Source organism: Strix uralensis, chromosome 1 (genome assembly GCF_047716275.1).
Source record: "Strix uralensis isolate ZFMK-TIS-50842 chromosome 1, bStrUra1, whole genome shotgun sequence".
Taxonomy (NCBI): Eukaryota; Metazoa; Chordata; class Aves; order Strigiformes; family Strigidae; genus Strix; species Strix uralensis.
Genome location: NC_133972.1, coordinates 26,654,357 through 26,763,700, shown reverse-complemented (window position 1 = coordinate 26,763,700; position 109,344 = coordinate 26,654,357). Strand labels below are relative to the sequence as shown.

The 109,344-nt window shown below is 38.4% G+C and overlaps 1 long non-coding RNA gene across 1 annotated transcript; it reads right to left on the bottom strand.

Moving 5' to 3' along the window:
• Window positions 1-44,668: 44,668 nt before the first annotated feature.
• Window positions 44,669-90,504, bottom strand: LOC141953285 (uncharacterized). Its single transcript, XR_012631898.1, has 3 exons — window positions 90,490-90,504; window positions 84,998-85,096; window positions 44,669-44,840 (listed from the first exon to the last, which is right to left on the bottom strand). It is a non-coding gene; the product is annotated as an uncharacterized LOC141953285 (long non-coding RNA).
• Between the last annotated feature and the right edge of the window lie 18,840 nt (window positions 90,505-109,344).

Below are 109,344 nucleotides of genomic sequence, written 5' to 3'. Positions count from 1 at the left end.
ATCTCTTAGAATACTTCTGCAAACCCACAATTCAGGCACATTCCACTCATGACTATCCAGATTCAGATTCTGGACAACATGTTATATATATGTATAGATATATTTATACACATACATACGGACAGAGGGGAGCATGAGGAGCGGGAAAGATTCAAAGGACCCACATTTTCTGGGTACTCCCTCCAAAAGAGACAAAATAATCGAGCACTTCACTCATACACTACTATGTCTCCCAGTGACATAGTAAGAATCTTAGCTACAAGATCTCATTCTTCAAAAATGTAAATCATTAGAGAATATGATGGCAGTCCTTAAAGTTGCAGATGAAGATTGAATCTTAAGTATAATCCATAACTGATGTATATTGCTTTTAGAAGTGTGTTCTTGATCACACCTATAATAAAATGACAAACTAGCTTTTCCAGGAAAATGTTTTTGCCAGGCTTATGTGCTACACTGATAATGGCTATGTAAATACCAACAGTGAGGTTAACAGAGAAGAGATGGAGGGGTTGAAAATTATAAATATTAAGTATATTGTTGACTTCATTAAGCTTGGTCCTATTTATTTAGTAACTAACAGATTAAACCAAGTGGCCAGAAAACTGCTGGAGATTGTTTTACTGTGTTAGATTAGTGCTCTCTGTTATAATATATATCATGTAGTACCTGAGAGCTTTGGTTATGGAATAAAATCTCATATTTCCAGATGCTAAAAGCTGGTTTCTGCACCAATTTGTTTAGTGTTGTATCTTAGATAACCACCACCAAATGCAAATGAAGGCAAGGATGGCAGGCATGGACAGTGAGGTAAAAGTCAGAATTTCCACTGTGAGCGATAGGTAAACTGAAGTTAGGTTGTGATGTGTGCAAAAAGTGAAGAGAAACAACTTGGATTGGATTCAGTGGAGTAAGAAAACCAGGGGAGGAGTTAAAGGAGATATGGAACGTGAGATGAACAGAAAGATGAGCTAAGAAAATGATTTTTGAATTGATAAGAGTAGGGCAAGGTTGTATTTATCTAGGTTGGAGGAAGACCTATTGCAAAAAGCGAAGTGGGAGATAAGAGAAACTTGGCTAGCATTTTAAGTAGGTGATCAGAATAGGGACTGCCACATCTTAGGTTCTGCAGAGAGAAACTAATTATTGGTCGTCCTTTTCAAAATGAGGTTCAAACGGATGTACTTTGAATATTAATAGGCATGTGCCCAATTTTAAATGTCTGCACTTTCAGTTCAGTCTTTGGTACTTGTCCATTTAAAAGGAGGAAATCAAAACAAAATCCAGGCTGTTGGCTAATAGTGTTAAAGGTTTCTACCTCAGTTGTGTTTGCAGTGGAGAGCATTCCAGGTAAATCCGTATCATTGTGTGGGAAATAGCAGCCAATTCGCTTGTCTAGATTACAAGTGTAGCTTTGTATTTCCACACGATTGCAGGCTACCCTGGACAATCGGGCAGTGTTTCAGACTGGCTGGCAGTAGGCCGTCAGAATTCAGATTTTTAAGCCTGCTTTCTTTCTTTATCCAGACTGGTTACTTTTTTCAAGCCCTTTTGGGGGCTCTTTCCCAACAGGGCAATGTTATACAAGATTGAGCAGAAATAAACTTCAACACTGGCAATGCTGTCATCACCTGGATTCAGCAGAATCTCAGGGGAATGGCCTGGTAATGGAAGTCTGTGCACCAAAATCGGTTTCAATTTAAAAAACAGAGGCATACTTCTCATTTATTTAGAGACATGGCATGGCATCCAAGATTATTAAGAGAGCCTTACACAGGCCAGATAGATTAAATTATCCTTGCAAGCATTTCCTATTCTGCATGCATCGTCAGGGTGAACTAGGGTAGAGGGCTGTATATTTTGTACTACTACAGTAACTGGGGCAGTGCCAGTGAAGAGCTGGCCAGACGTTATGTTCCTGACAGGTGGGTGTAAAATTTTAGCTGTGGTGAATTTGTTTCAGATTTTGCCTCTATCTTCACTGGGAGTATTGTTTACCTTTAAGGAGAGATTAATTTCTTAGATGAAATATCTTCTCACAACCAACAGCTGCCACAGGTCTTGCCATGCAGCAGTTGACAGTAGTTTATAGTTCTATTCTCAAGACCCTTCATTCTGAAGGCTTTTTTTTTTTTTCCCAACTTTAAGCCCTGTAAAGTATTTTACCTCAATATTGAAGCTGACATTAGTGATGGAATTGTTTAATTTAAGGAGAGGGTGTAAATTAATTAAAAACCCTATGTCAGAAGATTTTATGTCCCACCTTTCCTTTCTGGTGCCTTTCCCTTCCATAATTAGCTGAACTTAGAGGGCCATGGGAAGAGGATATTTCTCATTCCTTCAATTGACTAGTCAAAAGACTGCCATTCTGACTGGGTGACAGACATTAATTCAGTGCAGATCATGCAGATCTGGTTTAGCCCTAGGTGAAAAGGGGATCTGGAACTGAGCTTTACAAAAGATAGATATTGGAGGTTACTTCCTAGGAGATCATGTTTGTGGTACGTAGTTCATACCTATGCACCAAAGAATAACTTAGGGTCCATGAAGTTCAAGACAAACTGAAAGTGCATCGCAAATACCATTTTCACTTCTCCCTTTGGCTACCTTTTCATTTCAGTATTCAATAGGATATTTCCTAGAATTAGAGCAACTAATGAGTTGACCAGTCATATGTCAGTGGTCCAGACTGGTTTATGCATGTGCCTTAAGACACATGGATATGTCACTAGCAGGTTTTTTAGGAGTAACTCTAATGTAGAGGCATTAGGCAATCTGTCTTAAAAAAGTAGCAGAAATCATTAAAAAATGAGGCATTACTTCTCGAAAAAATGTATTTTATTAAACCAGGTTTTGACCTTTGCTGGTGTTTGCTCTGCAGTGTCAAAGCACTTGCTAGCACTTGACTCCCACCACCTGCCAAAAGTGTAATGCTGCACCTTATATGCTGTTACCAAGATGCTGTTAGCAAAACAGAAATGCAAACCACAAAAACAATTTTTATAAACACTATAGTTACATCAAGATTCATGCTTTCTGGTAAACATATAATTTGAAGCATAGAAGAGTTTGTGTGCCTAAACTCCTGTGGAGTCCTAGCACAAACATATAAAAGGCACAGAAGAGAGTCAGTGTAGGGCTGTTTTGAGCATATTTATATAAGAGCACTGTACCAAAACCTTCTTTGTCAATGTACAAATAATTTTCAGTGTACATTTAGGAGTATAGGGCTAGGAGGCACTTTAGAGACTGTGTATGAGAAATTCCTCTGCCCTGATGCAGGATGAGTATGCTTAGCAGCCCTTCTTGGAGCTATCTTTAAAAAAAAAAAAAAAAAAAAAAAAAAAAATTGTATCGGAAGAGATTTCTTAATCATTCTTTTTCCTAAATAATATGTTGCAATTCTTGATTACACTGTGAAGCTCAGAATTTTTTCTTTGGCTACCCACAGTAGTGTTTGATTTTTCTCCCTTTTATATACTGGATGTCTGTTGTAATGTGTATTTTCAACTATACATCCTCTTATTCTCTTCTTTCCTGAGAAGGCTTCTTCACCAGATCCATCTGCTTTTCTTCATTGGTTAGCTTTGTAGCACTCATACCATTATTGTTGATATTTTCTGCCCTTCTCCTATTTGTTATGCCCAAAACTGAATAGAGCGTGCCAGACAAATTTCACCAGCACTACGTACAGTGCACCAGAAGTGATGCCATGTTCTAGCTTCAAAGTATATTTATTACCTAACTATAATGCCCCAGCTTCTCTTTTGCTGTAGAACAGCTTATGTATTTTATCCCACTTCTTACACTTGATCTATCCTTCCAGCATGTAATACTTTGTTTGTTTTTTATTTACTTGTGTTATTTCAACTGTATTCCATTTTCAGCACTATGATGAATCTTACCCTTTGCAGTCTCAGTTGTTATCATTCCTGAATACATAAGCATATTCTCTCATACTTCATCCAGGTCATCAAGAAAGCATTGAGTGGAATCAGGCCTAGAATATTTCCCTTTAATAACCAATGTGGAAACCAAAGCAATCACTTTTTCACCCACCTATGATAATTTAATCTATACTTTATTTCATAGATTGCTGATGGAAATGCTATGTTAAAATCAAGATATATTGAATCTACTATTTTTTAACCATCACTCCCCACCCCAGCTCCAAAACAGTTACTGTAGCGTAGGAGAAAATTTGAGTGGTAGGACATATTTTAACTGGACAAGCCGAGGTCCTCTAAATAGTTATGCATCACTTAAGAGTATTTTTTCTATAATATAGTTCTACAGTCTCAAGAAAAAGTCATTGCTACTTTTTCAAGGTGACTTGTGATTCAAAAGATTGTCTTCAGTGAGTTTTATAAATTACATTTCTTTCATAAGCATGTTTCACTGGACTTCTAGCTTCAGGAGTATGTAACTAGTGGTTGAAATAACCCATGAGGTTTCTGCCCTAGTTCATGATATTTTGTTTTCTGGGACCCAGATTTAGCAGAGTGTTACAATGCAAATGCCTTATTTTAATGTCTTGAGAGTGATAAGTTAGAAAGGTGCAGGCTGCCAATAGTCAGACTAACTGTGTTAGTCTGTAAATCCTCTAATGGTAGGTACTTGGCTGCGCCATTGGGTCCGTTGCAGATTCGTGTTCCAGGAACACTTCAAAGTGTTTTTCCAGAATGAATCTATATTAAGTCATGTTGTCTTAAGCAGTTGGTACTGAAAACCCAAAATAACACCAGTGTTAGAATACAAAAGATTTATATTGTTATTTATGAACTAGTATAATCCACAAGCTGTTGTTTACAGTGCGATTCCATAGAGTAGGAAAAGCGACATGTTGCTTTGGGTAAAGCAGCATACCACTGGTGATGAAAGTTTCAGCCATTACCAGTACCCTCTGCCCCCCCCCAAATACTAGACATGTCTACCCTACCTTTTTGCCAGAGCAATTTCTACCACTAGTTTTAGTATTTCATTAGTGCTTAAGAATACACTCCATCAAATGCAGCACAAGATGGAGCTGAAATGTCTTAGAATGCGTCAATGTAGCTAGTTCTGCCCTCATCTGGGAATCAAAGGGGGCTAGCTGAGTTTATTGTAATCTTATTTCTGCTACCCATGCATTTGTTCTGCAGTTGTGTTCCTAATATTATTTTGACTACCCATGCATTCCTCCTATAGTTGTGTTCCTCTGAAATGAAAGTCCATAAACGCAGAGGAGAATGCCATTGACCTTCCTTGAGAGGTCAGGCAAGTTGTTGTAAGTTTGTGCTGCATTTTGATTTCTACCCTGCTATCCTGCTTTTGCATTTGCTTTACCTTTGTTACCTTTATTAGCAGTTTCTTTTTGCTGCAAATAATAAATTCACAAGCCAGTAATGGAATTTTTCAAACTCATTGCACAATCTTTGATAATAATTAGGAGGAAGCAAAGGTGACTTCTCTCATTTTCAGTTGTTGTGCTGTTCAGACTCATCATGTGTGTGAAACAAATACAATGGGATCTCTTGTCACAATACAATGGTGGATATATTTCCTTTTTCTAACAAAGTTCACATGCATGTTTTGATTGGGTTTTTTTAACTCTCAGGTTATTTTCCTCACCATCAAATGTTGTGTTTTAATTTTTTGGGGAGGGAGCAGGGAGAAAGAAATATTCATAGTCTCTCACTAGCACTAAGAACACTCCTAGGATGGGAAATGAAATCAACTTTAGCAAGCTTTTCAATGAAAGGCTATTTTATTTACATGGCAAAGAAATACGTACTGAGTAGACAGTATGCGTAAGTTCTGTCCGTCTTCACTCCACCATCTTCACTACACCAAAGTATGTAAATACTTTATAAGTATCTCTTTTTGAAACCAGTTCGGTTTGGGAACATCAAGGTGCATGTACACTGCTCAACAAAAGGGGACCAGATGATGCTCAAGCACTGGATCCTGGATTGTCATTATTAGCACCCTCCCTGCACCCCTCCCCACCCCGGATCTGTTCTGCACCACAAAACTTGGCTCTCTAAGCCACTGCATGGGTACAATTCTGTGAAAGAGCACACTCAAGGGACTGCCCCCAGAAAGCTCAATGGATAAGTGGTGTTCCTCAGGGCTCAGTGTTGCAACCATTTCTGCTTAACATCTTTATTGATGATCTTGATAAGGACATAGAGTGTATCATCAGTAAGTTCGCAGATGATACCAAGTTAAGCGGGCGTGTCAATCTGCATGAAGATAGGGAGGCTCTACAGAGAGACTTGGATAGATTGGATCAGTGGGCCAACGTTAATGGGATGAGCTTCAACAAGGCCAAGTGCCAGGTCCTGCACTTGGGCCACAACAACCCCCTGAATTGCTACAGGCTTGGGGAGGTGTGACTGGAGAGCTGTCTGGAAGAAAAGGATCTGGGGGTTCTAATTGACAAACAACTGAACATGAGCTGGCAGCATGCCCAGGTGGCCAAGAAAGCCAACGGCATCCTGGCTTGTATTAGAAATAGCGTGACCAGCAGAAGTAGGGAGGTGATAGTCCCCCTGTACTCTGCACTGGTGAGGCCACACCTGGAGTATTGTGTCCAGTTTTGGGCACCTCAATACGAGAGAGATATCGAGGTGCTGGAGCGAGTGCAGAGGAGGGCAACGAAGCTGGTGAAGGGCCTGGACAACAAATCCTATGAGCAGCAATTGAAGGAGCTGGAACGGTTTAGTTTGAGGAAGAGAAGGCTGAGGGGAGACCTCATCACTCTCTACAACTACCTGAAAGGAGATTGTAGAGAGGTTGGTGCTGGTCTCTTCTCACAGGTAATTAGCAATAGAACAAGAGGGAATGGCTTTAGACTGCAACACAGGAGGTTTAGACTGGACATTAGGAAAAAATTTTTCACAGAAAGAGTGGTCAGACAGTGGAATAGGCTACCCGGGGAGGTGGTGGAGTCACCATCCCTGGATGTGTTTAAGGGTCGTTTAGATGAGATGTTGGGGGATATGGTGTAGGGGAGAACTTTGTAGAGTAGGGCTGATGGTTGGACTTGATGATCCCAAGGGTCTTTTCCAACCTGAATGATTCAGTGATAAGGCTGCCATAGGTCTGGCTGTGTTTTCCTACATGATCTGTCAACATGATCCCAGCAGACTTTACCCCTTCAAGCATCCTCATAATGTGCTCGTGTAACACACAACTTCAGCTTCATGTTACAAACTCTGATAGCTTACAGCACAGTCAGTAATCACATTGGTCAGTCTGAAGAGTCTGAAATAAAACCAACAGAACATTATGTCTTAGGGCCATGGAGGCACCAGAGGGGACTTGGGAAGAAATGCTATGTAGTTTGCACATAAGCAGTTTGCCACAGTGGGACTACCTATAAGCAGGATGGCTGTGCTCCACTTTTCAGGTGTAAGGAATAGTCCCTGGTTCTTCTTATTTTATTTCTAATTTTAATTTTTTTTGTTGTATACTTTTTTTTTTTTTATTTAACAACCTAGGCACAGTCATAGATGTCTTCTGTTAATTATGATTTTATCATGCACTAACAAATCTTGGTTGAGAAGCAACCTTTTATCTGCTGACATGCTACTGAAAATATATCCCTTCCTGGTAAGGGGAAAGAGTCTTGTGCACTATTTCCTGTAGGCACAGGATTGAGATGCAGGAGGTGTAAATACAGCCCTTGGCTCTACCACATTTTCTGTGTGATTCTGAACTTATGCTCAATCAACACTCAGTTATCTGTGGGTGCTTCACCCAGTTTGAGGTTTAATCATACCATGTAAGCAGAGATACTTGAGCTTTCCCCTTACCAAGCCAGCATTGGGCCGCCCAGACTTATTAGTTTAGGACCAATGCCAGAAAGAGACAGCTGTACTGCCTTCCCAGCCAACTCGGGTCTGCGAGCAGTTTAGCCACATTGTGTCTGCAGAACACAAACTAATAGCCCTAAAGACCCAGGCTCATTTTGTGGAGTCATCAGGAAGGCTTCAGTACTGCATTCCAATTTCCCACAAGGACTGGGACTGCACAGAGGCAGTTCAAAGCCGGCCAGGCTTATTAAGTGCCACCTGAACATCTCTATACCATGCAGGAGGTTCCAAGAAGGTTTATTAGCTCAGGTTCAGTGCCAGTCTAATAAATTCACTCATCGTCTTGTCAGCATGTCTGCTTGTATTGTGGCTAGAGCAAGCACCTTATTCAGCAAGAACTTTTTGAACTCAGCGTGAAGTTTCTGGTGAAAAAGGTATCGCAATTTAGCCTATGGTGTCTCTGTGCTTCAGATCCCAGCTTTCAGTTTTCTGTTTTCTTTTCTTATACTATGTGTGTGCACTGCAATGGGACACAGTAGGCTTTTAAATGGGATTTATCCTGCAAAGTTACTTGTAGATTGAGAAATCACCCAAGTGGTATGGTGAAATAGAGCAAGTTACCAAGAGGCTGCATTACCTCTTGCTTGTTTGGTGCAAGCTCAGGGAATTTACACAGCATTACCTAATCTGTGACAACAGCTTTAGAGAATACTTCTACCCTCTGAGATAGCTTGCTGCTGTTGTGTTAAAGGATAAGCCACCACAGATTGCCTCCTATTTACTGTAGATCATACAGAGGGGCACTTCTCATGGAGTAGCTCATAATCTGTAAACTCATACGCTACGTTCTTAGGTTATGGCTAAAAACCCAAGCATAAACTTCTTTTCTATGAAATGAGGGGCAAGTGGCAATTTTTCATATGATTGTTGACAGAACATCTTAGGAATTTTATAAGGAAATGATCATTACAGCTATCTGAATTTTTTTGAATGCTTAGTGAGAAGAGAAAGAACATAGTGACTTCTCTCAAATGTTTGTCTGTTTATTTTCCTAATGCTTCCTAATTATACTTAGATCAGTGATATTCTGCAAAGAACATCTCAGAAAAAAGTTAAGGGAAAAGTCTACAATGGAGTTTAATGAAATTATATTAGACTCACAGACATGACACAAGACCATCAAAGTAGTATTCCATTTGAGTTTTCAGGAATTGGTTGAAATAAGCAGACCTGCTGCCCTACCCCAAAACCTTTATGTGTTTATACTTATAGGAAGAAAGAGAACATGTTATTCAGCTAAGAATAAATGTCAGTTACAAGCTATGCAGCTGATCCAAAACCTAGTAGAAAGCTGTGAAAATCAGGAATTTTGGCTCAGGTTCTTGAAGCCTGAAAGCTTCACTCATTGACTCTGGAACAAAAGCAAGTAGAACTCTATACATTATTACACTGTATAGATTGTCATGCCTCATTCCAACAGACACAAATACATAATAATAATCAAACATACTTAACATAGCATGAACAAATGATGAAGAGAAAGTAACTGATTTAGATCTATGGGCAGGTCAGATTTATTTGTAGAAGATATTTGATCTACTTCCAGGTGGGTCCATAGGAAGAATTATAGCTCTGTGATGAAACACATGTATCCTGAAAGTGTTATAAACACACTGGTACAGCTCTGAATCCGCAATAATTATCTCTGTCTTTCAGCAAGCTGCACTGGTGTCATGACACTGCTTCCAATTCCTGAGTTAGCTGATTAGCTCTATGGCAGTGCATTTAACAACGTAGACATGTCCTAAGACGACCATCTGCTGTGTTTCTTCATGGTGCTTGTTTGGGTTCTGCAGTAGGCACTACAGCAAAAATAGTCACAACCTGAAGCCTACACTTACATTTTAAAATAATTTTCTTTGTTTTATTTAAGTTTCTAAAGACAGTTTGAGTGCTTGGAATGGGATCTGTGCTCTTAACTGAGGGAGGTCCTTTTGAAAATCCACTCCTAGAAAACTAATTGTATGCCTTGAAATGTTTGATGCTCAGTAAAGCGAGGCCTGTTAAGCAAGATTGTGTTTGTTTTCCCAGGGGAAAAAAAAAAAGATAAATTTGTCTATCCCTTTGACTTGATGGATTTAATCTAGGAAGAAATATTTTGTTGAGTTCAACACTGAGAAACTTAAAGTGCTCAGTCTTGTTATCATTTGCTCATCCAATAAATGAATGCAAATCAGAACGATTTAGATTGTTACAGGAATTAATATTTTTCTGGTTTACCCAGGCTGAACAACTTTGATTTCATTTGTCTGTGCTTAATAAACTGCAAAAAATGGGTCCAAATATCAGCTGCAAAGTGAAAAGGGTGGGGGGTAGAGCAGGGATTGAGGCCCGAGAGGGAGGAGAGAAAGGAAATACAGTGATGTCTGACATACTCCATAAGTGAAAGTGAGGATGGAATGGAGGGTTGTGGGGTGTTGAGCCAGTGCCTCCTGTCATCTATGGAAGTCCTTCCATTGACTTAAATAGATACTGAACAAGGCCCTACCAGAATGAGTTTGTGCCTCTGTACAAATGTCTGAAGCCAAAACAAAAATAATTACAGTACTGAATGGATTGCATTGGCTGACTTCTTTAGTGTCTAATGTTCTTTGGCAATGCTTCATCCCGATTATTCCATCTGGAGATAATTGTGTGATATCATCCATAAAATTAAAACATAAATCAATCCAACTAGTGATCAGCTCCATGAGCTGCTGTTTAAAAACACACATGGAAATCTAGCGCTCCCTGCCTTTTTAGTAGGATGTGCAAAAATACCCATGAAGTGTCAGGACAAAATAAAATCATGAGCTAGTAGTAGAAACCTACAAATCTTTCATGAGCTGTAACAGTGCTGTCAACACAATACATGGAAAATAATAAAGGAACTCTTTATTTTTGCTTATAATTTAAATAAACTTTTAACAATGGGTATTTGAACTTTAAAAACTTCCCATATTTCTTGGAATGATGGCTTCAACTTTGTATCGCTGCAGTGCAACAGTAAACTGCTGACTTAAAGCAAGTAATCAATTAGCATCTGAGAAAAGACATTCCTAATGGAAGAATAATTTTCTTCCATAGGGCTGGTAAAGTAATACCCTTATACCAATAAAGTCCTTATGCCCCGTTTCTGCCAGGAAGGCCATTATATTATTTTATGTGATATGAACTTTTACCAGGTAGTCTTTGAACCATGAAGAACTAATTCAACTTTTATCTTGCATTGTCTTGAGAAATGATTATTAGCAACAAAGATTAACATCTATTCATTTCGGCTGTTAGCAATTGACCTTTCTTAGGATAGATTCAAGGGGTTAACCTAGGTCATATTGGAAAAGGCCATTTAGGAGATTAATTTATGCTTTATTTCTCCTGTCTCATTTTGAAAGTTGTAGGAAATGTTACAAATGGAATCACTCCAACAGTCTTCCCATCTCTAAAATAACTGTAGTATTTTAAACACAATATGACATGAAAATTTGCATGATATGAAAATTTTAGTATCTTTTCTTTATATTATGCACACAAATGCTTATGAAAAGCACACTTAGTTCTCTTTTGGGGAATATTTTTACTTGCTTTCCTATGGTAACAACTCTCAATCACATGAAACTTTGCAGAAAGCAAACAGAAGAACATTATGAATGAAATAGTTATCCTCAAATGTTCAACTGAACCTTCATAGCAAGTTGAAGATGCAGTGCTTGATCAGGTATGTTTACTGCAAGCCAGATGCTAATACCTTGAATCCCTCTGAATAGAAATCTATTGAGAGAGCAAAAAAATTTACTCAAAGTTCTTTGAAGGTAGATAAGGGGTTACTAACCTTGAATAAGAATTGTACAGTTTTACATCCTATCCATTACAACAATGTATTATAAATAAAATAGAAAATATACAACATAAATATTAAACTCCACTACATATTTTTCTGAGGTCAATTTTTAATGCTCTAAAACTTGTTTTATCTAGATATTAGTCTAACTCACACTAATGCTTTGTCAGTAGATACCAGTGAACAGAGTTTCTAGGAAGGCTAGAATGAAATAGGCTGTAGTGTTTCCTCAGAAAATACGTTTGTCGTAACTGGAATATGCTGTTCTTGGGTTTTTCCTTAAAAAGAGATTGAATTAGAAATCACATTTAATACATTTCATATTATGCATATTTGATATATGTATCTATTTTTGTTGATACAGACTTTACATACATGTGTACTCAGTGTATTTATATACTGCCTTTATACTTTATATATATACACTTTATTTGATTAATAATTTGATAGGATACTTATCTAAAGAGCAATTGCAGATGATAGGATCATTTCATCTAGAAAAGAGAATAAAGAATAGAACTTGATTCTTAAGTGATCCTGAAAGTCCTACAAGATACCCAGTTTAATGTGGTAGAGGAAAAACTAGAACAAATGTGTCTTACTGCTTCTAGTGAAAGCTTTAGATACTTCTTTACCAGTCTTCTCTGACTGCCTTATGATTGGAATTGAAAGACTGATCTTTCCTTTGAAGGAAAGTGAAAAGGTGGGAGGGAAACTGAGTCTGTCAATCCCAGAATAGATTTTCATAAAAACAGATAAGAGACTCGGAGAATTGGTAGCTGGAGAAACAGCACCATCAGCTCAAAAGTGCTTGAAATTAATTTGATGTTTGCAGTTTTGATTTTAAATCAGTATCTAATTGTCAATATTTCAACCATGTCCATCACTCTGGCAGTGTATTGTCTGCATTGGGAGTTTGTTAATACAGAATTGAGAATATGCACAGCATTCAGTTCAATGGGTAACTGCAGAAGAAAAGCTTGTGTTCTCTTAATACTCATATAGTGACTCAGGATTAGAAGACATCGCAGTTTCTTTGAAATTAGAACTGACAGAATTCATTATTACAGCAAGAGAGAAAGAAACGTATTTGACATGAGATGACATCTCCTTTTAGAGTTTTTAGACCATACCCTGAGGAAAGAAAACAAAATAGGAGGTACAGTATCTCAGCATTTTGCCATGTGTCTTCACCACATCACTCATTTTTCATTTCAAACTTGGCTCAGGTAGATTCTGAAATATTGAGACAAATCCAGTTGCTACATGCAATAATGCAGTTAAAATCTCTATAGGCTATAATGTCGCCTGTGTAACTAACTAACTGTAGTGCAGCTTTATCAACCTACACCTTTGAGACTTGGGAGAAGGCAGCTGATGTATATGACTTCATTTCATTAGATGTCTGGGATGATGAGTCATTTAGAAACATAGGAAAATTAAGAAGGACAAGAAGCTCTGTGTCATCCACTTCATCCTCCTATGAGTGCCCGCTTCCCCCTATAGAACATTACTTCTTGGAATTTTGACCAGTTTCAATGACCTGGCTAGTAAACCCACCATAATTTCCTACAGGGAACTTCTCCACAGTTGTTCTCTTTAAAACCATTGCCTCACACTAAACCAGAACATCACTTTGTCTAGTTTCATACCCAGTTGTTTACTAGCTATAACTCCCTGTTGTTACTTAATAGTTCTTTTTCTGATGTTTCTAGTTATTGAATATTTATAGACTATCATCCAGTCCATCGTCTCTCAGTCTACCCTGGTAGGTAGGTAGCAAGGTAGGATACAGCTCAACACAAGTTTAATGTTCCTACCAGATTCATTCAGCCCTGTATTTTGATAATGGTTTCACTGTAGTGATAAACTGCTTGATCCTAACCTATTAGGATAACTTGATGTCTATGGGCATGGAGTGTGACTCATACCAAGGAACTTTTACCACCTTATTTTGTGCTTTCTGCAACTCATATTGTTATGGCCTTTGTTGATGTTGTTGCTCACTTGAATTAGAGTGAAGGGAAGTGGTCAGAAAATACAGCTTTGTGCTCTCCTTCTGTAACATGCAATTAAACTCTGTTAGCTGGCCACAGGTTTATGCTTTATATTTAGCTATCTGTGACTTGCATTAGAGTAGCTGAAAGCACCCCATTAAAAGTGGGAGGCATTCTATCTGGAGCTGTAGAAGCATCTCAGAAGGGATCACGCTTACCTCTGACATAAACAGAAAAGGAGTGGGGAAACAGAAGCCAGTGAGGAAACAACTTGCCTGATGTTCATGGGCTTTTTAGTTGTATTGAGCTAAAATATCGTAGATTATAGAATCACAGAATGGTTTGGGTTGGAAGGGACCTTAAAGATCATCTAGTTCCAATTCCCCCTGCCATGGGCAGGGACACCTTCCATTAGACCAGGTTGCTCAAAGCCCCATCCAACCTGGCCTTGAACACTGCCAGGGAGGGGGCAGCCACAGCTTCTATGGGAAACTTGTTCCAGGGTCTCAACACCTTCACATTACAGAATTTCTTCCTTATGTCTAGTCTAAATCTAGATATAAATCTTTCAGTTTAAAACCATTACCCCTTGTCCTGTCACTAAACTCCCTGATAAAGAGTCCTTTCTCTTCTTTCCTTATTTTGCCACCTTTTCCATACATTATGCCAAGTGTGTATATGCTTTTTACTGAAGTCATGCATGTAATTCTTATGGAAGTAGAAAATTAGTTTTGTAGTAAAAGAAAAAAAAAAAAAAAAAAAAACAGGAAGGATATTAAGTTTCTAGTGAATTTAACTGTGCTGTGTAATTGGATGAACCCTATCCATTCCTCTCATGGATAAACCCCATTGTGGGGTGAGTAGAGCCTATTTCTCCTCAATGTTGTCTCTGCCAAATTCTTGAAACTGAGCCTCCTTTTGGGGAATGGAGACAGCAGAAGTGCTGACACCACAGCTTCCTCCTTGCATTCTCTACGTTCAGATGGAAATAACATTCTGTACTCTTAATAGCCCATTTCTTACTATGCAGTATAACGAAGTAAGCTGGGCAATTTGTTTACTGAATTTCAGTGTGTACATTTGTAAAAGTTTGAATAATCAGCAGGATCCTAGCCTAAAAACATCTGATTTTCTCAGTAGTTCAACACTGCCTGTCCTTTCGTCGTTTTACAAATATACTTTAATTGAAACAGGCCACACCAGGGTGTGCATTAATGGGCTGCTGTTGTACTGCTTGGGTGGTATAAGGTAATTGGTCTCTGGTCCAGTGCTTCACAATGCTCCAAAGGCATGTGCCAATGGTCTGTTAATGCACACCCTGTTGTGACACTGCTTAATTAAAATCTTAGGATATCAAAAGCAGAAAGGTCTAATGAAGAAGTTTCTTTCAAGCTGGTAAATACAACTGTATGACATATTAACCAGTGTAATGTATGCTGGCTGGTTCTGGCCTGCAGAATGCTTAGTCAAATCAATGAATAAAAAAAGGAGTGCGTACTGGGGGATGTATCCACCACTACTGAAGTGTGCAATACAATAACCAGACTTGTGCAGTCAGGTCCAAATTATTTTGTACTTTTTCTATGAATCTGTTTCCTGCCTGATGAATTTGAGCTTTACGCTATCAAATGATAATCAACTGCATTATGAGGTATTTTCTAATGTTTTGTAGTAGATGGATTTTAAATCAAAAGACTAACTCAAATTTGGTTGTACTATGCAACCCAGAACATATATGCCACACTCAACCATATCAATAAAAGTATTAGTCTTGTTAATCCCTCTGTTTCCTCAGGAAGTCTGTATCTTTTAGAAACACTCTCTAGGTACAGATTCCTGTCCATCTTCTCCTTTGTACATTCAGTTACACAGTCTAGCTATCCAAAGTCCAAGGCAACATTAAACCCTGTAGGGACAGACTTCAGAAATGGAGCATGCAACATACGAAAGAACTCTGGAGCCCCAGACATAGGCTTTAAAATGTCTTGAATATTAATTTCATATAAATTTCCTAGTGAGGTATGTGCAATTCTTTATTCCCTTCACTCAGGCAGTTAAAGAGCTACAGTGTCTCCTCAAAATTGTTCTGGGAACACTGGTCTTGAACATTTGGCAATTATAGTAGGCCTGCATGGATGTTCCACCATACGGTAAACCAGCCTGTACTGAGCTTTATGCTGATATGGTTAAATTGTCTGGTGTTGAGTAAGTCAGTTTAAACCCAGGAGAAATCTTTTTAGCTTACAGTGTTCTTCAGCACAGGTTAAGTAGCTCTTTGAGGAAAAAATATCTTTTTCAAATGGTTGTTTATAATATTTGTAAACAGATAACCATATCATTTCTGGAAAGCTTTTTTTTTTTTTTTTTTTTTTTTTAATAAGGAACTAATCTGTTTGGCCTTAAAGAACCTATAATTGCTAAAACCTGAACAAGAACACCCGAACAGACCCAGAGGAGAATGAAATGGAGGATTCCTTTCGATCAGAGAAAAGGGACTCACGGAATTTGTTGTCTATTACTTGGGAGCATTATCTCTACCCTCTGCTGATATCTGCTTTCTTTCCTATGCAATTCAGTAACATGTAATGTGGCTTTAATCTCCTGTTCCCTCCTGTTTGTGTGCTGTGAGACAAGAGAGACTGATGAGCTCAGAAGTCAGGGGGCAGTGGAGCTGCAGCACACAGCTGCGTACCTGTCAAGTCTCCTCAGTCATCCATTTGATCATGCTGCTTTCAAGGCCTGTAGGGATCAAAAAAAAAACCTGTACACACCGCAGGTCCCCAGGGAGACAGCAATTGAACCTAGTCAGAGAGATGTGCGACAGAAGAGAGGAGGTCTTCCAAGGAAAACAATTTTAGGCCTTCTGCTGGTGCAATAAGGTCTTGTCTAATTTGAAGGGGGTAGAGTTATGGTGGTAAAACTGCAACAGCAAATCCCGCTATGGACATTATGGCTTATACTAGAAGGAATCTTAAAGCAGTTCTTAAATGCAGTGATCTGTCCTTTCGTGTTCATATAACTGTACTTATTCAAAGGGATTGGCTAAACCATATAGGTGTTCTGGCACATAAATTCAGATGTGGCATAAGCCTAAATAAGGAGGGAAGTGGATGTGCTATGGATGTACTATCTGTAAATGCAGAATTTTCCAGGCAGAGTGCTTCTTCCTGCTGCCTTTTGTAGGCCCAGGCAGCATGGAGACATTGGACAGATACACAGACTCAGGAAGGAAAGGGAAATCTCAGAGCTTTGTACCCTGGCCAGCTGAAGTGTAAGGATTGCCCTTTCCAGTCATGGTCCTACCCTACAGCTAGATTATTACCTAAACATACATTTTTCCCATCCTGTTTTTCTCTGCAGCAACAAAGTAAAGGCATACTTTATGCCTTTAGGAAAAGGTATACTCCCTCTCTGTCCACAGGAGCTCTGCAGGATGCTATGTAAAGTATGTGCCAGATCTCTTTGTGGTGCCATTTGAAATCTGCTGACATGGAGATGTACCACATTACAGCTTAGCCTGAGCCTTTTATTCCTCTCCTTTCCCCTCAGAGGAATTTTGTTCTTTAAAGTTGCATTATATGTGTGCTGTGGAGACATGGCATCCCTTTTTCCTGTTTTTAATGTTGTGAGGTGGTTTCTGTTAAATTGTACTGGTTTTGATTGTCTAACTTTTCTTTTGTTTCTTTTTATGCTGTCCTGACCTTCCCTAAGCCTTTATCTTCATTTTTAAACCATATCCCAGCAAAAGATCTCTGAGACAAAATCCAACTTTTATAAATCCAGGCCTTGTGCATGCATGTGTATGCATGTATACATACATACAGACTGAGACATTAAACTAAAATCACTACTCATTCTTTATAGCATTTTTTCCAAAACTGTCTCATAAAGCTGCAGCTCACACATATGGTCTTCTGAAGTTTCATGTTAGTCTTCACAAGCTAACAAGGAGCATGATCCTTCAACTGGAGAATCCTTACAAAAATGTAGAGTCCTTCTCTGGTGATTCTATAAGCTCCTCATCCAGTTAAGAGTCCCTAGTCCTTCTGAAAATCACTGGTTATGGCATGCCATACTAAACTATTATCACCAAGCTCCCAAAGGAGTAGTCTGAATTAGTACTTAGACAGAGGATGTTTAAAGATGATGTTGCAATCACCCAACTAAAGTAGCACTGAATCAACAAGTAATCATTTTAGAGCTCACACTATTTCTTAAACTGTTTCTGGTGAGGAAATTAATATACATAATATGCTACTAATGGCAACTAAAGACCCACAGGGTACTTCATGTCAAACACAGTCATCTGCCCAAACTCTTGACTATATTCTGGTTACTTACAGTCCTTCTGCAATTTCAGTTAGATTCAGCAGAATCAGTTGGATTTCTTCACAGAGGATTTTGTGTATTCCAGATGTGACTGTGTTTCAGGGGTAGCATATGGAATGTCATCTCTACCTCACTGAACTGATGCAAAGCAAAGGCATGTTTGTAGAGTATTTGAGCCTTCCCAGTAGGAAAGGCTGTTGAACAAAATGTGTGCATTGTCTGATTTGTCATGTTGCTTTTGTTACTTAGACATCTGCTTTGCTAAGTTCAGTGATTACTTCAATTGTATCCACATCATGTAGTTGCAGCAGGATACATTTTCTGATGGTCATCAAGCCATCAGAAGCATAGCCAGAACATACCTGGGATGTCATCAGCTTTACTGTATTAATGGAGAAAACTTTGGCAACAGTTGCAGTGTTCTGTTTTCCTTTAAGTGGTGGATTGTCCTTGTAGGTATATTTTGGGAAGATAAAGTTAGTAGATCAGTGTTGTTTAAGGCCCAGTGTTTTTGACACAGAGACTTAATTTGGAGGATGAGAGGCATCTCTGGGGGCCTGTAGCCAGAGAGACTTATTTAAAGCTGCCTTGTCTTGCATAAAGTCTTTATATCTGGGTGTCATGAAGGTAACGTATTGCTGTTGTTTCAGTGTGGCTACAGGGCCTGTTCCTTGCACACTCTTCTTTAAATAAGAAGGGCAAAGTTATTTTGTTCTGAGTAACAGTAACATTATTTCACTGTTGCTAGGGCTAGGTGTGTAGTACTTGGCAAAATAATTATTGTCTGTTTTGGTGTTGGTTTGTGTTGGTTTTGGGTTTTTTTAAATTCACTTCACTGGGGTAGATCTATCACTCCCCTGTGTTTCCTCTTCCCTTGGTGATTACCAATCCTTCCCACAAATATGAAACCAAGAAGGGACCTGTTATCATTGCTTCCTTACACTTCTCTTTTCACCTGTTTCATGTTTCTTGGTGTTGGTGAAATCTTACAATATCAGATCAGACTTCCTGGGTGCCTCAATGAATAGTTCCTTCAGGCCCAGATCCTATAGCAGAGAAATGGTTGCAGGAAGCCATAAGGTATGTCAGTGTCTCCAAGGCTTGAGAGTCTTGGAGCTGGGGAGAGAAGCTGTTCACTCAGGTGCTGGCAAGTTCAGGAGAAGACAGGCATGAAAGAAGAGTGGAGAAGGTTTGTAGTCCAAAGGTCTAGGTGTAACCACTGGCCCAGGTTCCTTCTCCCCTGGCCTCTTGCCCCATTCCAGTTGCTGCAGGATGCTGGGGCTAGGCAAACTGGTACAAAACTGATAGGTGGGGTCCAGTGTGTGTGCATGAGCTAAATAAATCATAGGCAAAAGGAAAGCTAAAGGCATTTCCAGGGTGTTCAAGACCCAAAGACAGCCTCCAGTGTTCTGGAGAAGCCTGAAAACACTACTGAGTAGGTTTAGACAGGATGTTTTCACCTGCCCACCTTCTCTAGAGCAGCTTTCAAGAGTGATCTAGCAAAACAATATGAGGTTAGAATTTTAACTGGGAATCTGAGGGGTAATACTCAAAACTTGACAGGAAGAATAAAAACACATAGGTTTTGGAGTAGACCAAGTGCACCACACCTTCCTGGTTTGTTTTGTGGTATTAAATAGCTTCTCTACTTTCATGTAAAAAATAATCTTTTAGTACTTTTGTTGTATTATCAGAAATTTTGACTAGTACATTTGCACTCTTCTCCCAGCCTTCCCTGTTCTGCTTCATGTTCCTTTCTCCCATCATCTGAATGTCACTGCCACTTGAACACTGGCTTTTCTTTTGGTAATAATTTTCTCTTGTTGCTGAAGCACACAATAGCCATCTAGACAGTGCAGGAACATAATGGGGTACACTTTCAGCATGGGCAATTAGATGTGCAATTCTCATTAACAATAACGGAACTTGCACTGAAAATTTTCCTCTATAAATCTACCAGCACAAAGCCTTTCCCCTTATGAGCAACAGATGGGTTTTCCATAATGGCTCATTACCTCCTTGCTTTGTCATGCTGCCAGAAATGAAATATAAAGTTATTTATGGTTAGAGAAAGATGCACAAGTCAGTGTAGATCATTCCTTGCCATCTTTTATAGTTTATCTAGTTAGTACTTTAAATCTCTCAGGACTAGGAAGTTTCAGAAGATGACAGAGCGCTGCCTGAGAATTAAGATGAGTGTCCTTCTGTTTGGTTATTTATCCTGATGGTCTTGCATCTCCAGGGTGATGCTATGGTATCCACTGGGACTGGTAATTTGGGTGTTTCAGTAGAAAAGAGGCCATTTCTCAAAAGAAATTTTGTCAGCTGTGACAACACATTTCTGTGAAATTTGACTACTAGGGGCAGAAGGCAGCACTGTTTTACCATGCATCATAAATTTGAAAAGGTAAACAAGTTACTTGATAATATTCCTTATTTGAAATTGGGAGGGGGAAGGGGGTCATTGCTTGGCACATCAATGAGAGATGTCATGTCTCTGACAACTGATGGTGGAGGCCAGGAAAGAAGGTCATTCTGATGTGGACAGTGCTTTTATTTATACATATTTCATGTTATTAAACTCTGTATGTTGAAGTTAATACCCTGGGTCTACCCACAGATTCACTGTTATCTCCACAAATCCTTGCCAAAGACTTGCTCCTGCTACAAATGTGTTCATCTGTCACCTTTTATAAGTAATATATTTACAGTGACTAATATGACATCAGTGTTATTACTTAAGACAGAAAAGCTGATGGCAAAATATAAGATATTGTTTTAACACTACTTACATTAAGAGTTTTTCCCAGAAGGATTATCAAGTGAGTTGATCCCAGCACATCTGCAAGTCCTCCCTGAAGTGTGTAGGTCTCCCAACAGGTTGGAGGATATGCTTACTTGGAATTCCCCTCACTTCCATTCAGGAGGGCATTTTAAATGTATTTAAATTTAATTGAGATCAGTCCAAATTCAGTACATGCTTAAGTGTTTTCCTGGATATGGGTAGTCCTCACCACATGTTCCTGAACCAGAGCCTTAGACTATAGGCCAAAGATTTTGGTTATCTTTGAGCTCAGGTTTTGCTCCTTGTTAAGGAACTATACAACCTGAGGAAGTTCAGTGAAGTAAACCCAGTGGCAGGAGAAGGAAAGGAGGACCTTTTGTACTAAAGAGGTTATAAAAGAACATTGGACTTATGTCACACTCCAATGTATGTGTGGCCTAGCAAGACTATGGTGGATCCCAAATGTTTACATTTTCCAAAATAGAGCTTGTCTATTTCATAGATCAGTGAATTCAGTGACCTATTTATAGATTCAGTAAGAGACCTTTCTCCAATTGTAATCAAACATGCTTTCTGCACATGTTACTTTGAAATGCTGGAGTACTGCTGGATCCCAATCTGTGGGAAATGCCTTGTGCAGCTCATATAATGTGCAATACATAGATGATTACAGGACAGTCTTTATGTCTTCTCTCAGGGCTGATTAGCAAGAAACATTAAAAATGGATGGACAGTTGGCAATGGAAATATGCTGTGGCTGAATACACTGAAATAGTCTCTTCCTGTTATTTATACAAATGATCTCGAGGTTCACACTATGCCAAAGGGTCTGGCCTATGGACAAAGAGAGGGCTATAAAACTAGATGCCATCTAAAGAGGGTGCTGTCTGTTCTCAAATGGCCCATCAAAAACTGATCCATGCCAACCTATTTACCAGCTAATATTAGTGACAATGCAAGGTAATACTAAAATAAGAACTCTGAAAGAAAAGAAGTGATTTTTGTAAAAAAGACAAGATCTTATTCCTTTATTGAAAGTACGTAATCAGATATATTTCTGGAATCAAAATTTGTATCAGTTTTCAATGTCTATTATTGTCTTACTGTCAGGATGTTCTTCTCTTTTCTTCATTACCTTTTTCTTTTATTTATTTTACTATTCCTTTAATCAATGTACTTTTTAGTTAAAGACCTTTTTTTTTCCCCTCAAGTTTATGGCTACTGAGAAACATGAACAAAAGGTTACTATAAGATTTCATGTTTTGTTGTTGTGGAAAAATTTAGAGTTCCATATAAAATTTTTTTGAGCATCAAAATTTAAACATTTGGGATCCACCATTATCTTGCCAAGCTATCAAGGCTAGCTCATCTAAGCTTTTTATATGCCCAAGATAGATGACCTGTCTGAAAAGGCCATTTTCTTCTTGTTGAAATATGTATTTTGTTCACTCCAGAGCACATTTTCTTATCTTTATGCCTATTCCACAGTTTTACAGTTTTTGGAACACGTTCTTGTGGCAGCTTCTGCTGTGTTTAGCAAAGAAAAAAAGAAGGCGTATCTTTGTTTCAACTTCTCCCGGTGCATTGGCTGCAACATTATTCAGCCTCACAGTTACCTTGTGTCACCACAGCTTGGGAAGCACATTGAAGCATGATCAAAGCCCTCTTTGGCCTTTGGGTTATACTTGCAATTCATTATATAAGACCATTTCACTACGAGATTTAAACGCTGTTCCACACAGAGGGAGACTATTTCTACATTAATATATTCCCCTTCCTTCACTGTGGAATTATACTGACTTAGGAAATGCCAAGTTTATGTCTGTTTAACATTCAAAGCACACGTCAAACTGTTAAAAAAAAAAAAAAAAAAAAAAAAAAAAAAAGAAGTGTGTGCCTGTTCTGGTGCATATTTAAAGTTTTTGAAACTATCCCAAGAAAAGACCACTGATTTTTTTTTTTCCTTAGTTTTATTTCACAAAGCCTGTTTATTAGCCACCTGGTGAGCATTACTGCATCTACAGCTTGTCTTAATAAATCATTGACCATTTGGTGCTGCTGAGGCTACTCAAACTCAGGTTTGTAAGGCCTGCTTGCCTGAGCGAAATAAATGAAGGAAATGGCCAGGGGAGGCAGTTAATAATTGTGCATGGTATTTTAAAATCCAGATGCTGAAGTGGAAGCTTGTAATGCTGCCCCCATCCTTGCTGTTGCAGTTACTATAGCAGCAGCAGATGCTGACTTTGGATTATTTTAAAGTATTGAGTATAAGGCAGAAGATAAATGCCTAGGGAAGATTTTCTTGTAGGGAGTAACATGATGCCTCAGTTTAGGTAGTACTGGTAGATCTGGTAAAATAAGAAGTTTTTCTAGGCTCTCAGAAGTATCATGATCACCTTGGGGAAACCACTTGTTCCTAATTCCCAGAACTGAACCTGAGATTTCATTACACAGGCAAGAGTGGGCTCAAATAAAAGGCCTGTCTATTAAGAACAAGGATATCAAGAATCAGTATGACAGTGTGAATGGACATGACTGCTGTTAAGAGTTGCCTATAGGACTGTACCCACCACATGCTCCTGATTCAACATGGGTGGTGGCAAGGGGTTCAGTGAAGCCTTCTCCTGCACCAAGATCTCTGCACAAGAGAGGCAAGCCATCACAGACCTCATCACATGTTTTACCCATCTGTCTCCTCCTTGATGATCTTGTCTGGAGAAATCAAGATAGTTTACTTACAGAACACTGCCAATAGTTTTATGGAGGCTGAAGTCACTGCCCTGCCTTCATCCCTCCCCCTACTCTTTTATTTGAGCAGTGAAGTCAGCTAGAACTCCATTACCTTACTGGGAGGGAGGTGGGGGAAGCAAGGAGGATTAGTCTGGGAACAATTCCCTTAGGGTAAAGCCTCAAGGGCATTAAGATTGAGAGTTAAATGGATGGCCAAAGATCATCTGCTTTCATGTAGGAAAACTCCTGTGAATAAGACTGACTAGTATGAAACTGTGTTTTCTAATATTTATAGCAGATGCCTTGGCCGGGGAGGGAGGGTCCATGAGTGAGAAAGGGTTGGTTTCAGAGGAAACCTCTGATACTGCAAGGGGCCTTTCTGTCCAGGAAGATCCAGTTGTAAGACTGAGGTTTAAATCTGTCAATATTTCATCTTTAGATTTGATGTGCCTGAAGTCAAGTATCTGTGTTATGCATCATCATGTTTCTTTTGCATAGACTGAGACAAGACATCTTGGTTACAAAAAACCCTCTTTCACTTTGTGGCAGCTAGTGCCAGCTATAGTATCTGTGCAGATACATACTCTTTGGGAGTTGTAACAAAGCAGGCCCTAAGCAGGGTTTATAGAAGAAAAAAGGGCCATTACAGCTGTCTGTGCAGATCCACCATGCTCTACATTTCCCTGCACATTGCTCTGTTCTCGCTGTTTCAGCCTCATTTGACCCTGTTCTTGTTGCTCAACCCTGCAAGTCCCGTACTCCTTACAAATGGAGCCAAGTCCCAAGAGATGACTTCAGCTGGCAGGTAGCCAGCACTTCTTAAAATTTGACAGTTGGGTAACTCATGCTATGCCTCGGGTCATAATATAGTTGCCTATTAGATGACTCTCTTCTCCCTTACTTCTACTAGGCACAACACTGCCAAACTGTAATACATTCATAATAATAATGACACTGTCATAGCTATTGATCATTCCTCTATGGATCTCAGAGGGCTTTATAAATTTGTAATGAGTCTCCTGACCCTGTGAAGCCATGCATTTAAAGATCCAGGATGCTGAAGATGCTTTGACTCACATAACTGGTACAAAACTATGTGGATTTGTCTTCTTTCCAGCCCAATGGGAAATGGTATTGGCGTGTAATGACTTGTTGGCCAAGATCAGAAAAACCACAGGCTGAACAGCCTCAGCATTCATAGCCATGTTTACTACTAACATTACTGTTCAGCTGTGAAGCCAATTCAGCAGCATTAATTTAAAGCACAGGGTGAATTGATTTGAGGGAGGGAGTGGGGAAAAGGCTTTTGAAGTATTCATTGGATAGTTTGTTTGGGATAAGATGGCCAAATAGCTGCAGCAAAACAGAAGGATGAAAGAGTTAAACTCATTTTCACTAGCTACTGGGAGAAGGAGATGGAGAGTTCAACTTTTACATTCAACTAATTGCCTCTGTCTGGTCTTACCTTCAATACGAGCATACGGTGTGTAGTATGGACATATTTCTGTCATAGATGTCTGTATCCAAAAAGAAGGAAGCCTGTGCTACTTTGTGAGAAGGGCTGGTTATAATGAAACTGGCAGAAAATAGTGCAGGAATGGGCTGGCTTTCTTCTTTTTTTTCCTTTTCCTTTTTCTATCTTTTTTTTTTTTAGCACTGTTATTTGTCATGGACTTCATGCCACACCCGGCAATGGTAACTAGGAAAATGGGAGCAGGGGCTGCAGTCCCCTTTATTTCTCTGGAAAATTGGCATGTGCCTGTGAAAGAACATATTCCAGGCCCTATTTAAAGCAATGTATTTTAGCTTTTGAAATATTTGAATTATATGTTTGTTTACAGTTCACAAAGCAATTCAAGGGTGGTTATTTATCTTGTTTACAAAGCACAAAATAACCCCTCAAACAGTCTGTGCTGTATATGTATAAAACTATAAAACACTCTGAGCTCTTCCAAATACACAAATGTGCCAGGAACTTATGTATAAATATATACTCTTATATAAATTCCTTGCACACATGGCTTAAATCCAAATGTAATTTTTCTACATTGTGTGAAAGGGATATCAAAATTATCCTTTCATGTGTCATAGTTTCTTTTTTAACCCATTAAGAGAGCAAAATTCTTAAACACTTTGACAAACAAATTCTCTGAAATTGTTTGCTTGGGGTTAGTTGGTTAGTTGCAGCGTAAGTGCCTTGCAATCCAAGAGTAAAACTACTGCATTAAGTCATGTAAACGTCGGGTTAGTTATCTGATATTTTATGTTAATAATGCATAGCATGTAGAGTTACTTTAATCTGTAGGCCTCAGTATTATAAAAGCGGTTAAATTATTTCAGTCACAGAGGTTAAGTGGAATACTACAGTAGCATGGTTAGGAAATTGTGCTATTTGGCATAGAATCTCTATCCCTGACCCTACCGTTCATCTGCAGGATTTTGATGGCTGCCTTAGTCATTCCTCAGTTTAGGATTGTTTGGGTCAGCAGAATTCTCTTTGCTGTTGGTTCCACTGCTTTTTTTACCAACTTGTCTTGTTTGCTTTAAAGTACCTGAATTAGTACCCAGTTACATTTTACACTTGAAGGAAATGAAAAACTGACTGTGTGTCTTGGGAAGTAGACCAAAGAGTTCAGAGGGGATGAACACTGAGCTGTCTTTCCATAACTGCAGATGGTCTACACAGGTGAGGGTTGATTTGCTCAAAATTGGGGAAGAGGAGGGAGGAGATAGGGAAGGAAGCAAACACTGCTTTTCCTTGCTTTCAAAATGTCCTCTAGCAAAAGGAGCTCAGTTTCTAGGACAGTCCCCTTGACTCTTTGCAGGTGTGCTAAATTTGTTTAAATTAAAGTTAAAGGAAAAAAAAAAGCACTTTCTAAAATGTTGCATTTTAAAGAGTGTAGACTGTATTTAATTTCCTCAGTTGCAGTCAAAGACTATACACCACCACTCAACACCAGAGGTCTCAAAGCAGAACTAATAATTTTTCCAACACTTTTTTGTCTTCTGTTTGGAAAAAACAACTTTGTTGAATCAGAACCTTCTGCCAAAGTTTTCAATGATGTTTCATTTTGGAAAGTTTCTACCTAGCACTTTCAATGGTGCTAACATTGCTGGGAATGAAATAATTTAATATTTCATCTCAAATCAATATTTCTGTTTTTGATACAAATATTTCAAATTCATGCCAAATTGAAACTTTTTAAATAAGAAAGCAATGTTAGATCAGCACCCCATTTTTCCAAGAAAATTCTACCCTGTTAGGAAAAATCCTCTTCTTTTTATGTGTTTGTTTTGGGTTTTTTTCAAATGGAAATATAAGCAAATATTTAGCTACTAAAATTGTTACCATAATATGAATTATTTTTATAGCTCTAGCACGAAGTTGGATGTTAATCATGCCAATGTATACTTATACTGACCATTGAGTCTATTGTACATTGGGGTAATACTCGATTACTTCAACACAATGCTATTATGCCAGCCACAGTGAGTAGGGGCACTCTTTAAGTCTCCTGAGGATGGTTGTGACAGCATGTGTGCACTGTGCGTGTCCTCCAATTATGTAGCTTTCTTATGACAATTTTCCAGAATGGGAAGTGAGCAGAGCATCCACTGGCACGTCCTGAGACAGTTTAGCCCCATGTTTGCCACCATTCCAAACCTTATGGTGGAGCTGGAGAAGATAACTTAAACCATCTCTCAGCTTTATTTAAAGATGCCAGACAGCGGAGAATTCACCTCATTGTTAAATAAGGATTTGTTAGTTATTGTCAGTACTAAAATGTCTGCAGTATTTCCAACATAAACTGTCTGGCTTCAGCTTTCACACTTTGGATTTTGTGCACCTTCATCATGAGAAATTTTTTGCCCGTGTAGTATAAACCACTGACAAATAAATCCCTCTGTTCTGAAAAGCTGAGTTTTGTTCTTTCATTGTATGGTTTATTTACTATTCTGTGTGGCTGTTTTCTGGATCATTTCCAATCTGCTGAGACACTAGCAAGCAGTGGGCAAAATTTGGTACTTGGCATATGTTTACTTACTGCTATAGCACCTCATTACAGTAACATCAGGAGGTAGGTGGATGTCTTTTGATTGCAACTGAGCTATAATGTCCTGAGACATGTAAAGGATTTGACCCTTTCCCTCTCTTCTCTGCTTTTGCACCTAGCTCCATTCCCTGCAAAGTAGGTGTTCCTGGCATTTTGGCCAGACAGAAAGCTGCCTTTCAGAATGATTCAGCACAGCTGTGCAGTCTCAGTAAGTCTTTAGCTAACCAGGTGCTGGGCAGAAAAGTTCTTCCTTGTGCTACTACATAGAAAATGTCGTGTAATAATTATTTGCTTCCTCCATAACAAACCAAGTGCCTGAGTCAGAGAAACTAAGACTTCCCTTAATTCTGAGTAGCTCTCAGCTACTTCTGCAGGCCCTTTCCTAGCCAGCTGTGAATTGTTTGGGCAGAAATTGGACAGGAACAGCTGCTGAAACACCTGCTACAAGGCCTTTGATCTCTCCTACTACAACAATAACTTCTGAGGCTTTGAAAGTTTGTGCAGCTGGAGGAGAAGCTACAGTTGAAACTTCATTGCTGCTATCAAGGATGCTGCAAGGTGAATGTGTTAGAGTGGTGGCACAGCTTCCAGACGATTCTTTTATACAGGTACATAAATTAAGTTTCAAACTCTTTAGGGTTATGTGGTGGTAAATATCCCTGGATGTTTTCCTGCAGTGTAACGCAGAGCAGCATGTAGTTGTCATATTCTGGGCATTATACACTCTTCTAGCCTGGCCAGTACCACACTTTCAGTCTACTTTGCTTTAAGGACACAGTTGGATAGCTGTTTTGCTCCTCCCCGCAGTTAAACTGTGCTTATCACAGGGCCAGAGATTTTGAGGCTCAGAGGGTTGTTGCTCTCCATGTTCTGCTGCTCAGGATTGATTGGGTTGATGATTCTGCTTTAGACAATGTTCGGTGCTGTTTAAGTGATACTGATTGGTAAGAGCTCTTAGTATCTGTGTGCCATCTGAGCTTGCATTTGTTCTCTCTTAAACAACCACTTCCATGAAAGTATGAGAAGGATGCTTATGATCCTCAGCAGGGAAGTTTAACAGCTGCTTATGAGCCTTATGACATGAATAGTTGGTCTGATCTCTGATATAAACTGAGGAGTTGTAGTGGTACACTAGATCTTGTGTGCAATTAATATTTCTATCATGTATTGGAGTCATCTCCTGCTCGATTTCTCCTAGTCTGGAGCTAGTGAAATACTGATGAGAGCATTTGCTATATACACTAAAAACCCTCATGCCATTCTTTGTATATAAGTTCCTGAAACACTGATGCCTTGAATCCTCTAACTTGCATTATTATGATAATTTTAGTTTTTGTGATAATTGTAGTTCTAAAGATTAAAAAAAAAAAAAAAAAAAAAAAGGGAAAGAATACTTACAGATCAACAAGCAAAAACCAGTAGAACTTTTTGTGGTTTTACTTTTTCCTGAATAGCTTGGTATCTGAAATAGCAAAATCCAGATAAGAACAATTGTGTAATTTCTAAAACAGAAATCCCCTATGGCTTTGCCCCTCTACTTATAATATATTATCAGCTGGTAATAAATCCTATCAATCCAACAGTAAATAACCTTTTAACAGAGCAGTTAATTGTTATGAATAACTGAGATTACAATTATGTGAGTCACAAATTGGTTTTATAACATGCAGCTGGGAGAAAAGAGTTGGGGGATGCTAACAAAATTTTATAAACTTTGGAATTCTAAGAATGCTGGAGGTTTCTCTGTACCATCCTTAGTCATTCAGTGAAATTCAAGTCTACCTTGGACTAAATTGTCATCCATGGAGAAACATATTAATTTTTGAAACCTACACGATAAAGTTCAGCAGCAACATCTCTAGCATTCACAACTATAGAGCTTGCTTAGATAAATACTTCTAATTATTCATATAATTTTAACTTTGAGATGGGATTTGGTAACTTAGATGCTTGTGAAGAGTGGTGTCTTTTACAGCTTGTCTTTTAACTTTATTTGAAACTGATTGATAGAAAAATTAGATTGGCTAATGTTATTTACCCTGGCACTGTTTCTCCTTTACTTCCAAAGCAGATCTTCCTCAGAGCCTCTCAGTGGTATAGGCAAAATAGAATTTTGTTGCCCTAAAGATGAAGGGCAAAGTCCTTCCAGTCATATCTAGGGACAGGGGATAAGATGAACTTGAGATACAGATAGGAAAAAAATAGGTTTATTGTTTCAGCTGTTGTTAGGGAATTGGACCAAGAGGACTCACAAGTGACACAAATTGCTACTTCTGGGATGGGATATAATCTCCCTGAAGTAACTGCTACCCAACTTATCCTAAAATCCTTTGGCAAAAGCAACAACCTTATTTCTGCTTTTCGTGATCCTGTCTAGGTAAGGCAGAGGACAAGGCTTTTTCCACAGTGCTGCTTTTGTACCCAAACAATCCTTTCAACCCTTCTCTAGCCTCACTGTATAGCAGGCTACCTGCCTGTTGCTTAGATAGCTATTTCTTTTGTCTGTGCCTGGAAATATCTTTGCCAGGAGCAGACAAAGTAGGACTTTCATCAAGGGGAAAAACAGTAGTCCTACCAAGCAGTCTTTACAGCTTGGTTAAGCCCTCTATCAAAAGTAGATTGTAACAGAAAAGTATGGTCTTATGCCATCTTATCACGCTGATGTTTTCCATTAGTGTCATTCACCAGAACAAAGTCTGTTACTAGCAGCAACAAATAAGATCCTTTTGGCCTAGATAATTTTATAAATTGTGATAAAACAATGCATAACCTGTTCTGACAGCTATTGTGTGGCTCTAGGACCTTCCAGACTGTGCAAGGTTTGAGTATAGATTCAGAAGACATCTGACATGAATTCTCAGGCTTTCTCAGCATCTCTGAGGTTAATTTTTAAGGTCAAGGTCTGGCAAATCTAAATGGTTCTGCTGGTAGCTATGTCTGTAGAGCTGGAGACATCTGAAGACTTGAAGGGTATCACTAGGGATCCTGGAGAACTGCCATCCATTGACAGGGCTTAGGAGCAGGGTAGGAAACAGGCCTAAGTAAGCACACTTGATCTGGCCTTTGGGATATGATAAGATGCCTTTCAGTTCTAGATGGAGTATCACAAGAATCTAAGTTCCTAGCTCAGTGTCCATACAAAGCTTTTCTAATCATTTTGGCAATGATTAGACTGGCAAATCCTCTCTGATGCTTTCATTGTAAACTCAACAATGTCTGCATAGCACTGTCACAGCACTTTCTGGTAATCACAGGAAGGTTTTCTTCTGTGCTGCAACACTTACCTCCACTCCTGTCAAGCCAGCCTCCCTCCACAGCGTTTTTACTAAACCTTTAGGTGAGGCATACATTAACTTAATTTCAAAACTGAGCCATTTTGACCAAGAAAGTAAACTGTTTCCTTTTGAAAATGTCAAAATGATATGATGATTTTGCAACTGTGTAACACATGTCAAACTTGATCTTCCACTACAAAATCAACTTTCCCATGACTTGTTTAGTTTTTGTAATATTTCCTAAAAAATGAAAAAAAAAAATCACAGAAAATTCCCAACCAGCTCTAACAGTGGTGTAAATTCCTGGAATAGTGTGTACTAGTACTTGGCAATGCCTAACACTAAGGAAAAAGAATGTAAAGGAAGATGAAAAGGCAGTTGCTTAGTGGAAGATGAGGGTGAAAGAGTTATGTCAGGTTGGTCTATGGCAAAAGAGTGTATGAGAGTTTGTCAAATCAGTATTCAGCATATCTGTGTTAGATCAGAATAATGTGAATGCCAGGAACTCTTCGTGGCATTCATATCTTGCACTGGCAACTTCTTGAGCCACTGGGGGAGAAAAAAAGAAAACAAAAAACTCCACCTTTTCTTGTAAATCAACCAGTTTATTTTCAGCCTATGTTGTTGTGGAATTGCCCCATTATGCTGAGCTCCGTACCTTTATGCACACCAGCCTGGACATAGTAACAAAACTTTCCTTGCCAGACTCATTTTCTTCAACATTGATTCACATTAGCTAAACATCTGGCACTTCATATTTTTCACTAACCTGAGTTGTCTTTTCCCCAATGCTCAAAGTATTGGTGCCTATAAGAAAATATTAATGACTGATAACCAGACACAGGCAAATCTTTTTAACAAAGTGCAATGTAAGCAACTTTATGACCATAGCAAGCAATATGAGCCAGTTTATATATAGCATGAAGGCCGTGCAAATCGTTTACTACACCTATAATCCAGATACTCCCAAATGAGTTGATTTGAGTAGATAGTGATCTAGAGGCCTGTAAAATACATTATTGCCTTATGATCAAGCAGTTTGGAGGACACCACATTTAAAAGACTGGTTGCTTGGTGCTACTTAGCCCCCTCTGTTATGTGATAACATAAACAAGGTATGTTCATCATTACGTGACTTACTGTGATACTGCCAGAACGTAAGCTTTCTATTGTTCTTACCACAGAGTTTAAAAATATTAATTTCATTCTTTATTCATATACAGTAGCATCTATAGGTCTCAAATAGGTTTTGAAGTCAGAATGACTCTTTGTTTTGAAAGTAATAGGTCAAACAGGTTCTGGAAAAACATTTGTGCCTTAGAATTTTCTGTGTATCATGTTAATGAACACCTTTGAAGGCTAGTTTGCTCAAGGATGATGTAAACAACAGCTGACATAAAATGCCCATGAGACAAGGGATCTGTTTTGGTGTTATAGGTGGCAAACAGCAACTGAGACTGCATATGTATTTTTACTTATTTGTTTCTCTTTGCAGTACAGAAGATAGCTTTTCTAAAGTCAATGGAACAATTCTGTGGTTCAGCCAGGAATGGCCAGATCTTTCTGCTAGCTCTTGGCCATGCACCCCTACAAAAGATCTAACTTTTATACTACCTTGCTAGCTTTCCTTATTAAAGCTTTGTTATAAAGCTCACTTAACTACAAGGCAACCATGCTGGAAGATCGTTTTCTCTCCAGGCTTTGAGATCTGCTTTTGAATAATCTAAAGACTTCAAGGAACCTTTGTGTATTATGTATACTGTATATCTACTCAATTCTATTAAGATAAACTTTTCCACAAAACCAACAAAACTTCCCCAGCTTATTGATAAGATAAATTGTGAACTTTACATTTTTTCTCTCCCATACTTTTCTAAAACAGGCACACAAATGAACTAATCAAATTTTTAATCTCATCTGACTCCCACTTCACTTAACAAATGCAAGATACTTGACATGCCTCACTTGTTGCATAGTAACCAACCCACATTGAGAAATACAACTATGCAAGATGAGAATTAGGACTCATTATGCCTTTGCTTAGGGCTCATTAGGATTGCATGCTGAGGGTGCCATCTTAATTAGGGATGAACCTTACCACCTGAAAGTAATTCACACTGGCAGCCAACTGTAGTATTTTCCAATTTCTGATTTGTCTGGCTTCCATCTGCCAGCTTTATCTTAGCAGTGACTCTTTTTGTTGACATCAACAATGATGTTCATAATATCATGAATTGCATCCTGTCTCTTGGGTGCAATCAAGTTCGACAGTTCCCTTCGCAGTATGACTCTGTGATGAGGGGGACTGCTAGCTGTGGGAGAGTCATGATCAAGATGATGAAATAGAGATCTGGACAGGCTGGAGCGATGGGCTAAGGCCAACTGTAGGAGTTTCAATAAGGCCAAATGCCGGGTGCTGCACTTGGGCCACAACAACCCCCAGCAGCGCTACAGGCTTGGGGAGGAGTGGCTGGAGAGCTGCCAGTCAGAGAGGGACCTGGGGGTGTTGATTGACAGCCGGCTGAATATGAGCCAGCAGTGTGCCCAGGTGGCCAAGAAGGCCAATAGTATCCTGGCTTGTATCAGAAATAGTGTAGCCAGCAGGGACAGGGAAGTGATCTTACCCCTGTACTCAGCACTGGTGAGGCCACACCTCAATGACTGTGTTCAGTTTTGGGCCCCTCACTACAAAAAGGACATTGAATGACTCGAGCGTGTCCAGAGAAGGGCAATGAAGCTGGTGAAGGGTCTGGAGCACATGTCGTACGAGGAGTGGGTGAGGGAACTGGGGTTGTTTAGTCTGGAGAAGAGGAGGCTGAGGGGAGACCTCATCGCCCTCTACAGCTACCTGAAAGGAGGTTGCAGAGAGCTGGGGATGAGTCTATTTAACCAAGTAATAAGTGATAAGACAAGAGGTAATGGCCTCCAGTTGCACCAGGGAAGGTTCAGACTGGATATTAGGAAGTATTTCTTTACAGAAGGGGTTGTTAGGCATTGGAATGGGTTGCCCAGGGAGGTGGTGGATTCCCCATCCCTGGAGGTGTTTAAGAGTAGAGTCGACATAGCGCTGAGGGATATGGTGTAGTTGGGAACTGTCAATGTTAGGTTAATGGTTGGACTGGATGATCTTCAAGGTCTTTTCCAACCTAGACAATTCTGTGAAATGTGAGACATCAAGTATATGACAAGACATGCAGTAAATGACCTTGAAATGTAAAAATCCAACCCAAAATTTCCTGCTTCTTCTAAAAAAATTGAATGAACAAAACATGCCCTTACACTTTCTGCCATCATTGCAAGTACACTGAACTGATGTATGAATGGCACACAAAGTTATACTTCATTATGCTTCCTAGGATCTATTGGCACCTATTTCAATGATATCTCAAAGAATCTGTGTTGAGGTAATCCACCAAGCAACTGGTACTTTAACTGGAGCTTTTTTAGGCTAGCCATATACTAGTGCAGTCTCAGGACAAAACAAGGCAGATGGGTGCAGGTGCTATGCAAATTATGTTTTGATGACAAGGCAGTGATGTAAGCCAGACTACATAAGAAATCCTATAGAGGTTCAGTAGTATGAACAGAAGTAAATGACTTAGATTCTGAATGAGAGGCAAAAAGTCAAAAGGGGTGAAAATTCCCTCCTTAATTTCAAATAGAACATGGCACCATAGGCATGCTGCTAGTCTGTCGAATACAGAAAAAAAAAATTCAGAAAACTTCATTTAAACCACAGAAAAATTCTTGTGATTGTCAAACTGTACTGCCTGCAGACACATCCTCCTCACCAGCCAGGCTAATAGGAAGTGGAAACTGTAACATCTTGAACTCCATTGAGATTTGTTTAGTTTTAGCTCTGACACGATCATTTACTGCTTTCATCAAGCCACATTTTTTGAAAGGTAGGGATTAAAAATTGAGACAGCTTTTGCCATGTTGTGCAAGGTTAATGGAATGGTTTCCCCAGGAGATGTTTTTTCTCCAATTGCTTCTGAAACTCTGATTAATAGGAGAATTTAGTGTGCTGTACTTCTTGACATGTTGATCATTCCTATTGAATAGTAATACTTTGTCAGGCATTTAATGTCTTACCTTTCTCTCAGGGACTTCCAACATGGTTTGCCTACTTTCTACATTTGGAGTGGAGCACAACAGTGGTTTACAACATGATGGTGAGAGTGCTTGTAGAAAATATTTCCTTCAACTGAAAGAATAGAGAGATATTAAGTGGAAGAATGGCTATAGACAAAATTTGATTAGACTTCTCTGTGTTCAGATCTGCAGAGAGGTTTTACAGCAGTTCCACATGCTCCGTGTTTCTTGAGAACTGAAACCTAGTACTGAACAAAAAAAACCAAAAACATTTAACTGTCACTGGGTATGTTGGCTTTACTTAATATTCTGAGGTTGGAGCCAGAAGGAGTAGAAACACAAAATATTTATCACATCTTTGTGCATTCAGTGTCCCTCTCCAGCTGGCACCCAAGCACTCAGTGCCCATCTAATTTTGCACTGTGTTTATGGGGATGACCTATGGAAAGTAGGGGCATACCTCATTGAATGGTTACTGTAGCGACAAAGAAGTCTTGCAGGTTCTGTACTCCTAGGTTTTCCCAGATGACGTTCACATGTCCACAGCAATCAACAGCCACTGCACCACAGACCTGGACAGGTATCTTTAGAGGCCCACCCCTTCTTCTCTATTGGTTCCCAATCATGCCTTACTCTGGGTTGAGACAAAATGCAAGTATTTCTCACTCCAGCTGCTAGGCTTGTGAACTGTTTCACACAAAGGTATCACACTTATGAAATTCTGGCTTTCAAGGGCAAAATAGCTGTGTGACCGATTACAGAAAGTGACACAAAACCATTTTCCTCACCATCCTCATGTCTAGTGGTTGGTGCACTGTAGAAAAGACAAATAATTTAGGGGCATTGTATTCCCTAGCATGTGTATTTCATATTGGTAAAAGACAAACCCCAAGGCTAAGGAGTTCAAGGTAGATTACTGTGTTTTAAGGTTGATGACGCCTGTAGTCAGAATGTTGTTTTTTCTGTGTCTGTTTGGAATGTGGATATGGTTGAATTTCTAGTGCTGAGTTGGTATATACCAATAGATTCACTGTTTTTAATTGCTGATTTACTTAAAACAACAGCACCTATATCATTTGTTAGTCTGAGTTATTTGCTTTGAATAGATAGGTTTTTCAGTGTCTCTAAGAAGTGCTCACTTGACCATCACCCTCTTTATGACCCTCTCCTGTCTATTTTGATTAATTAACTCATATGCAATAGTCTATGCTACTATTTATATACTTCCCCCCCTCACCCCAGTTGCACCTCATCTGTCTTTGAGTGCAATAAACAACAGAACAGTGCAGACAAATGTTTATATAGAGAGACTGAAGTTGGCTGGAATTCCTGACTCTTATGAAGAAAAATTCTTTCACATTATGTACTAGTGGAACAGAGCACACGAATACTGTATTTTGTTGAAAGACAGCCAGTTATGAACAAGCATGAACAGTAATAATATAAAAGATCACCTCACTTAAGCTTCAAAATGAATACCATCTGCAAAACTGTTCACAAGCTGGAGTAGAAAACCACAAGTGACAAAAAAATCTCAGAAGGATAGTCAATATTTGAACATGACTGTTTATGGTAAAAAGAATTAGAAAATGGCAGAGAGGTTTTTAACTTTTAAAAAGGAACTGAAAAATGTAAAGAACAGAAGGAATTCCTATCTATTTCTACTAAACTGGAGCATCACAGATTTAACATAAATAAATAAATATCAAGGTGCAAGGGATGAGGCAATCGAGGTTTACTGTTGGAAAAAACATAGACAATCCTTCAAAACATAGAACATAATAAGAACCACAGGCAAATCTTAAGAGAATTCTCCATAGTGGATTGTTGCTTCTCCATGCCCAGGATAAAATCAGTCAACAAGTAATTATAAAGTTAGTGCTGATATACTGATTTTGTTGTTATTTTTTGCCGAGTATGAGCCTATAGAACTAGTTTTAAACAGCACAGGTTGACAAGTCAAGCCCACTCTGTAATCAAGAATGTATCTAAGGTCAAAATCACTTTGGTCTATTGGATATCCAGTGACTACTGGTGTTGCCCTAATGTGAGCTATTACATCCCTTTTTCCATGCACTTGAAATTTCTTGGGAAATGAAAGCTGAAGATGGCTTAGGCTGGAAAAGCAAGAGATCATCACGCTGAGAGTGTAAATGGCTATCTAGGCAGTGATTCACTACTGGTAGATGCATCACTATAGTTAGTCCTGGCAGTTTTAGCACTAGAACTTCAGTACTACTGACCATGTGGGTGTGTTTTGGTAGTACATGAGTGTCTTTCTGCTGCTAATAATTTTGTTCATTTTGCTTTAGTTCTTTCATCTACTGGCAGCTATATAATTTTTATAATTTGAGATGACACAAGATTTTTGTTTTGAATAATTTTGGCATGTAAGTATAATCTTGTGTGGAAATCTCTATCGGGATTGGGAGGGATTCTGTGAGATAGAATTTTGAAAGATTTTTCCATCCTTTTGCAAAAGAGTTGTTGGGACTTGACTTTTGCATTGTTCTTTTTATTGCCTCAAGTTCTAGCATTGTACTGAGCCACTGACAGATGTCAGGAAGAACTATTGTAGCAATTTAGACTGCTTAATGTAAAAAGTTTATGAAATTTACTAATACTAAATATATTGAATTAGCTAGGCTTCCACTGAAGTCATTGTCACTGTTGATGCAGTTGGCTCCAGATCAAAACTTGGGGTTGACCATTATATCCTTTCTTGGTCATGTTCATGTCTGTCTTCTGTTCTTGATGGCCTGTCCACAGAAATGTGTAGGAGTCTAGGAGCTACAATCAATAGGTGGTGAATGATAAGGAAGTGGGCAACGAAGCAGTTCCTGTTGTGTGAATGCTTCACTGGGATGATGCTTCCAGTCAGGTATGACTGTGAGAGCTGGCTACTATAGCAGACTCTAGCTGGGTCAGTGTCAGCCACCACACATTAGAGCAGCCTGAAGACTGTCATTTATCTTTTAGGGGAAGAGAAGTTCTGGAGGAATAATCAAGTGAACAGAGCTCTAAGGAAACAAGGCTGAAACTCTCCCTTATACTAAGTCTTCCTTGGAAGAGCTCTCTGTTCTGCAAGGAGCACTCTCAAACTTCAGATTGTCTTCAATATAGCTTAGATTGAGCATTTTTGACTGTCAGTAATGTATCCAGGAGCAGACATTCCTCAGACATGTTGATGGACTCCCTTGACCAGGTACTTTATTTTGCATAATTTAGTTGTCACTGCATTTGCACACTGCACAATCTCACCAGTCTCTGCATCTTGATTCTGGGTTGTTGGTGTTTTTCATGAGCTGCTCTTCATCTGTCCTCAATCTCCTCATCTGTTATACCTCCTATAATGGTAGCATTGGAGTGGGAGACAGTAGCCAGAACAAGCAGACTGTTTGTTTTGATGCCGTTTAGAACGACGCCTTCTCTTTCAGCATTCCCTTTAATGAAATGCTCACCTTGAAAAGAATGTAGGTGATAACTAGAGCTCTTACTTGCACAGATCTTCACAGTGCCATTCTTCTCCAGTAAAAGATCATTTTTTGTCTTTCACTGAAGCACTTCATTCTGGGTAAGGTTAGTTAAAACTTTCCCTTTGTTTCACCAAGATCATCTGAATGTGCCTACTGAAAATCTTTTCAAGAGTCATGCACTGACATCTCTTTAGGGTTAAATTTGGAAATCTCCAAAGGTCAGCCAACACTTTGTTATAGTAACCTGTGTAAGGTGGGAAGTAGAGAAAACAATGCTTACATAAGATGGGAGAAAATAATAATAGCTAGAATGGTAGAACAATAAATGAGAAGCAAAATGGATAACCTTAGAGAGCAATGTGGAATTTCTTTCTGTTTCTTTAACTTTTCTTTTTATGAGGCTCCAGTGAGGTGTACACAATGCAACGGTTTTGCTAGGCAGTATAGAAACCTTCTAAAAGCAGGATTAAGTGTTTGATGTTGTTTCCATTTGGAAGAATTCAAGCCATAATTATTCAGTATTACAAAAGCAGAAACCAAGAGTATTTGGTAGTGTCTGCTTTAGGCTCTGGAATAGAAAATAGTCTCTCACTGGCTTGGTACTTGTTTAATGCCCTTCAAACTATACCCTGTTTTCCTACTAAAACCAACAATTTATTTAAGCATCCTGAAAATGCTGCTCTTGACAGCTGCAGAAGAGACAGCATGGTAACACCAAAATGGATTAACTATTAGCAGCTGTTTTCTACAGAGAAAGCAACAAGCAATGCAACGGAGATTTGTGAAATACTCTCCTTGACATTCAGCTCTTAGATCTGAGAATGAGACCCATGTAAAGACTCAAATGGGGTTTTTTTGTGACTTAGACCTGCTCTCCAGAAGTCATAAAAAGGAAAATGGACTATCCCCCCTTGTGATTCTGCCTGTGAGTGCCTACACACAGCTTGTATTCAAGCTGATGTGAACTATTTAAATTCACGTCTAAAGGCAGACTATGCCTTTTATGACCACATTATGTAAGTAATTCAAATATACAGGCTTTTTAGCATACAGAATAATGGATTGTTTAATATTACTTCTTTCTACCCCAAAATATTGGTATAAACATAGGTTATTTTATCAAGCACTCTTTGAAATTATAATTTTTGGAGGATTCTGAGTATTTCAAAGTGGATTCTTCCTATCCCATATCTGAATCAGGATTTGATCAAGTATAGAATTGTGTTTACTGAGTGGAGATGCATAATCTTAAAGAGCTAAAGCATCTATAAACTAATGAAATATTGTAAATCACATTTTTCCAGTTTTACACACTTAAAGCTTCTGTAAGATAAAATTGTGGAAAAAAAACTTCTGAACAGTAGACAGTGCTGTGATTGTTCATATGTTTTTTAAATGTCGTACGTCAAATTCATCCAACTCCTATTGACTTCATTGGAGTTACAGAAGGCGTTGGAACAGAATTTCAGTTACAGAACCACACCTTAAACTGTTGCAGCCATTTTAAGTGTTCATTGGTTTTATGTTTTTGTTAGTAGTTCTGAAAATACTAACACTTGAAAACTGCTTCAGTTTTTCTGTCCTATGACTTTCTTTTTTTAAAAATTGGCTTAGTTAATTTATTTTTGCTTCCATAATATCAAAAAAGTGGGAGGGTTAAGGAAGAGGTGATTATTCATAGTTTTGTGACCATAGGGGAAGAAGAGTTTGGCAGCTCTCTCTTAGACCTCCCTGTCAGAGCACATATTGTAAAAGTAGTCTGAAATGTATCCAAAGAAGACAAACATAGGAACTGAAATTTTAACTCTTATTGGCAGTGACATTAGTAGACTCAACAGACTCTGGGGTTTGGATATATTTTTCTTATTTTTAACTACAGGGATAAAGCAACTAATACAGCTTCAATTCCTTTACCCTCTGTGGTATTTTGCTTTAATGGTGGAATATTTTGCTCTCGCCTCATAATTGAAAGGCCTCTCTGATGTAAACTGGAACTTGTACTTATTTTAAAAGAGTACAGTATGTCCACAGCACTGCACACACATCAATCTATGTATGTATTCCAGAGTGCACTCTCTACATTTGGTTATTAGGAACTTGAGAATCCTGTATGTGTTTATGCTGTACCACTTTTTGGAGCGTGCTTAAGTAAAACAATATATTTTTCCTTCAAAATTACTGTCTCAAGATTTCTTAGAACTGTTTACTATGGTTGACCTTCCAGATGGAATTGGTCATTTATTCTGTGCAGTGAATTTGTAAACAAGCAGGGAAAAATCAAGCAGTAAAATCTGTGAAAGCCATAATTATGCTACATATAGTTGCAGTTTCTGTGGCTTTCTGTCTAATTCTGGCACAGAGATTGTATGGCTGAGAAGTCAAATCCGCCCTTTTAATTTCTTCCCAAACCTGTTGATCCTGAGATTGGCACATTTTCCTTCTGGGTAGTGGGAAGTAACAACAAAGGCCAGGAGAAGGGAGGGACTGGAACACACTAGTGAGTGGACAGAAGGAGATGGCCGAACAGCTGCAGTGGGTGGAATGGGTGGCAGCAGTTAATGGAAGCAGAAAAAAAAAAAAAAAAAAAGGAAAGGCCAGGCTGCCAAGAAGGTTTCAGCATGACAGAAGGGATTTGCATAGACCAGTGGTTCCTGTCTTTTCTGTGGCTGAGATGTACTTGAGAAATTTGGCATTGTGTTTCACTTCACTGAACTCAGCTCCTCCTCTCTCCTCCACTTGGAAATTCCTGCTGTCTCTGTGTCCCCAACCCACCCTATGGCTGCCATTGCTGTCTTCAAAAAGGCCAGGAGGCACTGGACATGGCTCCACATCAAGACAGTGTAGTTCTGACAAACTTTATTCCCTTGAGCTCTGTTGCTTATCAATTCTATGTTGTTGTCTCAGCAAGGAGAACCACATATCTCATTGGGAGCTGCTGGGAGAGACCATTTGTGGCTTTATCTTTCCTATTAGCAGATTCCTCTGTACTGGATGAAGATAGTGCTGGCTTCCTTTACCCAGGACATGACCTGTTCAGAAGACAAGTTGTCTCTTTCCACATCTTAGATGCCAGACTCAGTCACGGAGAATGTGCTGCTGCAAAAACTAGAAGTCTTGCCACAGGCAGGTAATGACAGGCATCAAATATATCATAGCAGCCAATGTCGGAAAATTGAGTAACATATATGCAAAGCATGGGATGGCAATGGCAAGCAGAGAGATCGTTTTATCACTGCTGCTCCTAATGGCAGAGACACTGGCAACAAAATTCACTAGGCTCAGACTGCCTTTCCTTCTCCGCAGCTGTAGTTTTCTATAATTTCCCCTTATTAGCTTTTTGTTTCTCTCTCAAGAAATGTAAATAGCTTCAGTGTGTGAGTTGACATTATAGTGCGACCCAGAGTTTAATTTTCCTCAATTTACAAGCACTCACACTGAGGACTTTACTTACTACTAGATTAAGCTAGAGAGTCTGCAGCTTCTTAGAAGTGGATTTGATCTATTTCTGTGTGTCACATTCCCTTCTCTCTAGTCCACCTGCACCTCTTGTCCATTGTTGTCTTCATTCTAAATCTCACATTGGTATTTCACACATACTGTGTGTGGCATATTATCACTGTTTACTCATAGTTTATTCCTTCAACATCCAGCAGAATACAGCCTGGAGCTGTACATATCCTAGGGAAGTATATCTGCCTTCCATAGCTGAATCTGAAACTCAGTTAATAATAAAGCTGTACTGTTTTTGTTTGGTCTCATAGAAATACTATCATTTGTCTTTGTCTCTTTTGATCTGACATAAATGAGAGCGCTATTTCTTGGGAAATGTCATACTTTTTGGTGTCTGGATTTCCACCCAGACTGCAGTTTTCACTTGTAATACATGATCTAGTCTCTGTCAATCAGTCCCAGCTATCCGAACTGAACTAGGAAAAATGATGGACAACTTCTGTTCTTTGAAATCTGACATTTAACCTTCCTTTATCTCCATTTGAAAAAGCATGAGAACCTACCGACAAAAGAGGAGGGAGGGAAAGAAAAGTTGTTTGGCTCAGAGTTTTGCTCTTTCTCAGTCAAGCATTGAAAACTGTTGTCCAAAGTACTCTGAGAATTAGGGAACAGCAAATTTGTGCAATTGAAAACAGTTATGTAAATTGAAATGCCAAATTTCCTGTGCCAGATGCAATATGAATTCACTGTAGGGCAAGAACTATCATTAGAGCTCCCTAGGAAAGGAACTAGAATAGCAAAGTAATGATTTTAGGGTAATATGCTGATGTTATTTGAAAGCTGGGATTAGGATGCAAACATTTGTGCAGCATTTTGTTTTACACAGTCCCTTGTTAATGCATCTGGTATTCATTTTAATACCACTAATCCTAATGGATTCATTTAGTACTCATGTGGATGTCATATGCACTTCCTGTAGGTGTTATGCTGTGATGAAGTACTGGTTGCTGGACACTTAAAGTGTTACCACATTTCCTTTGATTATGTAAATTTTTTCATAAGCTGTCACAATAAAATTCTTCCTGGTATGTGTTAGCAGAAGCAGCTGTATGTGGAGACCATTGTATCAGCTGTATTTGAATAATGTCATGGCCAGGGGAATTCAAGCCTAATAGATAAAACATTCAGTTATCCTGGCAGTAAGTGGAATTTGAAAGTGTTTCAGAAAAGTAATCTTGGTTGCACATAGGGATAGAGCAAATGGGCAGGTTTTGTCAAGGTGGCATTTTTTTTTGGAAAAAGGCAATCAGTCAGCAGCCACTTTATCCAGAAGAAAATCATTTTCCGGCTTTTGTGTGGAGCAAGGGATATGAGTGGGGCAATGGGGCACTGTGGTTTGTTCAGCTGCATGCTTGCTCTTCAGAAATTGGTTTGCCTATCCTATGTGTTTGTGAAGCTTGTAATGGCACTTATTCAAGAGTAAGCATTGTCTTGAAAGCTTTCCAAAAGGCTTACTTTATAACAAAATAAATAAGGCCTGCAAAGTGATTACCTTCAGGTTTCTTGGTGGGGTTTTTGTGTTTTTGTTTTGTGGTTTTTGTTGGTTTGGGTTTTTTTTTTACAATATGGCTTAGGAATGTCTGACAGAACTAGATCAGAATGGACTGGAACATTTGGTTATATGGTTTGAATTATTACTAGACTTAGAAATGTACTTGTTTGGTACAGCTTTAGCTTTTACTATGTGGGTTTGTCTTGCATATCTCTGCATGTGATACACAACATAGTACTTTAAAGTCAACCCTCTTGAAGCTCAGGTACTCCTTATCCCCACTGCAATTAATAAGCCCTCCAAAAAGAGTGCTTCATAACCCTGTCCTTGTCCACATATCGTTATTGTAATATCCAGTCTGATAAAAATTCTCACCAAAATCTATCACTAAATGGGAAGAGTAAGCCTTCAGATCAATATTGGGATAACAGAGATTCAAGATACTGCATACGAAGCTGGTTCATAAACATTTTAACCTGATTCAGCTTCATCCAGTTTTTCGAACTTATTCTTTGCATCCATCTCTTTCTGGTAGAAATGTATGGGAGTTACTTTTTTAACACTGGTAGTATATAAAATCCTATTGAATGCTCACAGCAAGATAAAGTCCTCTAAAAGGGTCAGTAGGAGATAGAGGCCTGTTGTTCCTGCTCTCTGTGTCTTTCCAACAATTGTACTAGCTTGTGGAGGAGACACGGACAGTTTTAAGAAGGGCTGGCATAAAGTAAACTTATTCTGGCATAGTATCCTAAGCCAGGGCCAGGGAAAAATCACATATTTCCAATGGCAGGAAACGTTATGGATGCACCTATGGCTACAGAAGAGGTTTTTTGGTGGCTTAGTTTGTCATGTAGGTGTTATAGCTTTGCAGGTAGCAAAACTCTGTCAGCAACTGCCATGTGTCCAGCAGGAGTCTCTGAGAGCATAGTTGTGTTAGCATACCTAGAGCTGCAGAAACCCTTGTAGCAAGATTTTAAGTGCCAGCAATGGAAATGCTCTTGAAAGCAGGACTTAAAAACTCACATACTGACAGGAGCAACCTGGAGCTTCCTAAGCCACAGTGATGCCAGGTAGATGAAAAAGACTCATTCCCTTTAAATGCCCATGGTATTGCTTATATAAAATAATACTAAATGTGAATTCTACTGGTTTTGTCACTGTGTGACTGCTGAGAGCTGAACTGAGTTATCATTCATACACTCGTTTATCTGTTCAGAAAAGGGATTCAAGTGGAGTCTTGCAGGACTGAAATGAGTAGTTCATGTTCTCTCTGGTCATGCCAGTCTTCTGAGCTTATATTCTTCCACAAACTCATAGAAAGGTGGTCCTTCTGAAATTCAGGTTTCACCCTGTACTTCCAAAGTCATAAAACTCAGACTGCCTTCTGTCATGTCTTTCTTTGCTGAAGTAAATCATGCTGTGAAAAAACATGTATCATGATGAAGATACAGCAGCTGATGACCAAACCAACCATATAATTCTCAGTTAATTGTTTTCTGTTGATTTGGGAATAATGGCTTTTCTTAATATGATAGGTATTTCTTACAGAATTCCCATTCAGGGTAAAAGATAAGTTCCACTCATCATTTTCTATCTATCTTTTCTTCCCCGCTCCAACTCCAGTCTTTCTATTAGTCCACGTTAAGTATCAGAAAGCAAATCTAATGTAAACAAATACCTATGGAGATATCTAAGGTTTTGTATAACTGTTTTGTGACTGCAACCCCTACCACCTGCCCCTCCCCAAATAACTCCTTGAATGAACACTACAATGTGTATGGTTACATTTTCACATGAAGGAATATGTTATTTCCCATGACACTGTACATTATTGTAGCACTGAGATAATGAGATATTATTGCCTGTAAAAATCACTTTTTACCTGTAGGCTACGTTTCACCTTCTTGGTCCCCTGGAAAATAGCTGAGGTTGTGGAGGGAATTTTGCATAGCTCATGTGGATTATACTGTCAGAAAAGAAACATTGGAATGTAGCCTTTTTTTTTCCTTTTTTCTTCTGAGTAACAGCTCGGGTCACCAGTTAATAGGCTGTTGCCAAAATTACCTTTAACTTAAAATATGTCAAGTTAATAAAGTAATTTCTCACCACTGAGTTTTGTCAAAATGATTTTGAGAGAAGGGACCTGCCTGTGCCTCTTACATCTTCCTTTCTGTTCTAATTAATCTGTGAAAGTGATACCAAATAAAGGATCTTCCCCATCTTCACTTACTTGAGAGCCCCTGAACAAAACATTATCTCCAAAGAGGAAATCCCACAACCCAACATGGATTAGTTTCTACGTGTAAAGTGCCTTGGATATTTTTGCCACCTTCAAGGCTTGTTGTGTTTTAAGAATGTTGGACTCTGACTGATAGGTTTCATTTGCAGGCCTGTGTTTCAGTATGGCCCAAGTCATGCAGATAGAAGAAAAACTGGTGTTGTCAGTAAATCCTTTTCATTATAGAGTACCACTTCCCACTTGAGGTATACCTCCCTTCCTTGGAAAACACATTGCCAGATTCTCACAGAGCTAAACAAAAATATGTTATGTGTTATATATTAAAAATGCTTATTAGCCAAATATATTCAGACCCCCACAGTATCACTCCTGTTTATAGCACCTCTAATGCTACCAATAAATTTCCATTCTTGAGGCAGTTAAAAATATATTACTTTTCTTATAGTATGTACTGCACTTCATTTTTGGTATTATTAACTCTTCTCAGTTAGACATTCAAAAGACCTCTTTGGATATTCAGTGCAAAGCTAGTTGTCCTTGCTTCCACTACAAAGTTACCTGAATAGAATGTACAAAGCACACTTAACTATCTGTAATACTGATTCATTACATGCTGTGATCTGGACCTGCAGTGTGGATTCTGATAGCTTTTTACTGCATATCTTTTTTCCAAGTATTTTTTTTCACCTGTCTGGTGTTCATACCATTAAACACCAAGGCAAGTGATTGACAGGTATTCAAACTTTGTCTGATGAGAGAAACTTGAAGGAATTCTGGCTGCTTCAAAGCAGCAACATTTACAACTTGCTGCATGTGATTCACGGATTTTTTTAAAATGAGCTGCCATATATTTCTTCAGGAAATATGACCAGTCACTGATCATCAAAAGGAAACCACAGGCAAAAGGTCGCGTAAATACTGGACAACTCATTTGTGTTCTAGATTATACCACGTGCGTGTGTCTTTTGACTGATGTATCTTTTTTAGTAATTCAAACAGAATGTAGTATTTGCATATCTATTTCATAAACTTAGGTGTCTATTTAAACTGTTATAATCTGACATATACTATGTAACACTTGTCTATAGATGACCTTAGAGAAGCTTTTTTTATCACAGGAAAAATATTGATGTTCTTCAGAAAATTTTGTATTGTTACAGTTGCTTAATCTATTCAGGAGTACCAATAGTTGGCTTTATCTGTTAAATATAGCAGAAGTAGCTTCACTTATCAAGGCAGAAAAACCTGTCAGAGTAGCAATCTGCAACTGAATGCTACTGCCCATGTACCAATGGTCTGTACTAAACCAACTGAGAAAGGTACAACTGAGACTCATCATGTGTATTCCTCTTTTCTCGTACTCATGGTTATCATGGTCTTAGGAAGATATAAATAGGTATGATGTCAAATAGGTATGAACTATCCAAGCAGTTTTTCTTCCAAACAGCATCATAGCCTTGCTGCTGTCCATTCTGGTTACATCAGGAGTTTCCTGGTTGTCTTCACTGCAAAATAAGTTGAAAACTTCTTGAGCAGCATAATTATTTAATGTAACTTTCAGAAAGCTTTTAGATCCCTAGGATCTGAATTATATCCAGACCATGGTGTGGACAACATAACATAATGATGTGTTCATCATACCATTGTCTGTACTGCTGTGTGACCAAGGCAGGACCTCACTCTTTGGGCTGGTTCATCTGGTAATATTTATGTATTTGCCAGTCACTTCCAATGACATTTTCCATTTCTTTTTGTCTGTAGAAAGAATACAAATACATATATGTGTATGCACACATGCATTTCCAGTTTCGCCTTCACAAAATGCACTTACTGCAAAGGTAGCCTCACACACCTGGATTAGGAAAGGATATTAATAACTGGTGCTTTAAAGCTGGCTGCTCTCCTTTATTATGGGTCAATTGGGAAATTATAACAACTGATTCATTGCAAACAGCTGTGTTTATGAAAAAAAAAAAAAAAAAAAGCAAGCTATGTTGGCATATATCCATTGTATGCCAGTGAAAGCATAAGCACGTGCTAGTCGCCAGATCTGCAAGTAAAAAATATAGTACTTTAATTAGCTCTGGGTTATGTCTATGTTCCTAGTTTTAGGATGCTAGTGTTTCCTACAGCTTAGATACTTCAACATTAGGAAGAAAGCTCTCAGCCCAATAAATCAATACAAAATGTAGAAACAGATACTAATATTAAAAATGTAATCAATAATAGCAATTGCCATTGTTAATATAGTTGGTACTCATAATTTGTTGAAAGAACAAAAAAACTTGCATTGATCATTTTTCAGGCCTTAGTTGAGAAGATATGGATAATTAATTTTTCACAAAGAAAGCTTTTCTTCCAGAACTTTCCAGGGGTTTGGATTAAAGAGGTGCTAATTTAAGATGTAAAGGTGAGGCAGGAAAGAAAACAAGGATATGACCACAGCATGAGATACAGCATCATATGGAGGTTGTTATAGTTACACTGATACTGGGAGTAAGTAGCTGTTTCAGCCTTATTCTGAACCTGGCCTGATTAGATATTTTAACCAACTAATTTGAATAGAGAATGAAACAGAAATAGGTGTGCTATTTAGACTTGTAGTAAAATTTGGGTTGTAAGTGACCTCTGAAGATCGCGGAGTCCAAAATCTTTCTCAAAGCAGGTCTAACTCCAGGTTGCCCATGGCCTTGTTCATTCAAATTTTGAAAATGTCATTAAATTAGTCCAGAAAGAAAAAAGAAAAAAAAACTATTTTAATAGAAACAACCTTATTCAGTAAAATTTGTTATTTCTTCTGAAATTGTCTGGTTTCTTTGATAATAAAAGAGAAAAATTGTAAGCATTAGCTCATCAGGAAAATAATTACCTTTATTTTCTTCATTTTTATTTTAAAAGTGAAAAACAAACCTCAGCAAAAAAACAGTATTTTGTACAGAAACCTGTTTGTATTTTACTATCTTAATTCAAATAGAACTATACTTCTTGTTTTCCAGTTAGTTTTTCTGCCATCCTGAGAACTGCCAAATAAAACTACTACCAAAAAAATGAAGAAAATTCTTTCATTTCAAAACCAAGAGTAAACATGGTACTTTATATATCATAAAGAGGCAACAAATAACTACACATATTCTTTCTTTGCTTTCATTCATAAAGAATGGTAAATTAAATATAATGAAAGCATGAATGCTTTTCAGTAGCAGGAGTATGGCTTTTGAACATAATTCTGGTTTTGAGTAGACCTATACAGAGCAGTCTGTGCTTCAAGTTAATTGTTAATTTTTATTTTAGTATTGAAAATAATGTAGTTGCAGGAAAATTATCCTAACAGATTGATATTAATCACAGGAGGTGGATATGGTTAAAGGGAAACAAACACATGGAAGCATTTTTATAAGCTTGCAGTTCTTTGCTGCTTCAAGGTGTGGGAGTGGTGCAATGGTGCAATGCAGGCTTGCTAAAGGCAGCATGGAAAATAAAATAATCTCCCTCTCCCACAACAAATACTATGCTAGCGTGTATTTGCTAATGTGAATTCATGGCATTGGAGACAGAATTAGGAGCCTGACAGACCTCCAAAGCTAACTTCCAGGTCAGAACCCCTTCCTGGCTCTCAGGGATTCTCAAGCTGGAATCCTTTCTGATGATTCCCTGGGATGGGAGTAGGGGGAAAAAGCATACTCTATTCATTCTCATCTAGCTCAGTTCACTCGTGTAAGAGAAGACCAGATTTTGTTCTGCCTGGTTTCAAAACATCCAAGTGTTATTTTAAATTTCTGTGTTTGGGCCTGTGGTCTCTGCACAATAGTACATGTGTTGAACTTGTTGCTCTGTATTCATGACACGTCCGGCTGCATCCTGTACTGTCATAGCACAGGTCACTGGTGACTGCCAACTAAAACACATTGCTTGTGTTTACATACTGCACTGAAATGTGCTGGGATGAGATACTGAAGTTTCTTCAGTCCTGAACTGTAAACTCTAAGGAATTGGTATGCAGAAAAGCACTCAGAGAGTACACTTCTGAATGCTCAGGTACGTAAAGTTTTTTTCATAAGATACAGTGTTGCTGCAGCTCCCAGTCACAGCTTTCCTGAAGCACAGGGTCCCTTGTTGAACTATGAAGAAGGCAGACATTTTCTACGATGGTTTCCCTGGAGTCGCCACTTTTCTTTGCTTATTCTTGTTTCTTTCCCGTATTGTACAAACATGCCTTGACACATAAGTTCCCACTGCAGAAAGAGTCTAGAAAGTGTCCCACAGTTTCTTCTGGTTTTGAGGAAACTAGTCTCCTCCTTTGGGTTTTATGACTGGGTATTCAAGGTTCAGGAACTCACTTGTTATTTTTCCTTGTTGTTTGACGTAAGCTAGGTAGAATATCATTTTTCCTAGGAAAAATACCTTGTCTTGGATGTGTTCCCCTGGAAAATAAACTTATGCTACTATTTGGCAAAGTTGGAAATAGGATGGCTTTGTTCTGAGAACTTTTCATCTGCTGATATTAACAGAGATTTCTTTATTGGTTACCATTTGGCAGAAACTAGGGGTTATTCTTTCAGGCATACTGTCATTTTTCTTAGAAACCTAAAAAGCTATGTCAGTTAAGCTGTTGCAAAAGTTTTTTGGAGTTTGAGTTGGGTTGGGTTATTTGGCGATTGGAGGGACTCATTTCTTCTTATGTTGTTGTGAACATAGTAGGCTAGATTTATCTCTGACATCTCTCCACTAAGACCAAACTCTCAGTTTTCCTTCCCCCATTCCTTCTAGCAGGTCGCACAGAATTATATCAGACAGTAAGTTTATGGTGGTTTTTTCCCAGTTCAGGACATTTTGGGCTTACTTAAAATATTCCTTTTCCCTGTTTAGCCAAAGAGCACAAGGAAAGATAATATACTGCTCTGGTTTGTAGGGCACTGGCTTCCTCACAGATTCTGTGACGGGATGATGGAGTTGGGAAGCACTCCTCCCTGGAAATCCATTACTATCTAGATGTGTATCCTACTGCCAAGAACATTAACTGTCCTCTCTTATTATGTCACAGTAAATAGTAGGGCTGAAATAGAAAGGTGAGGAGGAAAGTAAAATAGCTATATGATTTTTTACTACATCAAGTATAGCTGCATTTGTACCATTTCACTTCATATTAATAGCTTTTTTGTTGTCAGTTTTAGTAAGTGTAAGATACATTGTGACAATTTTGACCCCTTTAAAATTAAATGGGCTTCTGTGTTCTTCCTGTTTTAGTCCTACTGGATGGATCTGGAAATTTGTCTGTGATTTAAAGAGGACACCAAATCCTTTTATTTCATTTTCTTGGGAAGAAGCATGATTAGATTATTAACCATTAGCAAAGTAATTACTGTTCCCACAATGTCCTTCTGTTCAAATTCCATGTGAGTCAGATTTGTTTCTAATCCATTGCTCCAAAAAGCACATAGGAGAAAGGAGTGAAGGAAGGCAGCCAAGAAATATTGGGCTTGAATATTATCATTTGAATCTAATTACTGTTCAAGGGGTGACATAAAGTATGATTGCATATCTCTCTGCATGCTAGCTCTAATGTTTTATCCTAGCTGGTAGGTATTCCATGTGGATGTTTAAGTTTTTCTCTACCTCAAGGAGGTAGGACATCACTTGGTTTAGACATAGTCACATATCTCAGCATCCATGACACCTTCCCTGCAAAAACGTCTCTCTTCCACAGAGATGGTCTGGTCCCCCTCCACTGAAGGTATAACTTGCTCATAAACCACAAACATTATGTTCAGATGGTAAATTCATTGCTGCAATGCACAGCTATGATCATCTTTCTTCTCTACAGATATTACAGAAGCAAGAGTGGTGAGCTTGAGAAAACCTTGCCCATTTTAGTAACAGCTGAGAAAAAAAACCTGAGAGGCCAAGGAATAATTGATAACATTAGACCACAGAGTATCTGCTTTGTGTAGTTCAAAGAATTATAGGCTTCTGCGCATAAACAGAAGAGGCATGTAGTTGTGTTTGCTAGATGATAATTAATTTTGATAATTTAACACTCATTTTATAGTCTTTTAATTAAGAAAGTGTGATTATTGGCTTTTTAATAATTTTTCATAAAATTCTGCTAAGTTCTCTGTATGTCATGTGGATCAGCTGCCAACCCCACCTTGTTAACTTGTGTATGTCAATGCTATTCCCTCCAAGTTTTCAGTTTATGTAGTGAAAGTTCACTTCTTTATTCACTCTCTCACGCTACTCTGGCTATAGCGATCTTGAGAGATTTCCTTGAGCAATGTTTACTCCTGATAATAATTAGCTCTTTTATTATCTCGGTGGTTGCGTACATTGGTGTGTTTTCTCTCTACTTGGAAAATGTTCCCCATTTTGAACTGTTGCTTTTGCTTGTTAGACAACCAATCTTTTTCAAAACAAGACTAATTAGCTTGTGTCTAATGGCCATTTTCAGGACACTGCATAATAGTTTTCTTTGGTTCTTTAGGTATAACTATTTGATTAAAATGAAGATTTGATTACTCCTAAAGCCTGACAAAACATCAGTTTTAAGTAGATTGTGATTAATTTTTCTCAGCTCTTCAAAGCTGTTGTCTTGCAAAACAACAATTACTGGTACGCAACTGGACCAAAAGTACCTTTGAATAGATTACAAGGGAAAATAACTGAACTGCTGTGTCTCATACTCTCCATCATGGAAACCATGGAGAGTCTGCAGCAGATAACAGTGTGAAGGATATAACTATATCTTTGCATGAAGTGGGAAGAGTGACATATAAGCACAGATAAAAAACTTCAGTTATAATTTAGTCCCACAGCACTTCATCCAATTTGTATGCATCTCTTCCTCTCTCAAAATCAGAAGATCGGGGGATTTGGCTTGTAAATACATAATGATATAAGCAAGACAATCTACAAACCCTCCGTAGCTCACACAAGGGCAGCCCTTCACATATGGCTGAGTCAGTATATATAGAGGTAAGGAAAAGATTTTATTCCCTTTGAAGAAGGAGTATTATATAATCAAACATAAAATAGCAAGGCAATAAAAATCTCCTTCCAACACAATCTGAAGTTGACATGAGATTTTAAAAATACCCATGTATTTAGTCCAAATCTTTCACTCTGGAAATAAAGTATCTCTCTTGGTCCATGTCAAGAATTGAGCTTGAAATACTATTTACCCATATCCATAATTTACTGGCTGGATGGGCAAAAATAAATTAAATAAATAGAACTACAAAGAAGCACACTTTCTGTCTGTGTTTTACTTTGTTTTGTGGTATTTTTATATTGGCAGGTAAAGGGAATCCTTTTACAGATGTTGGCAATACAGTAATACATGGGTGATAAAACTAAATGTGGAAAAATGCTGCATAGCACAGAAAGAGCGAAACTAGAAATCGTTTGGAAAACTGCTGCATAGCACAGAAAGAGTGAAACTGGAAATCGTTTCTGTGACATTATGCTTCCAGTAGAGTAATATTCCATATGAGCCTATTTGAAAGCTTTATTTTCATCGTGCAGCTTTTTAAAATGAATTACACCAACAAAATTTTTGTTTAGGTGTTTGTTGTTGTGAACAAACAAATGTGTGAACTAATTTTAAGTTGCTTCACACTGGATGAAATTAATAAAAACTGGTGATGATCATGATAAAAAGTGAAAAGAGTGAGAGAAAAAAACCTGTCAGGAGAATTAGTTCATATAAGGCTTTGTTTTTTCTACTAGATACTGCAAAACATTTGACTGTTCTGAGACCTCTTAAGTAGGGTTAAGTTTAATGTGCATTTTGACATTGATGCCACGATGCTCTCTAAGAGGCCATCAGCTCTACACAGCTCTCAAAGGAACACAGGGAAATGATGCTTCATGCAAGGGCAATAGCTCTGTCTATACTGTTTTCACTCAGGTGATGGCTAAGGTGTCATTAGGGAATTCTAGAGAAAACTATCTTACAACACCCCTGTCTTCATCCTGAGCTTGTATATCGTGTAGTTGGATGCAATGTGATAGGCCTGGCACTCAAGTTCCTCTCTTGGAAATGTCGTAAAACAAACATCAGGCAGAAAACATGGGCAAAAGCTTTCCTAAATGAGCCCAGACATCATCTTCCGGAAGGGCTGGTGGGACGTACAGGCATTCATAGCTTAGGCTGCCAAGAAGAGGTGTTATGGGCATAGGAAGCACAGGCATGGCTTGTGCTAGCCTTCTGCCTCTGCACAGCCCAGCCAGCTGAGGTACACTACAGAGCAGCCTCTCTCTTACAGGAGTTGCTCTGTGCAGGTAGGAGCCCAGTACTAATCTGGTGAGCTTTTAGGATAGCCTGTATGGCATGCATTGCCTCACCAGACCCAGACTTTGAATGATGAGCTTAGCTCCTGAGTATGCCTGAACGTGCTGATCCTGAAACAAATCTGGGAATTTTATTTCATAGATTCCCAGGGATCTTACACATAGTGGTACTATGCAACACAATTCCTTTGTATGATGCATTGCTGCCTTTAAGAGCTAAGAAATTTCTGCTTTGCTGGGAAAAAGTTAGTATCTGAGTCTTTACCTGGGTAATATACTTGTACGCTATGTAGTATCTGTATTGTGCACTGTGAGTTGGGAAGTGCACACCCATAATTAGGTCTGGGCCAGACAAGCTCAGAAATCAAGAGAAGGTTTTGAAAAAAATCAAGAAGCCTAGGATCAGACCAAACCAAGGCTCAGAAACAGGAGACACTAGATTAAAGAGGTGGGTAAGCAAGCAGGAGTATAGCTGTATGCAAGTGGCACACAGGTAATTAAGAACAAGTGGCAGAATTACCTTCTAAATGTTACTAGTTGGCTATATATTGGCTCAGCTCTCTCCACCTTGTAAGACTACTGGTTGCTGAAGAACACTTGGCTATTAGGGAACTTGGAGAGACAGGGGGGTTTTCTTCACTTGCATAAGTGCTTTGCTCAGTTATGGCAGTACAGGTAAGCAGTTCCTGTGATGAATACAAACACTGCTGCTGAGCGAAATGCTTTCACAGCCATACCTAACTTCCAACGCACCACTGCACTTCAGTGTGCAAACCGGGCCCTTCCGACCCTGTCCCAAAGTGAGCACTTTGCATATAGAAAGAGCTCACAGATCCTGCTTGCTTTCATATTTCTTGACTTCTGAGCAGTCTTATTTCATAGCCATACTATGGTTTTGTTTGTTTACTTTATTATTATTTTTAATGTCCAGTATGTCAGTTTTTGTAAAGGAGCACCTCAGAGTTCTTCAAACCCCCATCCATGAATGCAGCTTTCTCGTCATTTAGTACTGATGCTGACTGGTAGAACTGCCTCTTGGCATCATGGTGTCTGAAGTCATTCTTGGCAGGAGTTGTTTTAAACTCTTAAGTGAAAATGCAGCATCTAAGTTTCTGAGGAAACACTGAAGACATACTGAAAAATGTCATGCGCAGCTTAAAAGGGAGTTGTGCAACTCCACATACCAAGTGAAATCACACTGGGAATTGTGAAGAAGAAATCATTGACAATATTATCGTGGAATCTAGCATGGTTGTTGCCTAAGGCTAAATATGAAACCCTTGAAAAAAATAGGTTGGTGTTACAGAAATTGTAAGACTATATGGGAATTATAAATATCAGAGGAGAGAAAAAAGTTTGTTTAGGAAGTAGAACAAAGCACCTCAACTTCTGTAAGACTCAAACTCAGCAGTCAGTATGAAATTTGTAAGTCTTATTTAATGGAATTGACCTAGCAAATGAACCAGCGTTGGCTGTTTTCTTATTTTATTTTTTCTGATATTTATCTAAATAGTTCCCAAAACTATTACCTCATCACTTTCCAAATCTTCAATGAGATCTCTTTTCTGTGAGGCAACTAGAAGAAATACTATATGACAAAGTACAGAGAGATTTGAAGATAATTTTCATGCAGAGCTGAAACTGTCCTGTGTAAAAGTTGAGAAGTGAGAGTGCAAGTACTTGACTTAGAAACATGGAAAGAGAATGCTGGAACAATTAATGTGATGTTCATAAGTGTGTACATGAGAGAGTAAGTGTTTGCAAGAAATATATGGTGCCTTTCATTTCACCATTCATGCTTCATCATCATATGAATTGTTGAGGGTGGTAGAGTCTGTAAGGAAGCACGACTAGATTTACCAATTCTTTTTTTTTTTTTTATACCAGTCTCCTATGTGTCTTTTGGCGAGTCACATCTTTTCAGTGTGTTTTAGTTTCACTATCCATAAACAATGTCACACTCACAGCTTATCTTTTGTTCTGACGTTTTGTGGAATCATAGAATGGTTTGAGTTGGCACTATAAAATCCTGTAAGCAAATTTAGAGGACGTTGTGAAACACTGAGGGAATTAGAGGAGTGCTGGTACAGTGAACACAAGAAGTTACACTAGGATACCTGTAGCCATCACTTTGAGGTTAGTCACAGTAATTTTTCACCAAAGGAGCTCCAAAAACTGAAACTTCACACATTGGCTTTATGGGAGACTCCATCATCACAGTTGAAGAAATGATATTTTTCTAAGGGAGTTTGTACTCTGTCAGTAAGAGTGTTACTGAACCAACAAGAATTAGCCTCTATGTGTCTTGAGGTAGAGATTTTTGTCTTCCTTTATAGCTGAACAGTGAATAGAATTTTCTTACAATTACTGTGAATAGCAGAAGTGGTATCTTATATGTATTTGAATTAAACAAGCCTTGTGGGACTATAAGCAGACCATCCACTATCTGTTTAATTTAGTTATTGTAAATGCTTCTCCCTTGACTGTAGAAAGTCTACCTTTGGCTGGGAGGCCTGAAACATTCATCATTCTCTTAACCCTAAACTTTAGACTAAACCTCTAGTAGGCACTAGTGGTAGAAATATGGTATGGATCTAGAAAAGTAATGAAGAATGTTGGTATTATTACAGCTGGATAAGTAATGGGGAGAAAATGAGTGTTTCTAATATTTTATTTTAAAAACTTGTGTAGATTTTTTTGAGATCATTCTAGAAATACCGCATTGCAGTTAGGGTCACTGCAAAGACCACAGTAGCACTGCCATAATACTAACATCCTGGTTTGTATGTTATGCATTTGTTGTTCTTATATGAGGTTGGTGGTGGACTGAAGACTACAGGGATTAAAATTTCTCCACAGAGCAGCAAGAACAGGGGTGAGCATCAGTTGCCTGTCAGTTCTTCACCAATATAAATCAGCTCCATTTTGAGGTTTTCTAATCCCATTCAGCATTCAAACATCTCTGTGGAAAATACTTCCAGTTTGCAACAGTGTCTACTGATGTTAGTACTGTTAATACCACTGTTGGAGGTTAAAAATAAGTGGGTGCTAACACAGTTCCCAGAGATTATGGGAGTAGGAAATTCCAGAAAATGTATATTTGGGTAAACATTTGTCACAAATTCAAAAACACATGTGCTTCTCCAATGTTTATCTGAGCTGTTCAGAACATCCAGATCTGATAAACTTGGTAATCTTTTGAGGACCTCCATTTAGAGGAGGTGCTGTAGAAATACAAGTAGATATCACATATTATAGCTGTTTCCAGCTCTGCTGGTCTTTGCTGTAATAAATAACCAGTCTTCTGAACACTTAAAAATGCAGAAAAAATAATTGGCTGAATTGAAGAAACAGTTAAAGACTTTAAAAAGGACCTTTCTTATGTAATGATGTGGTAAAATAAAACCTGGACAGCACTGACTATGTACTGACAATGACTTTTAATCTTGTCTAAGATGTAGTTCAACTGCTATAGAAAAATAAAATACTCTTTCTTTTTTTTTTTTTTTTTTTTTTTTCAAATCTACAATGTCACTCAGGTCCCCATGTTTACTATTCTCACTAATGTGATGGTGTGAGAACAAACTTGGTGACATACAAGGATAGAGAAGTTAATAGCCTGTCCTGGAAAAAGGGGCAGAAATAACTCTAGCTTTGCAGCATGCATTCCCCTAGAGGAACAACCTTTTATATGGTTCATAAAATGAGAGAAGTACCATCCAAAGAGTGCTACTGTTCTTATGGAGATTTAAGGGATTTCTGAAGTAGAGACAGAAAAGCAGGGAGAATTTAGAGTACAGAATGTGCAATTTTGAAGGAGCAACTCTCAATATAGCCAAGTTGGAGGATAAGGCTTGGACTGAGCTTCATCTTATTGTAAATGTCTTTGTTAACGCATCCAAACCTCAGGAAAGAACTGAGGCCCGACTTAGTTTAGCATGTTGACTACGTTTTAAAGAGGAAGTGAAAAGTAATTGCTCACAGATGGCATGGTGATCTGTGGTAATTGGAACTGTAGTACCAGCTTCAGGGAAGAAATTCTCAGCTCTCTATAAATGTTAGGTTTCTGATAACTCACAGGGAACTAAATGCTTTCCAGGAGCAAACTATAACTTTTTTAATGACTAGAATGCAAGTTGTATTCCATATATCCACATCACATTTCTTGTGATTGTTGGCTTCTGTTAAACATCTTAATTAAGCCCTTGAAAACAATTTCAGATAACACCATGTGCTAATGCAACTCCTAAGTCCACTGAAGTAGCTCATTTCAGGGTGTAAAGAGAAAGAAGATATGGGAATTCTCCTCTGCGAAATATGGTTTCCTTGATGCTTTTTTCCTGAAGAGGAATACAGCTATTTTTAACCCAGGAACTCAAAGGGGCCTATCTGCATGGAATAATATACATGTCTTGGGGTAGTCAGATTTTGGAGGGCTAGTTGAAGTGACTCTTCAGCATGCTCCTTTGAATAGTGTAGCCAGTGATGATCTATGGTCATGAAAGAGTATGTTTGTGTGCTACAACTCATGGGTACTTTTGCCTTGCTGCCTCTCTGGCCAGCCCTGTCTCAGTTCTGGGCCATGCCAGCCAACTCTGGTGTCTTTCAAAGCAACAGACACTGCACAAAACATAGATGGTGCTGTTTACCTGTCCTGTGATGTATAAAGTACGAGCCTTGACTTACAGTTGTTACAGAAACAATGATTTATAGCTGTAAGCACTTAATAATGCCAAAAACATTTTGTGAATTAGGTGGAACGAATAAACCAAAACTCCCATTTTGCAGAGTGGGCAAAACTGCTTCCACAACAAATGACTTCAGAACTACTAAAAGAGAAAACTGGAACTTAATTAAAGGGACAGGCAAGTAGAGCCAAGAAATAACACCTCTGCCTATCTTTAAGCAAAACAAAGTGATAGTGGAAGCAAAAACAAGTACATAAATAAAATGCCATGAAACGTCAGACTTTTCCTAAGTAACACCTACAAGTCATGTGTCAGACCTCTCTTCTACATACCTGAATTCATGATTAAAAAGTCATGATTCAAAAGTGTTAAGTTAAAAAACAACAAATAAAGCCTGGTTAAAATCTCCCAAGAACACTGAGTTGGAGAGGGGAGATAAACATACCCATCCAACTTTTAATATGCTTTTTCCTGTCTTCTTCAGCTCAACATATGCTCTCAAACCCAGAAGAGCTTTTAAAAAACACAGTTTAACTTGTCCTGTGATGAAACACATACTGCTGCGTGCTAACAGGAAAAACACCTTCTATTAGGGTGAAATTGTCCTGAGCCAGAGAGCCTACACAAAACCTAATTTCATCTGGTTTCTGACTGATGGGCTAGACCTCACACAGATCTTTTTTAGCTGTTTCGGTTCTCTTTCTTCTGGAATCTCTTTTTTTAGAGTAGCACCTTGGTAGTTACGGACCTGTCAACATGGCCCTTATAAATGTTTTTGGGGCTTTGTAGTTCATCTGTGTGAGAACTCACATCAATCCAAAATTTGACTCAATAGGTTTGAGCCTTTGGCTTTGCACCACCCTGCTGCTGATCTCATCATTTATTCATGGAGCCTCCTAGGTTCAGTGGGCATTGGGGAGTTACAGCCTACATTCAGCCTAGGCAGAAAAAGGAATTTTGACAAAAATAGATGTTTGTTTTAATAAGCTGCTTTAGTGTCTTGCTAGATACACTCACTCTTGAAGTTAATGAATTTGCATGCATTTTCATTCTAGGATCATTTTATTTGGGGCTTTCTTGTTTCTCTGAAGTGTTGAAACATCTCTGCTTTTCTGAGCAGTTAAAGTTATTTTATAGAATAGTACAAAAGTACAATGGAACAAGAATAATTTGTTGCAGACGTGCATATTTATAGTTTACAGCAACTTTTACTATCTGCACTAATGCATAAAGTCATTAAGATTTGAGGATATCATTTAGGGATCTCTCAGGAATTTCAGACATTCAGATTTAAATCATCACTGCTATTCTTTCAATTCCTAATTCAGTGCATGTTCCAGCTTTTTAACACCACCTAGTATCACTGTCAGTGACTCTTAATTCTTTCAGGAGATTCAGAAAGTAATTTCTGCCTTGGTAATATTGCTTCTTTTTTTTACATCCCGTTGCTAGGGGGGGAAGAGGAATTATCTACTTTGATAGCAGCACAGCTTGTGCAGGCCATTTCTAGTTCAATGCACAGACCACTGTTGAAAAGCTTTGGATGCATTTCATGTAGAATGATAGTGATTTATGTTCTGGGTATGCAAAGTGATGTCCAGGGCCTCCTTACTAATCACTGTTAATTTGATCAGTCTATTTGCACTAGGAGAAACTCTATTTTAAAAAAGAATGTGACATAGAAGTCTGAAAGAGATGAGACTGATCAATGAGCTACCTTCTTCACTTTTTAAAAGATTTGTCATTTGACCACTGCAAAATTTGAGGCAGCTGTCTTCTGTTTCACTCCTTACTATTTCTATTTCAATTACTTGCACCTGGTCTTCCTGTGGCAGTGGATTCAGCGGGGTGGTACACCCAATTGAAAACTATCACTAAGAAGTGGAGACAATGCCTGGCTCAGGGAGTGAATGCACACCCTCATCTCTCTAGACCATGGGCTACAAAATGGGAAAGAACTTTAATGTAAAGTACAAAAAATGTAATAAATCACAATGCAAAGTTGCTTAGAGTGATACTCCTCACGATCACATACTGGATTTCTAGTTATCTGTAACCTCTTCCTGCTGTCATTGACTAGAAGGAATTTTGCCAGTGGCATTGTGTGGAAATCAGTCCAACGGTGTCTTGTGTTTTATATAATGCTTTGTCCTGAAACAGCCCTTGAGCATTTTACAGACTGAATTCAGTCATGGTTTTGCCACAGGCCTTGGGCAAAGCACAGCCCACTGTCTTTTTGCCTCCAAAACAAGACTGTCTGAGAGTTACAAACTGGTGTTTAGGTTCCTTCTTGCACCCAGTAAACACTGCCTGGGGAAGACTGTATGCTTCAAGAGTGATTTAGGAACCAGAATGGTCAACAGTGAGTTGCATGTTTAATCTAATAGCACAGTGCAAAGCACTGCTGTTTTAAATCCTAAATCCCACCCTCTCCATCCATACAACTCTACAAAGAAAAAATGCTCCCTCCCTGGGAGTCCCCAGTACCCCAGTTTCAGCCCCCAATACATACTTTTTAAGGTAGCTTGCCTGCAACCTATCTGCCAAAAATGAGAGTGAGTCATTGTTTTCCTTCAAATGTAGGAAGGCAACTCTTTCAGTAAGACAATCTCAGTGGCTAGAACACTGGTCCAAGATGGAGGAGATAGCACTTGATTCTTATCTTGATATAACTGGTGATGACACCTACATCTTCCAAAAGTGAGCACTCCCTATGGCTATTGGCCATACTCCCCTCCCTTTTGTTGAAGCTGTTCCACTTAATGGGACTTTGTTGCAGATTCACCGGCCCGGTGAGGGGAAACATACTTAGTGTATTTTTTTTGACACTTATCAGGGAAAAGACTGGGTTTGAGTTACTGCTTTGGAGAGGGTTTGTGTTTTTCATAAAATAGCTATTGTATGAAGTACTTGTGCTGACTTTAGAGCAAGACCTGGAACTTGGAACTTTGTCTTGTCTCATTTATTGCAGCCATTAACTAAGGAAACAAAATTCTCTACTTTTCCTCCACAGGTAACATCAAAATTGGTGTTCTCTGCAGTGTAATACATATTTGGGGTCTTCTGAGAATCATCCTTTCCAAGAAGACTGGCAGATGGGCCTGATCATGGTTTTAAGGATTACAGTTTTGATGTAGCTGATTTTTCTGATCAGCTGATCAGGCTGATGTTTAGGCAAACACCTCCTTTGAATGTGTATCTAAGCAACTGATCCAACTTCACCAAAGAAGTTTGATCTTCTCAGTTCAGAACTCAGATCTAGATCTTTCAAGCCTCTGACTAATACTGAAGCACAAGGTCACCCTTCCTCTCCTGCTGTTCCTATCCACTCTTGAAATATGTTATCTCCCCAGTAGGATATGGAGCTTTTTAGCTGTTAAGGCAACACTATACAGAAGGCAGGATATTGTATCTGTTTGAAATGTCCTCAGGAATACAACCATCGTAGGTAATTGTGTGAAAAGGACCTTGGGGTGTCTGATCTTTACAATAGTTGTGGTCTTATTTTTATGCCTATATTTAAAAGACACCATCATTAAAAAAAGGCAAAACAGAAACCACACACACGCTCCTGCCCCCTCACATCATGTTGGGCAGTGATTCAACACTGACTCAGACCTTTCTACCGAGAGAGCCACGCTGTTTCCTGCAGCAGGAAAGAATCTCAGGAAGGAAACCTACAATTCCAGGCACAAAGTAGTGGCCTTGGGTCCCCTTTGTGCTTTCACAGAAGGTGCCATTAACATTAATCAGCATTAGGGACACAGCAGCTAAGGAACAGTTCAACAGAGAATGCTAATTTACTGTTTAAGAATCTTTGTTGCATTTGATGTCTTTTTTTTTTTTTTTTTTTAAAGGAGGGGAAACTACAAGCTATTCCCAAAGGAAAGGGAAGGGATGATAGTGCTTGTAGATCAATCTGAAACATGAACACCCACAAAACAGTCACTGAGCTGCACAAGGAAGAGTGAGTGTGAGGCTGTGTCCATGGCTAGGAGATTGATGTGAGGGTGGGCAGTCCTGGACTCTTCATCCAGGACTTTATTTTTCTACAGTTTAAACATGCATACTGTCTTGGGAGGCAGGACAGCAATGTGTCAGACCTCTATGCTTCTCTCCTGGCCCTGGCATTGTCATAAAACTCTGCACAGGGACATGGTAGCCACTGAAAGAATGAAGTATGCTTTCCTATCTCATGCACACTTTATCTGGTGAGGTGCCTTGCTAGAAGCCCAGTTTTGTTTGAGTGATATAATTTCTAAATAAAGTTACCATTTGAAATAAGAGAGCTGATACTATTTATTTCCTTCAGCAGCTGCATCCTCAGAAGTGAGCCCTGCTCACCTGCTTGAAAAAAAACTTTGTAAGCATCTACTCTCACGAGAGGATTTAATCCTGAGGGAGTTTAGGCATCTGCCTGAACTCTAGTTTAAGGTTTTAAGCCCCAAGGTGATGCAGGATTTCAGATAGATCCTGGTTTTAGTGTTTCCAGCTGTCTCTCTCTAGAAAGCTCCACTTGCATCTTGATACCACTAGGTTACCGTTCTGACTGCCAGTCATTTACAAGGGACTCAGTACTCACGCATGAGCTTAGTATATATTTTGAAGGGGCAGGCATCTAAACATGAGATGCTGCAGATTTTTTTACTTACGTGCTACTATGTCCCTTATTTGATCTATCATAGCTAACTCAATGTATATATTTAGAACAGTTAATCAGGGGATGGGACTTTTGTCCAATGATTTCATGTGTGACTTTCAGAATGTGTGACTTAAATCCTTTCAGTATCTCAGCCTGTCATTTGTTTTCTTGGATACCCGGCTGTTTATCATGCCTGGCTCCCATTGCAAATTTTTCAGTCTGGATTGCAAGCTGTTCTAGACAGAAACCATCTTTTCTGTGTTTGTCTTATGCTTGATACACAGTGAAGTTCTATCCTTGAATCTTAACTAGTAGCAGTGCTAATCGTCCACAGGCAGATGCTGAGGCCACAAAGGTTGCTGGGGTTCAGGTCTTTTGCCTTTAAAATTTTCTTTAATAGGAACTGAAAGCACTCTGCTTTTTGGAGGAACAAATTCACTTTCTAGGATAGTGATCAGTGTTAAAAATTGTGTTGGCTGAGAAATAGCTGGAATTCCTTGTTGCCAACAATTTTATTAAGTTGCTGGTCCCTGTTCTGGTTAGTATATGCAAATACAGCACAGCACACTGCAGTTTCTGTGCCTCTCCTTGATTGCTTGTCATTCTATGTAGCGAGTCAGTCTGGCTACTGCACTTTCTCTGCAGTCATAGCTTTAAAGAGCTGGTGATGCATCACCAGTGATAGCTTCAGCCCTGTTCCAGGGAAAAGCTGTCAAGTTTTTGTTTTCACCTTCTTCTGACTAACTGCAATTTCAGGGCATTTTACAGAACTTTCATGTTTATTGTCCTGATTAGCATCAGGGTTTACAGTGATAAGTCATTCACTAGCGCAACCATTTAATAAGCTTTTCCTGGGTCCGCCTTAATGTGAGTCAGAAAAGTATGAGTGCAGTGCACCCTACAACTGAGACTAGTCACCTTATCTCAGAAATGATCACCTTATTCTTTCAGTAAAGGATTAGTTTTGATTTGTCTGTGCAAAACGAACATCTGCAGTACATATTCCATGGAATTTGTGAGGTGGTTAAACTGAAATTTTACTACCTTCTTTCTGGTCAGCTTGCTTTGTTTTATCCCAGTTTTTTTAAAAAATAATAAGACAGCTATCTGAAATTGAATAGTTTAAATGTTCTGCTGTGCTGTCTTCATGGTGAAGATATTAACTGTTTAGTTTTTCCTATTCTCCAGTGCCTTCTAGACTTAATATCTTGCTGCAGCTTTGCTTTATTTTCCCACTGTGTTCCAAATATCTCTGTGAAAATGTGTTGGGGGATTAAATCTTCACGCTTCTCAGATGCTCTAATTTTGTCTAGAATACTCCCATTTTTTGAAGCTAATGAATCTGTTTTCAATTGATCTCTTAATTATTTCTCTAATTTCTACTGTCTATGCCATGAAAAGGTGGTTTTCTCTGAAAGTAATTTAATGCACAGCGTTGAGACAGAATGTGAGTGTAAATCTTACTTGAAAAGCTTCTACTCCCTTTAACCCAGATTTTGTTTAGGTAAGGAATGATAGATTTAAACCCTACATTGTGCCTAATCTGCACCAATGTCATGTGAACTGATCTGTAGCTGTCATGTAAGGTTTTGACAACCTTGATTGTTTTACCTCACACTTATAAATAACACAATTCAGTGCCAGTTATGGCAAAACTGAATAGTTGCACAGAAAACCAAAATAGTGTAGTGCAGTGCAAACACACTGAAAAAGTAGCAGAAGTAGCAAAAGAGAGATATAAGGCTGTTGAGATATGAATTGGACCAGGTATTCAAAGACACAGAAGTCACATATCAGTTACGTTAATTGTAGTGACTCTAAATTTATCAAAGAGTGGCTGTTAGTGGACAAATTCTCATTATCTATGCATATTTTCTGAAGTCAATATAACAGTTCCAGGAACTTGTTATGAGCAAGAGTGTTTTCATAATAATTAAGAAATAGAAGGCTCAGCTAAATAGAACAGGAAAAAAGCTGCTCCTTTAGTCCTATAAGCAAACAAAATGTTAGGTTATGGTTTTACTGTTGAAGAATGAAGTGTTCTGCAGATAAGCTGACACAAATTTATTTCAGAAACCTCAGTTTCCACTTCTGATTTCTTAAAAGGAAAACCTTGAGTTAAATAGCAATTAGTATAAAATGTTAATGGAAGAAGGCGAGTATGTAAGGGAAGAAACAGCAGCTTGCTGAAGCAGAATGTAATTTTTGAGTTATTGAGCAAATGAGAAAGCTGGGTTGTGTGTTCTGTGCAGCTGGGCTTATCCTGTAGTTTGTCTGCCTTTTTTTACCTAGACTGAATCTTAATAATGTTAGCTATGTAATTTGCCATAAAATAATAAACTTGGAATTGGAGCCTGCAATATTTTTAGCAATGGCTTACTTTTTCTTTCTGTTAATATTTCCCAGACTCTCCCCCACCTACATCCTCATTAGTCACTACTGCAAGAAAATGAATGGCAACTTGCATTTTGTGAATTTAGAGTTCCACACACTTTCCTGCACAACTCACTTCACTCACTTCAGAATCGTCAGATGACTTCAGTCCAAGTGAATCTGCCATTTCTGTATTTATTTAACGTTGGTTTTTACTGAGTTGTGGGTGGAATGAATGGTATCAAAATGTTTAGCTTGTGGTGGCTGGAGGCATTTTCATCATATTTTCCTGTTGTTATGACACTCTTGTCTGTTTATTTTTTTGTTTTGCTTGCAGCAAGTGTGCATAGTCCTAAACTTCTGAGTTGTTTATGAATTAAACAGTTGTTCCATTTTTAGTATCTTTAAGAATCATTTAGAAGCTTTTTTTACGTTTTAATTGTTTCAGGATTTGTATGGTTGAACAGAAATTAAGGACAGACTCGAAAGGACTGCCCTACAGTTTCAGTTAACCTTTCTTAGAACGTAGATTTTTCCTCACTGTTTCATATTAGGTAAGGGCCAGCGTACAGTGCAAACTGCAAAACTGCAAGAGCAATTACTCACATGCCATGCAATAGTGAATTTCTTACCTAGGTATTCTTCATGAGAGCATAGTTGGGAATAGCTAACAGAGATCTAGTCCTAAATGGATGCCAACCCTACTCGTGAATTAACTCCTGAGACAGTGTCAGTTCCCTGCACAGCATCTTAAGACAAATCAGTGCACAAGTGTTTCTGCTTTGATGTAGAGGCATTGGGAGGAGTGAACAGAGTGTGGTAGCTTCAGTAGCTGTCTCAAACTAAAACAATGCTGTTCATGAATCCGTACTGTTAGAAGCACTATTATTCTGGTAACATGGTGGAGAAACAAGGGATTAATCCCTGTTCTCCAAGAGGCAAGCTGCTTGACTGGGACAGATCTTTTCTATCATAATTCCCGTTGGTGATTAGGCCTTCTTAGAAAATCTTCTGACCAGCTCTAATTATCAGAAAGCAGGGTGAAGCAAAGGAAATGTGTTCAGAATGGATGGGATCTGTATGAATACCATCCTAATCAAGTTTTTACCATGTTATGTACATTGAGGCAGTACATCAAGGGTTCAGAAATGTAAGAAAAAAACCTGTGAACATGTAGACAGAACATTCTGCTTCTTACTTCCCCCCCCCCAAAACACAGGTATTTAAAACTGACAAATTTCAGCTAGTTCAGCCTAGTTGGCAGGTGGCCAGAGAAGAACATGGTGAGGAGCTGGAGCAGGAACAGAAGAAAAAGAGCAATCTCAAGAGGAAGGAAAGCAAAGAACCTTCTCTTAGACATTGGTAGAAGTAAGTTGTTCATCAGCAGGGAAGTGGAAGGGACAAGTGGCTTTTAGTCATGCAAATAATAAGGTAGGAGGACTGTACTTCAAGGCAGATCTGAGAGAGAGCCCCGTTTAGAGGAGTGTGTGTCAGTGCTCAGTTAAGAGCTCTTTGATTATTAGAAAGGGTGCAGACTGTCTGGAGTTTTCACTTCTAGCTTCAAAGGACATTCTTTTTGGCACAGAGGAAAAAGAGGTTTATTTTCAAATCAAATCAAAACAGACTTTGTAGTAAAAGGAACCACAATTTGCTTATTTACTAAGGCTCACAAATCTATTTAGTTTGAAAATGGAGATAGCCTCTTGACTACACTGTTACAGCCTACCAATTGCTGTCTTAATTGCTGCCACCAGTTAGCTTAATTGGGAAATCAACTGTTGATTTACACAGTTAATATTCCAAATACATTTGCATACAGAAACACACACCCTTGATTGATTTTTTTTTTTTTTTTTTTTTTTTAAATGTCAGAAAAATACCTAGCTGCTTTGTCTGGTGGTTTTGATTAACTCTCCAGAAAGAAAACTACCCTCTGCAAACAAAAAGTGGTCCTGGACTAACTCATTAAAGAAAATTACTTCTGACTATAGCACCAACAAACACAGGAAGAACTTACATTTTCACAGTAACTGCCTTTTCACTGAATACCTGTTACTGTTTTCAGGCTTGTCTTGTACATTGCCTCCATGGCCTTCACCTGCTTCCTCCACTAGGTCAGGAATTTACTGCTACTCAGGTTAAGATATCCACCCATCTGAGCAATCTGACCATATCCATGAAAGGTCCAGTAATGTTCCCTTCCAGATGTGGCTTTTCACCATCATTTTTCTATCAAATCAGTCTTGGATTTAATAAATTAGTTTTATTTCTTACCAGTAATTCTTAAATTGTTGGAGTATTGCTGCAGGCTTGCAGAAAGCTGAACAGCACCTTGTTTAGTCCTGCTAAATACAAATACACAGTATCAGTCCTCTGCCCATGTGCAAAAATAGTGTGTGCACAGGAAAAAAAAAAAGACTGCTGAGAATGAAGGCTAAATATTTCCAGAGCCTGCATGTCAACTAACTTGCTTTTTTTGGGTTTTTTTTGTGAATTTCTGAAGCAGTGTGAATCAAAGTGCTGGACTGGAGGCACAAGACACATTTCAGGACTTTCATGTGTGTAGGGGATTGGATGTCTTGTTTAGAAGACTAAAGTCTAGGTCAGAGAGGCTCAGTTAGAGGATTGCCATGCTGATACAAAAGGGAGTGTTGCCTGCTGTACTTCCAATACTGAAAGAGCAAACTGGCCACTGAATTTGTTTGGGATGTGTGAACATGGTAGTAACACAGGGAAAGTTTGGGAATTGCTGACTGGTTTGAAGTGTGTGTTGAAAGGAAAACAGTGGCCTCAGAAGCTTAGCTATCAGCTACTTTGCTTTAATTGCACACAATTATATCACTTTTATAGAGGGTTTGATTGTAGTTTTAAAACCACTAGATTACTACACAAGAAAACTGGATTACACATTTCCACAGTAGGAATCTTGCTGCTGAGATCGGTATTTGCTCAAGTCCATCATTATTCAATTGAAGAACTTGATGCTCCTGAAGAGAGAAGAATTATTGCTTTGAAGAGCTGTGCTGGCAATGAAGAAAATACCAATGATACTGCTGGCTAATTATTTTCAAGTCCGTGGCAGGGCTGTGTTATTATGGGAGAGACTGAAATGCAGTGTTGAAGATGTTGCATTTACTGATGAGAAGCTTTTCATTCTGACAAAGAACTGGCTTGCTGGCAGGCAAACTTGTCCTGCTGCTAAAGGGAAATTGGTAGTGCTGAAAGATTGTTTCTGAGACCTTCAAGAGGGATAGAAAGCATTTTAGAGAGTTTCTCTAAGGCAAACTCAAAAAATAAAACCTCAATAAAAAATCCTGCTCCAATAAATAAAACAATAAAACATCCCTATTAAAGCTCACTCTTGCAGACTTTTTTTGAAAGGCAGAGTCCCTTGAACACCAGTGGAAGTTTTGTATCTTTTTAGGGTTTATTCTTCAACTTAAATTTTAGTTCGATTTACTTTCAGGAATGTTCATTCTATAAGAGGACTGCAATATAGCATTTTGTCTTACATACTATGAGAAGGGAGGACAAGAAAAGGAAAATGAGAATATGAAGAAAATAATATTGCAGGTAATGTTTTTAAGGGGCATACTGCTAAGGGAGAAATAGAACGGAGCTCAAAAAAGGACAATATGGATTAAAATGTTATACGACAAATAATTTGCAGGTTGAAAAAGTTTGAGATAAAAGGAGGGGAAGTAACAGCACTTCAGAGCACTAGAAATAAGCCTGAGAATAGTCACACCTGTAGAGGATCTGTTGTTATGTTGTATATTGGCTCTGAACAGATTCATTTTCTCCTAACACACATTGAAACGTTTTGTCCACTATAATTTTTAAGCATGCAGCTATGGCTGCTTGAATTTTTTTTGCTGAGCTTTCTGTATTTACTGAAGCATACACTAAAGAAATTTTCAAGGACATCCACACAAGGATTAGTATTTATTGTTATAACTCATGAAAACTGAAGTATGTAAAGAAGGCAGATGTTTTCCAAAACACCTTGTAAAAGTGATTATTCTGCCTCACAAATTACTCACCAACTGTTGCACTTCAACAGGAGTTTGTGGAGTGAGATACTTTGATTAAAGCACTGGACCTTTATTAGAAGCGTTCAGACTGTGACAATACCAGGGCCTCCAACGGTGTCCAGAGGAATACCTTACCAATACTAAAATCCCAGAATTGTCCTTTGTTGAATTTTCATTACTTTCTCCATTCTTCAAGATTCACAGAATTTGAGCCTGGCTTTCATGTCTAAGCATATCTCTAAATATAATCAAACTTAGCCTGGTATGAAACAACTGCCAGGGAGCCACAAATAAGTATGACTTTCTTGGCTAATTCAGCACAGTATGCCTTTTGTTTTGAATAGTAATATGTAGAGGAGTGGTACACCTTCTTTAGGTAGGAGAGAAAAAATTGGTTTCTCCATGCTGGCACAGACAGGTTTGAGTATCTTTTACTATTTCCCTAAGATCTGTATATTCAGTAGATAATTCATTCCTGGATCAGATTGCTTTTATTGTACCAACCCACATACCAGGGTCTCTTCTAGTGAGCCAAAAAGACCCCATGATGTGGCTTGTTGCCCTTATTTGACTGATTGTTTAGATTAGAAAGGCTACTTATGACCTAAAATGAAAAATGTATTTCCATGTATCCTTGCTATTTTTTTATTGTCTTAAATGATTGAAATTTAAAACTAAACTTACACTTTTATTCTTCATAATTTACTGCGTAAAATTTGTATTCATTTTATCATGCTGTGTTGACTTTAATACTTACATGTATTGTATTATATGGTTCTCCATTGCCAATGGCTAAGCTTCTAGATTAACAATTGATAAATATATAGTACATTTCTGTGAATAAATTGTTAGCCTGTGTCTTAGTTACATTCAAGTGTTCAAAATCTGAACTGATTCAAAGAACATAATTTTTACTATCCATTTTCTAGACTGAGTAGTCAGATGGAAACTTTGCCTACCATTACTACTACTACATTACTCTTCTATCATTTTCTTAAATAGTGGTGAAAGTAGCAAAAAGTACTTCATGAAGAATGCAATAAACTGTTTACAGATTATAATTATTTTTAATTTCTTACAGCTTTCAGTTAGTCCTAAGATGGACCAAGTAACAAACACGTGTGTTTTCCTGTTATCTTAGCATCTATCTTCTACTCTTCAAGTCAGGTTGATCATTTCTACCCTGTAGCTTGCAGGCCATATGTTCCTTTGAGATGTTGGTCACAGCAGCAGGGAAATCAGAAGTTAAAATGGGAAAGCTTGATGCCCGACAACACATCACAGCCACATTACTGTTATTACTGGTTCTATCAAATACTCATGATTGCTGTAGTGAGCCATAAATTTACTCCGAGCTTCAGTCACTAGAGGGCACTTGAACGATTTTCACACATACCATCCAGTAATGACAAAAATACATACCAAGCTCTGTGGGAGTGCAGACTGGACATATAAATATAATTTGTGATGCACTAAGCTTTATATAAAAAGGAGACTATACAGGAGAAAAGAAGACTCCGGTGCATAAGAGAAATTAGGAAAAAGTAAAACCATTATGAATGTAACAGGAGGCACTGATTTCCTAGCTAAAAATGATGGGTAGAAATTTAATTTTTTTTTTCATTAAAGCCATGAGACAGATTTATCTGTTGCTGTAAAGAAGGAAGTAGAGATAGGCTTTGTTTTATCTGCACTTGAAGATTTTTAGTTTCTTGACAGTTTGCCTGTAAAGCTCATATTATGTTTCTTCTCCAAATTACCTTTAGTAGTTTATGATCACCAGACTCTGTGTTATGGAAGAAATCTTGTTAGGTGGATTGAGGCTTCTTTCTTTTTTGAACTAATTCATGCTGAGAAATTTAATTAAGACCTTGAAGGTGATGTATACTTTGGTTTACAGTTAAAGGACATGATTACCTCTTCTTTTTCCTACTAATTAGTACTCCCTCTCGCAGTGTGTTTCAGTCACATACTTTTATGCCAAAAGGCCTCGCCAAATCATGGTTCACTCACCTCTAATATTTATTTCTTTATTAAAAGTAGGATTTTAGTTTCTAATTTATTTTTGTTTGCCAGATTGCAGAAAAAAAGCGTTCCTTGTAACACAGGAGTTCATGTATTTCTGTAACAAATTGGAAAAAAAAGGTCAGATTGTAGACTTTAAGCTCAGTTCTGAGCAAAAGGGGCTCTGAAGTGCAGTATGACCCAGAAATACCCACTTCTCACTATGTTTCTTGATACAGATTTGTTCCAGGTTGGTCTGTAATAGCAGTTAACCATAATGAAGACTCCAGACTACCTCAAATATGATAGTCAGCTAGTAAGGTTTCCTGCCTCTCTTGCCCATATGCTGCATGGTATAGGAGGCAAACACAACCACATTGCCTGTGCAGGACAGATTTGTACAAAGCTGAAGGCTGGAAGAAATCTTACTCCATCCTGCATGCAAGCAGTCCAACTCATAGTCTAATATTCCAAAAATGCTTTGTGAATGTCCCAGGATCAGAAACTGGTCCTTTAGATAATAGCTTAAAGCAATCTTTCTAATGAACAAAATCTTATAGAATTATTTGGAATAGACCTTTAAGACCATCAAGTCCAACCACAAATCTTCCTAGATAGTGAAAATTTTGGAGGTGCTACCCTTTTGCAACTCATGGGAAGCTGGAGCCCTCCTAACAAGCAGGAACTGGTATTCATTTTGGCTAGACTTACTATAGGCAGACTTTTCAGTTTTGTTAACAAAGAGGCACTGGGTTGCTTTAGTGCCCTTTCTAAAATAATTTGCTCTCTATTGACTGAGTCCTAAAATAGTCCCAGAAAAATACTACAACTAAAACAGGTAAAGGAAAATAGAAATGTGTGTCATTTTTCCAGACTTTCATGTTTAACAAAAGATGGTGGCAAAACAATTTTCAAAAACAACGTATCTAGAACAGTGTCTCCACATATCTGTTGCTATTTGAGAGACCGCTGAAAAAAATTACCAATGCTTTCCTGCTAAAGACCTTAAAAAGGAAATAACAGTTGAAAATATTTGAAGTTATACTGTATATAAATAGGTCATATGGCTTCAAGTGTTGTTGTACTTTTCCAATTATGCCTACCATCTAAAATTCACTTTTTCCATTAGTGAAATGCTAGATATTCCCTTTGGCAGCTCTGCTTAAATCATTTGGGATTCACTTTTCTATTTTCCTAGGGTAACACATTCTACTTCCAAGATTGATACTAAAACTTGTTTTGCATCTCTAATTGTTGCCTTATTTATGCTATAACCCCAGGATATAAAAGACTAGACACTGAGCTGATAGTATTGAGATGAGTTGGAGTAATTCCACTGAATTTAGAGAGAACTCATCTCAGTGAAGTAAATGGGAGATATGTCCTTGACTTAAGAAATGTCAGGGTGCTACCCAGCGAGTTTATTCAGATTGACAGAGTGTAAATGAAATTAAAATATGGCTGGTTTGGGGCTGTGAAATAATAAAGAATGCACCAGGGTCACTAGTTTTACAAATCTTACCGGGTGGGTTGTGCAGGCAGGCAAACCATCTGAGTCATAAGAGAACATGACAGTTTGGGGCCTCAGACTATTCCAAGCAATTCTTGGATTACTTTGCATTTCCTTGGAAAACATATCTTTCTCCAGAGGGAACTGGGATGTTAATGGTCCTTCCCAAATGGGCTAATTAGCTGCATTTGTATGTGTTAAACAGAAATTAAAAAAAAAAGTACTTAGGGCAGTACAAAGGCTGGACTTTTTGCTTTCTGTGTTTGCACATTGCAGTTTCCAGAACACTATGAAGTCAACTCATGGAAACTTTACTTGATTAACATCCCTCTCTTTATTGTTTTGCTTCAGCCTTGGGATTAACTGTAAATCTTGACTTCTAGTCACAGTTTGAGAAATTCAGTATTGTGAGTCTTACTTGTTGAACTCATTTAGCCTTTATCACTGGAACATCATCACATCCCAAGTAAAATGTAGGGAGAGACCTCAGGTTACATTTCTAATCTTTGGATCTGAAATCTGTTCACAAAATTTGCTGAAGTACTTAAAACTTCAACAGAAAAGTATGTTTTATATTTTTACCTCACGCCTCCGTTTAATTTGGCTTGCTCATTATGGAGAAAGATTTTAATCAGTGAAGTTAGTGAACTGGCTAATCTGTCATTATTTTGCTTTTCATTACCCTCCAAGATCATTCCTGTGCAGCTCCAGTATATTTAACTAAAATGAGGATTTAGCATTCTAAGGCATCAGCTTGTAATGATTCATTATTTCTAATATATTCAGTTCATACCAGATAATTTCAAAGTAAATTCTTTTAACTAGTTCCCTCCAGTGGTCCTTATTTGAGCATTGTGCTCAAAAGGACTCCTGGAATCACTGTCCATTACAACATCTCAGGGAACTGGAATTTTGCCGTAAAAAGAAAAAGCAAATTAGTGCTGTTTAATGAGGTCTGCTCTACGTTCATTGACTCACTGAGTTCCCAACAGTATACAAGATCACTGTCAGTCCCTATTTACCGCATATTTCTCCATGAGATGTCCTGTTTGTTACTATGTAATGAGAATTTGTGCTTCTGCATTGCCTTTATTCTGATATGGAAGTGAACTGATAGAAAATAGGTGCATGGATATTTGATTCTCAAAAAAAAAAAAAAAAAGTTAGAAATATAGGACTTAAAAGCAGATTCCTAACATTTCCATCATTTTCACAGATCTTTGGATATGTGGAATTCTGGGTGCAAGGGGAGTTATCTGGCAAAACTCTAGAATGATAAAATAATCAGGCAAAGTCATTCCCAGGTCACCCTGGAATTTAAGGAGAACATGTGGTTCCAGTTTTCCTTCCTTTGGCTGCAGTAGAAAGGTTTGACAATTCCAAAGGGTTCAGAGGTAAAATTCTTCAAAAGAAAAAAGAAAATACAAGTTGTTTTTTCTTTAAGATAACATCATGGGAATTCTTAGAGATTTTTAGCTGGTTTTGACATGTTTGTTTTGAGGGATTACATTTTTCTGAATGTTGAACATTTTGAACAGGTTATATAGCTAACTGAAGGCCATTTTTAATTAATAATTTTTGTCAGCAAATGTAGTAACTGGAGAAAGATAGATAGAGAAAGATTAAATTCCGTGACTAATGGACACAATAGATAGTCAGAACTGTTAGCTTCCTAAATGTCCTCTCAGCCCAGACCTTGTCTAAATCCTTCAAATGCCTCTAATGCAAGTAACCTGCCTTCTTTTGGTCTCCTCTTTCTCTGACATGATGCCAGAGTTATTTATCATGAGTAAAATCTATAGGTATGTTAGATTTAAGTCAGATAATTTAGGTTCATATATGACAAGTGATTTGTTTGGGGGGAATACAGGCCTCTGTTCCCCTCCTATGGAAGTCAGTGACAAGCTTACCTTAACATTCTTTGGTTTAGGACTTGGGCCACAACTGGGATAGTCATATCCACCTTATTTGGTGAACTGGGTTCCAACAAAATCATCTGTTAGACTAGTGCAAAGTGCAAAGGGTTCATAGAAGGGTAAAATACAGCAAGTCTTCAGTGTGTGAAGCACTAGACCATTTAAACAATAGAGATTATGTAAACTTTATTATATTCTTTTCCTCATCCATATTATGAAGCATTTTGTTAAAGCTGGCTGGGAAACAGAAGTGCAATTTTATGAATGTTTCTCACTAAGACCATAGGATGTTTTTTCCCCATGGAAAAAGCCAATATCTAGATGACTATGGCAACTAGGTGGGATATGGGAACTGCATATTCAAGTCTTTGCTCTACATCAGGCAGAAGAAGAACAGCAACCTAGATCATCTACATGTCCACTGGGTGATCTAATCACTAATCTCTAGTGTTCAGCCACTTTTAAAATTCTCTTGTGGGTGCTCTTCAGCTAAGTATAACTAAGGACTCATTGGGTCAAATTAAAGAATTGTCTTTAGCCCACGGAATAGACTACTCACTTGGGAGACAGCGGGTTGCTCTTTAAAATATGGACCTTGAACCACAACTCATCCAAGTACCAGATAATTAATTACACCAATCTGCATTTTTCGTTTTTAAATTTGTTTCTGAATTTTGCTGTTGCCATCAAAACTTCACTAGAAGCATTACTTATGATTGGTCAGGGGGTTTGCTTAATGGGTATTTTTCAAAGTAGAAGTCTTTTGCTGAAAATAGTTTCTGAGCAGCTCTACTTATCTAATGGGAAGGTAAACTAGCTGCTAAAACAATTCTGTTACCTCCTCAAAAACTTTTAGAAGCAAATGTAAAACTTGCTTTTGAACCACAGGCTGTCAGGTAATATATAGTGTAAATATTAATTAGAGGAAAAAAGAGTATCTTTTAATTAACTGTAATTTAAAATGTTGAATGCAAAAACCATTTTATCAGTGCAGCTTCTTTTTTGTTGTTTTTTAATTGTTACCTCTGGCCCTCTAAACTTCTGAGTAATCCAAATTAAATCTTTCCCAAAAGACCTAATTAGGCCTTTACCAAAAAAAACATAGCACAGAAATGTCAAGAATAACTTCTGCAATATGTTGAGTAAAGGACAAACACCCTTGTCAAAACAGGATACCTGGGCAGAACTGCAGATCACTCAGCACTCTCCCTTCACACACATTGCTGCCCAGATTAGAGATAGCTAGGAAGTGCGTGTTGTTTACTTGGAAGCTGGCATGAGAACTGCACTGATGTTCCAGTTCACCAGGATGGAGAGGGGACGTAATAAAGAGTGCAGCAATCATCCACAACTTCCCTCCCTCGTCCTCCATGACTTTTTGACCATTAGCTTAGTTTACATTTAACAATGGGGGGAAAAAATAGTCATGTCGTCCTAATCTTTTCTTTTTAATGGGTTTCAGTTTATCTAGGGTTGCTTGGGTGGGTTTTTGTTATTTGTGTTGGTTTTTTTTTTTTTTCCTCATGTTAAATTCAGTTTCTTTAGACTACTTTCCTCTGTCTTGTAAAATGTTGTTAGTTGGTGCTGCCGCATGCTTAGGGGACCAGCATCCTGTGTTTGGAGTTTGGTACAATGGCAGAGACAATGTGTGTCCTCTGTGACACGATGGCAAAATTCTATATGAATTGTTTCACACATTCTCACACATGGGCTATGCGTTTACTCTGTAGAAAATGCTGCAGGCAGACAAAAACCACAGCCCTACAATGACCATGAAAATAATGTAGTTTACAGGGCTGAATATCAAAGATTTTAAAAGGCAAGAATGCCCTTGATGGTGCCTGTTGTGTGGTCTATTACTGTTCTGGGTTTCTGGAAGTTCAGGGGGACACAATGTCTTGGACAGCAGCCTTCACAAAAGTTTTTCAGTACTACAGAACAGGACCTAATAATACTGTGCTTTTATGTTGTGTTTCTGGGTTCTGTCTTTCTGATGTGTCACCAAAATCACCCAAAACCAGGCATAAAAAAGTGTCAGGAACATTTCCTTAGTTATTATTTTTGTATGGAATAAAGTGAACAATGATGCATAATAGGTTTGAAGGTAGAGCTATATAAACACTTGGAGAGTTAGTAGTTTTTCTACAGTGATCACTTAAAAGGAGCCTTGTGGGAAAAGCCTGCCTCATATTAAAAGATACAAAATGCCAGTAATGACAGTTCTGTGGACACAAATCCACAAAGCACTCTGATGAATAACTAAAATTACTGAATCTTCTGGAAGCTGACACAGAATGATGCAAATAACCTGATATTGGAGACAAATTTTCAGCTCCAAGAGCTCTGTCTGGAGCAGGGGAATACTTTAAAAGCTTTCCCTCCACTGTGACACTGACTTGACTCCAGCAGGACTTGTGATCTGAAATCCTAGTCTACGACTTTCAAAAGTATCCTAGCCTATTGGTTTGTGGTGTCATTAGAAGATAGCCTGCTTTAGAATTCCCATCATATTTCCAGTTTGGCCAGAGTTAAATGACAGAAAGAGTTGGTACAATGTCAGTTACCTCATTTCCAAGTTACTGACACTAGAGTTGAAGAACATTAAGGTACAAAACCCAGGGATGCAATGTGTCTAATGGGGCATATAAAGCTTCAGTAGAAGACAACAGCTTGAACCCAAAATGTTCAAAACCTAACTTTTTTCTTTCTTTGAGGACTTTCAACACAGACTATTCAGGTACTAACTCTTTCTTCAACTGAGAAATCTCAAGTAAAATATTAAGCAAATGTCATCTTTTGGGCTATAATTCACGGGACTAAAATGTGGAAAAATACTAATCTAAAAGCAAGAGTCTATTAAAAAAGCATTTATAGCAAAAAAGGTGACTTTATACCCTAGAAACTACTCATGACAAAATGTATTCAAATCATTCATTGTGAAGGTAAAAAGTTTCAAATGTGTCATGTGGATACACAGTTTTGTGGTGTACTTTCTTGGTTAGGCAAACGAAGGAAATATTATAGAGGAAAATCTCAAAATCAAGTTTTATCCTCATCCAAAGTGAGGTCTTTGAGGGATTTCCCTGCTTTGAAGGGACATAAAGGAAAATTAACTAGAATTTACAAGTATTAACTATTTTGCAGGCAGTTCGAATAAAACTGAAGATAGAATTTCAAAGCCAATTCAAGTCCGTATAAGTGTGTCTACAGAAGAGATTAATGTGCCTTAAAAGGAAATTCAGATTAACTGTGAGAACAGAATCTGATTCCTAAACTGGTGATCTAACTACTTGTACTTTGTACAGGAAACATGTAGCTACTTCCTTCAATCCGTGATTAATGTGATTCAATCAATCTGGCATACTAAAAATTGTTTCTATAACTGCTGACCTTTTTTAACAGCAGACTTGTAGACAAATTTCTGAAAGTTTCTTTAGAATTTTTCTGGTTTATTTTTGAAGAGGTTAAAGCAAATGTGATGTTTAATGTCCCCATCATTTGAAACGTGCATGTTCTTGACTTTATTACCGAGTATAACCTACTCAGGTTCTTCTTTGTACTTGAAGAGCTGCAAGGCACCATAATGGGTGGATAAAAGTTGGGTTTGCAGGACCAAGTTAGAAAACTTTAATGTGCTACTTTCTGCCTCCTCTGGATGAGATGATGGAGGAATGTGTAACTCGCTGCACTTGTGAGGCTACAGGCATCAAACATCAGGATCAGAAAATTATGAAGCCATTCCAGAGCCACATTTACTCACCAAGTAGTGAATACTTTGAATAGTTTCCACTGAAATTCTGAAGTATTGTTGAGACAAGAAATCATCCAAACCTTTATTTAAAACTGCTGCAGAATTTTCTCTCCTAGCAAGGATACTAATGTCTGTCTTGGTTTTTTGTCGGGTTTGGGTTTTCTTTGCTTCTTTCTTTTAGCTTTTAATGAATGAAACACCCCAATGGTTTCCATGCAAATACTACTTTTAATTCTGTTTTATTCTGATCACAAAGATTTTCTTTAAGAGCACTTTAAATCTTCTTTTTAAAAAGCATGCATGTGATTTGCCTTCAAATCTGTTATTTTTGTAAATTAACTTTTATAATGTGTAGAAAGGGGCTTGGTTTTGATAAATAAAACCAATAATTCTTCTAACAAAATATGTCTCTCTACAAACTGTCAATATATTTTGCCTCAATACTAAATAACAATTCCCGGAACAAGGAACACCGATTCTCTTCTTATTTAATTAGAAGACTTGTTTCTCATGGGCACTCATGCTGATTTATGAATACCTATTGTTCTTAATTTAACTGAGCATTCAGTTTTGCACAATGGAAGACATATACACTTTGGCCTTTGTTCATTCAGCATACATACAAAATCCAAGTTTCTATGTGTTTTACAGTTAAGTACCTATTAGGTGATTAATTCTAGAAACCCTTGGGCTGCAATAAATATAATTTTATCAAGTAACCCAGTAATTCTATGAAGAATGCAGGGGGGAGGTCTTCTGCTCTCTAATTTGGTGAATGCCACAAAGTCTAATAAAAAGAGGTTTTTATTTCAAGTGCTTTAATAGGAAAAAATTTAAATAAGCATCTAAAAATTCATGGGTCAAATTCTTCTGTCACTAACAGTGATATAAATTTACTGAATTCAACGTAAATATAATTATGGAACAGCATTTTTTCCAGTATGATTTGAGCTCATTGGTACCTCTTATGTCTGTGACACTAAACGCAAAGTCTCCTGAAAACAAAGGTGAGGTACTGTGGTTATGAGTGTTCTTCACTGCTTCCCTCACCTCTTATTCCTCTCCCCTATTCTCTTTCTCCCTTTTTCTCTCCTCATGTCTCTTCACTGTTACTCTGTCTCTGGTCCATACAGGTGTAGGTATACAAAAATACGAAGCCATTCTGAAATAGTAAACAGAATTTGAATCTTAAAAAAAGGTGTTTGTTTGCAGCTGAGGATGTCTTTCCAGTAAGCTTTTATAATTCTAGATAATTGGTGTCAGGATCAGCTAATTCATGCCTACTTCTTCAGGACCGTTATAGATATTTTTAGGCTATCAAGAGGAAGAAGAATAGCTGGAAGATGATTTTAAAATCACAACTTAGTTTAAAGCTTTGGTGTAAAGACTTTTGTCAGCTTAAGTTCTAAGAAGCAGCAAAACAAAAATAATTTTGAAGGAGCATAGACTCAGGTGCACCACATATGTCCACCCAGCTCTTTCCAATCAAAATTTTTTTGATGCATCATACACATGATCAAAGCCAGGCCATGATTTATCTGTTAAAATACTCTTTGACTCTGCATTTTGGTGTTTCTGTCAACACAGCTTACTGTGTTTGATCTACTTGCGCATGAGATGGCTCTAGGTCATCATTTTCTCTTTACCATACTAGTTAGCTTCAAGCAAAACTAAGTGTCACCTTGAACAAGTTCAAACTCATTCTCACTGTTATTGATCGTAACATCCACAACCGAAACTTACAGCCCTTCTGAGAGTAATGTCTGCTTTCAGATTCCCCATAGCATGTTGGCACTGTTGCCAACACAGCTGAGAAGTGACTTGTGGGTTGGACATCTGATAGTTGGAGACATTTGGTCTGGTTAGATTGTCCCCATCTTTGCCTGAGTGGAGAATTAGATCAAGTGATGCAATCAAGCACAGTTGTCATGCTCCATCAGGAAAAAGTGAATACTGCAGATATTTATGAGAAATATTAAAAGAATGTAACTTGTTTTAGCAGAATAGAAGCAGAGAGTCCTATGTAAATCATCTAGCCATCTTCTTCTGCCAGTGTCATTCCTGATAGATACATGTCTCACCATCGATGGGAAGATTGTAGAGCTTCCTGCAACTTACTGCAGTGTTTTACTTTCTTGCTGTTAGAAAGCTCCTTCCAATGCCCATCCTGATCTTTCTTGGTGTACTAGTCACAGGGAATGGATTTTCCTTTTTTTGAAGCAGCATCCTTCTGTATGTTTGAAAACTTATCAACTCCCCCCACCACAGTTCATTCAATCTTTTCTACAAGGTTGTGTTTCCAAAAATCCGTGTTCCTTTTTTCCCCTCTCATTTTTCATAGTTCTTGAGTTTAAATTTGGACACAGGGCTACCACTTCACTCAGCATTCATGTATCATCAGCTGAAGGAAACTGGAGGATGGCTTCCTAGGCTCTGAAAATTGGTTTATATGTGTATCCCAGTATCATATATACCTTTTTCTTCCAAACAGCATGACACTGTTAACACCGCTTCTGAGCCACTATAAACCCCAAATCATTGCTAAACAATCCCCATCTAATGAGCTGTCCTTCCTATTACAGTTTTACAGTTATGCAGTTAATTATTCTTATCTAACTGTAGATTCTCAAATTTATTCTTAGTTACATCCTATTTTTTTAGGTTGTTTCTCCAATTTGGCAGGATCATTTTGAATCCTAATCCTGTTCTCCAGGGTACTCACAATTCTACCTAGCTCTGTGCCACTTGCAAATTTAATAAGCACATTCCTATAATATATATTGGTTACAAAAAAACCCTGAATATTTTTCATAATGGTAAATTATTGCTGACTTAACTATTCATATGAATGCTGCTGGTTTTTTCTTCAATTGCTGGAAGTTCACTAATTATGAAAATGCTACTAAACAGGATTTAATGTGGGTCACATATTAGTCCAGAATTCCAGAAATCCTGAACTGCAAGTCCAGATTTTATATCAAGTTTTTGTGAAAGTCCTGTATGACAGAATTTCAAATGGGGTAGCATTTTAGTTCCATTTTCCTTCTAATATCATTACTTGAGGCATTCAGAATTTACACTGGTTTGAATTGAATCCTATTCTTTTCAGATTTCAAAATGGACATCAGTTTCTTTGTGTGGAAATTAAATGTAATAATTCCTATCCTCCACAAAGAAGCATTTTAAGGATTTGTGGTATTGCAGTTTCAGCAGGGACTTCACTATTAAATGTAATATGGTACGGGAGTGGTAACTGTTACTAGACAACACTGTAAAAATTCTTGGTTTTGCTGATTATTCTTTTCAAAACAACAGCCTATCCATGAGCTATGATCCACTTCTCTGAGTGAATGCTGTTATTTGTTTTAGAAATCTACATCTATTTAAAACAAGCCTTAGCTCAGTTTGATTTACTGAGCATTTAAGCCCCAAAGGATGCATAGTCAATGCATTGCATTAAAGAATAGATACACAAACCTACTGACAATGGCCAGAATTTGCTTATTGCTTGTTACGTTTACAGCATAGGTCCAGGCATTTGGGCCTTTAGTTTCTGCTACTGACTCTGTGTGACTGTCAGTAAATTATTTAACCTTCGTGTGCTCAAGTTCCCTTAGCTGGGCATTTTATCGACTTCAGAGGGGTATTACAAGATTGAACTAAGAACTGGCCTTTTGAGTTCCTCAGATAAAAAGTGTTGTCTAAGTGCCAAGCAGTACTGAAAATCTAGAGGGACTGTGCTGATATTTAGGATGTGGTTCTCATTTTCCATACTGTTGAGCTTCAAGTAACTTCAGCAGTTATTTCTGCTATTTGTTTGCAAACAGAAGAACCACATCCTTTGTATTTTAAGGGGCAAGGAAAAACTGTTCTTCCAACAGGCCCGTTCTGCCAGTGGGTAAAAACTGGACAAGCATTTTCTATTTGGCTTCCCAGTGAGGAATAAGCAGTTGCAACAAAGTATACATATATTCCAAACATATTCTTGTTCATTTAAGAAATAATATCCATCTTGGAGAAGAGATGGATCAGCAGGATCAAGGGCAGGCCCTTCATTTTGAATATCAGTGCCTTCACTCCCCTGCATTACCTTGGTCTTAGGAATGATCTGCTGAGAAACATGCCAAAGGCAAATTTAGCTACAGTTTTGTATGACTCTTCTTGCTTTCTGCAGGGCCTTGTGCAGCAGAAGTGAATGGCATTGCAGGATGTTTGCCTTCACATCTCCATGCTCTGATGGCTCTTTAGGAAACAAACTCAAGAAGACAGATCACCTCTTGGCAATACTTGCAGCATTATCAGTTAAGGCCTCATTTGAAATAAAATTACAAGTATTATCATGCTATGTCTATATCTTACAATGTACAGTGTTTTTCTCTTCCAAGATCACACACTTAACTTCAGATTCCTAGTAAGTTTTCATTTCTCATCTTCTGCACAAGGCTAAAGGTACTTTTTCTTAAGCTCTTTGTGATTCTTTTCTTATAGCTTCTCCCTTCTTCTTTTAGCTGTATACAAGTACCCTGTAACTTCCTGCTGGAGTATTGTCGAGCCATATTTTAGAAGAACCTAGTCAAGCACTTCTAACAATAAGATTTGGTAATAGATTTCAAGGGTATTTTGTCTTGGTTTTTTTTTAAACAAAGTTTGGGAAGCAGTGTATGGCCTTCAGCCCTCAGAAACTTTTTGGATAAATTTGTATTATTTGGGGGGTTTTATTAGTTTGTTGTTCTTATGGTTCTGCAATTTTTTATTAAAAAAAAAAAAAACAAAGAAAAACATCAAATTTGAGATTTTAGATTGGACTTCAGATTCCAGCAAGTGGAAAACCAGCAAATACTTGAATATTAACATTATAATCACTGATTTTGACAGTGAATTCTTCTTTTCAAACACTTCTTCAGTCAGCTCAAGACACAAACTTTCTCTTTTTACTGTACATCAAATCAGTTAACATTTTTTAGCATTCATTCTATCCTACTTCTTAAAGCTATCACATTTCTACCTCACACATCACACAAATATTGTTGCCTATATCCAAGCTAGATCATAAGTTACTTAACTTCTTTATAAACGTATGTGATCTTGAACATGTTATTGAAATTCAGAAACAATAATAGCAACAACATGCCTTCTTACACAGAGCTATGAAAGAAGGGAGAGTGGGAAAGTAGACAAATGTTTCCACCAATTGGAGAGGAATTTTTCAATAACTTACATTCATTTTAGCTGTAGAGATTTGTGTGTGTTATTTGATCCATCAAATGCTGGTGCCATTTCCTGTAGCTATTGGAAATGTGTGATTTATTGGATCAAGACTAATAATACACTCATTTATATAAACGTATATTCAGTACTGTAGTGGTTCATTTTTAAATGGTTCTGAGTTAAACCAGAAGTTTTTTAGAGGCAATGGCTCACCTAAAGTATGCAGTCCTTCCAAAAAAGTTGACCAAAAATTAATGAAATGTGTTGTTTACAATGAGTTCTAAACAAAAATATCAAATCAAGCATTTTTAGCAGCTGACATTCACAGACTCAGTCATTATCACTGACAAACAGCTAAAGGTAGTAAGTTTGAATTATAAAATAGTGAAGATTTTCTGTTCTTCCCCACAGCTCCAACTAGACCAATCACAATTTAATTTTTCCCCAGGCAGATGCCATGTACCATTTAATAACCTATGAAATAACTGCAGTATCGTTCAGGAATGCCAATATTATACACAACAGATAATATAGTTAATGTTACCACTGACAGGATTCTTTATGTGAATTCTTTATTACTGGGACAGAATCTATGCATTGTTTAATTTGGCTGTATTTTCTACCTGTTTACCATGTACTTCTATGTTGTTATGTGTTAAATTGCAGTAACATCTGATTTTTTTTGAAAATACAGTACTTGCCACAAAGAAATTAAAGTATTCTTACTTCATGTGGAAAATCTTCTTACTTCATGTGAATACATACCACTAAACTGAACTAATGTAAGTAATCTCAGTTCCCTGCAGATTGCAAGATTACCAGACAGAAAAAGATGTATTAACTCATCTCAGCCTAATTTTTTTAACTTCACCCCTCAGAAGCATTTTTTATCTCAAAACCTGCTAATAAATGGAGGTAATTACCTTGTTTCAAATTAACTAACAGGGAGCCCTGGTTGAAGAGTCTGGCTCATTTTTGTCATATGGAGACACCATCAGTGACTTGATTAGTCTTCAGTAAACCTTTTTAGGATTTAGAAAAGATGAGCAGGGTGACACAAAGGGAAAGCAGTTGAGTTAAACTGCAGCTCAAATGGGGGAACTGTAACAGCCAGTATTAGAGGAAACTGACTTTGCAGGCTTTGAGAAGGGCTTATGAAACTGCATCCACTGCACTGATTCTCCCATCCACTGAGCTGTGATTAACACAGTTCCATATGAAGCTGGGGAAAAAACAGGATTTAGTAATATCTGCAAAATGTATTGTTCTGAAGGAAAAATAGTCTAGTTTGGCTGGTGGGTCTAAGGTAGGTGCCAAGATAGCTAAATCATCAAGCGCTCAAGCACTCCTGGGAAAGAGTGTGGAAAGTCCCCTGATTTTATACAGTGTGTTAAAATAGTTCTTTTGTTTGCATCATGTTAAGGTTGAATAAGATACCATCTGTGCTGAGTTTTACATCTTATGACAGGAATAATGACCATAATTGGTCTGTTATCAGCTCCTGCTACTCATAAAAAAGATGTGAAGATGAGTACCACAGCAAAGCAGGCCTGGATGGGTGCCCAGATGTGGCTCTTGCCTGCAAAGGTTCAAAAAATGCAGTAGAGTCTGCATAGATTGGAAGTAAGAAGCAATGCTCTCTAAAATTTAGCTCAAAAATCAAAACAATTAGGAAGACATTGAGAATAGTAACACATTTGGGGCTTGGTTCCCATGGTAAGGAGGCATGAGCAATCACAGATTATGTACATAGGAGTAAATTGAATGTGCCCAGGATTAGCTTTGAGGCCAAATGACACGGAAGAGCCTGTCCATACTATCAAAATTTCTGACCCTCCAAATCAGGGTGGCTGCATCCAAATTGCCATTGGGAATGATCCCTGGACAGTGTCAACTTCTGAACTGGGCCCAGGACTTGTTTGCATGATGGGCTATCAGCCTTGGGCCAAAACTGTGCCTGGAAACATTATAACAATTTAACAATGTTGATGACTGAGACACGGTGTCCAGGACTGTTCCTGGCTGTGCTTCATTGATCTCTGTAGATGCAGTCTCTGTGTTCAGGTATATCTCTGCTTGTATGTGCCCCTGTGTGTGACATTTGAACCCTATTGATTTCAAATTTGACATAGAGATAGAAATATTGACCACACCAGGTGCCACAAGGGTAATGAAAACAGGTACAATAAAGAGTGTTTAACCCACAGTGTGAGTTACACCTCATGTACATCCTAACACATTCTTTCTTTCTCTCTCTCACCTTTCTAATTTGGGGTTTTCCCTTGTTATTAGATGAAATGCTAAGACTGTTCTTGAGCATATATTTGTGGCTCAGAAGGTGTTTTTACAAACACCAGAAAAGAATAAGTGAAAATCATACTCTCAGTGTATACCTTCACCCCCAGAAGTTGTTACTACAAACATCTCTACCCTGATCCTCATTTTGAGTTACCTGAATACTCGGAAACCAAGCTCACTGAGCGGTAGCTTAGCCCACGTATCAGTGCATAGAAATCATGATGAGACAGCAATATTAACCTCCAGTGTTCCTTTTGTGGTTGTTAATTTGTTTGCCTTTTCTGTTTAAGTAGTTTAATTTCAGTAAATATCTAGCATGTGGCTGAAAGGGCAGGTTGACGTTAATCAGAGCCTGCTTAGGGTCCTGGGTAGAAAGCTACGTTCACACAGCTGAGAGCCCAGGGCCTTGCAGGGGGATGGTCCTGGTGGCTGAGCCACCTCTGCCATGGTCAGTTGTTGAGAAGGCAAAACACAGTAGGCTTGGTTGGCTAGGAACAAGTAAAGGTGTCTGAAGACTGTTAATGAAACAGCTAAATGACATGGTGGTCGTTTCAATAATGTAACACACAGGAAAAGTTTGAGTGATGGAATCCACATCTTACTGATCTGTGTGGTAAAGAGGCAAAAAGGGCTGTGAAAGTAAACTCAAGTGGCTAAAAGGAAGAAACAGGCAACAGGGAGGGGGAATCAGGTGATCTGGCAGCAGAACATTACTGCCTTACGTAAAGCAATAGGCATATAAGCTTTTATCTGTACCAGTCATCTTTGCTTAAAATGAGATCTTCCTTGAAAAGTTACCTCATGTTAGCTAATGTTTCAAAGCTATATGAAAGCATTAGCAGAGAGTTGTATCTGTGAACACATTCCTAAATAGCCTTTGTGCTGGCAGGTGTGTGGTGCTGGAACTTTGAATATTGCAGAGAAATGGAGGCCTGCCATGACAATGTCCTCCTTCTTCTAAGTGTATGAGCAACCTGAACAGCGAAAGAGGAGTGTCTTGTTCGAGAGGCAAACAGATGTCCTCTGCCAATGCAGACAGGAATCTTTCTGTTGTAGGTAATTCTGTGTAATTCCCAGACTACAGCAGTATCTGATCAATCTCAGTTCTGAATCCTTATACGTCTATTGGCACTCTTTTCCAGATGGGAGTCCGAGGCACAGGAAGCCCACGATTTCCCTAAGTAGTAGGGACCATCTGTACCTAAGCAGGAAATGAACTGGGGCTCCAGAGCTCCAGAACAAGGCTGTCATCATAGGGTCATCTATTTAACCTGTGCCATGATGCTTCCTATGAAATGAAATGCCTTCCTCTGCTCCCCTGGGAATCTAATTCTGTGTACTGAATAAATAAAACTGTGAAAACAGGAACAGGAATTTTTTTTTTTCCCTTTTAAGAGTCTGCAGGCTAATTTATTCTGTGTTCGTATTTCACTTTTCCCTATCTACCTTCCACATTTTCTGTATTTTCTTCTGTGTTTAAAACATGCTGTCTCTTTCACATGTCATTCTTTCTTAACAACATAATACTTGACATAATCTGCCCTCTGGATCCTTTCTGTGGTGTAATTATGTTATCTTTGTTGTTATTGATTTCTGTTGCTAGGGGATGAGGTCGTGCCACTTCTGGCCAGTTCTTCTTTGCAATTCAGCTGTATTCTTTTAACTCCTAAAGATTTTCCTCCTGAGAACACTGAGTGCCAAGTTTTGAAGTCATACAAAAATGCCAGCAATCCCAGAGGATGATTTTGTCCAAAGAAAGATTGCAAGATTTAATTATAAAATAGGAGAACAGATAGCAATTGGGAGAGATTCTGATCTTAGCTGTTCCTTTCTGAGAGCAGAATTCGGCCAATGAACTTTGATTTTTTTCTTCAGCCCCGCTATGTTATTGTTCAACAGTTTGAATGCTTCCAAGTAAAAATATTATAGGATTTCTTTATCAGTTGCACACCAATTGAATACCTTTTTTTTTTTTTGAAAGGGGCATGTCCTTTTGAAATACATAAACTATTTTTGCTCTTCACTGTTTCTGCTTTTTTATTGAATCTACATTCCATTTTCTCTACAGAACAGAAATTTGGTTCCACAAAATGAAGGGGCTGATACAGAACTTTTAAGATTTGAATAACAGTTGAAACGAAAGGGAAGAGTGAAATAGCTGAGCGACGCTTTTTAAAAAAAATAAATTTCTTCTTTCAAAATAAATTGGGATTTGATTTTGATGGTTTGTTTGTTTGTTTGGGTTTTTAAGGGAACTTGAGACTGTTATGTGCTGTGCTCCTGGGTGAGATTTTCATATGCTCTTGGGGTAAAATCTGTAGCTTCAGACTTCCTGATTAAACTCTCACAATTTTACTGCAATATTTTACTAAGTACTTTGACTTCTGCCTGCCTCTCTGAGAGCCCACAGTATCACTCAAGGATTATGGAAGTTGGCAGCTCAGCTACTGTGGCCCACAAATGGTCACTTGCTTATTTGTGAGGTGCCAGGTGGGAGCAGACAGGCTATGCCAGACCCTTGTCCCTGGTCTACCTTAGCCTGCTCTGGGTCTTGCAGCTGGCTGAGCTTCTGAGCCTCCGTTGATACGCTCTATGGCTGGAAAGGGCTGCCATAGTGTCATGGCAGACTTTGCAGAGCACTACAGTGGTTCACCTGGCAGCTTCAGAAAAGAACGAGATATAATAACAGACTATTTTAAAGGGATTTTAATATACTGTTTTATTGTATCTTGACTATTGTTTGCTTTCCTTGCATGAGGCTGTCAGACTCCACCCAGTATGCAATAATTTTACCACTTGAAATTCTGTAATTACAACTAATTTGTTATGTGACAAAGGTGGAAGATCCTTTTTCAAATCTTTTTTTCTGTTTGCCCTTGAAATTTGGATGTTACAGAGGTGCCTCTGCAAGAGATTCTCAGAATTATGTTCCCTTGTACACAATAAACGTCCAACTCGAAGTGAATCTGGCATCAGAATCTGCAGTTATATTTAGGTCTAGATCTGTGTTTCTGGCTTGAGCAAGGAGACATCTATCTCTTCCCCTTACCTAAGACCATTTTTCTTGTAAGAAATACCTTTGTGCTTTCTTTATTAGTATGCCTTTCAGCCTGCTCTTCTCATTTTGTTAAGGAATATGTAGGTGAAAACAGCAAATATATCTGCCATCAAATTATATACAGGTAAGGGGGAGTAGTCTCAGAAAGTGACTTCTGAACATTTAAACCTACAGTGTTTGCATCAGATGCTTTTTCTTATTCTAACCTAGCATGAAATGTGTCCTAAACTGAATGTACTTGTGCTAAGGCAAAATGCACTACTTACAGCTTGCATGGTTCTCAAATGAATCATGAGCATCATGTCATACAGTGAAGAGTCCTGCTCTGCACATACATGCACACATATACACATGCTGTTTTCCTATAAAGAGATGTTGATTTCTGCATCAAGTCACAGTATGGCCCAGATTTGAAAGCTGGATAATCATGACATGACTGGGTACATAGGGTATAAGTGCATGAACACTATCATCTCTTTGCTGGCAACCTGTAAACTGCAAGAAGCCAAATGAGTATACTTTTTTTGCCTTTGTGAGTTTTGCTGTCCTCAAAACCTTTCTGTCTGTCTGCCTTATGCAGTGTAGACATCATGTTTGATCACGCAGCCAACAAGGGAGGTCACATGTTCTAGATGCATGTCCTTTTCCAGGTACATGTATATGCTACATGTGGTAGAAGCAAACTATTACTAAGAAAAAGATCATAAAGCCACCTCCTAAGAGGATGGCACAAAAGAATTGGTGGGCAATTTTTATGTGAGCAAAAAGGTGATGTTGTTCAATGCTCATGAGGGGAGCAGAGGAAAGCAGAAATGTCTGCAGAGGGCTCTGCCTTTTTCAAACACAGTTGCATAGTAAATAGCATTTTTTTAAAACCTCATAAGGCTAAAGTCTCACTTTCTGTTAGAAGCTCCCTGTGGTAATGTCAGCCACCTTTTACGAGCCCTGTAGGAACAACATCCTTAGTTACAGCTATCAGAGACAGGCACTTCTTTGCCTCCTCACTCTCCTGCTGGCACAGTTCCCAGAATGGACCCATTTGGCTGACAGCTTGCTCACCTGCATCAGCCGATGGTGCACAAAGGCATCCCAGAGCACTTGGCTCCGATCTTCCTCAAGGTGAGAACAGCTCCGTGACAGACACACTCAGCACGCAAAATCTCTCGGCACCAGGGGGTGCGGGTGTGCGATTCCCCTTCACACCAAGTGGAGTCACACACCAGTTCCTGACAGCCTGCAATAGGGACATGCTCCAGCTGCCTGATTAGTACTGGAGCCAGCCAAACCATTGAGTACACCTACCTTAGCACTTTCTGTTCCTTATTAGGTTAATCCTAAACAACTGAACATTTTTTTCCTACATTTAATATAATAAATAAATCATGTTAACAAGTGATGTGCATGGGATAAAATGGGGTGAAGCAGAACTGTTTGCATATTTGTACAAAGCTGATTTAATCTGCTTAAATTGCTCTCTTGTTCAGAAAGATCTTGTTTGTTTCGGATCAACCTGACAATATAAATATAAATCTGCTCACTGATGCTATAATCTAAGTCTTTAATCAAGCCCTTTGAAGCTGAACTTACACCCTGAGCACTCTTGGTTATATATCCATTACTTCTTACAGCTTAATTTACATTCATAATTTATACAGCAATAAGGAAGTTTTAAAATATGAAATCTACATCCTCGGGTAATCCACTGAAAACACTTATTTACAGTGAGAGCAACACAAAAGGGGATTACTAATAGCTTTCCTTTCCCAACTACTGCTGCAGGCACCAAAACAATGGAATTAAATTTGGCTTTATGTGCAGTCTAATCAGATGATTCCAGGATTACTGACTCTCTCTGGCTCCTATGGCTATGAATACATTAAACTGGTCAGTTCTGCAGTGTTGCATTTGTACTCCTGCCATTGAATTAACTCAAGGCATGCTTGATGAAGTGGGAAGAAAAGGACTGGAAGGGAAGGAATTAGGAGACAAGGGAAGGATGGAAGACAACTAGGGTTGGCTGGGATTGGTACAATTCCACTGGAGTCAATAAGAGTGTCTGCATGATGACTCAATACAAAATTTGGGCATAACATTTGGATCCAAGAAAAATGCTCTCCTCAGTTCTGTGGAGAATGACCAGGGTCAGTTATTCATAAATTTTCTGAGCATTATCATTCTCCTTTTGATGGCTTCTTTGGGGGAAACTTCTGGCACAATATTATGCGTTAGTAGAAGCAGTCTGCTTTGTACAGGTTCCATACCTGTAGGTAAAAGCAGTCATTTGTTTTATTGTAATCACATAGCTTGCATGGTGTACCATAGTTTCAATGAAAGTTTTGCAAACCCAGTTTTGGACTCCACTGAATCAGGCAAAGAATTCACTGAAGTAGGTGGTATAGGCATTTGGCTTACATTCTTGGGCAATTGCTTTGCAGAATGTATCTACAGTCTGATTTGGAACCCTATGGTGTGCTCAGCACTGTAGAGGAGATGTATGCATACAGCCTTGTGCTTCACAGCGGTTTTGAAGAGAGGGCAATCTGTCAAAACTGTAAATGGTCTTATTTTAACTTTCTCAGCCACCTGGCTGCAACTGCCCAGCCCCAGTTTTGTTCCCATTTCAGGGGGTTTTATCAGTTCTGTTGTAGAAACCTGATTCTATGAGAAGTACTGAAGTCCTCCTGACTGAGCTGGCAATGGGAAGTGCTAAGGGCTACAGTTTTCTTTTTTTTCCCTGTGCTCTTTTGAGCACTTGGGTTTACACGGAAGACATTGAATTAATCATCAAAGACACAGTCTTCAAGCCCTTCCTTAATTTCTGCTCAGTACTTACTCAGGCAAGGATCCAGTTGACTTCCTTGACTTCAGCCTCAGCAAAAAAACAAATCAAGAACTTGGCCTCAGGTCTGATGTCATGCTCCATTTCTTTTCACTTGAACTCTTCATTTTACCAGGTAGTGAAACTACGCTAGAGAAGGTGGAGAGGGCTTGTGATCATGAATTCTTCATGTTTCCAAGCATTCCTTTTTTTATTTTTCCCCCCACAACACAAAGTCAATGTGGGGGCTTGAGAGAGCTGTGGAGAAATGTAGTGCAGTGTAACTAGCATGAAAGAATGAAGTAGGGAAAATGGTACTACCTTCTCTAAATACACAGAATATAACCAGTTATTTGAACAACTGATTTCTCATAAAGAGTGCAGCCCTCTTTAGAGCTCTTTATCTTATCTGCTGCAGGTCATGATGGCATTTCCTGGCTCAAAGAGGACCCCAAAATGCCACAGGATAAGTGCTGTTTCCTGCCCTGGCACACCCAATGCTGCCTGCCATGCCTCCAAGGGCAAGGAGACTTTGTCTCTCTGTTCTTTGGATATATATATCTCTCTCTATGTTTTTTGCAGGGGACAAGAAATCAGTTCTTTATCACTGTTTGTTGATTCAATTTATTCCCCATTTGAGAATGAAATTGTATTTGAAAGAAACAAATCACATGGAGTGCCAATCCTGTTTTTTCCCCTCTCTGTTGTCGGGGAGACTTAGCTGACTCCAAGCTCTCCATTTTGAGGTCAGAGGCTTAGGCATGAGCAAAGCTTCCCTCAGGCTATGCTCCATTCTTGCATATTTAGGCTCCAAAGAACAAGATGGAAAAAAACTTAGCCTTCTAGATCTCCTACTCCCAACTGCTTCATGAGCACTCTGAAAGGGCCTTGCCCTTTCCAATTCAAGTTAGCATCTCTGATTCAAAAGACCAGACAAACGCGTGATTGTTCCATAGATATGTCTGCCTCAGTTGAATGTCATTACTAATACTGGAATGCTGTCAGAGTAGACATCCTGTAGTTTCTTTGAGCCAGATGCATTCTGTCTGTGCCAAACGTATTGGCAAACACACAAACACACACAAGTACACACTCACGCAAATACATTTGTGGAGGGTTCCCAAGCAGCATAGCTGCTTGCAAATATGAAAGATGGCTAAGGAAGCTGGGCACGCAATAATCCTAGGCAACCCCAACAGATGATGTTACTGTAGATCCTAACAAAGAGTGGACAGCAATGAAATTCTCTGGGTCCCTCCACAGAAGTGATGTTTGCCTCTGTGAGAAAATAGCTCTCAGTACTACAGCTCAGTGAGTGAGGTTTGGAGCAATGTGAAACTCGCACCTCCCCTTCAGCTAACAGGTTTTGGAGTGTTTTCAAGCTGAGTAAAATATTCACAGTCACAGACCTTCTAAATTTCCTTTGTGCAAAAAGTACTTTGGTAATTTCCACTAGGCATAAACTAGAATTTATAAACAACCATGTGCTATATAATGGATTGTTGCAGTTCTGTTTTTGCATGTGTTTAAATTTTGATAGGAAATGCACTAAATGGCCTTAGTTACCTCATTGGTATTTGCCACGTGTTGCTTTTTGCATCCTGTTTCTCATTTTTCACCTATTAATTAGCCTTACTGAGGCACCAAACGTGATGGGCTTCCCCCCACCCCAGCTGTCCCATTTGTTATTTCGTTATGACTCAGTTTTTCACAGCTCTTTCTTCCTTCAGCACAATCATCATGATTTGGTTTCTGTTCTTCCCTTCATTCCTGCATTCCCTGGATACAAAAGAAAAAGTAACTGAAACATTATGAGGCTGATCTGTGGCCTATGGGCTCTCCCTTTCCTTCCAGGTTGCAAGAAACGTTTCATCTGAAAATCTTCAGCTGATGTGAATTGCTGAAACCCTCTTGCCCTTTAGTGGAGCTGTGATAGCATATACCAGCAAAAGACCTGTTGGCCTTTAGCTTCTCCTTATTTCTTCATCTACTGAATCTTCAGGAGATCTGTACCGGGATGTAGATGAAGTGAGGAGCAGCAGCCCTATAGCTATAATTTCAGGATCCATTTTAATGAAACAGACTGGAGCATCACTGTGATGTTAATATTAATCACACTGTCAATTTGGGGGGCCATCCTGCTCCTCCTCAGGTCAATCAGAAAAATTATGTAAACTGGAATCAGGCCTTGAGGATGAGATAAATACCAGTCCAATTCTTCAGCTGGTCCTCAGCCCATGAATCTTTAAGTAGTTTCACTCATGTCAGTGATAATAATTGTACAGTCAAGCACCCCATCTGTAATGAACACAGCTCCCACTAAGTATGGGGGATTCATTGAAAAGCAATTAATCTTCCTCACCAGAATTTTGTCCTCAATCAGATGAGTCAGCTGTTTAACAGAATTTAAGAACCATGCTGTGCAGATAATAACTTTCATTTGTATTCAAAGAAAGTCTCAAACTTACTTCATCCAGTTATTTTTATAACTTACCTTGTTCCTTAGCAAACCCGAAGAAGGAAGTAAACAGGCTACGTAAATTACTATTAGACTAGCTGGGGACCTATCTATTTATATGGTCAGTCACCTACGCCAGCCCACAGAAAGAGATGTATGGCTCACAGAAAAGGAAGACGTAATTCCCATCAGCAATAAAATGGAGTCTAGATGCTAAATTTGTGGAATGCAGAGTGTTTCCGGAAAAGAAGTAAAGGCCAGAACTTTTTGAATTTTTTTATTTGGAGAAATCTTAAAATTGTTATTTATTGTCTTTCAGCAAAACTGTCATTTACTGCAAATACTTCACAGCTAGTGAGAAAATACTATATATTTCTTTTTCTTTGACTCCAACAAGGGCAAGAATAATACAACCTAACTCCAGAGAAAAGGAACAGTTTATTAAAATATCATCTTTTTTTCTAAAATGTCAGACCTCTGACTGTGATTTACTTTGAATGGTACTTACAGACCAGGTCTTCCTTGCTGTTAGCCATATGAAATGCTTTGTTGCTTCTACCAGTGTTTGGGCATAGATATGAGGAGAACGTGGTTGTGGATAAGGTGATTCTATGTAGCATGCTGATCACCACAGTATCTGAAAGTCCAGTTTATCAAGGTGACTAACACAAGAGGTTGCAGTACCAAGACAGTCAAAAAACATAGGTTCTGTTACCTTACCACAGACAGAGACATGCAGAAACAAATGCATCTTAACATAACCTCAGGAATGCACAGCTTTGTTATTTTGTTTTCTTTTCTGTGTAAGAGAAAAAAAAAAATTCTTAATTGCTTGGCCACAATTGAAACCCAACTTCTCTGTTAAGATTTTTGCAGAGTACCTCTCACTAATGTTATGAGTGGTGTAGTAGTATAACAGGATCAAGTGCAGAGCATAACAATGTTATATCTCTGGGAAGATTTTCAGGTTCAAAAAAGAACAAAGGTTTTGTGGGTTGTTCAATTTGCAAGCAGCATCCCATATAGCTATATTGCTCTACCTTGTTTGCAGCAAACAGTAGAGCACTGGAAACTCTCTGAACAGACTTTTCAGTTTCTCAAATATCAGCTTTGCTTTTATTAAGTGAAGGCAGGGTTCATTTCAGTGGTTCTGTGCTGGAGTTCATCTTTTCTTGATTTGCATTTAGCATAAGGGTTCTAGCCATATTAGAAAGGGAATTTTATACCACACAAAGGTTGTTGGGTTTCTTTCAGAAGTTTTATTTACTTAAAGCATACCATGCCATAAGGCTATTCAATGTCTACCTTCCACACCATATTCCTGCCTCTTACTTAGTCTTCCAAACTTCATAACTGAGCATCCATGCCTTATCTTTCAGAGGTCTCTTTCAGTGGGAAGAATAACTAGAGAGACTTTATGTTCTTCATTACAGAGCTGTCTGAGGAAGAACACTCAGACCTTTCTTCTCAGCTTTACCTGTTCTCTGCCTTACAATGAACACTTGCAAAAGTGCAAGTGTTTCAGAATGTTGTTTAATTTCAACATAATTGAGAAAAAAATATTTTTCTATCTGAGAGGTTGGAGAGTACAGAGACTGGTAGCTAATAGCCACTGACAGCCCAGAACACTTATTATGTACGTTTTAGACCAAAAAATGAAACTCCAATTAGGAAAACAAGGCTTGCATTTTCCAAGTTAGTCTAAGTAACTGAGAACTAGAATGCTCAGCCTCACTGAATATACTAAATCACTTTCCACAAACCTCTACTTTTACAGACAGTCCTGGTTACTACATCTAAACCCGCAAGCTCTTTGTAACTTAAATCATAACTATCAAAATGTATTTCACTTTTTTGACAAAACCACAATAAAGTACATGATCCTAACAAAAAGAAAAGCAGGTGGAGAATGAAGATATAGCTAATTTTTACCACCTGGAATCAGAGAACTCTTTCCTTATGAGATTTTTATGTGACTTGGGGCCACTGAAGAAATAACAGTCTGTAAAACTGAATCAACACTCATTAAATCCAGTAGGTGAACTTGGTCTACATGCAAAATAAGCTAAAAAATCAATGACCTACACAGCTTCTGTGTGGCTGTTTGTGTTAAGTGCTCTCAGGATTAGGGGAAAACTTCTCTCTGGGTAGGTCAATATAATTCCCTAGAAGTTAACTGAGCTACTCAGAGACTGAAATTGGTCCTTTATGATTTTGAATGTTAGTGGTTCAAGTTTTAGTCTGGAAAGTATTGGTAGCTACCACAAGGATTTTCCATTTGCATATTGCTGCAGTACCTACACTGGTGATAAGAATAGCATCTTATAGGGCCCAGCTGTGACTCTGAGGTCTGAGCTTGCTGAAGACCTGTACCGCAGGAAAAGCCCCGGGGAGAGTTCTGGCTGACTCAGACAGGAAAATCTCTTCAGCAGCGTGTGTTGCAATGACAGCTCTGCAGCCAACATGTTCACTATGGGCACCATACATCCCATTTGCAGCCCAGGAGCCTACATCCACTGTACCACAAGGTGGGGAAATGCCAAAGCTATCCTCAGTTTCAGGAGAGAGAAGGTCGTCGTGAGCTGGCAGAGGACATTCAGCAATTCGGCTTTGAAGTTCCACAGGGAAAGCATCTGTAAAATCAGTGGGTTAAATGAACTATTATGGGATAGTGTGGCACACCAATATTTTTTTAGAATATAAAGCATATATACTGGCATTTTCCAGATGTGGACTGCAGAAGAAATAGAGTTTTAGAATGATAATGTGAAAGCTTCTTCATTGCCACAGTGAGATCTCTACCTTTCCATTCTGACCACTCTGTAATTCATGAGTTTCCAAACGTTTTCAGTACCTCCTTCTCCTTTAACACCCAAACCTAATCTGCTTAGAGGACCCAGAAGGTATCTGGGTAATAGTATTTAGTGATGTGCAGCAGTAGGGAGGCATGTATATTTGTAACTTCATGACCTCTTCCTAAAGCAGAAATTATTACAGCCTGCTCCACACCAGTAGTTTAGATGTCAGTACCAATCTAAAGGATGGGGGTCAAATTCCTCTTCATTTGTGGGAGGATTGTCTATAAAGAAGAAAGCCCTTTGAAGAAAATGAACAAAATCATCAGCACTGATGAATATAGAGTGGGCACACACGCTCGCTCATGAAAATTCATTTTAAAAGATGAAATGCCCAACATACATCAAAGTTGATGTCTATTAATCTAATCACAAAGTGCAAATCATTTCAGTTGTTAATGGTATAGACATATAGGGGTTATTTTCTGCTGCCTCAGCACTGTAGCATAGTTTTTGTGCCTCCTCCCCAAACTTGCTTCTTTTGTTCTTGCTACTTACAAATTCCATTTTAAACTAGCATATTTCATCAGCTACATCCCCTCCAAAGGAATTAATGCACAGCTGGAGCAGCTGAGGTAGTAGGACAAGCAATAGTGCTAGAGGAAGAGAATACATTGCAACCAACAAGAAGCCTGTATTGACAGACCCAGGTTGCTCAGGGCTTTGTCTTGCCAGGTCTGCCCCTGCTCTATTGCTTAATTATCCTCATAGTAAAATTACTTTCATTATACCCAGGAAAAATCACCTCATTCTGATTTATGATCGCTGTCTCTCATTCCTACACTGTTCACCTCAGCAAAGAGCCTGACTCTCTGCTCTCAGTAACCTCTGCAGGAACTGGGAGCAGCAGGTCTCCTGAAGCCATCCCTTCTCCAGGTTGAACCAGCCCCAGTTCCTCAGCCTCTCCTCACAGGACACGTGCTCCAGCCTTGGCTGCCTTGGTAGCTCTCCACGGAACTCACTGCAGTTTATTGACAACCTTCTTGTACCAGGGGTCCCAGAACTGAACCCAGTGTCCCCGATATGGTCCAGCAAATGCTGAGCAAAGAGCAATAACTGCTTCCCTCCATCTCCTGACTGTGCTCCTACTGACACAGCCCAGGGCACTCTTAGCCTTCATTGCTGCCAGGGGCCTGCTGGATCAGGCTCACCCCGCTGTCTCCCAGGACCCCAGGCCCTTCACAAAGCTGCTCCCCAGCCAGACACTCCCAGTCTGTTTCCTGTTGGGTGTTAGTCTGTCCCAGACACAGGGCAGGGCATTTGTCCTGGCTGAATTTCATGAGTTTCTTGTCAGCTCATTTCTCCTGTCTAGGTCCTTCTGAATGGCAGCCCTGCCTTTGAGTGTATCAGATGCACACACCCCTACCGCCCCTCCATTTCATGTCATTGCAGACTTGATGAGAGTAAATCAGTCTCCTTCTCCAGACTCAGGACAGGCCTCTGAGCAACTCCGCTTGTAACCATTTACAAACATTTATGTGTAACTTTTTTCCATACGTACTTCATTAAAAGCTAAAATTGTTGCAAGTGTTGTACTAGAAAAAATTTGAACAGTAAATCTGTCCAAACATGATGTTTCCAGCAAACTTGTTGCAAGATGGTCTAAAGAAAATAAAATTAGACTGCCAAGATATTTTGTAAGGCAGCAGGAATTGATGGAGTGATTTTTCACATTATTTTAGCATTTTCCTATCTAACAAATTTATGGGGCTGGTAAGAAGTGACTTAGACTTCGGTTATGGCTTAGCTCCAAAGTACCTCCAGAAACAAACATATAGGAGTGCCAGCATGCCTCAAACTGAATTGGAGACCTATAGAATGAAAAGGATAACCAGTGGCAGGACACTGTTCATGGAGCTAAAATTCACTCTGGTCTAATTTTATTTTTGCTTATCTTTGAACCCAACTCTCGGATGCTCATGTGGCCCTGACCTCAGAATTTGTTAGCAGGGTATTTCATTGGAAAAGGAAAATGAAACATTCTTTCAAGATAGGATTTCTTTTCACTGCTAACACACACACACACACACACACACACACACAAAGAGGCAAAATGCCAAAAATGTCATATTTAAAGCACAAAAGATGCAGAGCCAGAAATTCTCTGGCTTCATTAGAGGTGTGAATACTGCTATGTAGTTTTTACTCTGAGTTTTGGCTCTCTTCTCACTCAGTTGTCGTCTTTATTCATAAGCTCAGAAATTCTGCTGAGTGTGTCAACCTCCTCTTTTGCTGCTGTGGCCAAATGTGCTTTCTTCAGCTTTAGGAATATTCCTTCCAGATATGCTCTCTCACAATAAGTTCTTGTTCATTTGTTGGCTTGATTTTGCTGAAAAGATGGGACAGGTAAGCTTGTGAAGAAAAGAATCCTTCCTCTTAACTCCCCTCCATAGGTTTGCACTTTCCATCTTACCTGCATGATTAACAGGTTAGCTGATATGATAGTTTTTCCTTTTTTAGTAGCTTCAGGCAGAATTTTGTGATTGTGTCCTACTACTCCCACTTGAGTGTCAGTCAGCTTCAGTGCAGCTCTCTGGGCTTGTATACCACGGGATAAGATGTATACCATGTTAGAGACACCTGGCTACCCTGAATGACTTGGTCTCTACACATAACACAACCCAGCTCCAAGCAGACACTAGCTTCAGAAATGGAAACAGCAGAACTGCATCAGCCCAGCACTAAGCCCAGGCTAATTAGTCTCCCTGAAAAGCCCACTGCTTTACCAAAAGCTTTTCAGCATCTTAGGTCACACCTTGTTTTACCTCCTCTAAATATGTGTTATGGCTGCTTGATGTCTGAGTAGCACTCTTGAGCATCACTCTGGTGTGCACCCATTAATTGTAACTACGGAACATCTTCCTGAGCTTTGTAAGAAAGATTCCCACTCTTAAAGCCCCTTTGCTTTTGGCACCTGGGTTGTTACTGGAGTCATTGTACTCAGGGAACAGGAAAGAAACATACTGAAGCCATTGTCAAAAGCATGACAAGAATGGTTCTGTTATCTGTAGATCTGAATGAGAAAAGTATGACACCTTTCACAGAGAGAGCTACTCCACATAGAGTAGCAAAACTACCTTTCCCAAAGAGACTTGATGCAATATCACATGACAATGACACAGGATTTATCTGAAGATGTCATCACCACAAGTTTTTCAGCTGTACACTCTGTCTACAAACATAATGATGGCTGAGCCCAGCAAACTTTCAAAAGCCAGCTGCAAGGATGGCTGATATTGCTGCCTTTGTTTTGGTGCTTTGAAGACTGTCATTAAATTTTTTTGTGTCAGCTGCTTTCTTCTGATAAAACAATTGTGGGCAGAATTAATTTTGGGGTGAACAGATGAAAGAGGACCAATAACGGTGATACCCACCAGGACAGAGGTACCTCAAGGTCACAGCATTCAGACAGGGTCCAGCAGCCCTGCTCTGCTCTGAACCTGACCGGCCCATCTCCTGTGCAGCCGTGTGAGCCAACAAACGGTGAGCCCACAGTATCCAAGTTGCTGTCAGTGCTGTTCCAGTGGTTCCTCCATGTGGACTTAATATTTAACTGCAGTAAAATATTAAGTGAAGAGCCTTAGCCAATGTCAATAATACCTAGTTAATGCATATTTTTGCAGTTGTAGAGTAAAATGCAGCAATATAGGACTAAGCTGTTTTCATTGTTTACCTAAGAAAGCTCAGCTTAGAGGCAAAATCTCTTCTTTTTTAAATTTGGCCCCACGTTTATCCATCATTCCAGATGAAGCATGTGAGGTGCCAAGAGGCCTTGTGACTTTCGGAAGTCAAAGACTTTGCTGGTGCAAATTTACACTGTCCATTTAAAATTAATGGAGCTAATGTGATTATTGCTAGCTCAGGATCTAGCCCTGAGACTCAGCAGAGGATTTTACTCAAATTAGAAACATTAGGTGTGTTACTGTTGTACCTCCAAGCTGTTTGTAAATAAGCTGCGGATGTTAAAATATTCATGATTTGCAGTGTCTGAGCGTGAGGTCCAGATATTATCTACTGCGTCTTCAAAAGTAGGATAGGGGGAGGAGAAAACTGAAATGTCCACTGTGCTTATGGAAAAAGAAAATATTACTGTGGAGAGGCCCAGGGAAAAGTGCAGAAGGGAGAACATAAAAATGGCATAGGGATTTTGTGTCCATTGATGTGAGAGAGATTTACCTTTGAAAAAAGGCATTTAGCCTGCTTGTCTAGAACAATATTACAGTGGCAGAAGCAGACAGCCTCCAGTTTTAACTGATTATCTCTTCTTAAAAAATATTTAGGGTGAGCAGACACACTACTTACTTAAATACTGCATAAGATATCATTTATCAAAAAGAAATAGGCGCCATTTGGCACCTGCTGTAATTGCTATGATGGAAATAGCAATACATAACTATCAGAAGAAAGGGTGCCACACTTTTAAAAAGCTTACAGCTATTTTATGTATTTCTAATGGCCAATGAATAAATGATGCGACATACATTTTACATATCTGTGAAGTAATGAATTTGATATTAAATCATACATAATGATTTTCAGGTGCTAGACACATTTAATATACTGAGGAAAAAAATGCTTTTGATGTGAAGTATGAATATAATTTCAAGTATATTGGATAGTTCCTGGGAGTACCTTCTCGCACTGGAACAGGCTGCCCCAGGAAGTGGTTGAGTCATCATCCCTGGAGGTATAAAAGATGTGTAGATGTGGTGCTTAGGGACATGGTTCAGTGGTGGACTTGGCAGTGTTAGGTTAACAGTTGGACTTGATGATCTTAAAGTTCTTTTCCAACCTAAATAATTCTATGACTCTACACCTGAAGAAAATTGTTTGGCTTCAGCACTGGACCCACCATAATACATAAAAGATCAGACCTATAGCCCTGAACCTATCTATTTAGTTCTTCTTCTAGATGTCCAGTCATTAAAAACAAGTGCTAAATATTCTTGATTTTATCTGATCCTGCCACTGATTACTACTATAGTCTTCAACATGAGCCATTACAAGGCACAATGAACACAGATGAACATGTTCAAAAATGAGCGGTGAGGAATTTTAATATTAATAATAATCACGAACAAATTACATTACCTTCTTACTGCAAAAAACCCCACCAACCCTCTGTTCATCAGTTGCAAGTATTGTTCAAATAGTAATAAAAAAAATATTTTTTCTTCCAAACAAAATTCTGTCTGATTTTTTTACTCACTGGAAGGAAAAGAGATAATCTTTAAATCATGGAATATTGTAGTAACTTTTTAACTCTTAGGGAGAAAGTGCATTGTCTGCCAGGCAGATGAATCTTCTATCAAAGAATTTCAGATGTGATTTTTTTCTTAATGTAATAAGACACTATGCATTTTGTCCTCAGTTCTCTAGAAGTGATCTCAAAGAAGCAATTAATATCAAACTGAATGACTGACCAACCATCTGCCAATTCCAGCACATTCAATACAACTGATGCTTTATTCAAATGCAGAATACAGACTCTGCCACCAGAAGAACTGATTTAGCTCAGATGGGAAGGCAAGAATGATATGTAATTATACATTGAAACCTGCTCATATAAGACTTTGATGCAGTAAAAGTCTTTTTCTGCTACAGTAAAGGAGAAGAGATAACAAGAAACTTTCAGTATATTACAATGTGTAAGATTCAAGGCAAGTCATACTGAATATTTACTTGTCAAGAAGTTGTCTGGGGAAGGGGAGGAGTTGCCTCGTTACAGGAGGTTTTGTTGTTTAAACTCAGATATTCAGAGATGCTAAAAGGATTAAACACTCAGATTTATTTTGGTGGACTTGGACAACATAATCCTCGGGCAACAGCTAACTCTCATGTTTTGACATCACAGAATGCAGCTGCAGGGACAGGAAGCTATCCAACAAAGAGAGAGGAAATGCTGGGTTGTTTGGTTCAATAGAATATAAATGAAGAAGACATTACAATGAATAAGGAATCAAAGCTTGCAGAAGACATTTTGTGTCAGCTTCTGACCGCTGATATCATGACAGCCTATAAATCAACTGCAAAGTCAACTGGAAAAGCCATGTGAGGTTTTCTGCAACCTTGGGAGAACCTATAGGTCTGCACTACATTTTTCCTCAATTGGTTTGCTTAGCTGCAGGGGGAGGGGTTAGAATCTTCTCTGGAAACAAGGGCATAAAATCCTCACATGAGTTACCATTTCTGTATTTACACAGAACATGTCCTCAAGTCAGTATGCAGGATGTGTAGTGAAGTTAGAGGAAATGAGATTTCTCGGTGTAGGACTTTCATGGTTGGTTGTAGAGATTCTAGATTTTGATAGAGAAAAACATCATAATAAGTGATCAAAAGTAAAAAGGATAGTTCAGAGAATACCTAACTTTTGGTTTTTTTTCTCCTGTAAAAATAATGCTACGCTACAGTGTGACATGACAGAAGTCAGAAAGGGTCATATCAGTCAAGCTTATCTATACAGCATGGAGTTCTGGAAACAGGCACAAAGCACTCAAACTTTCATAGAAGTGAAAGTGCTAGTTTATTTATTCCTGAGACTGTTAGAACCTCTGCTTTGATATTATACAGAGCCAGTCAGTCATTCAGAAGAAGTTGATTTTGAGTCACCAACAGCTCTAGGATACGAGTAAGTTGCATTTCAGGACTTTTATGAGTAGAGTTTGAAAATAGAACTTGCTTCTTGACCAAAGTACTCAGGCCTTAAGATTATCTAAGTATCTTCATTGTTCACCTGTTGATTCTTACATGAAGCAACTACAGAAAACACACTCTCTGCACACTTCAGATATCATAGCTAGTCAATCCTTCCTCCTGAAAAATGCTTCTGAAGTCAGCTGTTCAAACAGTGCATGCTTTGCTTTAAATACAAATTGAAACTAATTATCAGCATGTGAAATGATTGTTAGCAATTAAGTCAGTGTGCATATAGCCAGGCACACTGCAAAACTGGGATAGCAGGTTTTCTGTGATCATCTATGGGAGATTTACATATTCATTTTTAATTGTATAGTAGTGCTTAAACTGGACCTTTGCCTGTTATACTTTGCATTTCACAGGTCAGTGAGGATTTGTTTGTTCAAAATAAGGAAAATGAATTTGCATTAATCTTCAATCTCATTGATTTAATTTGGTGTGGAGGAAGGAGACTTTCTGGGTCTAAAGATTAACTGCTTCTATGTAATCTGACACTCTGGCTGTATCTGCCATCTCTTTTTAAATATTGCTGCTGACACTTGTCAACCTACTGAACCCAAGGAAGTGAAATTTAGTGAACTTAAAATAATTCAGAATCCTTAGCAATAATTATGCTTGGTGCTATTTTCTGCCACTATCAGGGAAAATGGTAGAAGACCTCTAGACTGAAATCTAGCTTGTCAATGGCCAAACTTGCTTCTTGTTCAAGGTTCTTGCTCCATCCATTCCATCAAGCTGCACCTCCAAACCAGTCTACAGATAATGGCACCGGGAAAGTTGGTTGGAGTTCTTGATATTAAATTTTACTTATCCTGTGTACAGCTGCTGCAAAGAGAAGCTCTGTTTTGCCTTTCTCAGCACTTTCCAGAGGCAGCTGTGACCCCCAGGTTTAACTACCTTGCTATATTGGCAGAATGATAGCTTTGATGACTGATTACAGGTGGTGAGGTAATCCTGTATGTATGGCTGTTTTCCCTATATCTCTAGATAGTGTTTCCTCCTTTCTGTTGTTGAGCATGACTGCTCAACAACACAGAGCATCTGAGGAGCAAGTTTTAGCCCAGTTTGCTGGTTCTTTAGGCTGCCTTGCACAGCTCTGTTGCAATATTGAGACTTCCCTTGACTGAAGGATAGCCCCTGTCCAAAATGATCCACAGCACTTTCACCCTGTCACTCCAGCAGGTGTGACAGGAAGACTTGTTATCTTGGAGGGAAACAAGGACACAGGCAAATCTTTAGGCTACTTTAACTTATACTAAGAATTGAGTCAAAATGCAAACAGGATAGATTTCTCTGCACCAATTTCTTTCCTGCAGCAAAGAGCTCTATGCGGGCTTAATGATTTGGCTGCCTGCTGAGAGATGTAATATATGCAACTATCTCTCAATAGATTTCTGCCCTAAAAGATACCTTTTTCATTTCATTCTTTTGATTGTTATGCCACCTAACATGAAAGTGGAAAGGACAAGGGTAATTTTTTAGGATATTTCTTATTGCAGATGTGAAACTCTTAGTGGCCCTTGTAAGTTAGTACACATCTAAATACATGATCAGACCATCAGACCCTGAATATCCCAGGAACAGCTGCTATATTGGCTGCTAAAGGCTAATCTTCATTTGAGATACTCTGATTGCAATTGAATATAGTGAAAAGGTACGACTCTCAAACTCCCTGCTGATCAAAATGTTCTGTTTCTATTCCTGCTATTATACTATTTTTTCCAAGATTGGGAAGATTAAAAGATGAATGAGATCTCAAAATTGAAAGGCAACATGTAGCTTTATGAAAATTAAATTTTTATTTCTTCCTGATAGCACTAAAGTTAAAAATTATTAACTTTATATTTCTAATTCCCTTCTCTGAATTTCCAACTCTGTGTTACTTCTTATGAATCTTTGTTTAATAAAACATGAAAATCCTGTAGCTCCTTCAGCTACAATGATGCTTAGTCATTTCTGTTGTCTCAAACTAAAGTAATAAAAAATAGAAACCATTTTTAGAAGATGAATAACTAAGTATCTCTGGTAATCCAGCAAAACAAACAGCACAATATATTTTTTAACAGCTGTGAGTTGTCAGATATAGATTTTTACTCTAAAAAAAATCACAGTTTATTTAAGCAATTTATGATTTTAACAATGGTATTTATTTCATGCTTAACAATTGTATTTAAGTAATGCTCTTTGACTACTATTTCCTTTTATGGACTTTTCCTCAGGTTGTATTCTTATATTAATATTTCCCATGCTTATAGGGTAGGTCTTCAAGTCTTTTAATGTTATTAATGTTTCTTAATTCCTTTTTAGCCCTTCTACTTTGCTTTTTTGTCTAATTTTTAACTAAATGTTTTAAATGAAACTTTAAAATATTTTTGACACTTCTGCAAGTTTTTAATCAAAAGTATTTGCCAAACTTTGTGACTAGTAGAATACTTTCAGTTGCTTCATCATTATTTTTCTCTGATAAATTCATAATTCACAAAAAAGATGTTTCTGAGTTCGTCACAAAGACTACTTTGTAGATAATATTACAGAAATGCAGAGAATGATTGGGTGAACTTGGTGATCCTGAATGTTCATTAACAAGGGAACATAAAGACCAGAATTGTTTCAATAGGCTATATGTAAAATGGATCTCTAAGTTACAGTGAGAAAATAATAGCAATATTATTTCATCACAAAAGGAAATACCACTGTAGGAAATGAGAAATTGTGCAGACAAATGATAAGTCAATGCAGGAATGCTTCACTGTAATGGAATGATGAGGCTGCATACATTTTGAAATATTTCTCCTTTTTTTTAAATTGAATGTTGTGGTTACTGTTTCACAGTCAATACCACAGAAAAAAAACTTTACAGTGTGTATTTGTATATAATTTGGAAATGCAAGCATTTACCACTTACTTTGCAGGCTTGAAAAAATGAAAAAAAGTTTTTTCAGGTGTCTTCTAAAGCAATGGGTTTTCCTCTGGTTACATACAGGGCTATCATGGCAACTTGAATAACAGAATTAATTTTAAGGTGATTAACAAATGTAGTACAACTTGTTTGCTGGTTCATGATATGCAGACTGATTGTAAACTAAAAAAAAAAAAAAAGTCATGGCTGTAATTTCCAGTGGAGTAGAGCTGTGTGTTCAGTTTCTTCTGTATTTAGGTCAATAGCATGTGAGAAATGGAGAGAGCAAAATAAGGCAAATGATTGCCCTTCAGTTTCACCTCAGAACCCCTAGTCAGTATCTGAAACATAGTCTGCTACTCTACTACCATTTACAGGACTTCATGCAATATCTGGCATTATAATAGCTTAGTTTGGATAGTCATTCTCAGAAGTTTATTGTAGCACTTGTTAAAAGGTCTCGATTGACAGCTCTGTACAGTGAAGTCTTCTCTTAATCGGTCCACAGAAAATTTGCAGCAGCTGGTGTGAGGTCTCTGCATGTTGGAACCACCACCCTACAGAACTGCCTGGATGAGCAGAAGGAAGAATCTTATTTCTCTGCCTGTAGCATCACTCGGATTAAAGGTATTGATAGTCACCATTGTGTAAAAATCTCCAGTGTGCATAAAAGCAGAGCAAAGCACAAAAGGTACTAGAAATGGATATGCCTTAACAAACATGCTTTTAAAAAGCAGTTTAGCTTCAGTGTGAACAGTAGTAAATTACAACACAAGGCTCCTACAAGAATGCTGCAGTTAGTGGAAAGGTATTTATACATGGATTTTGAAAGCCCAGAGAATTCAGAGGTAAGATTAAATTCACAAACCATCAAACACTTGAAAGTTTGAAAATTCATAGTTAAGGTCCATAAACTTGGCTCTCTCCCATGGATGATAGCAGCCTCCCCAGATTCTTTATCTACATTGTAGTAAATGGGTTTTTTTTGATCAAGCATTTTTTTAATACTTTAAGAAGTCAGCAAAATTGAAAAAAACATTGCATTTGAACTTCCACAGAAAATCCAAGAAAGGATCAAAGTGCGTGTGTGTGTTTGTATTTTCAGCTGGCTATTCTCTGTCCTTGAGCTGTTGATGAGCTAAAATTAGAATGTCAGGTTGGGTTGCTGGGAACTAATCACCAATAAACTCTGGTTCTGTGCACTTAGCTCTGACTGATATACCCATTGAATCATGATGTATCTTGCTTTTTGATCATGTTTTTACTGTGAGATGGCAAAAACTGAGGAAGGAATGTGGGTTTTCTGTTTTGTCTCATAAATGCTGAAAAACTGCCTTTGAATTCCTGGAAGGCACAGAAAATTGTAATAATTATAAAATTCTCTTTTCTATATAGCCATAAGCTTAAGGGGAAATTATATCTTAGCCCTTGCTTTGAAACTTGACTTGGGGAGTATGAGGGAGTAGGAGGGCAGATTTTAGAATAAAAGCAAAATTACTGATAATCAGTAAAATTATAGAAGAGGCATTGTTAATGTATGGTCTCCAGAAATATATATGAATGAGGAATCTATTATGTGTATTGAAAACACAACTGTTATCATTGCATAAATAAGTTATGTCATTTACTAGTGAGATTTTCATTTCCAATACCTGTGTGTTGTTTGAGTTACTAAGCCTGTATCTCTCATACAAGTCCCAAAGTAACAGAGGTACTGCAGAGTCCAGAGCAGAGCTTCCAGAAGCTTAAAAAATGTCAAACTTCACTCATGCCCTTTCCAGTCATGTGGATCCTGCTAGCTTTGCTTCTGGATACAAGTCAAATATAGCTGCCTGTAGAAGTAATGCAGAAATACATTACCAGTGTTAGTTTTTAATTCTCCTTCTGACCTGGACCACTCATGAACAAATTTGGAAGCCTAATTAAAATAATGCATTAGATTTGAACACAGAGTGAAGAGGTAGTGACGCTTTTTTGATTTAAAAACAAAGCAAGTTGGGAACCTGAGTGAAAAATTAAATCCTCTCTTTATTTGATGGTTCCCAGGGATTAAAATGAGCACACAGTGGAAATGTTTGGAGAAGTCTCAGTTTTCCATTCCTCCTTGTGTATTGCAAACACTATTATACAAGAACCGCAGGTAATATTGGCTCTAGGAAACAAATGGCTGACAGTTTTCCAAGCTAGC